The sequence below is a fragment of the Pinus tabuliformis genome, chromosome 7 (assembly GCF_031772625.1).
Source record: "Pinus tabuliformis cultivar Carrire ecotype Pingquan chromosome 7, CPIR1, whole genome shotgun sequence".
Classification (NCBI taxonomy): Eukaryota; Viridiplantae; Streptophyta; class Pinopsida; order Pinales; family Pinaceae; genus Pinus; species Pinus tabuliformis.
Genome location: NC_142293.1, coordinates 513,759,422 through 513,903,600, shown reverse-complemented (window position 1 = coordinate 513,903,600; position 144,179 = coordinate 513,759,422).

Below are 144,179 nucleotides of genomic sequence, written 5' to 3'. Positions count from 1 at the left end.
TACGAAATTAATTTTAATTTTACATATAAGGGATGTAATCGTTTTTTGATGAGCCATTAAGTCTATTCTAAATTTCTTTCATTCTTCTCTAACGGTAATATTTTGGCGAATATTGGATTATACATTTTTCGGTGTTTAAAATATCTTCACATGCTTGTACTCTGCCTTAATGATTTTGGTGTCATAATATCTAGTCCTTCTAGCATGCTTTATGATTAATGCATCCAACAATTATGTCAGACACCTTGCCCTTTATTTCTATTTTTTATGGTTGCTCCATTATGTCTAATTAATATATCCTTATCCGTTAAGTCATGTCAATTGTATCAACATATAAAACACATGGTGGAAGATCATGGATGATCTATAACTTCAAGGTGCAAGGCTAAATATACATTGGATGCTTAAATTTAAAAAAAAAAACATCATTGCATGCTATGGTTGTTTAATTCTCCACTCTGTGCCACATTTTTGTCTCTCTATTTTTTTAACTTTGTTGTTGCTAGCTCCAAATTGCTCCCCATGGAATAACCGAAATGAGCAACCATTTGGTGCATAGTGACCGTTTGCAATTGTAGATTTTTGAGCAAGCGTGCAATATTCTGGATCAAGTAGGGTGGTTGGACTATTTCTTACTACTGCAAGACTTTGATAAAGAAGTCACCTTGGAATTTACAAGGAATTTGAGGAATGGGGTAATAGTTGTAAAGGGAAGATAGATACAGGTAAATTAAGAAGTCTTGGTAGAAGTGACAGGCCTCTCCATGGAAGGAGAGAAGTGGTTCGAAATACATACTCTGCTACAAAGCGCAATGTTCTTGTTTGCAAACCTTGGAGAGGAAATGGTTAGGAAAGGAAAAGGGTACAATCCTGCCGCATTTCCAGAGCCATGGAGGGAATTAGCATGCATAGTCAAAAGGTAAATTACGTGCAATGGAAGATATGATGTGGTAAGATGTCAAAATTTGAAATTAATGGCATCATTGAGATGAAAGGTAATCTTAAACCTTCCCTATCTTCTGAATTTGTTATTGCATGAAACTGCTTTAAGACTCAAAATATCTAAGGACCAAGCCTCAATTATAAGTCATTATGGGCTCATAAAAATAATAGTTGTTAGAGGTTTGAATCAAGTAGAATTGAGTTGGGAAGAGTTCTTAAGAAACCTTGAGGCTCCACCAGAGAGTGAAGCACCCATTGGAGATTCTACACACACCCCACTTAATAATGAGTAGCCAGAAGTGAATGAGGAGGCCAACCAAAAAAAAAAAATCCACGGTAGAGGGTACCCCACAGGGAACAACACAAACCCCAACTCCTCAACAATTAACTAGGGCAGGGAAAAGAATGGCTTCCCTCTTGGCCTCCCTACATGAAAAAGGGAGAAGATTGGCTAGGTTGGTTAAATCATGAAATCCTATAGACTCCTCCAAACAACCGTTGGAAGAAAGTGGGCCTCAAGAATTTCTTGATACAGAAGGAACACAACAAGAGATCCATCAAGAGAATTATTCTCAAGAGTAGGAAATGGAGGTAGCCCAAACTCTGGAAGGATTGGAGAACTTTCTGAAGTCTATGAATTTAGAAGAAGTTGCAACTTGTTTAGAAAATCCTTCTAACTAGAAGACACCGCCTAATTATCCAACCTATCCTACTAATTCTATAGCTACTGTTATTTTAGAATCCTCAGGAGAACCTAAAAATTCTTCTCTTCAAGAACATTCTACAGATTCCATTACAACTGTCCTGGAACCCCCTTCCCCTGAAGAAGTAGCTTTAAAATTTCCTTTGGAAAACGTGGAACAAGAAGTCAATATTGAATTTCCAATCAAAACTCATGAACCTGTAATTGGTGTCATAGTTGATTCCACCCAAGAAATGATGGATGGAAGACCTAAGGCCGTAGTTGTTGTTTCCTGTTCTCCAGTTACTCTTGCCAAATGTTTTACACAGAAGATCAACTGAGACTTGAAGGACAAAAGGAAAAGTGAGAGTAACAAAGAAATTTAGTTGTTGAGAAAAGCAAAATAGGAAGATGAAAAGGAAGGTACAACAATTAAATAAATGGTTGCGGGAAAGTAAGCCTCAAAGGAGTCATGAGAAGAAAAATGATGAGAAAATAGAAGTCCGGGAGAATGAAACTCAAACCGAATTTGCAGACTTTGCTGCTACTTCGGAACTTAAATTGAGTTGGCCCCATTAATAATTGATTTTTTTACTATTGAAGTAGGGACCCAAATAGATTCACCAATCTTCATTACGAGAGGAGCACAAACAGAACATGTTCCTCCATATACTCCTTTAATTGTAGAAGTCACCATCCTGGTTTTAAATCAAACAATGGAGGAACAACAAGAGGAAGTGCTTGCTTCAAGCCATAGAGGGCTTTCTATCACCTGCATGCATGATATTTCCGATCATGAATCAAACTCCTCAGGTTGTTCCAAACCTGTGGACCTGTGGCATGAGGGGAATGGTCACCTTATAAGATTTTCCTACGATACATCTTAGACATGTACCTTCATGCTCCTTTTGAATTCAAGCTTCCTTGTCACCATCTGACTCACAGGTCTCCAGTGCTATGTATCATTGGACATGGTCCCTAGTGAAGTTCCTGTAACTTAATACAACCTTGATCTCAAAAGCATCTTTTAAAATTATATTTTCAAAGATGTACCTTTCCATTGACGAATTCCACTTTAAAACCTTCGTCTTCCATTCCTGGGGTTCCTTGCTTCCGTGAAGAGTCGGCCGTGTCCTTGATGACCTTCATCTCTGCCATTAGGACACTCCTTCGCATAATGGCTGAACTTATTGCAACCAAGGCGTTCGATGCTAAAAAGAGGAAGTGCCTTAGAAGGAGGCATCAAGAGCTACTTCAAAAATTTAAGGCATTGGCAACCATGGAGGACAAGACTTATGTCGAGCTTAAAGCAACTAAGTAAAAGATTTAGAATCTGAAGGGTCATATTTAAAAGGCCATGGAACAAATAAAGGAAATTTGTTCTATATATTCTGATGCTCTGTCATGTAGATCTCTAACACAAAATTACGCTTTATTTTTGTTTTAACGATATTTACTGCTTAAATTCAAGGCCATATAGTCGGGAAAACCATATGAATTCAACAATGTTTTGGAATTTGCTACCTCTTTTCATAAGTAGGATGATCATATGAGGTACTTATTATGTGAGTTTTACATGCATAACTTCTTCCTATAAGAGAAGGTGGATGAGAATCTCGGTCCTTTCATAGGGGACATGCATTTTCAATATTTTATATCGTTCTCTCAGAATCAGATAAAATGGGCTAAAGCTTACCATACATTTCAAAGAAGAGAACCTGTCTTGGACCTTTGGGTGAGAGGGGAGCCATAGAGCCCTGTGCGCACACTTATTTGTCACAAAATGTTGATTCGCAATGTTATAGATCCATTTGGGCACACGGTTCCTTGTCTTGTTTCAATGTCATTAAAAAATGAAACCAAGGAATATGAGGATAGTTCCTTGTCTTGTGTCAACCTCGTTAAAAATGAAATAAGGAACATGAGGATAATTCTTGGTCTTGTGTCAACCTCGTTAAAAAATGAAACAAGGAATACGAGCATAGTTCCTTGTCTTGTGTCAATCTCGTTAAAAAATGAAGAAAGGAATCTAAGCAGAGTTCCTTGTCTTGTGTCAATATCATTAAAAAATGAAACAAGGTCCCAAGTTCCAAGTCGAGTCTTTGATTAGATCTCGTAAAATCCCAGTTGAGTCTTTCAATTGATCTCGTAAAAGAACCTTCATTCCATCCACCTGATAGCCATGAGTAGTCTACTTAGGTGAATGTAATGAAGCTTGGGGGGCATGCACCTAGTGGTAAAGTTAAGTTTCCCTGTAGGTTATGTGAAGGGATTCACCCCATTCACCTTTGTCCCTATCTGGACGAAGCCAAAAAGGTGTTGGATAAACGTCCTGCTTCACCATAACGACTTCCATCTAGTTACCAGAGGCTCTCCCTTTCATCATGTTGGGACCATGTAAACCAATCTCAAGCATGATTCTTCATTTCAAGCTTGTGTAAAAATGAAACTGAATCCAAGCATAGTTTTTCATTCCAAGCTTGTGTAAACATGAAAGTGAATCCAAGCATAGTTTTTCGTTTCAAGATTGTGTAAACATGAAATCCAAGCATAGTTTCCCATGGTTCAAGCTTGTGTAAAAATGAATCCATCTCCATTTTAACCCTTGTGATTGCCATTCTATCAGCCTCTTCTGCTAGATGAGCCTTGGTTTTTCTCCTTCCATCGTCACTATCTGCTTGGTCGATCATACACTTTCACTTGGTTGTTTTACCCTTTTTGAGGAATAGTTGCAATGAGTGGTCTTATTAGCCAGCATCTTCACATAAATCAACATGTTTTGAGAAGTTCCAACATCATTAGAATCAATTGCTATCCTATACACCACTCGTTCCTCAAAGTGGAGTCCTCTTTAAGCTCTTTTCAGACTCTTGAAGCATGAAAAGATTGCCGAGTGCTTGTCATTTTCAGCTTGTTAATGGATTGGAAATGACATCTACTCAGTATAAGTTTAACCCTTTTTTAAGCTGGGATAGATTATTTACGAAAAAGGAATACGTTGACCAAACATGGTCAATAGATTCTCTCTCGTATTTTTTTATGCCTTTTGGAGCTTGAGAGACAAATCTACGAAAAAGAACTTATGGAGTTTTCTTTTTGTCCCTTTTCAAACTCTCTAAACATGAAAAGGACCGAGTTATATTTGTCGTTAAACTCGTTAAAACATCAAATAGCGACAAACTTGTCCATCTAGACAAGTCTGAGTTTCACCTTCGATAGACTCATTAAAACATCATATAGCTATGGATTCACCCGAAGGGTGGAATTATACAACAAGCATATGTTATCCTCCTCAAGATTGATAAAAATAAAGAGGTACTGGTCAACAATGATTGAGGGGAAAGGGGAAAGGGGAAAACCACTTTATGGTAGCAGTTCGCTCTTGAACATGACACTTTCACTTCATCTCCATGACTATTTGGTTGGGTTATCTACTTGACGGTTATCATACCTATGGTCTGTCACACCATCCATCACTTTTGTTTTGCGTCAATGCTACCAATTCATTCAGACAATTTTGGTTGGGTTATCTACTTGATGGTTATCATACCTATGGTCTATAACACCATCCATTACTTTGGTTTTGGGTCAATGCTACCAATTCATTTCAGTGTTGTCGACATGTCCAAGAGAAGTCATTCAATCAAAATTCATCCTTTGCAATACCATAAACCTTTAATTTCATGACTGCCATTCCTGAACCTTGTTTCGTCAGTGAAATTCCATCTCTAAAATCACTACACTCGTTTCGTGTTGTTGATGTGGGATACATCAAGGCCCTCCTATGATGAGTCACTTCTTGTCAACATCAGCTCATTATCCAAGAAGTTGACTTCGAAACACCCTTTCAATACCTTGAGGCTTGCATACATCAATGGCAGGTTTCTTGCTTCTAGTGATAGGTTGACATCAATGACATTCGACCAAAAGACTTTGTATGGTGTTCGACATCAAATTATCCATTCATATCATGCAGAATGTATCGCAGTACCTTAAGGATCATTATCATTATCGGTGATTTCTTTCACATCTGTTAACAACTTACATCATTGGCTGGTAATTAGATAGTGTCTTCCCATGTTCGACTTCAAATCACATATTTGCATGGTTAGACTCATACTTGAGCGAACGATTGAACGAGATGGAAGACCTTGGATCTAGTTTCATCCATCCAGGCTGCGATTTCAGGAGTACTAAATCATATGTACAATGGCTTTACATTGATAATCATTCCAATCATGGGTCTATATCTGTAGACGACTATTTATGTACATGTAATAAAATTTTATAAGCTGAGCATGGGTATGCCTTCCCTCAGTGATTCATGTAAAAATAAAAAATCATTTTATATGTATTATAATTGATGCAGGTCACCTTCCACTTCGATACCTCCTCATGACATCGTAAAGCATTTCATTCGACATTGGAATTTTTCCAACTTCATGCTTTATGGGGTAGCTATTACAGATCCATTTGGTCACGTCAATACCATCATCCAGATCAGTGTTTTTAAGGCTCATCAAACCCTAATTTTAGTTGCTACATGCCCTAAACAAGTCACCCCTTTGAATGCCTCCTTCCCAAACATTTTCATGACTTGAAGACATCCAGAAATGGCCTCTAGAGGGACCAGTGCAGGTAGGCCCATGTAAGGGTGCGCTGCAGAGTAGTTAAGTCCATGCGAGTGTTGGCATTATGTTTCAAGTGTTGTCCTTGATGGCAACTCACTCAGAGGTTGGTACAGGTGCTCAGAGGTTGGTACAGGTGATGGCAACTTGATCAGAGGACAGATCTCAGTACAGCAGGACAAGAAAGAGATATACGCAGGTTCAGCAAGGAGAATCTGCGTGTACACGCAGGTTGGCTTCAGTAAAAGCGCGTACATGTGAAAAGTACCTTTGGTCCGTGGTAGTTAGACCTTGGAAGTTGTGCCTATGGTTTTGGACCATAATGTCTCGACGGACGTGTTGATCCCTAGTTTCGAGGTTGATGGTATTGTGTTTCTATGGTTTTGGCTCTTGGTATTGAACAAGGCCTAAGGCTATATAAGGAGAAGATCACTAGGCAAAGGTGTATGGATTGTGAGTGTCTGACGCAGTGAGAGGATCTGGTATTGCTGGTTATCTGTTCGGGACGCTTGGCAAGGGTCGGATCTGACAGCGAAGGCAGAAGTAATCATTTCTAGATCTGCACGCGGGTTGCCTTTGGAGAAAGCGCGTATACACGCGGTTTTGGTACAGTGAAGTAGCGTATGCATGATAAGGGTTAATATTTCAGGTTGCTGCTGATTCTGGTGGTTGTTACAGAGTTCTGGATTCTGGTTTGGGTTCTGTGTTCTTGATGACAGGGTTTCAGTGATTCGGTATTGGGTTGTTTAATGAATTATGATGCAAGTATAAGTTGATGATTGTATTGCGGTAATGTTTGCTTTGTATTCTTGGATCCAGTCTGAAAATTGATGAAACGTGGTCCCTGAAGGTTGTAGGGTCAGCACCTACGTACTAGTAAATGGATCAGCTAGTACAAGAGCTGAGGGGGTTGTAACTCCCTTCCAGAAGTAGTTGGAAAACGAGAGAGGGTTGTAGCCCTCTGTAGGTTGTAGCCTGCATACTGGTAAAGGACTGCACCAGTACATTGTAAAAGAAGTTTCTCATTAAAGAAGAAAGAGACGAATTGCAGCAGGTGGTTTTCACCCACATTGGGTTTCCACCTTATATCATGGTGTTCATGTGTGTGGCTCTTGTGTGATGTTCTGTTCTGTTATACTGCGCCTGTTTACTGTTAAATTGCTTAATAATGTTCTGATGCATTTACTGAAGATTAAGCTAACTGAATTATAAGATCTCTGGGTATACGCTAGTTGCATTAGACACAGTCGCGTGTACACGCGGGTTCACTTATCTGAAGTCGCGTATATGTTTCTGAGTATGAAATTGAAAAGTTTTATCTGATCTGATAATACTGATTCACCCCCCCCTCTCAGTATTATTTCCAACAATTGGTATCAGAGCAGGACCTTCAGAAGAAGCTTGATCGCTTGAAGGAAAAGATCCATCAAAATGGCTAATCCAGAAAGAGAGGCACGCATCAGGCCACCAGTCTTTGACGGGAACAATTTTACTCACTGGAAGATAAGAACCACTGCATATCTACAGTCTCTTGGAGCAGAAGCTTGGGGAATCGTAGAAGGAGGATACAAATTCCCATCAGCAACTCCTACAGATCCAGCAGAGAAAAAGCAATATGAGCTCAATGCCAAAGTAGTTACTGTCCTATTGAGTACTTTGACTCAATCAGAATTTATGAAGATCATGCATTTCAAATCAGCTAAGGAAATATGGGACAAAATCGTTACAAGCTACGAAGGAGATGATCAGGTAAAAATAGCAAAGCTTCAAACTCTCAGAATCCGGTATGAAACTCTTAAGATGCGAAGTAATGAAAGCATAGCTAATTATTTCCTGCGTATGGATGAGATTGTGAATTGTATGAGGGATCTGGGTGAAGAATTTGAGGAAGTTGTCTTAGTTCAAAAGGTTTTGAGATCTCTGTCTACTAAATTTGATTCTAAAGTATCTGCCATAGAAGAAAAGGAGAATGTGCAGAAAATTACCATGTCACAGCTTCACGGGATCTTAACTGCTTTTGAAATGCGACAAGAGGTACCACCAGAGGCCGCATTCGAAGTATCAGAGGAAGAAGATGAGGTAAATTTTGTCAAGAATCTTGAACGGGGAACTGGACGGTTCAAAGATAAGCTACCTTTCAAATGTTTTCTATGTGGTAGAGTTGGTCACTATGCTGCTAGATGTCCTCATAACAAAGGAAAGATATATGAAGAAGATGGTAGAAGCTATTATACCCATATTAAAAGTACATTAAATGATAGTGAAGATATTAGAAGTCTCATGGCACATAAGAAGAAGAATGCTTCATCCAATAATAGCGAGGATATTAAAAGTCTCATGGCACATGAAGAGAAGAATGCAGAAACTGAAGAAGTTGCCAAATTAAAAGAACAATTGGAGACAGAAACCAGGGTAAGGGAGAAATTGCAGGATATAGCAAAAGATCAGAGCACAACTATTCAGAGACTTGAATCAAAGATCCTCTCTCTAAAAGAAGATATTGAAGATCAAAAACATGAAGTGATCAAACTAAAGCGACAAGTGGAAGAAGGGAGAAAAGTTGAAGAAGACCTAAGGAAGCAGTATCTAAAAAAGGAAGAAAAACATCAAGTTGAGGTAAATATCTTGAAAGGTAAACTAGAAGAAAAGGATAAGCTCTTACGATTTCAAGATAGTTCTAAAGTCTTGGATGATATTCTTAATAGTCAAAGATCTCCTGCTATCAAGACTGGTCTTGGTTTTCATGAATATGTTGAAGGTGAATCTAGTTCACAAGGTGAGGCAAGAAACTCTAATGAGAAATCTGAAATGCTCAAGGAACAACCAAGGAAAGAAATTCCTCAAGGAAGATCCTTTACTCCTAACTATGGACGTGACAGACGATTATTTCCTCCGCTGAATAATGTTGAATGTTATGTATGTCATAATCTTGGACATGTTGCAGCCAGATGCAGAAGTAGAATGGTTCAAGAAAGATCATCGCATCCCAGGTATTTCAGAGGGTATTGCTTTGCCTGTAATGCATATGGACACAAAGCAATTGATTGTGATAGAAGGAACATGAAAAATATAAGGTGTTATACATGCAACAACTATGGGCATAAAGCAAGGGAATGCAGGAGCAGATTTCAAAATTCAAGACAAGGGGACCATACATCATCACAGTTGCAGGAATTGAAGAAGACAGAGACAGAAAGGTGTGGGATAACTCAGTCAGCTGACATAACAGACACAGGGGAATCTGAAAGTGATGAAATTCAGTATTCCATCCAGCATACGCTGATATAATGAAGACAAGTCGCGTATATACGCGAGTTACAGGCTGCAAAGTTGCGTATATGGAGAAAGGGCAGCAGAACAGACCCAGGTTCAGTCATGGTTGGCTCAGGCTTAGGGGGAGCAGAACAGACTCAGGAAATGGTTCAGACATGGTTGGCTCACACTCAGGGGGAGAATATTCTTCAAATAATTCATTGTTGGCACTATGGTTAGAAGTTGATGATACATCTTGTTGTTTGATCAAAGGAATGGTATTGCAGGCTGATGCTTATGATACAGATCTGAATGGTTGGTCTTAAAACTTGCATCTGCTCAAGGGGAGCGTGGATAGATTGGTACACTTTGGCATATACAAAGGGGGAGTCAAATCAAAAACTTCAGCATGTACTCAGGGGGAGTATGGACAGCAGTATGGACAGTAGAAGGTATACCAAAGAAGAGCATATCTTGGTACGCCCTTTGCCCTTGATGTCAAAGGGGGAGAGTGACTTGGTGTGGTGGTTGCCATCAAGTCCAAAGGGGGAGATTGTTGGCATTATGTTTCAAGTGTTGTCCTTGATGGCAACTCACTCAGAGGTTGGTACAGGTGCTCAGAGGTTGGTACAGGTGATGGCAACTTGATCAGAGGACAGATCTCAGTACAGCAGGACAAGAAAGAGATATACGCAGGTTCAGCAAGGAGAATCTGCGTGTACACGCAGGTTGGCTTCAGTAAAAGCGCGTACATGTGAAAAGTACCTTTGGTCCGTGGTAGTTAGACCTTGGAAGTTGTGCCTATGGTTTTGGACCATAATGTCTCGACGGACGTGTTGATCCCTAGTTTCGAGGTTGATGGTATTGTGTTTCTATGGTTTTGGCTCTTGGTATTGAACAAGGCCTAAGGCTATATAAGGAGAAGATCACTAGGCAAAGGTGTATGGATTGTGAGTGTCTGACGCAGTGAGAGGATCTGGTATTGCTGGTTATCTGTTCGGGACGCTTGGCAAGGGTCGGATCTGACAGCGAAGGCAGAAGTAATCATTTCTAGATCTGCACGCGGGTTGCCTTTGGAGAAAGCGCGTATACACGCGGTTTTGGTACAGTGAAGTAGCGTATGCATGATAAGGGTTAATATTTCAGGTTGCTGCTGATTCTGGTGGTTGTTACAGAGTTCTGGATTCTGGTTTGGGTTCTGTGTTCTTGATGACAGGGTTTCAGTGATTCGGTATTGGGTTGTTTAATGAATTATGATGCAAGTATAAGTTGATGATTGTATTGCGGTAATGTTTGCTTTGTATTCTTGGATCCAGTCTGAAAATTGATGAAACGTGGTCCCTGAAGGTTGTAGGGTCAGCACCTACGTACTAGTAAATGGATCAGCTAGTACAAGAGCTGAGGGGGTTGTAACTCCCTTCCAGAAGTAGTTGGAAAACGAGAGAGGGTTGTAGCCCTCTGCAGGTTGTAGCCTGCATACTGGTAAAGGACTGCACCAGTACATTGTAAAAGAAGTTTCTCATTAAAGAAGAAAGAGACGAATTGCAGCAGGTGGTTTTCACCCACATTGGGTTTCCACCTTATATCATGGTGTTCATGTGTGTGGCTCTTGTGTGATGTTCTGTTCTGTTATACTGCGCCTGTTTACTGTTAAATTGCTTAATAATGTTCTGATGCATTTACTGAAGATTAAGCTAACTGAATTATAAGATCTCTGGGTATACGCTAGTTGCATTAGACACAGTCGCGTGTACACGCGGGTTCACTTATCTGAAGTCGCGTATATGTTTCTGAGTATGAAATTGAAAAGTTTTATCTGATCTGATAATACTGATTCACCCCCCCCCTCTCAGTATTATTTCCAACAGCGAGGGTGCTCTTCAGAGCACTTAGGTTGCCTTTCACCTGCGCTGGGCGAGTTTGAGCGAAATTCACATAGGATTTGGGGAATATTCTTATCTTTTAGAGTCATCTAGAAGGTTCCCTCACTTATCAACTCCTATGAGCTCGAAAATGGACGAGGAATGAGTTAATATGCATCGTATCCTCTCATCCCTTCATCCATGGAACTAATTCTAAGTATGGAATGCCATTCAATGCCACCATTTATGACAAAATCTCCTTCATCTCCCTATAAATTGACCACTGATCTAAGTGATCAGGGGCTAGATTATGTTGAATTGTAAGGAGATAACGTTGCTATGAGAATTGGCTTTGAAGCAAGTAATGTAATGCTACAAGTTTGTCATGCTTTTGATGTGATGTGGATGGGATCCAAGCTAGAGGAATGACATTGAATCAGACACAATGGTTGTAATTCCTTCTTCTATTCAATAGAGTATTTGAACCTTTCTCCCATATGTTTGTATTGTCTTATAATGCTTATATGTGTGAAATTTATCTAATTCCATTCACTTATATTCAATAGATATTTTCTTTGATTAATTCTTTGTCTTCTGTTTGTGTTTACAGGTACTTATCAAGCGTGTTAAGTACGAGAAGGAGTGACAAGATCGATACAAAGGAGACAAGAGGAAAGAAAAACTACAAGTAGGTCTTCTCATCTTATTTGTCTTATCTATTGCTTATAGGAAAAGTCTAAAATGCTTTAAATTTTTGTTCTAGATATGGCTACTTATCTAAGGAATTATTATTTATCCATAGATACCAAATTCTCCAAAACACACAATCTAGTGTTGTTGCTGCCTTGGCACCCATTCACAATGAGGTTCTAAAATTGGGACTGGAATACCTGGGGGACATCAGGGTTGAAGCTCTCCGAGGAGTCAAGAATAGATGGCAGGCATCATGCATTGAAATTAAAAATAAGTAGGGAACGTGATTATGCTCATCTCATATTGAAAGAGGGTCTTAGTTAGATGGGGTGCAGATACAGATGCCCCATAATATGGTGTCCTCAATCCTCCTACAAATATGAATATGGATTGTTAGAGGCAGATAAGTATGTTTCCTTTCAAGAAGTCTGGAGTAGGAATGAATTATGGCATGTTGGACGAGAACCTTACCCAACCTATTCCCTAATTACTTTTCATGTCAATCATTTGTTTCCATGAGGTCATGCAAAAAGGTAAGCTGGAGGCTAACGTTGGCCTTTGTAATTGATACAATTTTTGTTTCGTATTTCTTATTTTTATGTTTGTTTTCTAAGACTTTTTGTGTGCAGAATGTGATAACTTGCACAATATAGATTCTAGAAATGAGTCAATGGATTTTCATCATTTTATCTCTTTTGAATTGATTTAAACTATGAAAGGCATGATGTACTTACGATTTGAACCAGGATATCTAATACCAGATGATGTTCCCTAGAATATTCAAGGAAGAACAAATTATGTGGGGTTGTTCGGGTTAATTATAGCCAGTTGAACGAGATTGAATTCTACCTTGGATGATTCAGTTGGAGAAAATATCTCTACCCTGCTATTCTGGGAAACAATGGATATTTTTGTAATTTGAATAGAGCATCCTGAGAATCTTTAGATTCTTAGGATCACTCTCTATTTAAAAATAGTCTCGTTTTGTAATATAAGAATGAGGGATTGAACCTCAGTGATAGAAAGGGAGTTCGAGATATAATCATTTTGATCTATATTGTAAATCTCTACAGACATTTCTTTTAATTTACTCATTATAATTTAATGGAGACTTTTGCAGTTTGACTTTAACTTATTGCATTGAGTTAGCTATGAGACAGTTGAATTCCAAAGATTTTGGGCCCAGTCCTAAAACAACTATTGTACTTTCTCATATTATTAATTTTCTATTCCACTTTCAGTTCTTGTTATTCAATTATTTACTTGTTCTTTAGATATATTTTTTGTTAATCAGATTTGTTGTTAAAGTGTGAGTTTTTACAGCAACTACAATTGAATATCATAGAAGTAGATTTACTGCACATAGTTCTTTGGAGTATTATTTTTCCTTGTTGTTTCCTCTTTATTAATGTAGAGTTGTTAATTCTTATGATTTGATATCATTCCTACCGAATTAATCTCTAGCTATAATGTTGTTCCTTTCTTGCAGATGCACTTCCCTAGGAAACAACTTTAATGTATGCAATTGGATTTCTTTACTATTTTTGGTAGGAGACTTAATGATTTGATTCATTTAGCAATCTTGATTGTTTAAGATTGAAGTCTCAAATCCAAGTCTAAGTTGTTTCTTTCAGTAAGTGCGATTTGTTCCTTTCATTCCTATGCCTTTACTTTTCATTAGGATCATACAAGTTAGGTGATATTAGCACTATCACTTGCAAAAACTGTGTGGACAACATTTAAATAAATAGATGAAACTACGAGTTGATGATTTAATGTGTAGAGGTCAGCTAGTCCTTGAGGAGCAACAAAATGACCCAACACCCCTTTCTTCATAAGATCTATGAAGGGTGCACCCAACTGCGAAAATCCCTTAACAAAGTGCCTATAATAGCTTCATAATACAAAGAATCCCTAAAATTCTATAAGGGTCCTAGGCAGTGGCCAACAATATGGCCTAGATATTCTCTTGTTCTACCTATGCCCCTTCTGATCACATGACTTAAATATATAATCTTTGTTAGACTGGATTCACATTTTGATACATTGGCATATAATGAATACGCCCCCATAATACCCAATATCTCGTCTAAATTTCTAAAGTGGTCCTCCCATGTCCTATTTTATATAAGGAGGTCATCAAAGAAAACCAATGAAAACTTTCACAATTACTTGGCTAAGATGTGGTTCATGCAGGACTGAAAAGTGACAAGTTCAATGGTCAACTCAAATGGCATGACCAAGAACTTAGAGTGCCCATAGTGACACCTAGAGGAATTCTTTTGAACATCCTACTCCTTGACCCTTATTTGGTGATAACCTGATCAAAGATCAATCTTAGAGATGTATACTTCCCCATGCAACTCATCTAAGAGCTCGTTGATCCTAGGAATTGGGTACCTGTTTTTTAATGCTTTCTTATTCAAAGTTTGATAGTTAATACACATCTTCATAGTTCCATCCTTCTTCTTAAACAATATTACTGAAGAATTGAATGGAATATAATTCCATGACTGATAGAGTAGTTACAACTCCACCCTTAATCTCCACATGTGGTTTCTCATCATCTGTACCACTATGCTCATCACCCTAAGCCTATCCAGCCTCCTCTTCCCCATCACTATTTGAAAAAAACTCTATGTAATTCACCTTGCCCTTCCCCATGCACCTTTGACTCAGTTCCAAAGGTTCCTTATAGATAAAGCATAGTTTCTTCCTTCTCAGTTCCTTCCAAGTCTCATCATCCAATTTGTCTTTCCAATTCCAATCCTTCTGGAAGACCTTCTTGTCTTTGTTCTTTTGAGGAAGGAAATGTTTGGGAGAGAATCTATTCCTTGTATTATGTCCTCCATGTCTCAGGTTTTGATGATAGCATCCTATAAATGTTTTTGTTTGAAGGCCTTAACCCAACCATGTAGGGGTGTAGATAATCCTTCAATGAATAACATAATTACTTTGTGCTCCAACACATTTATCACCATGACTGAAAGCCTTTGAAATTATGAAATGTAAGCATTTTATATACTTATTTGTTTGAGATATTCTAACTCTATGAAATGTATCTTTGGGTCCTTCTCATCAAATTGGTCGATCAACCTCTATTTGAAGTCCAAGGATGAAGTAATGCTCGAATATCCCATAGTATGACCACTCATGAGCTTCTCCCTCCAAATGCAGTGTAGTGAATTTGACGGTCTCTATCTCGAACATAGGGTTGATTTGGAAATATGTGTCCAACTTTTGAACCAAAACTCTAATAGTACATTTGGATGAACCATCAAAAGAAGGAATGGACAATTTCCTCAACTTTTGTGGAAGATAAAAATTTTGAGCACCCTTGTTTTACTCTCTTGGATTGTTAATAAATTTAATTGTTCACCAAGAGATTGATACTCCCTCAAATAATCAATGAACCCTTCACCTTGTCCTTATTGTCCCTGATTTCCTATTAGCTGTTCTTCTAAGAAGCGAGGTAAGAGATGTCTAGGAGTCTCTCCACTCGTTGTCTAAGGGTTATTACGAAATGGAATATGGGTGTTTATCCCTTCAACATGGTTCACATTATTACCATTTGACCCTCTTGAACCATTGTTTCCAACATTGTTTTAGTTACCCTTATTATTTTCTACAAGTTGGGTGATAAGTTGAACCAACTATTGCTACCCCCTTACAAGGTATTTTAGAATATTCATAGTGATTCCCTTGAGTTATTCATTCTTATCCCCCATGTATTCCTTTTCTTATAATTTTGAGATATATTGTTGTCACATTTTCTCTATTTCATGTAGGTGATATATTCCCTCTCATCTAGAGATATCAAGATAGCATGCACTCATAGGCTAGTAGAAAAACCCTCACTTTGATACAACTATAAAATCCCCTCTTTGGAAATAAGCAACTCAACCAATATACCCAAAAAAAATGGCACATGAAATAAATTCAACAAATGTAACATATCTATTTATTAATACCACTGTAAAATCCCTTCTTGATAAACAAATAACTCAACCACCATACCTTAAGCAAACAAACTCAGCTAATATATTTTGATATGTTTTATTAATCTGACCTAGAATTACATGTTGGAGTATATTTTTGAGTTACAAAAATAGATTTATGGAAACCCATAAACTTCCAATGCTATTGGCACAATTTGTTGGGAAAATAGGAGATAATGACAACGCTGAAATTTCCCCTTACACTACTATAAATTACTATACCAAATCAAATTTGATGGTTGGTTCGGCCCTCCCTTTTGATGCCACAACCCAACAAATGATGGCTTTCAATTGTTGAGAAAAAAATGGTGTTAGGAAAATATGGTCTTCGAAAAAAAGTCCCATATTCTTTGGCTATACCCATGACCTGGAAATGAGATGAATATTTGGTGATAAATACCTATGAAATATTTGAGTGATATTTCCTTTTCATCAGCTCAAGTGGATTTGTTTCACCACTAAAACAAATTTTCTTGACTATTTCACCCTTAGCACTACAAAACCACAAGATCTGTCCAAATTGATATGAGTAAATGATTGTGCATGTTGAAAGAGTGAGCTCCACTCTCTCTTTCATCATCAAAATACCATGGGTCATTAGAATACCATGGGTCTCTCTTTTATAAAAAAAAATAACCTTTTAAACTATATCAATGTTACCTTGACTAAATCAACAAGACGTTACATTCATTAATGCTAAGGGTAAGTCAAGTGATTTTATTATTGGTTGTAAGAAAATCATTATTGTGTACTAATTGTTGGCCCATTTTCATGAGGTTTTGGTACAACTCTCTTCTCCCAGAATATGGGGAAGGAGGTCATTATCCTAAACATATATGGACCATATCTAGATTGAGTGATTTTTCAGGATAATTTCTTTGATTGGAATTGTATTCATCAAGGGCTTTACTATTGTGTGTGTGTCAAGGGCTTTACTCTTGTGTATGGTCTTGTAAGGATTTGGCAATGGGTTAATTTGGGTTAGTTTTGGTAAGGAATCTAACTACTCTTCCACTTTGCTTAATCTAGCTCGAATGGGAACAAAATCCATTGCCCCATTTAAGTTTAATCCAATGTGGTTAGCAAAGGAGGATTATGTTATATGTATAAAATATATTTGGGTTTCTTATGAGGGATCATCTAGGGAGTGAACTACTGTTAGGCCCCTATACTACTAGTGTAACCCCTTATTGTTATTAGTATAACCCACTTATTATATTGATGTACCCATGTAGTGCCCATATTGTTACTATTGTGCCCCATAGAAGCCCACTATTGTTATTATTGTGCCCTTACATTATTATTGTTATGTCGGCTCTAATTATGTTATGACCCCTTAGACTCCTATATATAGAAAGTAGGTCTTTTCATTTGTATCATCCAAGAATTGTTCATTTATGTAATGTAAAGGAGGTTTCCCTCTTGAAGAGGCTGAATTCTAAGGCGTTGATCTATCTTTTTTATCTTTTCTTCAGCTGGTTTCATAACATTTGGTATCAGAGCTTTGGATTCTAGGGTTTCGCTGCTCCAAACAGGTCATCGTGGCATTTTCGCTATAACTTTGTTTCTGTGATGTTTCAGAAGTCGCAAAGAAAACCCATTTGAGAAGAAATCGCTCTGAACCTTGGGTCCGAATTTTAGAGCATTTCGCGCAATATTTTCAGATATATGATCTGAGGAAGTTGGTCTTTTTGCAGACTCCTGAATTACATTCAAAACAGGTGACCTGGGGAAAATCATCATAACTTTCTCTCTGGGGATCGGATTGAAATTTTGTAAAAAGGTACAGAAATAGGATGGAATATAGTTTCTTCTATGCATGTTTTAGATCCAAAGGTCGAAACAGTGACTCGTGGCGCATCGTACAAGTTCACTCTACTGAACTAGTCTATAAGCAAGTCACTGTGGGAGATTTCACATAACTCTTCCTTGGAGAATCCAATTTGGATCAGACTGGTGGCATTGGAAAGAGGACACAGAGGGCTACTACAGGTAGCAATTTCAGAACTTAAAGATCCGAAAGTATAGAGTTACAGTCATTTCAATATCGAGCTCCTAAAATCAAGAAAAAACAAGATGAGGAAGTTTGATGGCAAGGATCCGGTAAATTGGATACTTCAGATGGAGAAATATTTTGATCTACATGGTGTACCACTGTTACAAAAGGTATGTATTGCATCTCAATATTTAGAACCGGATCCATTTTTATGGTATAAAGGGCTTTGTTCTCGTAAACAACTTGTTACGTGGTCAATTCTCACGGAGGAAATGATAGCACACTATGAGGATACAAAGAGCAACACCTTTTTTGGAGCAACACCACAACAATTGGAAAGAGTAAAAGAGCTTTGTGACATATTGGAAAGTAAAATTATGGCAACAATGAAGTCTACCCCTCATAACTATAAAGATGGAAGTGTTGTTTCTCCTAGCCTTCCACAACCTACAAGGGTTACACCACAACAATTGGAAGAAAAAAGAGAAAAAGGGCTTTGTTACAATTGTGATAGCAAATGCACTAAAGGTCATAAGTGTGCTGAGAATAAATTCTTTTACATAGAATATGAAGAGGAGGAAGAAAAGGATCAAGAAACATCAAAAGAAGAAGATATACGCCAGGACCCCACCCCAGAGAAAGAAGAAATGAATCAGACCATATCTTGTAAACTATTGGCAAGAATGACCACTCCCCAAACTCTCAAGATAGAAGGACATATCAAGAAGAAAAAGGTGCAAGAAGTGAAAGATCACATTAAGAAAGAAGAAATGAATCCAACCATATCTTGTATTTCATTGGTCAGAATTACCACTCCTCAAACTATCAAGATAGAAGGACATATCAAGAAGAAAAATATTCAAGAAGTGAAGGATCACATCGAGCGTCAAGAAATGAATCCGACCATATCTTGTAAAGGATTGGAAGAAATTACCACTCCTCAAACTCTAAAGATAGAAGGACACCAACTTTTAAAGGATAACGCCACTTCGGTGCAAAATCAAATGAAACAACAGGTAGATCAACATCGTAGTAAAAAATGTTTTGATGTAGGTGATTGGGTATTTTTACTGCTACATCTCAAGCAAGCTATTTATGAGAAGGAAATGTTGGCAATACTACATGCACTTAAAAAATGGCGACCTCACCGAATGGGAACACTCTTCAAGGATGAGGATGTGGAAGCATTGTTTTGTGCTATTTCTATTATCCAACCAGATTGGATAAACGAAGCAAGGGATGAATGGAAGAAGGATGAAGAAGTATGGCCACTTATTCAAAAGTTGCAAAAGATCCCAATTCAAACAATATTGCCAGCAATTGAAGAGGAAGGAAAAATCATATTGGAACCTGGAGCAGTCACAGAAACAAGAACCCGACAGCTACAAATTCAATCAATTTCAGAGTATCTCATCAAGTGGAAGAACTTACACGCTGAAGATTCCACATGGGAGGACAAGGATTTTATACAGAAGCATCAAGAACTACTCAAGCATTGAAGACAATGCTTTTTGAAAGAGAGGGGCATGTTAGGCCCCTATACTACTAGTGTAACCCCTTATTGTTATTAGTATAACCCACTTATTATATTGATGTACCCATGTAGTGCCCATATTGTTACTATTGTGCCCCATAGAAGCCCACTATTGTTATTATTGTGCCCTTACATTATTATTGTTATGTCGGCTCTAATTATGTTATGACCCCTTAGACTCCTATATATAGAAAGGAGGTCTTTTGATTTGTATCATCCAAGAATTGTTCATTTATGTAATGTAAAGGAGGTTGCCCCCTCGAAGAGGCTGAATTCGAAGGCGTTGATCTATCTTTTCTTGAGCTGGTTTCATAACAACTACCATTCAATTTGAAAATTACATGAAAATGGTGAAGCAAACTACCATTCCTTGGACTCATGCTAACTAGGGAAAAAATAAAAACAATATATTTGAAGTGGAAAATAAATTGGAGAAATTGTATAATAATGAGAAAAATGTTTTGTTTTATGAGAAAACTAGGGCTGATGTAAATCTTTTGGAAGATAAAAGAATGAAATTTTTATTATAAAAGGAATTAAATTGGAGACTTAATAGTATGGCTCTTTAGATTTCTTGTGCTTATAAAAATGCAAAATTCATTCACAAAAAATATGATAATCATTGGAAGAAAAACAATACAATATGGAAGGTGGAGAGGAATGATATGTTAGTTTATTCTAATTTTGATGGGATAACTATGCTAAGTGGCGTGGATCAATTTATAGGTATATTTAAAGATTAAAGAAGGACCACTATTATAGAGGTGATTGAGGTGTCTACTTTTCTTCCTACCGTTGTAAGAGGGGAAGAAAAAACATGTTTAAGGGAATAGGTATCTAAGGAATAACTACATATAATTCGTCACAACTCTCAAAAGGATACAATTCTAGGCCCAAATGGATGGACAAGTGGAATTATTTTAGGATAGGTCCCTATAATACTAGTGTAGCCCCTTATTGTTATTGTTAGTGTAGGCCCCTTATTGTTATTGTTGTGCCCATATAGCCCACATATTTTTATTGTTGTGCCCCATAGAAGCCCACTATTGTTATCATTGTGCCCTTACATTATTATTGTTATGTAGGCTTTAATTATATTGTGACCTCTTAGACTCCTATATATACAAAGGAGGTATTGTCATTTGTATCATGAAAGAATTGTTAATTTATTTAATGTAAAGTATGTTCACCCCTAAAAGAGGATACATTTTAGGTCATTGATCTATCTTTTTGTGAGCTAGTTGCATAACATTTGGTATCAGAGCTTTGGATCATAGGGTTTTGTTGCTGCAAACAAGTCATCGTAGAAATTTGGCTATAAATTTTTTTCTATGAAGGTTTAGAAGTTGAACATTTTACCACGAGGTGCTGAAATCTGAATGAACTTCCTGTAAAAATTTCAGATCTTGGTTCACTATATTTTTGGAGATATGGTTCAACGAAGTTAAGGTTTTTGCATGTTCCAGAATTTCGTCTCAAATAGGTGACCATGGGAAAATCATCATAACTCCCTCTATGAGCATTTGATTTGAATTTTGTAAAAGGTGGCCGAAAGTAAACAAACTATAGTATCTTGTATATTGTTTTCAAGGCCGAATTTGCAACATCGACACGTAGTCTACCAAACCAGTCCATAATCAAGTCATCGTGGGAGATTGGGCATAATGTTATCTTGAAGAATCCAAATTTAGTTTGACTTGTGGCATTGGAAATAATACTAATATGGCTACCACATGAACTAATTTCAGATTTTGAAGATCCGTAATTATAGATATACAATAGTTTCAATATAGAGATCCTAAAAATAAAGAAAAAGGTGTATATTTTTTAATTTTGCGTAATTTTTTTTTGAAAAATCAGTTTGAAGGGATTCAAAGGGAAATATGAAACATATATATCAAAATATGGTTCTAAAATTCCTCCCAAATAAAAGAATTCTACACCCATTAATCCCTCAGAAAGCACTACTTTGATGCATGAAGAGGAGGAATTGCAACATGATATATCAAAGTTACGGGACCAAGTGCAACAAATTTTGCTCTCACAAAGAGCAACCAAACATGACATGGATGGAATAAAAGGGAACATGGGTGGTGTCAAAGGAAACATGGAGGCTTTTAAAGTAGACATGGATGTGATGAATGTCATGTTGGAAGGGTTGAAAAAGTTGTTGTAAGAAATAATTCCCAATGGTGACAAGGTAATCCATGAAAATCATGATGAGGGCAAAAGGAATATGAATTATGATTTTAGAGACTCCAATTTGGGGTTTAAGAACCACCACATTACAAATATAGATATGAGGAAGTTCTTTGGTAAGGATTTGGTACCATGAATACTACAAATCGAGCAATGTTACACAGTAATTTGTCACCATTGGTCACCGTCCCTGTTACCCCTTTCCCGCACTTTGGAGGACTCATTCTGGGACCTGTGAGAAGTGACATAGCTTGAAAACACTTGCATTATGTTCCCCTAAGTATGGACTTCATATGCCTTGAAGACATCTCCTGCAGATTATCCTTAAAAAGTCCCCTTTTTCCATTAGCGCGGATCCACAGTGTATCACCCGCGCCAATGGGGGAAATTCTCCAAAGAGGGCGCGCCCATTGGCGCTCTGTCTCAGAATCTTACCCGCGCCAACCAATTTTGGGAAAGCTTTTTAACCAACGCACGCCCGAGAGTTTTTTCCTTTCGACTCATGAGGCTTTTCAAGGATAATGCCAATCTCATGGATGTCGAGATTCATCGTATCTCTATCCATAATAGCTTTTCGAGGATAATGCTTATCCCATGGATGTCTGGATTCATTGTATCTCTTCCTCCTCCTCCATCTATAAAAGCTTGTTCTGGTGCATTTGACAAGCTAGTTTTTGAGCATAGGGAGAATGATACTGTCAGAAGTCTGAGAGATTGTTGAGTCTTCTTTGCATTCATAATCAAAGAGAGAGAGAGGCTTGTTCCTGATCCTGACAAGCTTTGCAAGACATATGTAGCTGATCACCCAGCCAAAGGAGGATTTGACGTCAGAACTTCGGTTGTATACTCCTTTGTTGATTATCAATAATAGATGACTATCATTATGGTTCCATTCTTGTTGTTCATTATGATGATGATTGAATTATATCTTTTTTGACCGATATATAATTGCGTCTATTGGATTTTATGCTTGTATTTGTGTCGTTCTTTGCATGTGCAGGTGTCCATTCATGGAGATCGTGAGGATCGTGACCGGCCGGAGCAAAGGAATGGGAGTGTCAACTCTTCTACAACACTAGTGTTGGAATCCAAGTAGGTTCTCGTAATCCACCTTTAATTTGCAATTAGGAACTTGCGTGATAGCATTGTTTGATTGTTGCTAGACCCATTTCGGGCTAATGGGATCGCCTCTGTCTGCAGAGGGGATTTATCTCTCCAACAATTTAGCGACTCCGCTGGGGAAGCTATTTGTTGTTTGATTCGTAAAATTTGGACGGAGCCTGAAGTACGGCCAAGTAGCCTTCAAAACGCTATTGCTCTGCATTAGCGAAGTAGATCAACGCCACTTCAGTCAATCTCCGGTTTGGTTTTCTCTTGTTTGCTTGCTTAGATAAGCTTTCTAGGTTGGTTTTTTAAGTTGTTTCTTGCTGCCTGGTCTGTCTGGATATTGTTGATCAAGCCCTGGACTACTTGTTTTTATTTTTAAGCTAGCAAACTTGATTAGCGTGACTTTTTCCCTGACAGTCGCGCTAGTGGGTGCATGTTGCACAAAAGCAACTCGCGCTAATCCCTTAATAGCACGAGTTACAGCCTGACAGTCGCGCCAGGCCTGTGAACTTTTCCAGCTTGCCTATTTGGAAGCCTTCTGAGCTTGGATTTCTGTCTTTTCACATCTTTTTCAACTACTGGAGTGTGTCAGAGCTTTGTTTGACTAGTTTTTGACCTTCATCCTTCGGGTGTTTGCCTCTTTCTATCGATTTCATATCTCATCCCTAGAGCATCTAGTGGCTTTGTACATCAAGCCTTTCATGGGAGTTTTTGGTTCTTTGATTGTCCAGTCGACTTCTTGGCTATTTTTTGCACTTGTCTAGTGGTTGTCAAAACTTTTTATTGTGTGCTTCGAGCAATCTACCTCTTTTTCGTTTGGATTTTGCTTGGCTTCGTTTGGGCTTATATCACATAGCTCATTGAGGTTTTTGTGATTTGTCTTGGTTTTGAAAGATTGTCTTGGTGTTTCAGACTTGATTCTATTTTCATTGAGTGAAATTTGTCTTTTTACTCTTTGTTATTATCTCTCAAAATTTGCTTAAGTGCATTTTGCCATCGAAAAGAAAACAAACAATTTTTTTTGCATTGCATTAGTTAATGGAAATTAGCGTTCTTCATTGTTATTAGCAATTAGTCACTTTTAAAAAGAGAAAAGAAAAGAAAAAAGTTTCGTTTATTGCCATGAGCTGCATTAGATTCATTATTGATTGTTTTGTTCGATTGGAAGATCTCAATTCTTCTGTAGTTAGCGTTCATCGAATGGAATGATATATTTTGGCATATAGCTTGCATTTAGGAAATTGTGAGAGATTACATATGGTAGGACCTGGAAACTGAAACCTAATCAAAGATCAACTGTAAAATCAACTGAATGAATATAAAAACGCATTGGAACTTAACGCATACATCTAGAGGTCTAGGCTAGAGACGTGTTCCGGTGTCGTTAAACCTAGTCACTGTTGTTTCACATTATGGTTGGGTGATTCCTCCTTTTGTGACTCGATAGTTGTCTAGCACGGATTTGTGCTCCCACGTACCGTCGAGTATATGTGGAGACCCCACTAGGTTATCATCCTTTATCCACAGGAAGTCGTGTCAGCCGCCTGACAAGCCGTAATGCACTGAACACAACATTCGGGAAGATTGACTGCCGTACGGGAAGTCCTTGGTTTTCGTATGATTGCCAAGGTGTGTATGCAGTTTTACGGATTGTTTGGTAAACCTTTTGCCTAGTTCTCCAAAGTAGTCACTTTTGACCCTTTTTGGACTCCCTAAAAGAAAAGGTTCACCTGAGCATTTGTCACTTCGGGCTCACTAAATATTCGAAGGAGACTAGAGTCATCTTTTTGTCCTTTTCTCGACTCTTAAAACATGAAAAGGTCAAGTTCAGTTCCTTTGTCTTAAAATTTATTCGGCCACGATTCACATTTACTCGGTTAGATCTTGTTTGCATTAGCTTGAGTAGGGTCCTGTCTCGTTAGATTCCCTAGGATTTTGTGAATTTTTCATCCTGGCGGAGTTACCAATTTCGTCTTCATCCTTTGTCGAGATACCGGTTGTGAGTGATACTCTTCCTGTTATTCCGAGTATACAACCGATTAATTCTCGTGCTCTAGGTGACGAGACTTACGAATTTCATTGGAATCCTGTTTGGGAACCTTCTGAAGATGGTATCCGTTTTTGGGAATACACTTCCCCTCGTATTTTGGCCCCACTATTTTCTTCTGACATGGAGGAAGTATCTCCTACTTCAACTGAAGAATCCATTGCGACAAGTGCTTAAATTCCCACCGCAACGGAACCTATACTTGTTAGTAGCACCCCTACTACTGGGAGACTACCTCCAAGCTATAAATCATTACAGGATGCTATGTCTTCTAGGACTCCCTCCACGAGTTCTATTTGGTCACAACTCGCCATTCCCACCACGGAGCCTTTTACTCCACAAAGTTGCAGTACGTCTGTTACCTCAATCCCAACCATTCCAACGGTATGTGTAGCTTCTTCAACTCCCGTTCTCAATGGTCCTTTGGCCTCTATATTTAGAGTCTTTGATCCTACGTCAAACATCCTAGTAGAGGGGCCATACGACCAGTATTTACCACATCTTGGTATGATCCGGATCTTGGTAGGAGAGACCCCCAAGATCTAAAAGATTGAAATGGATCTTGGGGGGAGAGACGCCCAAGATCTGAAAAAAATTGAAATTCCAGAAGAAAAATAAGAGAATGCCCAATAAACAAAACCACAAAGAAACTTTGATTTAAATTAGTAATGAAAATAAACCAGCTAGGGCGATGGTAGCTTATCTCTGAGAAGAGATGTGGTGCTACATGCCTCTGAACTGTAAAGGCTACATTGTGGCGGACAATCTGTCCTTTTACAAAATGTGACTTGTTACTTATAGTTTTTTTCAGTTACAATACCACGGGTCAATTCCATGGGTGAATGAATACCATGGGTGGATTTTACAATACCACGGGCAGATGCCATTTACAATACCATGGGTAAATTCCATGGGTGAATGAATACCATGGGTGGATTTTACAATACCATGGGCAGATGCCATTTACAATACCATGGGTAAATTCCATGGGTCAATGAATAATATGGGTGGATGAGTACCATGGGTTGATGCCATTTTCCATTTGGATCATTCCTCCCTCCTTAAGATGCAATGGTCCCCATTGCGTAAAGTTCCCTCCTGCAAAGCCTTTGTTGAATATGAAGAGCCACTGAAGATAAGGGTTTTATGTGGTTAACCCAAAACCCTGATAAACGAATATCCGACGATAGAGATACCCTGTAATGCTTGTGACCAACTGTGATTCTGACAGTGTGCGGCCTAGCAAATGGACTTCGATGACAAGGATTTTATGCGGTTGACCCATAACCATGATGTTGATTGCTGATGAAGTAGTAGGTGCCTACATAGCCTGGGGTGGGAGGGCACATCTCCAAATAACCCAAGCCGAATGCTGCTATGCTGAAACTGATGAATGTCAAGCAGGTGCCTACTAAAGTGGGGTGGGAGGGCACGTCTCCAATAGGAACCCACTCCGAATGCTGCTCCAGAATTAAAATGGGCATAACTCAGTCAATATAACTCAGAATATTTATTATAACCTATTTTTAGAAGCAGAAGGATCATTTTTCATCTTCCCATGAGTTGGAAATCCTTATCTGGACACTCGGAGATCTCAAATTCGCGCTGCAACAGTTCCATCGTCACAAAATTTTTGATAAAATAGCTGATTTTAAATCAGTGATATCTCCCACATCCAAACTCCGATTCGACCCATTGTTTTTTGAAATTGGGTGATTTTTCGAGAAGAATCTAGATCTGGTACTTGTTTTTGTAAATTTTGTACCAAATGTTTTAGATCTGATCTGAAAATTCGCCGCCCAAAAAAAATTCCTGCAAAAAAATTGAGACTAAAATATGCATGAAACCCTCATTCCCATGGAATCGTAAACTGCTCTGATACAACTGATCCAGATCTTGGTAGGAGAGACCCCCAAGATCTAAAAGATTGAAATGGATCTTGGGGGGAGAGATGCCCAAGATCTGAAAAAAATTGAAATGCTAGAAGAAAAATAAGAGAATGCCTAATAAACAAAACCACAAAGAAACTTTGGTTTAAATTAGTAATGAAAATAAACCAGCTAGGGCGATGGTAGCTTATCTCTGAGAAGAGATGTGGTGCTACATGCCTCTGAACTATAAAGGCTACATTGTGGCGGACATTCTGTCCTTTTACAAAATGTGACTTGTTACTTATAGTTTTTTCAGTTACAATACCACGGGTCAATTCCATGGGTGAATGAATACCATGGGTGGATTTTACAATACCACGTGCAGATGCCATTTACAAATACCATGGGTAAATTCCATGGGTGAATGAATAACATGGGTGGATTTTACAATACCATGGGCAGATGCCATTTACAATACCATGGGTAAATTCCATGGGTCAATGAATAATATGGGTGGATGAGTACCATGGGTTGATGCCATTTTCCATTTGGATCATGGTAGGCCTTTGTCAGCTCAACCGACTGTTGAGATTTCAGTCCCATTATCAATCGATTGGGGCCCCACCTATTATCATGGTGGCCAAGTACTGTCTGCGCAATCTCACGGACCACCTAATCAAGACCAACAGTCTCACACAAGGCAACCTGGGAGCCAACAAGGACAACCCTTCCAGGGACAACCTTTGGCCTCTGGTGGTCCGTCTTTCACCTCTTATGCTCAACCTTCTGGTAACTCAGGTCAATCTTCTGTTCAACAAGGCCAACCTAGTATCCAGCAAGGTTATCCTACTGGACAAATTGGTCAATCGTATGTTCACCCAAACCAACCTAATGTCCAGTATGGTCCAGCATCTGGACAAGCTGGTCAACCATATGGTCAACCCACCGTCCAGTATAGTCAAGCACCTGGGCAAGTCAGCCAGCCTCAAATCCAATCAGACCAATCAACCGCCCAACCCACTCGGCCATCTGGTCTGTTAGGACAACCCTCAGTTGTGCAACAACTCCACCCCCAGCAAGTACAACCTTCTGGGTAGGTGGGCCAACCTCAATATCAACTAAGTCATCCTTCCGGCCAGATAGCCCAACCTACAGGACATCCTTCTGGCACTGCACAACTCGGTTTTTTGCCCCAAGCTGGACCCTAGGCCCCATCCGGTCTTCAAATGCAAGTTGGAATTCAATCCCAACCAGTCTATCCAACTCAGCCTGTTTCTTAAACTCAGTTTGGAGTCCAGCCACCTTATGGTTACCAGCAACCCCAAGGGCAACCTTCGTTTGCCCCATATCAAAATTATCAACAACTGTAGGCAAATCCTTATCAGAATTATCCGCAACCGCATGGTGCTCCTGCAGGACAGTTTGGTAATCCATGGAATGCTGGGGGGCAGAACCAAAATCCCTATGGACAAAAATCCCTACGGACAAAACCCTATGGGGCCAAATCCATCCGGACAAAGCCCATGGGGGCAACCACCAGTGGGTTGGAACCCTGGTACTCCATCCTACCAGCAGCCCCAGACATCCTTCAATCCTCAGTTACCTTTATTAGTGACCTTAGAATTACCGGATGTGTCCAAACTAACCAATGATCCCGTTCTCCATAATCCGTATTGGCCTCCAGTTCCGACGAAAATTCCCGGTGATTGTCCCAAATTTGATGGTAACGCTAATGAAGATCCTCAAGCTCATGTCATGACCTATCACTTGTGGTGTTCATCCAATTCGTGGCTTGATGATTCGATTCGACTTCGCCTTTTTCAAAGGACTCTCACTGGCTCTGCAGCTAAGTGGTATATTGAGCTCACTCGCGGATATTTTCAGGATTTTAACTCGTTGGCTATGGCATTTCTCACTCATTTTCATTTGCCCATTCGATATGAAACGGGTACACACCTCCTGACATCCTTAAGACAGACAACGGCTACGCATATCTCTAATCATATCCATGAATGGAGACGGCGTAAACGTATGATCAAGTTTTGGATTCCCAACCAACTTCTTACCGACTGGTTTACAACTTCGTTCGTTCCTCCAATAGCTTGGGACATTGCCATGGGAGCATGTGTCACTGAAGAGCAAGCTATCGCGTGCGCTCAGTACCTTGACTTGGTTTATTCTCAATTTGGTACATTGTATGATTATTTGCCTAATGCCCCGAGACCAGGAACATCCAAAGCCCTGCCAACACCCACTGTTGATGGTATTATTGGTTCTGTTAACTCATCCTCGAAGAAAAATTCCGCGAACCCTGGGAAGCAAAAATCAAATGATTTGAATGAACACACTTCTCAGGTTACATCTACTTCGAATATCACTTCCGAGGTCAATGTCATCCAGTCCACCATGGCAGACAAAGCCTCGAAAGGTAAGAAGAAAGGAAAAGGGAAGAATAAGCCAGATCAACCTAAACAGGACTCCCCTAAACCTCCACCCGAGGAAGGTGCCAAGCGCAAACCCAAGTATCCTTGTCTTATCTGTGATGAAGATCACTAAACCAAAGACTGCCCTAGGCGGTCTGAAGTTAGTCATTTGTTGAAAGGCACCCCTGGGACTCCTGCGGTGCTCAAAGAACCCTTTCCCTCGCAACAAACTCAAATGGTGGCTGACCCCTCTCAATCTCCATCTTCCTTCGGTTCTCAAGTATTTATGGCTGGAACGATACCTGTCCACATCAGTACTCAAACAAAAGATTATCCGTCATCTGCCGGGAAAGAGCCTGAGGTCCCCTCTAGTGCTCCTCCATTCAGTTCAGGCCCGCTCCACATCGAGAGACCTAGCACTGAGATGCCTATTCGACCCCCTCCAAAAGGAGTACTCCAGAAATCTTCTTACAACCTAAATGCTCATGCTGCACAGCACTACAATATTGTTGAGGACTTAGCTCAGACTTCGTCGGCTATGTCCGCTTTAGAAGTTCTCCAGAGCTTCCCTCCTCAGAGGAAGTCCTTGCTATCGGCTGTCGGTGGCATAGACCCGGCCGACTCGGATTTGATTACTTTTGACTTGGAACGCCATACGCCGAGACTGCCTCACCAAATCGCGTTCCTCATACAGGTTATTATTAATTCCAAAACAATTCATCGTACAGTCATTGATGAAGGTGCTTCAACTTGCATCATGTCTGTTTCCTGTTGGAAAGCTATTGGTTCTCCGACGCTGAGCCAGTCTCCTACAACCTTGGAAGCTTTTGATGAAAGAGCATCCCATCCTTATGGTATACTCCAACGTTTGCCCATCTCTTTGGAAGGGAAGACGGTCGAGATGGAAGTTGAAGTTGTTGATGTTAATCTTACCTACGACCTCCTTCTCGGACGTAGCTGGATATACGCGATGCAAGCTGTAGCTTCATCTTTGTTTCGTATCATCCATTTCCCTCATCAAGGGAAGATTGTTACCGTAGACCAGCTGTCATTCTTCACTTCCTCTTCTGAAGGCAACATCCCTTTTGTGGAGCATACCTCCAAATCATCTGAGAGTCTGGGAGCCGGGCTTTTCAAAGATCCCGCCCTCATGGGTGTTTTTCCGTTCCCCCCTCCTAACGTCGCTTCCGTCAATATGATTACTACTCGTTCTGATTCGTGGATCCTCCCTCCCACTGATCAAGTAGAATCTTGGGGTGATGAGATGCCGTTGAGTCCTGCCAAGCTCAACTACGTCGAAATCATTGCTGCATCGGCTCCCTCTTCTGAACCTGCTCCTTCGAGCAAGGTTCCCGACTCATTCGCTCCATCCTCATGGCTTAGAGATGAGACTTCTTTGGACCCTTTAAAAGAAATATTCCCTTCTGACGAAGCCATTATTGAGACTATGTCTCCCGAGGAACCTCCTTGGCATGATTCTCACCATCGTTCCTCGTTTCTCCCTGCCCATCAGGATATGCTTACTTGTCTCGAGCGGTTTGCTCCTTGTCTCCCATTTCAAACCCTTCAAACACCTATCCAAGTTTATCAAGTGTCCTCTGAAGGAAATATGGCGAACATCATGCAAACCCAACCTATCGACATCTCTGCAAAACCAGGGATTGTCGAACATCTGCACATTGGAGTCACTTGTACTCCAGAGGAGATTCGACTCTATACCAATCTTTTTCGCGAATTTCGTGACGTCTTTGCATGGTCCTACGAAGAAATGCCCGGCATTGATACTAGCATAGTGGTGCATGAGATACTCACGTACCCGAGTGCTAAGCCTATTCGTCAACGTTTACACCCTGTACACCCCCGCAAGGCTGCAGCTATTAAGGCAGAAGTGGAAAAGCTTCTTAAAGCTAGTTTTATTTATCCTATCCCACTCACAGATTGGGTCTCCAACATCGTGCCTGTGAATAAAAAACAGGGGACTATCCGTGTTTGTGTCGATTATCGTGATATTAATCGGGCCTGTCCTAAAGATAATTTTCCCACACCATTCATTGATCAAATTATTGACGAGTGTGCCGGAAGCGAAATGTACTCTTTTATGGACAGTTTTTCTGGGTATAACTAGATCAATATTGCTCCCACTGATCAACACAAAACTGCTTTTATCTGTCCATGGGGCACTTTTTCCTATAAGAAGCTCCCTTCGGTCTCAAAAATGTCGGTGCTACCTTCCAACATGCAATGTCTTATGCTTTTCATGACATTTGCCACATTGTACAACCATACCTGGATGATCTACCAGCTCATTCAGCCAAACGTCAGGACCACCCTACTCACCTTCACGATATCTTTCTTCGCTACCGACACTACCGTATCAGACTCAATCCTCACAAATGTGTCTTTTGTGTTGAATCCGGCCGACTTCTCGAGTTTGTCATCTCCCAAGAGGGCATCCGTTTGGATCCCCTTAAAGTCGAGGCTATAGTGAATCTTCCTCCCCCTGCTTCTTTATAGCAATTGCAAAGCTTGCAGGGTAAAGGAAACTTTCTAAGACGATTCGTTCCAAACTATGCCGAGGTGGCTAAAGGTTTCACATGGTTGCTAAAGCGAGATGTCCCTTTTCATTGGGATACCATCGCTCAGGAATATTTTGAGTGTCTCAAGGGTCTCCTTGTTTCCGCTCCATTGCTCCGTCCTCCGAACTATCATCGCGACTACACTCTATATTTGGCTGCCGCCAACACCACTATCAGCATGGTTCTCGTTCAAATTGATGATGATGACACTGAGCATGTTGTATATTATCTCAGCTGCAACCTTTTAGACACGAAAACTCGATATGCTTATGTCGAGAAGTTGGCTTTGGTCGTCGTTTGTGCTGTCCAACGCTTCCGTCACTATATTCTACTGCACACTACCACCGTGGTTTCTAATTTCAACCCCATGACGTATATTTTGTCACGCCAGTTGCGGGGGGGCAAGTACTCAAAGTGGATTTTCATCCTCCAAGAGTTCAACTTGGAATTTACCACTGCCAAGTCCAAGAAATCCCTTGTATTTGCTGAGTTACTTTACTCTTTGCCATCTTCTTCCCCACCCTCTCACTCAGAGGATCATATTCCGGATGAGACTTTGTTTCTCATTAGCACCCTCGATCCCTGGTACGGGGATATCATCATATATCTGCAAACATCCTCCTTTCGCCTCGACGTGTCCAAAGACGCTCGGCAAAGGATTCGTCATCAGTCTCAACCATACCGTATCATTGGGGACACACTATATCGCCTCGGCGCCGACTCTATTCTCCGCCGATGTCTAACTCTCGAGGAAGCTGAGCGTGTTTTGAATGACTGCCACTCTGGTGCCTGTGGTGGTCACATGTCCGGATATGCCACTGCCCAAAAAATCCTTCGTGCTGGCTACTTTTGGCCCTCTATCTTTAAGGATTGCATTCTTGCCGTCCGCTCTTGTCATGAGTGCCAGATATACCAGCGGAAGATGCGAGCGCCTCCCGCTCCATTGCACCCTGTTGTCACCGTCGGCCCTTTTTCAAAATGGGGCATTGATTATACAACCTGTAACCCTCGCTCAGTCGGGGGGCATGGGTTTATTATCGTTTCTGTCGATTACTTCACTAAATGGGCCGAGGCGATGCCCACATTAACTGAAGACGGTCACACAGTGGCGCAATTCTTATTCAACCACGTTATCTCGCGATTTGGTGTCCCTCAAGCCATCGTCACTGATCACGGGAAGCATTTTCGTAATCATATGATGACGGAACTAACAACCCAGCTGGGCTTACAGCACGATAGTTCGACTCCATACTATCCTCAGGCCAATGGCCAAGTTGAAGCTATCAACAAGATTTTGGTTACAATGCTTCAGCGTACCATTGGCATGCATAAATGTAACTGGCATTTGATGTTGTTCCCTACCTTGTGGGCCTACCGAACCTCCGTGAAGGATGCCACCGGACTCCATTTCAACTAGTTTATGGACTGGAGGCTACCCTTCCAATCGAGTGTGAAATCCCTTCATTAAAATTGGTCGTCGAACTACTTCCCAACACTACTCCACTAGAAGAACGCCTTCTTTACCTGGAATGGCTAGATGAGACCTGTCGCCTAGCCTCTTTGGCCATCGAAGCACAAAAGAAGCAAGTCAAGACTCACTTCAATCAGACTGTCCATCCACGTTCTTTTGTTGAGGGAGATTCTGTCCTGCTATACGATCAGGCAAACGATAAGCTGGGAGCAGGAAAACTCGAGCCTATGTGGCTAGGCCCTTACATTGTCAAGAAAGTTTTGCAAAAATGGGCCTACGAGCTAATTGACTATGAAGGGAACCCTCTCGGGAAGCCCCGAAATGGGCTGTACTTGAAAAAGTACTATGCGTGATGCTTGTACACTTTATTTTGTACATACATGTACTTTAGCAGGTGTGTTGTGTGTGTGTGTGTTTTAGTTTTGAAGGCGTGACTGCCACTTATTGTGTCTTTCGCTTCTTGTGCAGATGTCTGATGCACCTTATGTTGGTTTCGCTGATGGTGCCTGCCGCAGTACTCACAACTTGTCCTCTGCGGCATGGGTGACCTATGATCCTCATGGCGAGTTGATAGATCTTCAAGGTGTGTGTTTCGGCCGTACCACTAACAATGTCGCCGAATATTGTGCTGTAATTGAACTACTTGCTGAAGCAATTAATCTTGGCATTCGTGCATTGGTAGTGAACCTAGACTCTCAACTTGTCATCCACCAGCTCAACAGGCGATATTCAGTCAGAGACCATCATATTCTAAGGTTGTATTTACGTGTGAGATTGTTAGAAAGGAACTTTGATTTCATCACATATCGACACATTCCAAGACAATTGAACACGTTAACTGATGCATTGGCTAACCATGTATTAGATAGACATTTGCGTAATATGTAAAACATCATACAAGAAAGAATATAAAGCGCAATAATAAAACCATAGAAATAGGCATATGTATATATATGTGTGTGTCGCAATGTTTGCACCACGTGCATCATATAGTTCAAAAAATAATACATGTTCCTCTTAAATACATCAGGAGACGACATGTCTCCCAAAAAACAAATATGCAGGAAAAGAAAACCTAGGAGTCTAGTCCCGGTGGTGCTCATGATAGCACAACACCACGCGTACCAAGCGTCTCAACAGACGATGGACACGATTAGGCACCCCCACTGTGTGCCTCTGGTATGCTAGTGGCATATCTCCCAGTCTAGCATAATCAGGAATCCCTCAGGCGAGTCCATCGAGATTCTGAATCAGTTCATCTCCCTTGGCACCCTCTTCCTGAGGGTCGGCTGCGGGCTGGTTCCTCCGAGCGATAGGAGACATGCTAACTGGTCGCTCTGGGCCAACATCTGCATGTATATACAATTGTTGTTAGAACAAACATGTATTAACCAAAAAAAAATAAAAAACATATAAAACATCTTACCCAGCTCCTTGTCCCACTCCTCTCCCTCGGGTAGTGGGAGATCTGGGTCTCCGGTGAAGTTAGTCCCTGCATAGGGCCAATCCTCCACCACAATCAGCTGACGGCGGAGCCATATGAAGAACTCGGGCCTCCAAGACATCTGCTGGCCCCCTCCTCCCCTGGGCATCAGTGCTGCCCAGCGAGCCATCCTAAGCTCTCATGGCAAAGGATCAGCCACTATAGCTCCCTGTCCTTGAAAAATTGATAATTGTTCTAAGAAGAATGATACCACGATCGAACCATACCCAAACTACTTTACCTTTCCTCGCTTGCACTTTGAAAGCTCCCTCTTGATGTTAGTAGTCACTGCAGTGGCCCAGTCAAAGAGGGTAGGATTTAGGCATTCTGTGGCCAACAGAAGATGGTTCTTGCTTACCTCATGGGGCGCCTGCACTCCTGCAGCTCGAGTAATGGTGAATAGTATCACCCTGAGAACCAAGTCTGGAACGGTGGGAATATCCACCTTTGCACTGTTCTTTCCAAATCGCGCCCCTGGGCACACTCGGTCTCGAACTTCAGTCATCTTCTCCCCAGAAGGTCTACTCCCGGTCAAAATTGGCCTCGCCCCTCTCCGTGATAACCCCGTGATGAAATAGACATCGGATACATCGAGCCCCAGCACTTGGTCCCTTAAACGGAACACTTGGTCATCAACATCCCACAGATCAATTAAGAATTGTAGTAGCTCGGGCTGAGCGCGCATGTAAGGCGTAAGAAAGAATTTCTTAAGCCCACAGTCCCTTAGGGCGTTCATGCACCCTTCATCCTCAAGGAACAAAGCATCCTCGGCATCATGTTCTCGTTCCTTCCATTCTACTACCATTTTGCCTGCTTTCCTGCACCCAAAAGAACGCATAAACCGCAATTAGATCACTGGTAAACTTGTAATCCAGTTAAATTCAAAATGCAATGGGAAATTTCAAGCAGAAAATTAAGTTGCGCAGTTGGCGCGACTGTTTCTAAAACAGTCGCGCCAATGAGCGCGACCCCTTTAGAAAAATCACCCCATTAGCGCGGGTCCGTGCCGGATACCCACGCTAATGGGCGAAGCCCTAAATTTTTTAATTCCCCCTTGCAGAGGTCAATCAGGAAGCCAAAATGCATAAAAATATATGGAAATGGAGCTAAGGGAAGCACCTCTTACCTGGAACCGACGAAATCCCAAATGGTTGCACGGATTGGCTATAATCACCCTCTGAAGTTCACTCCCCAAACAGACCACTGCTACTATTCAGAGAGGTAAAAAGTAAAAGTAATTCTATTTTTACCATTTTCACCATATTTATAAACTTTTTGACTTATACTTAGGTTTAAAAAGTTACTTTTTCAATATTTTAATATATTTTTGGTCGAAAATGGATTTTACACTTGCTTCTTGTGCAGCAACAGGTCTTTTACACAACTTCAATGGTGAAACGAGTTGTATTTTATACTTTTTCGGACTCGGTAAATACATGCAAAAGTCACTGTGGAGTCATCTTTCAGCTCTTTTTTGACTCGCTAAACATGAAAAGATCGCCGAGTTATCCCTCTTGACTGTTTAAACGTAAATAAGAGGCGGTTGTCTTTAAACTCTTTTCAGATCGTGTAAAAAACGAAAAGATCGTCGGACCCTTGTCGTTTCAGGTTTGTTAACGGTTACGAAGCGACGTGGTTTCGATCGCTTTTTTACTTTTTCACGTCGAAATCACTACTCATGAAAAGTACTCCTCGATCGTAATGGTTGGGCAGTTCTTTCGAGCATTGTTTTATACTTTTTCGGGCTCGAGAGACACAACTTTACGAAAAAGGACACCCTTGGAGTTTTCTTTTCCGCTGTCTTTTCAAACTCTCTAAACATGAAACGACGCCGAGTTCTTCCTTTGTGAGACTCGTTAAAACTTGGTGACATTGGAGTCCATCAAGATGACGTTACAAGCATATGCTATCCCCGTCAAGCTTGTAAATAAAAATAATTGGGGTACTCACCAGAAATGGTGGGGGAAAAATGGAACCATAATTATTTTCGTGTTGGCAGTATGTTGCTCTTGAACATGGCACTTGTCTGCTTTCGTGTCTGGGTGGGGATATCTCATCTCATTTTTCACTTGCCTCTGTGGATTTGGGTAATCCTGTTTGACCTCTCATCTACTCATTACCTCGTCACCATGACCTTTGATCCATTGATGTCAAATACTGCCAATTCCACTTTCGTGCCGCCGATATGTTCAAGAGAAGTTGACCTCTGTAGAATAACAACCTCCTTCTGATAGCTCACATAATTCTGATCCACCACAACATTCTTTCTATGTCTCGTGTTGATGATGTGGGAAATATTATGGCCCACCTTCGATCATGGTCACTTCCTGTCGACTTCAACTCATTATCCAGGAAGCTGATCTAGAGACTCCCTTCCGGTGCCTTGGAGCCTGCATGCCTTAATGGCAGGTTCTTCGTGTTTGACATGAGGTTTTCATCATTGGCCTCTGATCGAATGATTCTACGGGTGTTCGATGCCAGCTCATTGATTCACACGCCGTAGATTGTACCTATAGTACCTTGAGGGCCATTGTCATTATTGGTGGTACCTCTCGCGTTTGTTAACAGTTTTCATTATTGACTGGTAATTAGACGATGTTCATGCATGTTCAACTTCAACTCATATATTCACATGCTTGAACTTGTACTTTTGTTCGGGTCGAGATGGAGCGCAAGACCCTGGATTTTGTCTGTTGGAATCTAGGCTGCGATTTTGTGGATTATTGTTACATGACTCATTCACTGGATGGCTGCGACCATACCTGAGTCTATTCATCGATCCTCACCGGATGGCTACGCCCATACCATGGATCTAGATTATTATGTACTCTGTTATGGATGGCTGCGCCCATACCACATATATCATGTACTTGAGCTATCAGTTGTATCTCTCTATGCAGATTCTCCGGAGGCAGCTGCATGTGTTCTTGTAAAGAATTTCACCCCTCTCTCTCTCTTGGGCCTCATGCCTTAGGGGGCATCTGTTACACAGTAATTTGTCACCATTGGTCACCATCCCTGTTACCCCTTTCCCGCACTTTGGAGGACTCATTCCGGGACCTGTGAGAAGTGACATAGCTTGAAAACACTTGCATTATGTTCCCCTAAGTATGGACTTCATATGCCTTGAAGACATCTCCTGCAGATTATCCTTAAAAAGTCCCCTTTTTCCATTAGCGCGGATCCACAGTGTATCACCCACGCCAATGGGGGAAATTCTCCAAAGAGGGCGCGCCCATTGGCGCTCTGTCTCAGAATATTACCCGCGCCAACTAATTTTGGGAAAGCTTTTTAACCAACGCACGCTTGAGAGTTTTTTCCTTTCGACTCATGAGGCTTTTCAAGGATAATTCCAATCTCATGGATGTCAAGATTCATCGTATCTCTATCCATAATAGCTTTTCAAGGATAATGCTTATCCCATGGATGTCTGGATTCATTGTATCTCTTCCTCCTCCTCCATCTATAAAAGCTTGTTCTGGTGCATTTGACAAGCTAGTTTTTGAGCATAGGGAGAATGATACTGTCAGAAGTCTGAGAGATTGTTGAGTCTTCTTTGCATTCATAATCAAAGAGAGAGAGAGACTTGTTCCTGATCCTGACAAGCTTTGCAAGACATATGTAGCTGATCACCCAGCCAAAGGAGGATTTGACGTCAGAACTTCGGTTGTATACTCCTTTGTTGATTATCAATAATAGATGAATATCATTATGGTTCCATTCTTGTTGTTCATTATGATGATGATTGAATTATATCTTTTCTGACCGATATATAATTGCATCTATTGGATTTTATGCTTGTATTTGTGTCGTTCTTTGCATGTACAGGTGTCCATTCACGGAGATCGTGAGGATCGTGACTGGCTGGAGCAAAGGAACGGGAGTTTCAACTCTTCTACAACACTAGCGTTGGAATCCAAGTAGGTTCTCGTAATCCACCTTTAATTTGCAATTAGGAACTTGCGTGATGGCATTGTTTGATTGTTGCTAGACCCATTTTGGGCTAGTGGGATCGCCTCTGTCCGCAGAGGGGATTTACCTCTCCAACAAGCAATATTTTGATCTATAGGATGTGCAAGCCTCACAAAAGGTATGTATTGCATATTTATATTTAGAACCCAACTAGTTTGTATTGTATACATGGCGTTGTTGTATAAACCACTTGTCACTTGGTCAATTTTTAAGGAGGAAATGATAGAAAATTATGAAGATACAAACAACAACACCTTCTTTAGCCAATTGATAAATCTCAAACAAAAGGATTTAGTGGTGGAGCACATTGAAGACTTCCAAAAATTGAATATTAGGGTAACCAATATTTCAGAGTAGCATAGGATTGATGAATTCATAGGGATTTTAAAAGATAACATCCAACATGAGGTTCATCTTTGGGAACCTGATTCATTTGAGAAGGCATTTAGGGTGGCAAGAAAAGTTGAAAGCGAAATTATGGCAACAAGGAAGTCTACCACTCACAACTATAAATATGGAAGTGTTGTTTCTCCTAGTCTTCCACAACCTACAATTTTGACACCACAACAATTGGAGGAAAAAAGAGCAAAAGGGCTTTGTTACAGTTGTGATAGAAAATACACTAAAGGTCATAAGTGTGTTGAGAAGAAATTATTCTACATATATTGTGAAGAGGAGGAAGAAAAGGAACAAGAAACATAAAAATAAGAGGATATACACCAGGAACCAACCCCATAGAAAGAAGAAATGAATCCGAACATATCTTGTAATGCATTGGCAAGAATTATCACTCAAACTCTCAAGATAGAAGGATATATCAAGAAGAAAAAGGTAATAGTGTTGATTGATTCAGGTAGTATCCATAATTTTATTAATCGTAAGATAGCCAATTAATTGAATTTCTTCCTATATCCAGCACTAGAGTGTCAACTAATGGTTGCAAATGGAGGAAATATAAATTGCTCGAGAAATTTCCATAATATCAAGCTAACCATCGGGGAATATGTATTGAATAGTCCAATTCTTTCCATTCCAATGGGTGATCTTGATGTTGTACTAGGAGTCCAACGGTTACAATCTTTGGGGGCATTAACTTTCAATTTTCAAGAACTTTTCTTGAATTTTTTTTGGGAAGAAAAGGAAGTTGAATTAAGGGTATCGCAGGGAGACCAAGAAACATAATCAGCTCTAATGGCATGAAAAATCTTCTGAAGAAATAACAATGGGGTGTAATTGCACAATTATTCTCACTAGAGATTTAAACATTGAAATCATCTATTTCTCTAGATCTCCAAAAAGTCTTGGACAATAATTCCAAGGTGTTTGAGACTCCCAAAGGCCTCCCACCTATTCATGATCATGATCATGCTATTCATTTGATTCCAGGAAGTTTTCCTCCAAACATAAGGCCTTACAAATATCCTTATTCCCAAAAGAGTGAAATTGAACATATGGTTGTAGAAATGCTAAAGGTTGGTATAAATCAACCTAGTCAAAGTTCTTTCTCTACCCTAGTAGTATTGGTGCATAAGAAGGATGGATCATGGTACATTTGTCCATATTATAGGGTGATCAACAGTATCACTATTAAGGATAAAATTCTCATTCCTGTCATTGATGATTTTTTGGATGAATTATATGGAGCAATTTACTTCACCAAGTTGGATCTTCATTCAGGATATCATCAAATTAGAATGAAGATTGAAGACATTCCAAAAACAACATTTAGAACTTATGAGGGTCATTATTTTTGTCATGCATTTTGGCCTTAATAATTCACCTTCTGCGTTTCAATGTTCGATGAATTCAATTTTCAAACCCTTCCTTATAAATTTTGTGTTAGTATTTTTTGATGATATACTAATCTACAACAAGTCTTGGAAGGATCATGGTCAACATTTTGATAGGGTGCTCAAACTATTGGAAGAGAAAAAATTATATGCAAAAACCTCCAAATGTTTCTTTGGAGTATAATAGGTGGAATAATTGGGTCATATTGTATCTCATGAGGATGTTAAGGTAGACTCTAACAAAATTAAAGCCATTAAGGAATGGAAAATCCCCACAACCATAAAGAATCTTCGAGGATTTCTTGGGTTGACAAGGTATTATCACAAGTTTGTTAAGAATTATGGGAGACTAATGGAACCTCTAACATCATTACTAAAGAAAGATGCATTTTCTTGGACTCTAGAAGCAACTAAGGCCTTTGAACATATTAAAGATGCAATGTGCCAAGCATCAACATTAGCTACACTAGACTTCACAAAAACCTTTATTGTGGAATATGATGCCTCAAGAAATGGAATTGGTGTTATTTTAATGTAATAAGGAAGACCCATTACTTTTGAAAGTCGTAAATCAAAGGAAAGTATTTACACAAACCTATTTATTAGAAGGAAATATTGGCAATACTAGATGCACTAAAACAATGGCGACCTTACCTAATGGGAAGACACTTCAAGGTAAAAACAAATCATGACAATCTTAAATACCTCTTGGAAAAAATATTATCTTCGGAAGAGCAGCAAAAATGGGTGACAAAGATGTTGGGTTCTTACATTGAAATAATCTACAAAGGGGAAGCAAAATGTTGTTGCAGATGTACTCTCAAGAAAGGATGAGGATGTGGAAGCATTTCTTTGCGCAATTTCTATTATATAACCTGAGTGCATAACCAAAGCAAGGGATGAATGGAATAACAATGAAGAGGTTTGGACACTCATTCAAAATATGTAGCAAGATCCCAGTACATCTATTACATTTAGTTGGAAAAATGATTCATTATGGTACAAAGATCGCTTATATCTTTGTAAGAATTCCCAACTCAAACAAAAGATTCTTTTTGAATTTCACACCTCTCCCTTAGGAGGGCACTTAGGATTTTTAAAAACTTACCATAGGGTCAAGAAGGATTTTTTTGGGATGGCCTTAAATCTAATATTCAGAAGTTTGTGGCAGAATGTTTGGTTTGCCAACAAAATAAAGTTGAGACAATTAAGACCCTGGGTCTGCTACAACCTTTAGCCATTCCAAGTTAGCATTGGGAGGAGGTATAAATGGATTTTATCAAAAGTTTACCCAATTCTGAAGGAAAAGTGTTATCATGGTGGTAGTTGATAGACTTATCAAATATGCACACCTTTTTTCATTATCTCATCCTTTTAAAGCTAGTACAATTTCTACCGCATTTATGGAAACAATTCAAAAGCTTCATGGAAACCCAAAGATTATAGTAAGTGATAGAGATCCCATTTTCATTAGAAATTTTTGGATGGAATTGTTTTCTTGTCTTGTTACTCAATTAATTCATAGCTCATCTTATCATCCTCAATCTGATGGGAAAACTGAGATAGTGAACAAATGTTTGGAAGGACATCTTTGTTTCTTTGTATCTAATAAAGAAACACAATGGGTGAAGTGGTTACCTCTATCTGAATGGTGGTACAACACTTACTTCCATACTACAACAAAAATGAACCCATTTATGGCAAATTGAACATCAACAACAAGTTCTCCAACTCTTAAAGGATAACCTCACTCTGTCACAAAATTGAATGAAACAATAGGAAGATCAACATCGCAGTGAAAGAAGTTTTGATGTAGGTGACCGGGTATTATCATGGCTACGACCTGTTGATGCCCCGAAATTCGTTGCAACAACATCGGGGAAACCACCCGGTCCAGAACTTAGTGCAGCTCCTTTTCCGTTTGGAATAGTGGCTCTGACTGGGGATAATGGGACCAGTTTCCCAAAGATTATAAGTAAACGGGATGGATGAATGATTTACGATGTAAGGTGATAATAAATAAATAACTAAACTACAAAAGAAATATAATAACTATAAGCTAATCCCGGGACTTATCGATTCATTTGAATACAGCGTTTGATAATTTAGGCTTACTGGCAGGCATATAGATGACACTAACAATAAGCATAAATGTTTAAATCATTTAAGATTGCTCTGCATAAGTAGTTATGCAGAGCGATAATAGCGAATTACTGTACTCAGTCATTTATATCATTGTTACGCGCATGATTAAAAGAGATGACAAATCACAAAACATTCAATAGTGATATGAAATGCAGACTTGCTGTTATATTGCATACATGTAATCAACAATAGCAAAAGTAATAACACAGCAATTCATATAATAGAAAAGAGAACAGATACAGATAATAGTACCATGCAAGCTGTTTGATCAATCCAATATATTAATCGCTATGTCGCGGTTCTTCCTTCAGACCAGAAAACATTCCAAGCAAACGAAAATAGTGCACAATTTACTTAAAACAGCCTTCCAAGTAAAATTAAGAACCAGTGGTCGAGTTTCAAAAAGAATATAGACTGAAGCACAATAGTGCAAACTTCAGCCTTTAAGTCTTTTACAAAATTTTACGACCCTTTCCAAAACAATGAAAGGATCTATAAATACTATGCTAATCTAAAATATCTAAATATCTAAAACTGAAAAACAACTAAATCGGCATTAACAAATATCATTTTGTATTTTGGTGATTCGGCAGTCGGCGGCGATGTTTCAGTCAGAGGTCTCTTTGCCTTTACTCCTTTGCTGACATATCGCCATCATTGGCTCTACTTCTGGTGGAGTATTGAGGCGTGAAGTCAGCTGTGCATCATATGTGGCATCTCGAATATCGGCAATCAGGTATCAGAGAGCATCTGTTAGACAATTAAGAGCCGACCTTTGAGAATGTGGTTTAATCAGGAAAAGCCAGTATGAATCGGCGGTCAAGGTATTTACTCCAGTAATTAATCGCCCTTGTTTCTCCAGATCAGGGTAATTCCTGAGCTCCAGCATATTTGCCGTTGTTATGTTTCCAGGTGTGCATTGTGAAATCATGTTTGCCAGATACAATGTATCATTGACTAGATTGATCATGTTACTGGCAATCATTTTGCATCTGGAGGCTGCTCTTTCTGCTTTCATCATCTGTGTGTTCCATTCCATGAAGAGTATGTCCTTGTATGTTACACAAATTCGGGAGAAATGTGCGGCTTGACCTTCTGGAGTGTCTTGCCATTCAATATACTCTGTTATATCGTCTTCAGCCTGATCCAACTTACTTCTGGCTTTCTCGATTTGTTGACACACTGTTGTAGATGTTTCACACAGTGATTCAGCTTCAACAAGTTGTTGGCATAAGATCCTGATTTGAGATATCAGTGCGCTGTTTATTCGAGTTGCCTCTGCTCTGAAATCATTGATACTCTTGGCGCTCTTAATACCTTCAAGCTGAGCTGATAGCTGAATTATTTGCTCGTCTTTAGCTTGTATCATCAGCTCATTCGATGCCTTCAACTGGGATAATGCCTCTGACAATTCTTTTGCTTTCTGAATGTCACTTTGGTCTATCCTCAGTTGTTCAATTTGTTGGGTTAACAAATGATTCTCTTGTTGTTGGGCCAGCAATTGTTCCTCTGCCTGTGCTGCCTTATTCCTTGCCTCTATCACTTCTGCTTGTAATGCGTATATCTCATGCTCTTTAGTCTTCAAAAGAAGACTGACTTCGGATGCTTTGTCAATAGTTTCCGCTGAATAAGCTCCCGCAAATTGCGATAGCTTTGTCAGATCTTCAGAGGGATCCAATTCTCCCTTCCAGACCACATTGCCCGTGATTGTTTGCTCAGGCAAAATAGAAGGTTGATCAAGCCTTCGCCTTTTCCTCGAGCGCCTTACAACGGCTCTATGCTTTGGGCTGTAGAAAATGTCTAGAGGAGGAATTTCCTCCACCTGAAGATCAATTTGATCGGATGGGTCTTGAGTGATTACCTCTACATTCTGTACCATGGGTGAGCCGCTGGTTCCCTCTAGAACCGGAGAAGAAGTAGTATTGGGAGTCTTAGAGGCGTCTGAGTCTTTGGAGGCTTCCTTACCACTTATGATGGAATCGAATTGGTTCCATTCTTTAATTAATTCAGGATCAGTAGAGATTTGCTCACTTTGTTCTGTCTGAGCTTTACTTTGTTCTTTCTCCCGTTCAATCCTCTGTTGTTCCTTCAATGCCTTCCGCTGTTGCTCCTCATGTGCTCTTTGCTGCTGTTCCTCCAATTCCCTTTTCTGCCTATCTTCCAGTTCTTTCTTTGCTTTCTCTTCTTCTTCTCTTTTCCTCTGTTCTTCTAACTCCTTTTGCTTTCTTTGCTCTTGTTCAATTTGTGCTTTTTGTTGCCTTTCTATCTGCTCTCTTCTTTGCTTCTCTGTTTGCAGCTTGTTTTGCCTTTCCTCCTGTTGTCTATCATATTCTTTAGTTGTAACAGGAGATAGGTGTATTTGCTGCTGACCAGACTCGCTTGAGGAAGATGTTGGGGTTGTGGATAATAAATCTAGAGGCAAAGTTTGCAACCTTTGCTTTCTAAGTTTATTAAATTCAGTTAACTCCTCATCTTCATATCTCAGTGAAGCGAGTTGTCTGACTTGGCTTATTGAATCGGCACTCATGAACAGGTCGTCAAACTGGTCTTCTTGATGAACAACCTTTGACAGCTTGGCCTGTTCCAAGGCAATGAAAGCAGTCTTTTTTGGATCATAAAGTCTGTTTGGAATAGAAGCCAGGGATATCAATTGGAGTTTTGTTGCTTCCTTTTCTGCATGTTTATAATTCATCAGCGTATAAACTCCAATTCTTAAAGGAAAAGAGGGCCATCCTCTCTTCTTCTCCTCCTTGAGAGTTTGTGTGACACTCTCAGACATAATCTGGTAGGAGATTTCCCGGGCTAACAGTTTATCTGGGACGTACAGGGGGAGGACATGTGGCCTAGCCTTGCTTCCAAAAACTCTAATATAGGTAAAATGCTCTTCACCAAACCAATGGGCTACGGCTGGGAGATCAAAAGAAGCTTCATAGGAAATTCTAGGGATAGGTCTGTCAAAAATAGAATAGTGAACGGGAACCATAAAACCATTGCAAATTTGATACAGATGGTCTTTGTGGGAGGGTTTCCACAATTTCCGATGGTACAAGTGAATGGGTGTTGGGTCATGGGTTGTCCATCTCCAACCAAGGACAGGAAACTCAGAATTAAAACAAAGGGTATCCATAATGTAAGCAGAGTAATAGAAGGGTGGGATTTTTCTCTCAGTGACTCTGGTTTTGGCCCTAAACTCACGAATAGCTATGACCAATTTATCAGACAAAATAGTGGCCCAATCCATGATTATACTATTGACGGCCGCTTCCATTAAAGGAACCATATCAATATGAATATTTGCAGAGTCATGAAATCCCCACAATCTACACATCATAATCCCGGCATAGCAATAAGGTGAAGCCAAAGAAGCATTGGAGTACTTACCCGACATATCATGCTTGTGTTTAGTTGGATTCTGCCTCCACTGTCGGAGAGGTTCGGATGGCGATTCATTCTCCTTCGCGAATTTCTCCAAAAAGGCTCTATTATAGACTAGCTCGGGTTGAGGCAAATGATACATCCGTCTCAAGTCATCAGGCTTGAAGGAACCGAAAATCCTTCCATCCTTAGTATGGAAGGTTCTATCAGTGAGAGTAATTTCTTCAATTGCCCAACGTACCACATCAGTATAAGGCAAGACTTGTTCTCTGGCTGCTATTCTGTGCAGAAAGGAGTCAGCCAAATCTTTAAGAGTTGCCTCAGACTTTCTTAGTTCGTCCACACTAGCCTCCGTTACCGTCTTTTCTGGTTGTTCTGCTTCTAGCAAATTGTATGTACCTTGCCATGTAGTACCAGGAAGACCAGTGCATGTAGTATCTGAGATTAAGCCTTTCTTTGAAACCATAGCAGCTTGGCCTGAGACAGGTGTTGGAGTAGAACCTGCCACCTTTTTGAACTTCTTTCCCATCATATTCAGACTTCTCTCGGTCGAATTCTACACAAATGCAAGAGAAATCGTAACAAAGAAATAACAATGACGATCCATAACGGGATAGATATATAACTTGAAGCGTGGTGAGATTAATTCTAAAAGTGGCTACGGATCTAATGATTTGAGAGGGCACCGCAGATGCAATGATGGTGATTTTACGGCCTGCAGCTCCATAAATGACCATTACTTAAGTTATTAAACCGAATGACCCCTTAAAGCGTGCAATAGATTTCTTCAAAGGTCTAATCGTAATTGCTCGTTAATTCGAAGGGGCAAAGCTTTAAATACGCATGCATTACCTTATCCCTTTACTTAACGACATTTTGAAATTTGTGCTTTTGTCAAATCGGATCTAAATATAACTTTAATGCTTTGAAATAATCACCCTTTTTTGTTTTAGGAGTTCTGGTCATCATTAAGCGTCATCGCATCGCATCGGGAGTGTGAGTGACATTATCATTTGGGAGAGATCTTGGCGAATGCCGATTGCGACATTGTATCATATTAGCGTGCGAACATAATTCCTAAATGCATATCAATTGATTTACCGACTACCGATAGCGATATCACATCGCATCGGGAAAAAGATCTGAACGTCTTATGAAGATGTATGGGATTCTGCCGACTACCGATAGCGATATCGCATCGGGGAAAAAATGTGTGCTTTTTCTGTGTGTGCATTGGCTATCGCCGATGGCTGATAGCGATATCGCATCGGAAAGAACCAAGGTAGCAAACGGTCTTGCGATTGCTTTTTCGGACTTAACCAAAAATTGCTTATTATTTGTTCAAAAAGGCTTCCCTTTTAACAAATTCATTTGATTATCATACCTTTTTCGAACAAATTCATTAATGCCAATTAAAATTTTTAAAAGGGACCCATTTCATATGTTAATTGTTTGTGATAAAAATATTATGAAATGGGGGGTTGTTGTAGGGCACAACAATTGGCGATTCGCTGGTAGAACCAGTTATCTCTGGACTAATAAATATACTTACACCTTTTCAAATAGAATCTTTATAAAGAAAGGAAATTTCTAATATAACTAGATGTCTATTGATTCTGAATAAAACAGGTTTCTTCATTTGACTTCCTCTTTTTATAAACACACTTTGAGTTTTGAAACAAGTCCTTATTGGTTCATAAAAGTAAAATAGAAAACTTCTCCATATCAGCTTTTTAAAATAAACTCCTCTGTCACAAGTAGAGCCTCTGCTGCCAGCAAACGTTCATAGTCTCGGCAGGGTTACCTTTTAACCATGTCATTGTCCATTGTTCCATTCACTTAAGAGTGTGACTAAACAGAATGAATTCAAAAGATATTTTTGTATTTTTTGAATTTCACTTTCTTCTTTGCTTAAGATAAAAGCCATTGTCCTGGTTTGGTGGCCAGATAATGACAATGCCATTCACGGGTAGTAATCAAACTGAACAAGCTGGCTCGTGATGAGACCCCTTGTCTTGAAATTTCAAGCCATTACCCTGTTTGGTATGCAGTTTTGGTAATGTCAGTTAAATTATTTTCCTATGAACATGGTAAGCAGGCTTGTAATAAGACCGCTTATCTTTGATCTTTTATATTTTAGAATTACACTCTGAGAAATCATAAACTTTTAGTGAATGGGATGAACAACTATCTTCTTAAGAGTAAACGGATGACAGGTTTAAGAGTTAAAGATGCTGAAGATGGATTAGCCCCTCTTTTAATATAGATAACCTTTGGAGACTTATTTTGAAAACTCAAGATGACTCATAGAACTTCGTTCAGAGTGAAGTTTACAAAAGTTAGACTGTGATGTTCAGAATAAAAAGATGTCTAATTTCCTAGAAATGATCTTTCTTGGTTTAAGACGCTATTATCTAAAAGTAAATATTAATAGTGTAGTGGCGAGACAAATTTTAATTACAGCGAAAGGTCAATGGAAGATGTCCCACGTCCTTATTTCTACAAATCCTACAAACTATATAAAAACTATCAAACTACATAGAGAAGGGGTTACCTCCTCAATTAAAGAATTTCTTCAAGATCAGACCATTGACAGGGAGAGAATCCCTCACCCCTGATAGATTTTGCAGTATAAAAGTGGAATGGCCTACTTTTTCATAGATCTGAAATGGTCCGAGCCACATTTTTTGAAATTTGGAATGTTTACCTTTGTCTTCATGGGCTTTGTCCCATTTCAGGACTAGATCTCCGACTTGGAATTGTTTAGGACTAGATGAGGCCAGATCAAAAGATGCTTTAATGACTTGCTGATGTTTAGCGTGTGTAACCTTGGCTTTTTCCCTTTCTTCTTCAAGTTTAAGAATTTGATCATATCTAAACTGGATAGAGGAAGAAGGAGTTTCGTCAATAAATTGCACTAGGGCTAGAGATGGAAAAAGAAGATTGGTTGGTATGATTGCTTCTTTTCCATAGACAAGATTAAACAGAGAGGTCCCTATGGAAGCTTTCTGTGTTATCCTATCAGCCCATAATGCAAATACCAAGGATTTATGCCAATTCTTATGATTCTCTTCGATTGTTCGCTTAATGATTTTGATTAGGTTTTTATTAGTTGATTCTGCTAGGACATTACCCTGAGGATAGTAATTAGCAGAATACTTTAATTTAAATCCCCTTTTGATAGCGAAATCAATCATTGCATTACCTGAGAAGTAAGAAGCATTATCAAAGACGAGAGCGTTTGGAACACCAAACCTGGTAATGATGAACTGATCTATAAATTCAATGATCGCCTCAGAGTTTGTTGTTTTTAACGGAACTGCTTCTACCCACTTTGTAAAGTAATCAGTGGCTGTAAGAATATATTTGTGCTGCTTGGAAGAAGAAGGATGAATTTCTCCAATGATGTCCAATCCCCATTGTTCAAAAGGCTGTTCAATGTTGATTGGTTGCAAAGGGAAAGCTGGCTTTTGTTGTCTTCCACTGGCAGTTTGGCATTTGATGCATTTCCTTACATATTCGTGAGCGTCCTTAAACAAAGTAGGCCAATAGTATCCAGCATGAATGATTTTATGAGCTGTTGTATCAGCTCCGAAATGTCCTCCTGCTGGTCCGTCGTGTAGCTCCTGCAAAACCTTTTGAGCTTCAGGTTTCTCAAGGCATCTTAATAGGACAGAATCATAGTTTCTTCTGAAGAGCACATCGCCAATAATTGAAAAACTCTTAGCTTTCAATCTAATGGCTCTTTTGTTTTTGTAGGACAAATTGGTAGGTGCATAACCATTCTTTAAATAGAAGATCAGATCTGCATATTGAGATTCGGATTCAGGAATACTTAGCTGATTAACTTCTTGGGTTTGCTCTGTATCACTTGATTCCGGAATGTTTGATGCTCCTGCTAATATCCTGCAAAAACCTTGACCTTTAACAAACTTTGCTGGCTTTATTTCTAGATCATATTCTTGGAGAGCTGCGACCCAATTTGCCCTCTTTTCTCCCAATTCCTTTTGGATTAATAGTTGCCTAACTGCTGAGAAAGGAACTATCACTTTAGTATGGGTTTTTAAAAGAAAGGGTCGATAATGTTTGACTGCTTTAAAGACAGCAAAAGCTTGTTTCTCAATATCGGAATAGTTTAATTCGGCGCCTTGAAAGTTTGAACTGAAGAACGAGATGGGCGCTTCCAAATTGTCATCATTCAACTGGGTGAGCACTGCTGCGTAAGATAAGTCGGATGCAATGGTATATAATATAAAATGATTAGAAAGATTTGGAGTATTCAGAGCTGGGACATTGATTATTGATTGCTTAATACCATTAAAAGCTTGCTTTTCCTCTATTCCCCATCTGAAGGTTGAATTCTTTTTAATCATCGTTTGTAGTGGTAGTACAATCTGTGAAAAATCTGGAACGAATCGTTTAACGAAATTAATCTGCCCTAGAAACGACTGCATCGATTTTTTGTTGTGCGGAAAAGGAATTTCAGAAATTTCCTTAATTCGATCAGGATCTACATAAATGCCATCTTTAGATACAATAAACCCTAGAAGCTTACCTTGGTCGAGAGCAAAGAAAGACTTTTTCGGGTTGAGAGAGATACCATATGTTTTGCATCATTGAAAAATCTGTTTTAAATCATGCAAGTGGTTATATCTCTTTCTAGAATACACAGTAATATCATCGAGGTAGACGACTACTGTCCGATTAATTAACCCTCTAAAGGCAGTATCCATGGCTCTTTGGAATGTCGCTCCTGCATTTATGAGTCCAAAAGGCATCTTTTGATATGCATAAGTTCCCCATTTTGTCCTAAATGTAGTCTTTAGTTGGTCATCAGGATGGACCAACACTTGATTATATCCTGAGAAACCGTCGAGAAAGGACATTAATTCAGATCCTGCTACCGATTGGAGGATTTGTTCCATGGTAGGCAGTGGGAAATTATCTTTCAAACTTGCCTTATTCAAGTTTCTGAAATCAATACAGATTCGAATGTCGCCGTTTTTCTTCCTGACTGGGACCATATTGGAGACCCAGTTTGAGTGTCGGACAGGGAAGATAATCTTAGCTTTTAGGAGCTTATTAAGTTCCGACTTTATTTGGCCCTCCAAATTCGGGTGTATTTTTCTTAACTTCTGCTGGATAGGTTTTTGATCGGGAAGCATAGGAATAGTATGTTGTATGATAGATGTATCATATGTCTTGAGGTCGTCATACTTCCAAGCAAAAACTTGCTTGTTTTTTCTTAAGAGTTTGATGAATGCTTCCTTTTCTTCTATAGAAAGTCCTAGTCCTAAGTTGATATTTTGAGGAGCTTGATCTGTTCCCAAATTGATTGATTCAAACCTAAGAGTAGAGCTTTGGAGTTTTGCATTAATTACAGGTTTGAACCTATCTTTAATGTCATAAAGGTCTTCGAGCTTTACTACAGGCTTAGGAATCGCGTTATCTTGAGATGTTTCTTTCATTTGAGAATCATGGTCATGCTCTTCAATGATTTGATTGTCATAAGACTTTTCAGAGGTTAAGAATTGCAAGATGTCCTCGTCATGGTTGAAAACCCTCCAGTTAGTGATGTTATCGGGAACTGAAGGTCTAAAAATTAATTCTATAGAAAATCTATCAAGGCTATAGTCTTCGGAAGGGAGGAGTTTGGAAGCTACGTTGGCTAGTAAATCAGCTGCCGAATTTTGTGATCTTGGAATTGAAGAAATGTTGAATGCTGAGAAATGCAAAGTAAGATCTTGCACTAGCGATTGATAATGCTTAAGGTGGCTTGAAAGGCAATGAATTGTATTTCTTACCTGTTTAACAATGATCTCACTATCACCGAATACTTTTATATATTGGACTTTAAGGTCAATTGCCTTATATAGTCCCTGCACTAGAGCTTCGTATTCGGCCGTGTTATTGGTGCATTCAAATTCTAATCGACAGGATAGAATTGTTTTTTCGCCTTGCGGACTAACCAAGATGCAACCTGCTCCTGATCCCTCACTGGACTTAGAGCCATCAAAATACAAAGACCAAAATAAAGGAGAATCAACAAAAATATTTACATCTTTTTGATTTTCGTTGAAGCATTTGGATAAATTGGTTTGTGAAAAATTTTCTACTTGAGATGTACAATGGTTAACTAAAAAAGGGGAAGGTTGGGCAACAAAGTTGCCAAAGAATGATTCTGAGGAATAATTTCCCAAAATGTTGTTGTTGAAGGCCACAGGCTGGTTTTCTTGTTCGAAGTCGGTTACTGTGTGAGTCATGTGTTTCTCACGGTCGATCCTTATTTGATTTGGCTTACCCTTATAGGGGAGCCACATATGTGACCAATCCGTGGAAATGTATCCATGCAGTTTCTCAGACCAATCTCTGCTCAAAATTAAACCATAGAATTCAGGTATGTCAGCAATCAAAATATCTATTCTCTGTACTATTCTGGGATCAGCAGACAACCTGATAGTCACGGAATTAATTTCTCCTATAACTTGCACTTTGGTTCTGTCTAACTGTACAATATGAATTGCGGACTTCTGGGGTTCTATGTTCAGTTTAGAACAAACTGAAGCTGGCATAATATTAGATGAAGCCCCTGAATCAATTAAACAGTTATGCAGATTTCGATTATAGATTTCATAGGTGAGCAAGAAAGGTGGGGTATGAGAATTGGATCTATCTCCGATCAGAACCGAATCGGTAGCTTCGACCATATCTGGAGGGGGTTGTCCTGAATCATTAGCAGCTTTTGAACTAGGAAGAGGAGAAGAGGGGACAGCGTTAAATTCTCTTAGGAGCAATTTCTGCTGATGTTTTAACTTACTTAGTTCAAACATGGTTATGTTTGCCTTAGTCTTTTTCATATCATCAACAATATTATACTCCATGGAGTCAGATACCACTAGTGTCTTGGATGTTGAAGGAGAGTTAGAAATTGGAGGCTGGTTTTGAGGGGCTGCTACCGGAGACTTCTTTGGAAGAACTTTTTCTTTTGGTGTGGCAGCACCTGCACTCCTCTTTTTTGTAGTTGTTTGAGTAGGTTCAGAAGCGATTTTACTTCTTGTAGTAACAGGAAAAGCTTCTTCTTGATTCTCGGTGTCAGAATTTGGGAGTATGAAATCCCACATGCCGTGACACTCAACTACTTCTTCTTCATCATCCGTTTGAGAGGTTGATTCCTCTTCTTCTTCTTCCTGTTTAGAGTCTGCATTAGATATAACATTGGGTGGCTTTGTTTCAGTTTTCTTGAAAGTTCTAAATGGTCTTTTGTTCGAAGTTTCGGCCACCTGTTTTTTAATTTCAACCATTTCATTAGACAATGTTTTAAGGACCTTTTGTAAGCCTTCCATGTCGTATGGGTCCTTTGGGGTCTTTTTCTTAGAATCTTCTTTAAATGAAACTTTTTTGGATTTTCTATCCTCCAAGGCAGCTTTCTTCTCTAGAGCATTAATACGCTTTTCAACTGCAAGTGCTTCCTTCATGTTTTCAGCTAAGGTAGGTTTGCCAGCCCTGTCAACAAAAATAGCTATATTGGAAGGGAGGGCAGTAATGTACCATTCGCTCCTAATTTGTTCACTTGGTTTCGAAGCAGTGGGGATTTTATTTAGGAGTTTGTTGAATCGAGCATTAAACTCCTTTATTGGTTCCCTATGCTCTATTCTCAAATTGGAGAGGTCGTTTATTAAAGTCGCCAGAGACCTGTCATCTCCATATTTGGTAAGGAACTGCTCTTGGCATGTGGTCCAGCTGGTAATAGAACCAGAAGGTAAAGAGAAGTACCAGGATCCTGCCGATCCTTGCAGGGTATAAGGGAAAAGTCTGACAACAACATCTTGTTCTGTACTCCTTTTAAGTTAACTGCTAACATGAAATTGTTAATATGTTCTTCAGCTTGTGTTCCGTTATCTGGATTAAATTTAGGCAACCATTTTTCGGGAGCATCAGGTAGATCATGTAATGGTTCGGGCATATTGACTGCACCTGGCGTAGTCCATGGATCTGCCATTATGCTGGCGATAATAGTTGTTACTACTATTGGTATTCCAGATGACTGAGGAGAAGAAGTTGTTGGAGAGAGAGTAGCTTGAGATGCTGTAGTACTTATTCCCTGATGAACAACAATGTGTAACGGAGGAGTGGATGGTTGACTTCGCAGAGGAGGAATTGAGATGGAAGATATGGAAGAAAGATCTTCACTATCAGATACTTCAGTAATCTTCTTAGCCTTTTTCCTTTTCGGTAAAGGGAACTCAGTAGGTTCGATACCGAGTTTTTCGCTCTGAAGTCTGGTAAGTGGATGGGATAAGTTTAACTGCGAGGTCACACTGCTTTGTGATACTTCAGATTTCTGAGGTGAAATCGAGAAGCTCTGAAGTTTATGGATAAGAGACTGAACTTCAGGGGATTCAAGACTTAAATGTTCTGAAATATGATGGGTATGAGCAGTGGTGGTTGATTCCTCTTTTTCTCGATTGTGTGCCGGAGAACCAGCATGTGATTGAGAAGGGGAAGAGGATTTGGAGGGAGAATTACTCTTAGAATGGTTTGCAGATTTGGACCTACTTGCCATTCACAGTCGATGCCCTCCTTCTAGCGCCAAAAATGTTGATGCCCCGAAATTCGTTGCAACAACATCGGGGAAACCACCCGGTCCGGAACTTAGTGCAGCTCCTTTTCCGTTTGGAATAGTGGCTCCGACTGGGGATAATGGGACCAGTTTCCCAAAGATTATAAGTAAACGGGATGGATGAATGATTTACGATGTAAGGTGATAATAAATAAATAACTAAACTACAAAAGAAATATAATAACTATAAGCTAATCCCGGGACTTATCGATTCATTTGAATACAACGTTTGATAATTTAGGCTTACTGGCAGGCATATAGATGACACTAACAATAAGCATAAATGTTTAAATCATTTAAGATTGCTCTGCATAAGTAGTTATGCAGAGCGATAATAGCGAATTACTGTACTCAGTCATTTATATCATTGTTACGCGCATGATTAAAAGAGATAACAAATCACAAAACATTCAATAGTGATATGAAATGCAGACTTGCTGTTATATTGCATACATGTAATCAACAATAGCAAAAGTAATAACACAGCAATTCATATAATAGAAAAGAGAACAGATATAGATAATAGTACCATGCAAGCTGTTTGATCAATCCAATATATTAATCGCTATGTCGCGGTTCTTCCTTCAGACCAGAAAACATTCCAAGCAAACGACAATAGTGCACAATTTACTTAAAACAGCCTTCCAAGTAAAATTAAGAACCAGTGGTCGAGTTTCAAAAAGAATATAGACTGAAGCACAATAGTGCAAACTTCAGCCTTTAAGTCTTTTACAAAATTTTACGACCCTTTCCAAAACAATGAAAGGATCTATAAATACTATGCTAATCTAAAATATCTAAATATCTAAAACTGAAAAACAACTAAATCGGCATTAACAAATATCATTTTGTATTTTGGTGATTCGGCAGTCGGCGGCGATGTTTCAGTCAGAGGTCTCTTTGCCTTTACTCCTTTGCTGACATATCGCCAGCATTGGCTCTACTTCTGGTGGAGTATTGAGGCGTGAAGTCAGCTGTGCATCATATGTGGCATCTCGAATATCAGCAATCAGGTATCGGAGAGCATCTGTTAGACAATTAAGAGCCGACCTTTGAGAATGTGGTTTAATCAGGAAAAGCCAGTATGAATCGGCGGTCAAGGTATTTACTCCAGTAATTAACCGCCCTTGTTTCTCCAGATCAGGGTAATTCCTGAGCTCCAGCATATTTGCCGTTGTTATGTTTCCAGGTGTGCATTGTGAAATCATGTTTGCCAGATACAATGTATCATTGACTAGATTGATCATGTTACTGGCAATCATTTTGCATCTGGAGGCTGCTCTTTCTGCTTTCATCATCTGTGTGTTCCATTCCATGAAGAGTATGTCCTTGTATGTTACACAGATTCGGGAGAAATTTGCGGCTTGCCCTTCTGGAGTGTCTTGCCATTCAATATACTCTGTTATATCGTCTTCAGCCTGATCCAACTTACTTCTGGCTTTCTCGATTTGTTGACACACTGCTGTAGATGTTTCACACAGTGATTCAGCTTCAACAAGTTGTTGGCATAAGATCCTGATTTGAGATATCAGTGCGCTGTTTATTCGAGTTGCCTCTGCTCTGAAATCATTGATACTCTTGGCGCTCTTAATACCTTCAAGCTGAGCTGATAGCTGAATTATTTGCTCGTCTTTAGCTTGTATCATCAGCTCATTCGATGCCTTCAACTGGGATAATGCCTCTGACAATTCTTTTGCTTTCTGAATGTCACTTTGGTCTATCCTCAGTTGTTCAATTTGCTGGGTTAACAAATGATTCTCTTGTTGTTGGGCCAGCAATTGTTCCTCTGCCTGTGCTGCCTTATTCCTTGCCTCTATCACTTCTGCTTGTAATGCATATATCTCATGCTCTTTAGTCTTCAAAAGAAGACTGACTTCGGATGCTTTGTCAATAGTTGCCACTGAATAAGCTCCCGCAAATTGCGATAGCTTTGTCAGATCTTCAGAGGGATCCAATTCTCCCTTCCAGACCACATTGCCCGTGATTGTTTGCTCAGGCAAAATAGAAGGTTGATCAAGCCTTCGCCTTTTCCTCGAGCGCCTTACAACGGCTCTATGCTTTGGGCTGTAGAAAATGTCTAGAGGAGGAATTTCCTCCACCTGAAGATCAATTTGATCGGATGGGTCTTGAGTGATTACCTCTACATTCTGTACCATGGGTGAGCCGCTGGTTCCCTCTAGAACCGGAGAAGAAGTAGTATTGGGAGTCTTAGAGGCGTCTGAGTCTTTGGAGGCTTCCTTACCACTTATGATGGAATCGAATTGGTTCCATTCTTTAATTAATTCAGGATTAGTAGAGATTTGCTCACTTTGTTCTGTCTGAGCTTTACTTTGTTCTTTCTCCCGTTCAATCCTCTGCTGTTCCTTCAATGCCTTCCGCTGTTGCTCCTCATGTGCTCTTTGTTGCTGTTCCTCCAATTCCCTTTTCTGCCTATCTTCCAGTTCTTTCTTTGCTTTCTCTTCTTCTTCTCTTTTCCTCTGTTCTTCTAACTCCTTTTGCTTTCTTTGCTCTTGTTCAATTTGTGCTTTTTGCTGCCTTTCTATCTGCTCTCTTCTTTGCTTCTCTATTTGCAGCTTGTTTTGCCTTTCCTCCTGTTGTCTATCATATTCTTTAGTTGTAACAGGAGATAGGTGTATTTGCTGCTGACCAGACTCGCTTGAGGAAGATGTTGGGGTTGTGGATAATAAATCTAGAGGCAAAGTTTGCAACCTTTGCTTTCTAAGTTTATTAAATTCAGTTAACTCCTCATCTTCATATCTCAGTGAAGCGAGTTGTCTGACTTGGCTTATTGAATCGGCACTCATGAACAGGTCGTCAAACTGGTCTTCTTGATGAACAACCTTTGACAGCTTGGCCTGTTCCAAGGCAATGAAAGCAGTCTTTTTTGGATCATAAAGTCTGTTTGGAATAGAAGCCAGGGATATCAATTGGAGTTTTGCTGCTTCCTTTTCTGCATGTTTATAATTCATCAGCGTATAAACTCCAATTCTTAAAGGAAAAGAGGGCCATCCTCTCTTCTTCTCCTCCTTGAGAGTTTGTGTGACACTCTCAGACATAATCTGGTAGGAGATTTCCCGGGCTAACAGTTTATCTGGGACGTACAGGGGGAGGACATGTGGCCTAGCCTTGCTTCCAAAAACTCTAATATAGGTAAAATGCTCTTCACCAAACCAATGGGCTACGGCTGGGAGATCAAAAGAAGCTTCATAGGAAATTCTAGGGATAGGTCTGTCAAAAATAGAATAGTGAACGGGAACCATAAAACCATTGCAAATTTGATACAGATGGTCTTTGTGGGAGGGTTTCCACAATTTCCGATGGTACAAGTGAATGGGTGTTGGGTCATGGGTTGTCCATCTCCAACCAAGGACAGTAAACTCAGAATTAAAACAAAGGGTATCCATAATGTAAGCAGAGTAATAGAAGGGTGGGATTTTTCTCTCAGTGACTCTGGTTTTGGCCCTAAACTCACGAATAGCTATGACCAATTTATCAGACAAAATAGTGGCCCAATCCATGATTATACTATTGACGGCCGCTTCCATTAAAGGAACCATATCAATATGAATATTTGCAGAGTCATGAAATCCCCACAATCTACACATCATAATCCCGGCATAGCAATAAGGTGAAGCCAAAGAAGCATTGGAGTACTTACCTGACATATCATGCTTGTGTTTAGTTGGATTCTGCCTCCACTGTCGGAGAGGTTCGGATGGCGATTCATTCTCCTTCGCAAATTTCTCCAAAAAGGCTCTATTATAGACTAGCTCGGGTTGAGGCAAATGATACATCCGTCTCAAGTCATCAGGCTTGAAGGAACCGAAAATCCTTCCATCCTTAGTATGGAAGGTTCTATCAGTGAGAGTAATTTCTTCAATTGCCCAACGTACCACATCAGTATAAGGCAAGACTTGTTCTCTGGCTGCTATTCTGTGCAGAAAGGAGTCAGCCAAATCTTTAAGAGTTGCCTCAGACTTTCTTAGTTCGTCCACACTAGCCTCCGTTACCGTCTTTTCTGGTTGTTCTGCTTCTAGCAAATTGTATGTACCTTGCCATGTAGTACCAGGAAGACCAGTGCATGTAGTATCTGAGATTAAGCCTTTCTTTGAAACCATAGCAGCTTGGCCTGAGACAGGTGTTGGAGTAGAACCTGCCACCTTTTTGAACTTCTTTCCCATCATATTCAGACTTCTCTCGGTCTAATTCTACACAAATGCAAGAGAAATCGTAACAAAGAAATAACAATGACGATCCATAACGGGATAGATATATAACTTGAAGCGTGGTGAGATTAATTCTAAAAGTGGCTACGGATCTAATGATTTGAGAGGGCACCGCAGATGCAATGATGGTGATTTTACGGCCTGCAGCTCCATAAATGACCATTACTTAAGTTATTAAACCGAATGACCCCTTAAAGCGTGCAATAGATTTCTTCAAAGGTCTAATCGTAATTGCTCGTTAATTCGAAGGGGCAAAGCTTTAAATACGCATGCATTACCTTATCCCTTTACTTAACGGCATTTTGAAATTTGTGCTTTTGTCAAATCGGATCTAAATATAACTTTAATGCTTTGAAATAATCACCCTTTTTTGTTTTAGGAGTTCTGGTCATCATTAAGCGTCATCGCATCGCATCGGGAGTGTGAGTGACATTATCATTTGGGAGAGATCTTGGCGAATGCCGATTGCGACATTGTATCATATTAGCGTGTGAACATAATCCCTAAATGCATATCAATTGATTTACCGACTACCGATAGCGATATCACATCGCATCGGGAAAAAGATCTGAACGTCTTATGAAGATGTATGGGATTCTGCCGACTACCGATAGCGATATCGCATCAGGGAAAAAATGTGTGCTTTTTCTGTGTGTGCATTGGCTATCGCCGATGGCTGATAGCGATATCGCATCGGAAAGAACCAAGGTAGCAAACGGTCTTGCGATTGCTTTTTCGGACTTAACCAAAAATTGCTTATTATTTGTTCAAAAAGGCTTCCCTTTTAACAAATTCATTTGATTATCATACCTTTTTCGAACAAATTCATTAATGCCAATTAAAATTTTTAAAAGGGACCCATTTCATATGTTAATTGTTTGTGATAAAAATATTATGAAATGGGGGGTTGTTGTAGGGCACAACACGACCATACAAGAAAATGTCTCTCAAGTAAGCTAAGAAGGATAATAAATTATCACCCAAGTACTATGACCATTACAAGGTGTTGCAAAATATTGGCACTATGGCATACAGATTAGAGTTGCTTGCATCTTCCTGAGTACACCAGTTTTCCATGTTTCATGCTTAAAGAAGGCTATCAATGACAAGCTTCTAGTTCAAATAGTGTTGTTAGAACTTAACAAAGAAGGAAAAATCATACTTGAGCCTGCAGAAGTCATGGAAAAAAGAACCCAAAAACTATAGAATAAATCAATTTCAAAGAATCCCATTAAGTGGAAGAACTTACCCATTGAAGATTCCACATGGGAGGATGAAAATTTTATACAAAAGCATCCAAAACTACTCAAGTGTCGAGGACACCACTTTTTTGAAGGAGAGGGTCATGTTAGGTCCCTATAATACTAGTGTAGCCCCTTTTTTTTGTTAGTGTAGCCCCCTTATTGTTATTGTTGTGCCCATGTAGCCCCCATATTGTTATTTTTGTGCCCCATAGAAGCCCACTATTGTTATTGTTGTGCCCTTGCAATATTATTTTTATGTAGGCTTTGATTATATTGTGACCCCTTAGAATCATATATATAAAAAGGAGGTCTTGTCATTTGTATCATGAAATAATTGTTCATTTATGTAATGTAAATGAGGTTTACCCCTCGAATATGATACCTTTTAAGTCGTTGATATATCTTTTTATGAGCTGGTTTAATAACAACGAGATATTTTGGAAGATGATTTGTTGAAGATGATAGAGAAGTCAATATCCTTTTGAAGGGCTCTGACCCTTTCAATGCTACATTCATATAGCCCAAATTTAAAAATAAGAAAATCTTGTACCTTTTGAGGAATATTGATCTATCTCCCTAAGAAATTTCATCTACAAAAATACTATTAAGGTCGTGGTGAGAAAAGTTAAAATTTTCTTTCTAATTCCATTTCCAAAGAATAATTTGGATTTCTTAGAGGTAGGCATATTCATGAGGCAATATGGGTAGCTCAAGAAGGCCTTCATTCCATAAGATCCAGAAAACTTAGGGAAATTTTTGTTATGATTGATCTATCAAAGGCATATAATCGAGTCAATTGCCTTTATATAAAGCTAATGCTAATTTATTTATGATTTAGTGTTCCTCTTGAGGATAAGGCTATGAGTTGTGCCATATCTATTTGTTTCTTTGTGTTAATCAATGGTGCAACCACATATTTCCTTAAGCTAAATAGTAAGTTAATATATGTTTTCCTTTGTATCCTCTTCTCCTTTTGATTATTGTAGAAAATTTGGGTAGGTTTCCATTGGATGCCAAGAGATCAAGTGCTTTCAAGTGTATTAAGATAGGAAATTATTTTTATTTATCTCATCTACTCTTTTTGTATGAAATTCTTATATTTTGTGATGGGAATAGAAGATATGTGACAAAATTAAAAAATATAATGAAATTATATTGTATAGCCATGGGAACATTGATAAATGTAAGAAAATCTACCAATTCTTTTGTAAGGACATCGAAAGAAGAAAAAACTTTTTTTTTCCTAGTTTTTTATTCTTGGTTGCAAATTTGGAACTAGGTCTAATTTTAGCACCTCATTATTATCAATAAAAGGACTGGAGATGGCTAATTTCAAAATTGTAAAGGAAAATTAACATTTGGTATCATTTTTAGTTATCAAGAGGTGGTAGAGTTGTCTTTGTTAAGTTATTTTTAGAGGTTATTTCTATGTATTAGATGTCCCTAGCATGGATTCCTAGAAATGTTTTGAAGGTGATTAGAAGTATTGGTTTTAGTTTTATATGGTCAGGTTGAAAGAAGAAAATGGGGATCATATTGGAGAGTTGGAAAAGGTTGGTAGTGCTAAAAGCCTCAAGATGATGGTGGCCAAAAGTGATTTTATTTTTTCTAAGGCTTTAGCAACTAAAGTGTACAGAGACTCATTCTAGGAAAGGGTTTATGGTATTAGGTGGTAGGATACAAGTATATTCATCCATTTTTCAATATAGTATTGGATTTGAAGGCCTATGAAGAATATTTATAACATTTTTATAATATGGAAAGTGGTAGTCCTAACCTTCCCCTTAACAGGAAAATGGCTAGTTTGGGATGTTGAGAATGGGAATAAAGTCAAAGTGGGTAAACATACGTGGAGGGGAAATGGAGATGGATTTAGAATTCAATTTTATATGATACAAGTGTTAAGAGATATAATATACTATTACCTCAAGTAGATTGCGTACCAAGAAATGACCACTATATGGAGATGTGAATGGAAACAAGCATACATGTTTGGCTTTGTAGGAGAGGAGGAAACAATATGGGAATCATATCTCACATTACTTAGGGAATTTGTTTTTTAAATCAAAGATGCATAAGGCAATTTGGTTTGGTCAATTATCCCATTTAGTGAAACGGGAAACCGAGTGTGGTGGTGGAAGGAAGCTTGGAAGTTCAAATTTCCATCAAAGATGTGTGTGTGTGTTGCGGGGGGTGGGGGGGGTCATTACTCAATAATAAAGCTCTATCTTGAAACAATCTATAGAAAATAAATACTTAAAATCTCAAGAGATCCTCTCTATACTATAGTAAAAAAGAAACAACTTATCACTTGATTATGACTTACTCTTATTTTAAATGTGTTTATATATATATATATATCTATATATATATATATATATATATAGTTGTTATATATATATATATATATATATATATATATATATATATATAACAACTAGAATTAAAAATAGGAAGACAAAATAGGTGAATGAACCCACAACACTCAGGTGGGTAGCACCTAACGTTGCCTTAGCATTTCTTTCATTGATAAAACAATCATTAATACACAAATATAAATGGTTACATTTTGTTATGGAGATCACAACAATCTCCTAGAAAATAGGATCTAAATCTAATCTTAGAACATAATCGAAACAAAAAAACAACCTTTCTCCATTATTTCTAAGTTTCCCCCTGTTGAGAGGCCCAAAATCGGGTCAACAACAAGGGGGATACCCACCCGGTCCGGAACCTGGTTGGCGGCTCCTTGCCCGTTTGGTGTAGCGGGTCTGACTGGGGATGATGGGACCAACTTCCCAATTTAAAAGGATGTGTGTGTGTGTGTAGATTTTTGATGATGCTAATCTAAAGGTAATTTCAAGCTACTCTAATTCTAAACTCTAAACTGACTCTATGCTACTGTAATCTAACAAAAACAAAACATCTAATCTATACTAACCCGGGGGAGGATTCTTTCTTCATGCGATCTAAAAAGATTTCATACAATAACTGGTAATAAAGATCATTCAGCTATCATAAGAATATAAATCAAATTAAGATAAACCATTCTGCATAAGAAGTTAGGCAAAATAGTTGTGAACAACATATCGCATGATAAGTTATTCATATGTTAAGCACAAACAAATGATTCCACCGTACAAAAGTGCCAAATGGTAATCCAGACATTCATACATCAACATATAAACAAATCAGCTGTATATCGCTCTGAGAATATGAGCAGAAATTAATCAAGATATAAAAGTACCATTTATGACTGATTTTCACTCACAAACTTCAAGCAATAACGATTTATCTCTACTTACTTCTAACATCTACTAAGAGTACAGAAGTGCAACATCAGTAGCAGACATTAAAATGCAAACATAAATAAATCTCGATCCATCCTTTCACCAAAAACCACCTCCGAGGGTGCAAAAGTGCATGTTCTGAGGACAAGTTTTTTGACAAATTTCCGGACCCTTCTCCAAACGCCATGAGAAGGGTTAAATACTACTAACTAACTAATCTTAATTACACAAATTTAGGGAATGGCTTCAAATGACCGCCCTTTTACTAAAGCAAATTTATTTCTAAAAATTGAATCTAATTTCTAACCGTTTCTGTATCTGCTCCTTAGTGCTGTAAGCAATGTGAGGTTCGCCTGGAAAGAGTCGGCTGGTTGTCATTTCCTTTTGCTCGAACGATAAAAGTAGAAATAACAAAAGCTGGCACCTCTTTCTGACAAACTAGAAGATATTTTTGAAAATCTTCCTCTGGCTGGGTGTATTTGCTATGTGTATACTTAGTATAACCCAGATTTCTTTCAAACTGATTGTGCTGTTGCTATTTCGGTTTCCGGCCGTGTGAATGACTCAATGAGTTAGGGATTTCGTTGCCTGAACAATCTTACGTATTGAAAATTCCTTCCATTCTTTGTTCCAGGCTTTTCTGAAGCATCATCCCTTTCTAGTGTTTTTCTTTTTGCTTTATCCAATCTGAGCTTCAGGATCTTTTGCAAACATGCTGCTTTTGTGCGCCTTTGACTCTGAGTCTTGGATAATCTATTTTCATCAGTGTCTGTGGAGTGATACTCTGGAATCCATGGCTCTGCTGCATGCGACATTCATTTGCGAAGGCATCTCCTCTCTGTTCTTCAAGTATTGGCGCTTTCCCCTTTTCCTTAGATGTTTCCTGCATATAGATTTATATTAGTTACTGCCTTACAGTTTACGCAAAGGAAAAGAGACATGACGAAAAGATTGACATGAAAGCTTTAAACTCTAATGAATGCATAATCATGACACTCATAATGACTTGACTCTTCAAAAAATGCAACACGATCATCTTTGGGTACTCAGGCGTGCAATCATTAATTTCCCTTAAGGTGCGCGCTCGATTTTGGGTTTACAGATCATGCCGAAGAAACTTTGCGATGAGTGGTTTTTGCGATTCATATCGCAACAATTAATAGTCTCATTCGTAGCAGATCGCAAATCGCAAAATCGCAGTTTGTAAGATCGCAGATTGCAAATCGCGATATCGAAATTTTCATTTTCTCATTGTGTGCTGCTTAGGCGACGTTGCGATATGCGATGTCACATATCGGCCATCGGCGATTCCTTAGGTTTTTCTTTTTAAGGGCGCTTTCGGAATATGCGATGCGATGAATTTCGCATCGCTTCATCGCAGCTTACTTACGCGCATAGGAAAAGCACTTCACTTTCTCTTTGCGATGCGATATAGCTTTTAGGGAGTTAAATAAAAAAAATTTGATAAAAATATTTTTGAGATTTTTTGTTAAGGGTCCCCCTTTGCTTGATATTATTGCTAATACTAAACAAAGAGGGGGATTGTTGGTGACCACAACAATGGCGATTCACTGTGAAGAACCAGTTATCTCTGCTTTTCTATTGACATTTTCACTTCCGAAACAGAAAAATTTTCATATGTCTAAATTTTGTTATGGACAGATAGAGTAGATTACCCCTCATCCTGTCAATGATACTATGTTTCAACCTTTCTTTTTTGTCCAATTGTCTGCTTCCCTAGGCTTAGTTCTTGCATTCATACCAGACATTACTCGGTCCTTTTTTAAAGATAAAATAAGGTCTTCTCTGCGTACTGGCTTTAAAATATGCTCATTTGTCGTAGGTAGAGCCTCTGCTGCCCGCAAGCGTCCATAGCCTCGACAGGGTTACCATGTTATCCAGCAATGATCCTTTTTCCTGCTTGAGGTTATTTACAACACTTCAGAGAAAAATCCTTTTTGACACTTTTTCTTTCTTTCTTTTTTTTTATTCTCTAAAGAACAATGTCTTGGTTTGGTGGCCAAATTATGACACAGTCATTCACTTGATTTACACTTTTGCTGAACAAGCTGGCTCGTGATGAGACCCCTTGTCTTTTGATTGCAACAATCTTGAGTCGTTGCCCTGTTTTGATAGACAGTTTTGGCAAAGTCAGCAAGTTATAATATCCATGATCATGATAAGCCGGCTCGTGATGAGACCTCTTATTCTTTGAGATATAGTGTTTTCTCGGATTGTTTCTCTGAATGCTGCGGTTTCCTTTTGCAGGGAGGAAGTCATTGTTTTTCCTTAAGAAAGCTCTGGACGACAATAATAGAGTTTGAAAACAACAGCTTTACAGAGAATATTTATTTTATTATCGATGATACCTTTCATTGTGCTGACATAAAACAATTTTTACCAAAGGTTGCTTTCATCAAAGTCTTTTGAAAGGTTGAAACTAATATCATTATTCAGGCTAAAGTTAACTCTATTTGTCAATAATAAAAATCAGATTTTTCGAAAAGCTTTGCTATTTGTACAAGTGAAATCAAAATCTGATAGAGAGTTAGTGTGCTCTTTCATGAATCCTTTTCAATGATCATTTACAACTGATTTTATTTATAAGAAAGAGAAAAACAAAATAAAAGAAACTAAAACTATCCTACAAAAATAGAAGAATGATCTTCTTATGGAAAATATATTTTAAGAATCTGTCCATTCACAGGCAAAGAATCTCTTCTACCTGCCAAATCCTGCAACACAAACGTTGATGGGCCTATGACTTCTACAATCTGAAATGGACTGAGCCATAGCTTCTGAAATTTCGTATGCTTTCCCTTTTCTTCATGAGCCTTATCCCATTTCAAAACTAAATCTCCCATCTGAAAGTTCTTTCTGGTTATGATGTTTGAGTCAAAAGAGGATTTTATTAGCGCTTGGTGGTGAGCATGGGTTTTCTTAGCTTGTTCTCGCTGTTCTTCTAGTCTGATTATCTCCATTTGTCTCAATTGCAAAGAGGAAGTAGATATTTCATCGATGTGTTGTACTAAAGACAAAGAGGGAATGACTAAGTGAGTAGGAAGAACCACTTCTTTCCCATAAACTAAATTAAAGGGAGAAGTGTCGATCGAAGCTTTTTTCATAATTCTGTCTGCCCATAAAGCATTAACCAGTGCTTTGTGCCAATTCTTTTGGTTTTGGTCAACTGTTCTTTTAATAATCCTGATTAGGTTTTTGTTTGTTGATTCAGCCAACCCGTTACCTTGCGGATAGTAGTTGGCAGAATACTTCAGTTTGAATCCTCTTTTAAGTGCAAACTCAATCATTGCATTTCCAGAAAAGTATGATGCATTATCAAACATTAAGGCCGTTGGCAACCCAAACCTAGTGATGATAAATTGATCTATGAATTCAATAATGTTTTCAGAATTAACTGTCTTGAGAGGAACTGCTTCTACCCATTTAGTAAAATAATCTGTTGCCATGAGGATATACCTATGCTGCTTAGAAGAGTGAGGAACGATCTAACCTATTATGTCCAAGCCCCATTGGCTGAATGGTTGCTCGATGTTAACCGGCTGTAGTGGCATGGACGATTTCTTTTGTTTCCCCGCAGCAGTCTGGTAGATTTGGCATTTCCTTACGTAATTGTATGAGTCTTTGAACAGCATGGGCCAATAATATCCTGCACGTAAGATCTTATGCGCAGTAGTCTCTCCAGCATAGTGTCCACCTGCTGGTCCATCGTGGAGTTCCTGCAAAACCTTTTCGGCTTCAGTTTTCTCAAGACACCTAAGAAGTACAGAATCGTAATTCCTTTTAAACAGAACATCATTTATGAGCTGGTATTGTTTAGCTCTCAATCTTAGAGCTCTTTTCTTGGTGTGATCCAAGTGCGATGGAGCATACCATTCTTAAGATAATAAATGGTGTCCGCATATAATGATTCTGCGTCGTTTAGGCTTACCTCATATGTATGTACCTCCTCGGATGATTTCTCAGGAATTTGCGATGCTCCAGCTAACATCTTGCAGAAGCCTTGACCTCTTACGATGTTTGCTGGTTTGATCTCAAGATCGTATTCTTGTAAAGAGGTAATCCAATTCGCCCTCTTTTCGGCCACATCCTTCTGTACCAACAAGTTTCTTACCGCTGGAAACGGTATGACGACTTTGGTATGGGCTTTAAGTAAGAAAGGTTTGAAATATTTGATCGCTTTGAAAACAGCATATGCTTGTTTCTCCACGTCTGAATAATTGAGCTCAGCACCTTGTAAGTTCGAGCTAAAGAACGCGATTGGAGCTTTCGCCTTTTCTTGATTTGCTTGAGTTAAAATCGCGGCATAAGATTTCTCTGAGGCAAAAGTATATAAGATAAAGGATTCTGAAAAATTTGGGGTAGCTAAAGATGGAGCATTGATGATAGCTTGTTTGATCAAGTTGAATGCTTCATGCTCATCTATGCCCCATTTAAAATTTGAATTCTTTTTTATCATATTTTGTAAAGGAGAAATAATACGTGAAAAATCTGGGACAAATCTTTTTACAAAATTGATTTGTCCAAGGAAAGATTGCATGGCCTTTTTGTTATGGGGTATGGATATTTTAGAAATTTCTTTGATTCTGTCAGGTTCAATGTGAATACCAGATTTCGACACTATGAATCCAAGCAATTTCCCTTCACTTAATGCGAAAAAAGATTTCTTTGGGTTAAGTGAAATTCCATACTTTAAACATCTTTGAAAGATTTGTTTTAAGTCTTTGAGATGGTCGCTTCGCTTCTTGGAGTACACTGTTATATCATCCAGGTAAATCACTACCAATTTATTGACTAAACCTTTAAATGCGATGTCCATGGCTCTCTGAAAGGTAGCGTCGGCATTGATCAGACCAAATGGCATCTTCCGATATGCGTATGTGCCCCATTTGGTTCGGAATGTGGTTTTTAACTGATCATCGGGATGTACCAGCACTTGATTGTATCCTGAAAATCCATCCAGGAAAGACATTAATTTTGAGCCCGCTACTGCCTGCAGTATTTGCTCCATAGGTGGGAGGGGAAAATTTTCTTTCTGACAGGCTTTGTTGAGATTCCGGAAATCAATACAGATTCGAATATCTCCGTTTTTCTTCCTAACGGGCACCATATTGGATACCCATTTGGAATGTCTGACGAGGAAAATTATTCTGGCTCTCAACAACTTATTTAGCTCAGTCTTTATCTGATTTTCTAAGTTGGGGTGGATTTTTCTGAGCTTCTACTGGACAGGTTTTTCATTGTCAATCATAGGGATAGTGTGTTGAATGATAGAAGTGTTGTATGTTTTCAGCTCATCATAATTCCATGCAAAAACGTTTTTGTATTGTCTCAGAAGACGGATATACGCTGATTTTTCTTCAGGGGCTAGGCCGTGGCCCAGATTAATGTTTTGCGGCTTCTGATCGATTCCTAGGTTCACTAATTCATAATTCAGAGTTGAACTGTAGAGTTTAGAATTGGCAGACCGTTTAAACCGACTCTTCAAATCATATAAATCTTCTAACTTAACCACCGATTTAGGTATAGCATTATCAGTGCTATTTTGTTGAATTTGGTGATCATGATGGTCTTCGTCAATTATTTGATTTGAGTAGGATCCTTCAGAAGTGAGGAAATTTACAATGTCAGGGTCGTCGTTGAATACTCTCCAGTTGGTGATGTTGTCAGGGATGGATGGTCTAAAAATTAGTTCTATTGAGAACCTATCGGGACTAAAATCTTCGGAGGGAATAAGTCTAGAGGCTACGTTAGCTAACAGGTCTGCGCTCGCATTTTGGAGTCTTGGGATTGATGAAATATTGAATGCTATGAAATGTGAAGTCAGATCTTGTACTAAAGATTGATAGTGCTTTAAATGACTTGATAGGAAATGTATGGTGTTACGTACCTATTTGACGACAATTTCAGAATCTCCAAAGACTTGAAGATACTTAACATTCATCCCGATTGCTTTGTATAGGCCTTGCACCAACGCTTCGTATTCCGCTGTATTGTTTGTGCAATCGAACTCAAGTCTGCATGTGAGCATGGTCTTGTTTCCGTCTGGGCTAATCAGAACGCATCCTGCTCCTGCTCCCTCGCTAGATTTAGAGCCATCAAAATATAATTTCCAAAACAAAGATGTATTTACAGAGTTATCTAAGAATTTAAAACACTTTGAATCATCAGTTTGGGAAAAAATTTCAACTTGGGACAAAACTGAATCTTCTAAGTAAGGTGAGGTGTGAGCATTGAAATTGCCAAGGAAAGAATCTACTGAGTAATTGCCTATGATACTGTTGTTGTATGCTATTGCTTCGTTCTATCCTTCCAATTCTGTCACTATGTACTTTTGGTGCAACTCTCGTTCAACCTTTATTTGATTGGGTTTACCGTTTTAGGGTAACCACATGTGCGACCAGTCAGTTGAGAAATATCCGTGGAGTTTTTCGGACCAATCCCTGCTAAGAATTAAACCATAGAATTCAAGGATATCAGCTACCAGAATGTCGATAACCTGACATACTTTCGGGTTAGACGACAGTCTTATGGTCACCTGGTTAAGTTCACCAATCACTTCGACTTGAGATCGATCAAGTTGAACTATGCGCGCTGCGGATTTCTGAGGCTGAACATTCAATTTGGCACATATTGATCTGGGTAAAATATTCGTTGAAGCACCAGAATCAACCAAGCAATTGTGCACGTTTTTATTGAAAATTTCATAAGTGAGAAGAAAAGGAGTATGAGATCTTGATCTTCCTCCAATCAAGGCAATGTCATTTGGATCAATCTTATTGATCATGTTGGTTGGAGGTCTTCCCATGCTATGGGAAGCTACAGCTGTAGGTAAAGATGTAGTAGGCACGGCATGTAATTCTTTCATCATTATTTTCTGTTGATGTTTCAATTTGCTCAATTCGTAAAGAGTGATATTAGCCCTAGTCTTTTTCATGTCATCGATAATGTTATACTCCATTTCATCCGACACTATCAGTGTTCTTGATGGAGGTGCTTGATCTGATTGGGTTGGGCTAAATTGGGTCGCTCTAGCAGTTGTTTTCTTTGTTGCGACCTTATCTTTTGTTGCAGGGCTTGCGCCCTTCTGTTTAGGGGTAGTTTGGGGAGGATCAAGTTGATTTTTGCTTCGTGTGCTAACCGGAAATGCTTCTTGATCTTCTTCTTGTGGGAGGATGAAATCCCACATTCCTTGTAGTTCCACAACTTCTTCATCATCGGTCTGCCCTTCAGTGGTATTCTCTTCTTCTTCAGATTCGACATTTGAGACAGCATTGGGTGGTTTCATCTCCATGGGAAGATTTCTTTTAAAATTTCTGTAGGGCTTTTTTGAAGAAGTTTCTGCTACTTGCTTTCTTATGTCAATCATCTCATTGGACATGGCCTTTAACACTTTTTGTAATCCTTCCATATCGAAAGGATCTTTAGTTTTCTTCTTCTTGGTGTCTTCTTTGAAAGAGATTTTCTTAGATTTGCATTCTTCTATTGCAGATCTCTTTTCTAGGGCAAGTACGCGTTTTTCTACTGCTAATGCCTCAGTCAAATTTTCAACTAAGGTCGTCTTGTTTGCCCTATCTACGAAGATGGCCAAGTTTGATGGTAAGGCCGTGATGTACCATTCACATCTTACTTCCTCGCTGGGTTGAGAAGCAGCGGGAATTTTGTTGAGGATCTTGTTGAACCGTAAATTGAAATCTTTAATGGGTTCCCTAGTCTCAGCTTTAAGATTAGATAGGTCATTGATCAATGTCGCTGTTGATCTGTCATCGCCAAACTTGGTGAGGAATTGACTTTGAAAAATGTCCCAACTTGTGATGGACCCGGAAGGTAACGAAAAGTACCATGACCCGGCTATTCCTTGCATTGTATAAGGAAAAAGCCGGACGATAGCATCTTCGTTGGTAACTCCGTTGAGATTAACAGAAAGCATGAAATTATTGATATGCTCTTCGGCTAGCATGCCTGTTTCTGGATTGAACTTGGGTAGCCATTTCTCGGGATGGGCCGGTATTGGGCTCAGGGGTGGAGGCATCAAAACCGCCCCAGGATTGTTCCATGGAGACTGGGCCATCATTGAGCTGCTAGTTAATGAAAGTGCAGAAGACGGTCCCTGATGTTGAGAAGACGAAGATATTATGATCTTTGATGATTGAAGATGAAGGGTCGTGGAAGATGGATGAGTGATTTGGGATGAGGATGTGGGTGGTTGACTTCGCGGTGAGGGGGTTGAAATGGACGAAGTAGATGAAAGAGTCTCGCGGTCAGACTCTGGTGGTGTTTTCCTTGCTCTTTTCCTAGTAGGGAGAGGGAGTTCACTTGGTTGAATACCAAATTTTTCACTCTTCAATCTGGTTAGGGGATGAGCAGGATTGTACTGCGAAGTCACGCTGCTGCGAGATTTATCAGACCTCTGGGGAAAAATAGAGAATCCCTGGAGTTTACGAATCAAAGTTTGAATTTCAGGGGGTTCAATGATGAGTTGGTCTGATATATTAGGGTAGGTAGCAGCGGTGGATACTCGAGCGACTTCTAACTCCGGGTTTAACCATATTGGAGACGGGGGAGTTGATGAGGGTAATTTACTCTCAGAATGGTATTCGGATTTTGACTTAGTTGCCATTCATAGTTCGTGCTCTCCTTCTAGCGCCAAATATGTTGAGAGGCCCAAAATCGGGTCAACAACAAGGGGGATACCCACCCGGTCCGGAACCTGGTTGGTGGCTCCTTGCCCGTTTGGTGTAGCGGGTCCGACTGGGGATGATGGGACCAGCTTCCCAATTTAAAAGGATGTGTGTGTGTGTGTAGATTTTTGATGATGCTAATCTAAAGGTAATTTCAAGCTACTCTAATTCTAAACTCTAAACTGACTCTATGCTACTGTAATCTAACAAAAACAACACATCTAATCTATACTAACCTGGGGGAGGATTCTTTCTTCATGCGATCTAAAAAGATTTCATACAATAACTAGTAATAAAGATCATTCAGCTATCATAAGAATATAAATCAAATTAAGATAAACCATTCTGCATAAGAAGTTAGGCAAAACAGTTGTGAACAGCATATCGCATGATAAGTTATTCATACGTTAAGCACAAACAAATGATTCCACCGTACAAAAGTTCCAAATGGTAATCTAGACATTCATACATCAACATATAAACAAATTAGTTGTATATCGCTCTGAGAACATGAGCAGAAATTAATCAAGAGATAAAAGTACCATTTATGACTGATTTTCACTCACAAACTTCAAGCAATAACGATTTATCTCTACTTACTTCTAACATCTACTAAGAGTACAGAAGTGCAACATCAGTAGCAGACATTAAAATGCAAACATAAATAAATCTCGATCCATCCATTCACCAAAAACCACCTCCGAGGGTGCAAAAGTGCATGTTCTGAGGACAAGTTTTTTGACAAATTTCCGGACCCTTCTCCAAATGCCATGAGAAGGGTTAAATACTACTAACTAACTAATCTTAATTACACAAATTTAGGGAACGACTTCAAATGACCGCCCTTTTACTAAAGCAAATTTATTTCTAAAAATTGAATCTAATTTCTAACCGTTTCTGTATCTGCTCCTTAGTGCTGTAAGAAATGTGAGGTTCGCCTGGATAGAGTCGGCTGGTTGTATTTTCCTTTTGCTCGGATGATAAAAGTAGAAATAACAAAAGCTGGCACCTCTTTCTGACAAACTAGAAGATATTTTTGAAAATCTTCCTCTGGCTGGGTGTATTTGCTGTGTGTATACTTAGTATAACCCAGATTTCTTTCAAACTGATTGTGCTGTTGCTATTTCGGTTTCTGGCCATGTGAATGACTCAATGAGTTAGGGATTTCGTTGCCTGAACAATCTTACGTATTGAAAATTGCTTCCATTCTTTGTTCCAGGCTTTTCTGAAGCATCATCCCTTTCTAGCGTTTTTCTTTTTGCTTTATCCAATCTAAGCTTCAGGATCTTTTGCAAACATGCTGCTTTTGTGCGCCTTTGACTCTGAGTCTTGGATAATCTATTTTCATCAGTGTCTGTGGAGTGATACTCTGGAATCCGCGGCTCTGTTGCATGCGACATTCATTTGCGAAGGCATCTCCTCTCTGTTCTTCAAGTATTGGCGCTTTCCCCTTTTCCTTAGATGTTTCCTGCATATAGATTTATATTAGTTACTGCCTTACAGTTTACGCAAAGGAAAAGAGACATGATGAAAAGATTGACATGAAAGCTTTAAACTCTAATGAATGCATAATCATGACACTCATAATGACTTGACTCTTCAAAAAACGCAACACGATCATCTTTGGGTACTCAGGCGTGCAATCATTAATTTCCCTTAAGGTGCGCGCTCGATTTTGGGTTTACAGATCATGCCGAAGAAACTTTGCGATGAGTGGTTTCTGCGATTCGTATCGCAGCAATTAATAGTCTCATTCGTAGCAGATCGCAAATCGCAAAATCGCAGTTTGTAAGATCGCAGATCGCAAATCGCGATATCGCAATTTTCATTTGCTCATTGTGTGTTGCTTAGGCGACGTTGCGATATGCGATGTCGCATATCGGCCATCGGCGATTCCTTAGGTTTTTCTTTTTAAGGGCGTTTTCGGAATATGCGATGCGATGAATGTCACATCGCTTCATCGCAGCTTACTTACGCGCATAGGAAAAGCGCTTCACTTTCTCTTTGCGATGCGATATAGCTTTTAGGGAGTTAAATACAAAAATTTTGATAAAAATATTTTTGAGATTTTTTGTTAAGGGTCCCCCTTTGCTTGATATTATTGCTAATACTAAACAAAGAGGGGGGTTGTTGGTGACCACAACACCCCCTTAATGGAGAAAGAATTAATCTCCACACCTAAGATCTCCCTAAACAATTCAAATTTCATCTTCCCAAGGGGCTTTGTGAAAATATTAGCAACATTTTCACAAGTATTACAATATTCAAGAAAAAAATTCCTCAGACTTTATCTTTTCTCTAATAAAACGAAACTGAGCATCAACATGCTTTGTTCTTGCATCATACATAGGATTATTCGCCAACTTGATTGAGCTCTGTTTGTCACATTTGATCACTGTGTCCTTCTTTTATTCTTCTCCAACATCTTGAAAAGCTCTCCTCAACTAATCAACTTCACAAGTTTCTACACACAAAATTTTATATTCTACCTCAATAGATGACAATGATACAGTTGGATGGTTCTTGCTACTCCATGAAACAATCTCGGATCAAATATTGAATGCTTAACCTATATTAGATCTCCGATCATCTAGATTACTAGCCCAATCTGGATCTGAGTAACCTGTCAGCTCAACATAAAATGAATCAATATACTTAAGACCAAAACCAATTATCCCTTTAAGATACTTGAGTACTCCTTTTTTTGCTTTCCAATGGATTTCTAGAGGTCTCGCCATAAATTGACTTAACACACTTACAAAGTATGCTAAATCAGGTTTGGTTGTAGTAAGATAATTCAAACTTCCCCCTAGTCATCTATATAATGTACCATCTACCTCCTTTCAGCCATCATCAAAATGAAGTTTCACATTCTGGTGCATTGGAACAAAAGTAGCTTTGCACTAATACATATTAAACCTTTTAAGCACTTCTATGACATACTTACCCTGAGTAACAAACGTTTTACCAACATCTCTCCAAATTTCAAGACCTAGAAAATAATGTAACTCATCAAGAACTTTCATCTCAAATACTTGTGACATCTGCTCCTTAATTCCATCAATTAGTTTGACTGAATTTCTTGTAATAATTAGGTCATCAACATACAAAGAAATCGTTACTACATGCCCCTTTGTATAAAATTTGGTATACATATTTTGATCACTTTGACTTCTCATAAAACCGTGCTAAAGAAATAGGTAATATATCTTTTCATATCATGACCTAGGTGCCTGTTTCAACCCATACAAATATTTGTTTAATATGCAAACTAAATGTTCCTTCCCCCTTTTCACAAACCCTTCAGGTTGTGTCAAATACACCTCTTTTAAATCACCATTCAGAAAAGCCAATTTTACATCTAATTGGGGAAAATTCCAATTATAGTTTATAGTTAATGCAATTAACAATATAATAGTATTCAATTTAGCTATACGTGAAAATGTTTCCACATAATCAATACCATCCTTTTGTGAGTACCGTTTTGCCACCAATCTAGCTTTAGATTTGTCTATAGTGCCATCTTCTTTAAATTTGGGTTTGTACAACCATTTACATCCAATGGGCTCTTTATCTTAAGGCAGTTCAGTTAATTCCCATGATTTATTTTTAATTAAAGATTCATATTCTTCCTCCATTGCCCTTCTCCAGTCTTCAAGTTCATTAGATTCATTAAAAATCATGGGTTCTATGACATTCAAAACACTACTCATTAGGGCATAGTCCTTATACCTTTTAGGTAGGAAAATCTATCGAGTAGATGATGAGCACCAATATTGTAGCAAGAATGCTGCAACTCCTGGGGCTACCAACTTTACTTTATCAACTCGGGGTTCGTACAAACTTGGAGGTGACAGTGCTATATACACAAGAAGATGCGATGGGTCCACTCTTTTCCACTGCTGAGCTAGTGATAAACCACTATCGTTTCTCAAACTAGCGTTCTATTGATTTAGAAGAAGCTCGATTACCAATCAGGAAAGGGAAACATGCACTAACTGAAATCTTATCTACTGTAGTAAGGAAATACTGAAATCAAATGCTTAAATACACCACTCATCTAACTAATTTCTAAGAGGCTTTGCTTCAAAAGAATGCTAAGTTAACATATGTGTAATCCTACTGTCCTCGACATGCAATCTGAAATAACCAAACGTTCTATTGATCTGCATGTAAATGAACACAATAACTCTTTTTTCCCTTTTGTCTTTTTTTGTGTGAAAAATATGAATGCTAAATCCTCTTGGTGATGTGGCAGGTTGTTTAGAGATAGTGGTGAAAGGTTAGATGGCTTGGGAGGTAAGTAGGGGCCTTCTCCTGTCTTCCTGGATTCTTTTTCCACAATTTTGCCTCAAAATAGGCCACTATAGGTCGTCCTACATGATATCCTGATGATTCCTATAGGATGTCCTAATGCTCCTACAGGATCCCCTGTATTCCTACAGGATCTGACTGAGATAAGTAAGAGTGATTTGGAAGATAGTGTAGGCCTTAGGAAGGTGAATGGTGGTTGAAATAAGGAAAGGGAGTAGCTATGACTCCTTTAGAGCCCAAAACAGAGTTTGTAAGATGGTTGGATTTGCTCAACAACCCTGGAAAGTTGTTCTCATGGAATGATGAATTTGGTGAGGATCTTAGTGGCTTTTGATGATGATGTATGGATGAGGTTAGGTTGGGGTTGTTGGTCATGAGATCTCCCTGCACTATTGAAACTCTTGCACTGCATCAATCACTGGCATTTATCCATGAATCATGTCAAATAAGAAAGATTTTCAATCAACTAAGAAAACAGAATTCCATTATCTAGTTGCCTATTTCAAGCATGGAAAAAACTTGCAAAACAATGTGAAACACTATGAGATCTAATGCAAGGCTAAGGATATTAGAAATGAAATTTGAATCCTATTCTTGAAAACTGAAAAGACGCTGGCCAAAGTAGCAGAAAACCTTAAATTCCATAAGAAATCATAATTCTGTCTTTTTGGAGCTGCATAGGAGTTCTTTCCTCAAACCATGGTCCCTGAAGGGAGGAGCGAGGCCAAATATACATACTATTATCTTTTTGGTATTCCTTTATCTTTCTAGGCTACTACTAAAGCAATGCACAAATGGAAGCAAACTAATCAAATCCATAACTACTTGCAATGAAATAGTGCTAAGACCAATTCAACCATTAATCTATGAAATCAACTAAGCATACAAGTACAAGAAGAGGAGCCTTTTCTGCTAGGGTTGGGCCCTAACCCAAGATCTTCATCCCTCTGAGCCAACTTAGTGATGGATCAAGGAAATGCTCATTCTCATTATCGTATTAGAAAAATTACATAACAATGTCTTCCACAAGTGTTGAACTCGAAAATGCTTAGTGCTTTTACATAAAAAAATATGAAACCTCATGAGGCTCTAGGCCTCATTATTTATACAACTGATTTCTCCAATGAATTCCTTAAATCTAGGGAGGCTTGGCTCCCAAACTCAAGATGAACTGGCTCTTTAACTGCCACTAGCTCGGCTGCCTTTTGATCTTCATGACTCGGCTGCTTACAAGTCCGAGCTAGTGTGATTTGATGGAGTAATATTCGAATGAGTGAGGATTAAATGAGGAGGATCTATCTCCTACAATCTCTCCTCCTTGTCTCTTTTGAGTTTCTGCCCTTAATTAGCCAAAATTGCCATGATTTGCTCTCAAAAACTTGCAATCAATGCACATTAGTCCACTAGACATAACATCTTACTTTTACTCATTTCATTAAGAAAAATATAATCAAAATATGTAAGGAATTATGAGAAGAGTTGATTTAAATAAGGTTGGAGGTGTATTAAGGTCCATATAGTTACCAAATGATGACGCTTGTCATCAACCCCTACTGAAAGTGTTGCTCATCCTCTGAGAAACTCAATCTATATCCATGTCCTTCATTGCTTTAGTGGCCTCCCTGATATCCCATGCTTCTGTTGTAGTTTCCTGTTCCTGTGAATAGAATCCTGCCTTCCTCTCTATCTCTTCCAACTGTTTTCTTTCTTCCTTCTCCTTCCTTCCTTCCAACATTCCTAAAAGTAGTGGTGGACTCAGTCTTAAGCCAATCCAATTTACTTTGAGTCTTTGTAGAGCTTGCTTGCACATGGGTGTTCGGTTTAGTGCCTCTCTCATTCTATTAGGAGAATGGTATTATCTGATTTTCAGGCTATAGGGCAAGGTGTTCCATCTCCTTTGGAAAGCTTGCATGCTGTCATCTCCTAACAACCTGAACATGTCTTCAAAGTGTGTGACTACTTTCTCTTGGGAAGCAAGGTACCTAGGTGCAAGCTTAGGATCATTTGCAATCAGGTTGTGGGTGCTGATGACAACCATTGGGTTAGATTTCTTAGCTCTTATCATGAGGGGTTCTATCTCTTCTCTTGTCATTACCTTCTTCATCTCTACATCTCTTGCCTCCTCATGATTCATCCATGATGATAAGGCCATCAATTGCAAGTACCCAAGTTTTGAATTTGGGTCCCACACATTCAAATCTGTTAGGGCCAAGTTGTGTAGGTAAAACTCAGACATTTTAGCTCTATCCTCCGAGGTGCTTTGATCACATAGATCAATGAATTGTCTATAGTCTTGGAAGGGCATAGTGCCTCTCTATGCTGAATTATTAATTTGGAACTGTAGCCACTGCTCCTTAAGATACAAGGCATAAGACTTTGTTGGCATCCTGCACTAGATTTCCTCTAAGGATAAATTGGCCATAGCTGCCAACTGGCTTTCCCTTTCTTGTAACTATCCCCTTATCCATGCATTCTCTACTTCCAACTACTTTCATCATTGCCTCTCTATCCCTTATGCTTCTCAGTTATCCACCCATCTCCTTTACTTTCTCATCCATGTGGCCCACATCCTTCAGTCCTTCAAACTTGGCAATTTGCATCCACCTGTGCGTTCTTGCCCTTTCTTTCTCAAGCTCAAAGAATAAGGGGATGGAAAATTTCTGTGGGTTGACCCGACCCCCTTCAATGAACCTGTAGTAAGAGTCAAGGTTTGGTTGAGGACTAGGTTCTCTCAGTTCTGGGTCTTCCTTCTTTGTTTCTTGCTGAGTGATACCTTCTTGGTCCATTTTTTGAGTTTCCTGTAGGTTTAGCAGAGTTTCCTATAGGATGGCCTCTGCTTCCTGTAGGTCCTTCTGTGTCTCCTATAGGAGACCTTTTCCCTTTGATGAGGTAGACTTGGTGACAGGCCTCCTAACATAAGTGATGGGAGATTTGGGAGAGGCTTGTCTTGATGATCCTTCTCCCCAATTTTTCTCAAGAGGAGCTACCTTTTCTTATTGCTTTGGTGAGTCTTCAATGAAAATAGGAATTTTTGTGGGTGTTTGATATCTTCCTTGCCTGATTCTTGTGATTTTTCTTGTCCTAAAATACAATGGGGTTTTTCTTTGTCTCTTCCCTTTTGCTTGATAGGTGTACTTAGGATAGTAAGAGCAACTGCTGCCTCTTTTTTAGTGGGTTATAGAGATACCCTTGGTGATTCTTCCTCTTATTTGCCTTGAACTTTAGACCGCTATTCTTCCTTTCCTTTTGTTTCCTCTTTTCCATTCTCGTTCTCATCCTTGCCTTTCTCTTCCTCTTCTTCCTCTAGTTCCTCACTATGTTCATCTGTTTCTTCTTTTTCTTCTTGTTATGTCTCTTATTCATTTTCCTCCTCCTTTTCTTCCTCTTTTTCCTCCTCTGTTTCTTCTTCATCCCTCTCACTAGCAGTGGGGCTTTTGTCATATTCAAGAGCTTTTATTTCTCCCTCTGCCTGCATGTCTCTGAAACTTGTCCATGTAATAGGGAGTCTTAGGTTTTGGAGAGAATCTTCTAGGATAAGTTTGATTAACCTATGATGGGCTGGCTGCTGATGTTTCTTTCCTGCACTTTGATGCTCATATCTATCACTAATTGAAGAAGAAAGTATGGTATACTTAGTCTATTTTGAGGAGGTGTGTCTACTCCAAATATCAATTCTTGGAGAAGCCTGAAATGGTATCCATACACCACACTGTATCTCCCTTCACATGATATATATTTAATGATATGGTAGCTAATTTCATTCCAAGGGTATGGAAGGCTTTCTCTTTTGACCCCATTTTTGTCCTCCATTGCCTCCTCCCCTTCCAAAAAGAATTTCTTCTTTGCAAGGGTGCTGTTACCCTTATCTTCCTTTCTCCAAGGCAACCCTAAAGGAAGTGTGGTGATTCTGCCTATGACTTCAGGGGTGATTTATAATGAGAGGCTTTTCACCACAGTAATGGCATGGGTCCTAGTTAGTGGTATGAGTGAGAGAGAAAATTCTATGGCCACCTCATCATCATATCCCCTCATTTTGTCAAAGAAAACCATCTAATTGTGCCCTGTGAAGATTTATACTACAAGAGGGTGCTGATGAATTCTCACTGTGTTTGTGGGTTCCCTCTTTTTAAATCCCCTTATCATTTTTATTTGGTAATTTTGGAGGCTTGTATGGGTATAAATTGAGAATTCTAGTGGGTGAGAGATTTAAATGAGAACACTGCAATATAATTCTCCTAGACTGCAACTTTCTTAACCAAATGGAGGATTTTTCTTTACTTTTTCTAATTGAAAAATGTGGGAAGGTATAGCTCCTACCTCCTAGTTACTGTCTCATGAATCCAACCTATGATATTCCCTCCCTAAATGCCCACTGATAATCCTGTAGATGACTACTTTGTATCCTGTAGGTCTTCCTGTAGGATCCTGTAGGTTTTCCTGTAGGATCCTGTAGGTGCCTTTGCGCTGCAAAATACTCACTGTATTTCCTGTAGATGTTGTTTCAAGAGGCTCAGAGCAGCCTTGTTTTGATGAATCCTCGAGATTGTGAATGCCTTCTTTGCATGGAAATAAGTGTTTTATTTACTCATATGGGTGATGGTGTGGGATGGTGTGCTGGATGCCGAAGTACGAGCACCTACTTTTGGATTGTTGGTCCCACTATCACTCCATCATTCCTCCTTACCTCGTAATCATCTCCCACTTCGATTATCCATAATTTAACCATTTTTGGCGTTATCTCCTTTTTCCTCTAACTTGACTGTTGCCGCGTGCAGAGTGGTCTAACTGATTTCTCCTCGTCGATTGGCTAAAGGTGTCCAAGTTAACTGGCCACCTTTGCTTATAAAACCAACTCTTACACAATCCTACATTTTTTACCGTATTATGATAATGAGAGAGCTTAAACAAGATGACATACCTCTAGGTAAGATTCTTGATGATGCTGCTTGTTGGAGAATGATGACGCTATGTTGTATATTTGCTGTATATTTTTTTATTGGCCTCTTTTGATGCTTGTTTTCTTTGATGTGCAGGTACTGGAGAGTGACGATGATAATCCTACTGCTACTGCTGAGCTTTGGGGGAGCTTCCTTGACATTGGGATCTCCATGCCGAAGATGACTACAAACCTGTGAAATTTCATTTTGTGGGATAAGCTGCTATAGGATTTCCTACAGGAAACCTACAAGATGTCCTGTAGCTGCCCCTCCCCTCAACTTCCATTCTTTTCTTCACTTCTGGAGCATAAGGATTGTTGTCCCGGGTAGAGAATTGGTCTAGTGATTGGTAGGTGAGAGGTATGGTCATTAGGTATTGTCCCTTGTCCTCTGTTCTTACCCTCTTCTATTTGCTTTTCCTCTGAAAATTGTAATCTTTTCGGAACTGACTTATTGGATGAATGCAAGGGTATCACGGTGATGGGAGGCATGGTGATGAGGTGGTGGAGTGAACATTTTTTTTTTCTAGGGTCACTTTTCTTGGGATTCCCATGCCATTGTAATTCCTACAGTATCATCCTGTAGGTTTTCAGGGAATCATGTAGGATTACAAGGAATCTTGTAGAAAACATAGGGCTTGTGTAACTGAGATGGGGGAGTTCATAAATGGAGGGATTTATGGGATAATAAAGAATATGGGATGGAGGAATGAAAATATGGAGTGTATAGGTCCTTCTTCTCCTCTCTTATTTCTCTGATCCTCCTCCTGATGACCTGCAAACAACATTTTCAAAGTTTTTATTTTCTCTCTTTTATATATATATATATGTATATATATATTAAACAACTAGTATGCCTACAAGAGGTTTTCATCTTAGCTGCTTGCTCTGGGTGCCTCAAAAGAGGTTTTCACCCAGAGATATTTGTTTTCCTTTTTTTCGACACCGTTGGGATGCCTCAAGAGGTTTTCAACCCAATAGTGGGACTCAGGTGCCTCATGTAGGTTTTCACCAGAGTTTCTTTTTTTTTCTTTTTTCAGGGACTTGATGGGGTAGAAGCTGAGATTTGCTCCACCACCATCATTGTCTTGTTGATGACATTGATGAATTCTTGCTTTGGCAAGGGATTCTTATAGACCTTTAGTCTATACCCATTGATAAGTAAAGGAATAACCTCTGCATCAATGGTCCTTATCTGTATTGAACCATTATCATGACATTTTTATTTGACATAAGGCCCTAACCATCTAGTCCTTAACTTGACTTTAAAATCATTGTATCTGGAATCATACAACACAACCCAATCACCTTCTTGAAACTGTTTGTTCTTTATGTTCCCGTCATGTCAGATCTTCCTTTGAACTTGAGTCACCTCTGTGTGCAGGAGGGCCTGCATTCTAAATTCATCTAACCCATTTAGCTGGAGAAATCTCTCTTGTTGTGCCCTGGTGAGATCTAGATCTAGTTGTGCTGCCATTCTTAAGGTGTTGTATTCAAATTCAATGGAAAACAGGGCCTTCTTCCCATAGACCAGCTCATAAGGAGTGAATCTAGTGGTGGTCTTCCAGGTGGTATTGTAGGCCCAAGTGGCCTCAACTAATCTATCTACCCAGTCCTTTCTGCTGCTACTAATTACTTTGGTTAGAATGCCTTCCAACACTCTATTGGTTACCTCCACTTTCCCATTAGCTTGTGGGTGGTAAGGGGTGGATGTTCTATGCTTGATCTTGTGCTTGATTAACAAATTTTCAATTGCGTGAGATGTAAACTGGATGCCTTGATCAATGACCAGTTCTCTAGGGTACCAAAAATTATAAAACACATTTTTCCTTAAGAACTCAATGACCTTCTCCTCTGTTGCTGCTTTGATGGCTTTGGCTTCAGCCCACTTCATTAAATAGTCAGTGCACACTATGATGTACTTCTTTTTCCTAGATGGAGGGTTAATGGGTCTAATGAAATCCATGCCCCACTTGTCAAATGGCTCAAAAGTCACTTGAGATTAAAAAGAAATTTCATCCCTTGGGGTAGGTTTCCCCATCCTTTGGCATCGATCACACCGACTAGCATACCTCCTCACATCCTGGTGAAGACTGGGCCAGTAATAACCAGCTTGTAGCACCTTGAATGCTGTCCTTTTGGCTCCAAAGTGACCTCCACAAGGCCCATCATGACAGGTTAGAAGGATGTCAAAGACTTCCTCCTCCCTAACACATCTTCTCAGAATTTGATTCGGGCCTAGTTTGAAGAGTTTGCCCCCAATCCAAGTGAATTTGACCCTCTTCCTCATAATCTTTCTTTTTTCTTTGGAGGACAAATTTGGTGGAAACTGTGTAGACAACAAGTAATTTTCTATGTCAGCAAACCATGGAGAGAGAACTGAAATGGCGAATAAGTGTTCATCCGGTAACTGATCATTAACCATTCATTCCTCCCCTACAGGCAAAGTTAATCTGGATAAAAAATATGCAACAACATTCTCCTTTCCAGGATTATCAATAATAGTTAGATCAAATTGTTGTAATAAAAGTAACCATCTAATAATTCGAGCATTTACATTAGGTTTATTCATCAAGTATTTAATTGCAGCATGGTCAATATGTACAAATGTTTGGTAACTTGTAATGTAATGCCTAAATTTTTTCAATGAATGCACAACATCTAGGAGCTCCTTTTCAGTCACTGTGTAGTTCAGTTTGACTTTTGACAGATTCTTACTGATGAAGTAAATGGCATAAGGTAACTTGTCATCTATCTAGCCTAAAGATGCTCCTATGGCTTTGTGAGAGGCATTAACATGTATATGGAAAGGAAGGGCCCAATTTGGGCCTCGGAGAATAGGTGCAGTGTTCAACTTGTCCTTTAGGATCTCCAAGGCCTCTTGATAGCTTTCTGACCATAAAAATTCAAATTCTTTGGCCAATAACCTGAATAAAGGAGAAGCTAAGTTGCTGAAGTATTTTATAAATCTCCTATAGTATCCAGCTAAACCTAGAAAAATTCTGACATCCCTCTATTTTTACGGATGTGGGACCTTCTAGATGATGGCTATCTTATTCAGGTCCACCTGTAGTCCTTTCTGGGATATTGAATGACCTAGAATAGTCCCTACAGTCATCAAGTACTCACATTTTTTGGGACTAAGGGACAGGTTCATTTCAATGCATTTGTTCAGCACCTTACCCAAGTTGGACAGAGCCTCCTGGAAATCACACCCATAGGGTGTAAAACCATGCATATAAATTTCTATTGCATCATGGACTAGCTCAACAAATATACTCAGCATTGCCCTCTCAAAAGTGGCAGGGGCATTTCATAGGCCAAAATTAAGGACCCTATAAGTGAAAGTACCCAAGGACAGGTGAAGGTGGTTTTATCTTAATCTTCTAGGCTAATCTGGATTTGATTGTACCCAATGAACCCATCTAGGAAAGAGAAAAACTTTTTCCTTGCCAGACCATCTAGCACTTGGTCAATGAAAGGTAGAGGGAAATGATCCATCTTTGTTGCTTTGTTTAAGTCTCTATAATCGACACAAATCCCCCACTTCCTATTTTTCTTTGGAACCAACACCAAAGGAGAAAGCCACTCACTATTCGAGATAGGGTAAATGAATCCTGCATCCAACAACTTTTGCAATTCTTCTTTGACTATATCCTTGAGAGCTGGATTCATTCTCCTTTGGGGTTGTCGGACTGGTTTACAACCTTCTTTGATATAAATGTGGTGAGTACACATCGAGGGGTGCACTCCCTTCATTTCCTTGTAACTCCAATTAAAGGCATACATATGTTCCCTTAGCATGTTGCACAACTTTTCTTCTTAGTGTATAGAAAGAGAGGGGTTGATTTTCAAAGTTCTTTCACGGATGAATTCTATCGTTTTGACACGGGTAGGGTTTGAATCAGCTAAGCATAGATCAATCTGATGGTTTCTCTTGGTTTCATTTACTACTTACTCTAAGGACAAGGTGCTAGGAGTTGGACTTTGGCGTATGTGTTCAATCAAGTCATCTTCATCTAGTTGTCCTCCTCCCATGGCAGTTTCTAGGGTATAGAGTTTGGCTGAGTAGATTTCATCTTCTTCCTCCTCTTTTATCCATAAAGGTAGGTCATGTTCTAGGGATGGCTAAGAAGGAGGGTACAAGACCAACTTCTTGGACGAATGCCCATTTTTTATAGTCATATTTCCAACCCTACAACTGATGTAGGCATCGACAGTGGATAACCAAGGTCTCCCAAGTATGAGATGATAACTAGTAAGCTTGGCCTTAGGCTGCAGAACTAGGAAGTCTTCAAGGTACTACCAAGAGTCAATGGAGACCATCACATCCTCAACAATCCCCTCAGGGGTTACTATGGAATGGTCCAGTTGCAAGACTGTTGTTGTCTTTCTTAATGAGCCCAAGAGATTGAGTTTGATCATGGTGTTTGTTGGCTTGAGGGGACCTGACCCAGGTTCAAATTTAATTAGACAAACAAATCCCTACACTACTAGCCCTTTCAGTATTGGCCTGCGGACCGCGGACCTAAGTCTCACCCAAAGTAGTATGGGGGGATGCTGGAACCAAGTTTCTGCACCATGATATGGTCGTGATGTCAGTTTATTCCTTCTATTCTTGCTTTCACATAGGTCGCTAAGTTCTAGGGCTCTATCTGCCTAACCCCTTATTCCTCCCTTCTATACCTCTGCAAAAAGGTATAGCTGGCCTTTGTGCAGCCCTAACCTTCGATTCAGATACTTTCACGCTGCTAAGGCAACGTATTGTAGAGATTGTCTAGTTATCTTAAGAATCTTACTTATCTTAATAAACAAGTATAGTTAGCCCCACGTGAACAGATGTTCTTACTTGCATTCTCTTAACCAATTAAATTACATACATTCACACATCATATAAGCATTATAAATAAAATTCATACATAACATGTTAAGATGCATTAACAGGAAAAAAGACACAAAATTTGTAGAATACTTTATTGATATCTTCCAAGTGATTATAGACTCTATCCACCCTGTGCACACAGCTGCAGGGGTCCACACACTTAGCTGTGGACTTCTATCCTAGGCCTCTATGCACTCAGCTGTAGAGCCTCTACCTATGCTATGACTTGAAACTTAGACTTCTTACTTCAGAGCTATGACTATCTTACTCCTTTCATTACTACTAAACTACTTAGAGCTTAGCTCTTCTTATACAATCCCATGGTCCGCAAACCATGGGTAGATATTTTACAGTCGACTTTACTTTACAAAAATAGGGTGAACAACCCTTTGTGACTCATGACATCTTCACGCTCCGTGACCAAAAAATGTGGAGACTTTACTATTTTATTACAAAATTTGACTCAAAACATGGGCTTTTAGCCCCAAAACTGTCCTTGGGGGATCTTGTTCTTAACAAGCCCCCAACACAAACATCATGACTCACCCTCGAGTCACTCGGCATGTGTGGAGATCTTTGTTCGAAGACCTTCCAGTTCGACTTGTATGATGACAACCTCAGTTGTGAACTGTGTGGATGCCTGCTTTACGTCTTCGACCATCTGCTCTATCACTACTCTTGAACTGTCGACCTGAAGCTTTTGCTGCGTCACTTGAAGAGTCGCAATCTTACCTTCAATAGATCCTATCACCATGTAAGCCTCATCAAGCCAGGGCTTTAGTCTTGCCTTCAGCACTACTTCCTTGTGCAGCGCTGCATCCATCTGTTCCTTCAGCTACCTGGCCTCCTGCAGCTTTACTATTCTTTGTGTCAGCGCGACGGTTCGCGCTATGCCCTTAACCTCATCATAGCGCTGCTGTAGCTCGCGCACTTCTGTCTCTAGTCATTATACATTAGGGTCCTCCTTCAAGCTTATCAGGACCTCAAATGACTGCTCAAAAAGTTGCATGTAGTCTGCCACTGCACTATCGACCGCCGCTACTGCTTCTATGACAGTGGTCGCCCACTGCTCCTTCACTTCTGTCGGAGTTGAAGGTTGTACCTTCATCTGTAATTCCATGATTTTTAGGTTCAACTCCAACTGAACCTGTGCCATCTCCATATGAGTGTCACGTACCCCTATGGCCAACTTGCGGATGCGCACTTCGGCTGGCTCCTCCTCTGGAATGGCCAATTCTGGGCATGCCTCCTCAACGACTTGCATAATGTGCTTGCTCTGATTGGTCGCTTCGATCTCAACGGTGATGACAAAATCTCGTTGTAGTGCCATCTGCTCGTTGTTGATCCATTGTTCATTGATCACTTGGAGGTGCGGTGCTCACGGGCCCTCAGTTTTACAATCACTCCATCCTGCAAGAGGTGGAGCTCTTCATGCGGGAGCGCTGTCAGATTCAACCCTACTCCGTTTAGGATGCTAACAGTGGGCCTATCAGCTTCATTCTCTATGGTTAGTGCTCCATCAGGTAGCACTATCACACTGGAGGCCTTTGCACGCAACATCTTGACAGCTTCTGGAGTGTCGATGGCAAGGGTGGTAGACACCATGCCAGCCTGCAATGCGTAGGTTTGCAACTCTTGCAAACCTATCTGGATATCCCCCAGGATGATCTGCTACTACTGCTAAAATTGTTGTAGGGCCTCCGTGGTGACATCCCTCATTGTCTCACTGATGTCATGCAGATCACCCTCTGTTAGGGTGATAGGGTCCAGTGATGTCTTGGTAGCCTTTGATTTCTTCCTGCACCCTCCTTTCTCCAGCTCTCTTGGGTGCTTGACGCAGGCGAATGTCTCCTGTGGGTCCGTGTCATGCTACTCATCTGTCTCCTCCTCTGTCTCAGGGGAAGGCGACCGTGTGTCTTTGTCAGAGCCACCTATCTGCTTTGTTGTCTGTTGCACGACCTTGCACTCCACCTGGGCCTTCTCAGCAGCCTCCTTCTTTCTCTTTTCATCTAGCTGAGTCATCTTTAGCTTGGCCTCCTCCTTCTTTTTCTGTGCAGTGGACTTGCTTCCTCCCAATGCCAAGTCTATTGTAGATCGCCACTCTGCTGGCCATTGATCAAGTACCGCATCAATGGCATAATTCATTGCCAGATAAGGCAAGTCATACCATTTCTGCTTAGGGTCCTTCTGCCCCGTGATGGATACATGATGGAAGTCTTCTTTAAATTTTGCGTAGCCCTACAGGTTGGCATACATCGTAGGTGACAATCGTGATTTGTGATTGACGACCATGTAGATGTTTATCTCCATCAAGATCCAAGAGATATTGTTGTCCTTGAATCGTTGCGTGTCCTTTGTCGCCCACAACAAAGTGTACTTCGCTGCTTCTGGGAGGTCTGGTGCAACTGAAGGGAACTGACTATCCTTTGGTAGCTCCCATGCTACCAGCACAATTAACAGCAACAACCACGTGTAGTTGAACGTCTTGCTGAGCTCCGATGCTTTGTGGCTATTTTCCATGAACTCACCGCGAAGGTAGTCTGACTAGTTGAACTGGACTCCTTCGGCGCACTAGGTTGCTAGTGCAACGACAGGCATCGACACCTCATCGGCATGACACTTCCTCATCATCTTCCCTGCTAAGATCTACATAGCTACTTTTACAGTAGGGTTGCAGATGCTAGATATAGCATATCCGCGCAACTTCTTCACCAGTTTAAACTTTTCTTTCATAGACTCTATGAGGGCCTGCTCCCCTCCTTTTCCACCAAATATCATGGCTGAATTCTCTCCTGTATATGACAATTGCATTATCCTGTGAATCAGTCTATCTATGATGGGTATTGGCTCCTCCAGCCACAGATACCCATCATGCACCAAGCACAACAACTACTTGATGACCAATACTATCACTGAGGTGTGGTTGTAGTGTGGCACCCAAAGTAGGTATTGCAACCCTACCTTGTCTACTCCTCTGAGCCACCTCCGCGGCTCCAATGCGGTCATTCCAGTGTTTGTATCGATGATGTGGTGCATCAGCTACTCAGTCACCAGGTATGGGAACTTCTCGTGATTAGCCAAGTCCCAGTCCTCAAGTTTTAGAAGTGGCACCCACACCAAGAGTGGTTCGTCGAAAACAATATCATCTGGTAGTAGAGGGGTTTGCGAGGGGGTCTTGCTTTCATCGATTTCTTTCGACACCTTGGTCTTGGGTTTACGCGGAGGGACATACTCAGGAAATTGAGTAATAGGGTCCACACCCTAGGCTTCAACCTCCTCCACTTCAACTCCCACATCCTCATCGTCCATCGGGATGTCTTCAATGTCTTCCTCCTCCAGCTCCAAATTTATGGCCTTGCCTTTCTCTTGAGCGGTGGGTTTTGATGGGTTTCTCCTTGTTGATGCGCACACCAATATGGTAGGTTGCTTGCCATTTTTATCCTTGGAGGTCTCCTTGGTTGGGGTCGGCTTTGGTTTTGGCGTCCTTGGTGATTTAGGGACTTCGGCGACCTCTAGAGCAGCTACTTCTGCCTCCATCTCAACTTCCGGCACTGACTCCTCTGCTTCGGTATCTATGGCTTCTATGGGAACCAACATAATGCTTTCCAATAGTGCTCGCAATGTCTCTGGTAATTTTGCAAATTTTGGAGTCTCTTTAAAAGCCTCGAAGAATTCTCGGTTCATGAGTACCTGAGAGCTCAACAACTCAATTCTCAAAATGCCAAGTGTTTTTCGCTGGAAAACCACTTGTAACTTATAGGGCATTTTAAATTCAAATTCAACCGTTCCCTCCAAATTCGGTTTATTAATATTGGATTGGTGGCAGATTTTCAAGGATCTGAGCCATATATTTCTTCTTAAATATCGGCCACCCACTCCATTTGGCCGCGTTTCTACCGTCAAATCATGAACAGTGACTATAACGGTCACTTTCCGTCCGACCTGCGCAATTCCTCCTTGGGTAGCGCAACCCACTTCGTACTGTCGTAAACCCTGTGACACTTCCTTGTTTCGCATAGTCCTCAAATAGTGTAGCTCCCAAACCCGGGTAGTGTAGTTTATAGTCCTGCGCCTCCTTTCAGCTGCGTGGAGTGCTAAGATTGTGCTACCTTCATCTATTCACATGGATGGACCGCCGATGTATGGCTTCAATCGATTGCCATTCACCTTTCCTGGGAAGGGATCTCCATTCATCTTGACCAACTGTACCATTCCACCATCGGTAATCTCCTTAATGACATAGGGCCCTAACTAGTGCATTTGGAATTTCCCTGGAAATATATCAAACTTGATGTCATATAACAAAACTAGGTCATTTACCTTAAAGGTGTGCAGCTTAATGTGTCGATCATGCCATGATTTTTCACACTGATTTTGGACCTGTTGGTGGAATCCAGCCAGAAATATTTCTTCTTCAAGCTCATCCAGCTATGCGATCCTTTCCTCCAGGGCTCCGCGATCCGTCATACCTGTTAATTCCAGTCTTCGCAGCCTGTTACCAGGGATAAAAATGAGCTCTTACTATGTCTAGTTTTCAGAGATGTGTTGCACATGATTTTCAGTGAAAATCATATCCTAAGTATTTCTGGAGTAGAAGATATGATCGAAATGAATGAGTGATTCTTGGTTATGCATGTTTTGAGGTCAGTCGCTGCACACAATGACACGTTTACTACAAAATCAGTTTCTTAAGTAATGGTCAGGAATTTTACATAAGTGAAAGAGGTTTTGCCAATAACATACCAAATAACAAAAATCTCCTTCAGTTTATTCACAGGTGTTACTATGTGGGAGATATGCAGTGATATTTTAAGCCTACATTAAAACAAAACAAATTTTGTAGTTATTTTACTGTTTTAGTCATTTTAGTACGGTGCCATTTTACAACATATGGAAAGTAATTTTGAAAAACCCAAGGAGGTTTCTGTCAACCACAAGCCATATAACAAAGCCCTCTTTCATTTTATTCACAACTATCTTGAACTATAATATTTGACTAGATCTTTTTAGCTTATTTTTACAGATTCTAATATTTAAGGATTTCCTATTTTAGAGATTATTTTGCGACACAGATTCCGAGCAAATGGAAACGAATTTCCAAAAAGTGAGAAAGATTTTTCTCCAAAATAACCTTATCTACAAAAACGTCTTTCAGTTTTGTAATAGGTGTTATGGCTCAAGAGATACGAGTTCATCTTTGACACCCATTTTCATAAATTTTGTCCTAATTTAATGTAACTAATTCTATCTTGAGGGAGATGGTTGAGCTCAACTCGCTTAGTACAGGGATGAGCTAGTTGTATATATTGTATGAATTTCAGAGTGTAAGAGGTTGGATTCTTGCAACAGAGGGAGGCTGCATTGGACTGTGTAAATTTTTCTTTGAATATTATTATAATGAAGCTTTTTCTGCTCTTTAAATTTGGGATTCATCACAGTGTTTAATGTGCAGCATGTTTTTCTTGTAAATTCATTTCCATGCTTTGTTTTTTCTGCTAATTTGGTTACAGCATTCTCTAAGGGAAGTGTTAGGAATCCATCCATGCATGATGCTCCTTTCACAATGATTATGTTGTTTGATGTAGTGGTTATCTTTTCAGAATCCATCCTCTGTTAGATGCTCTGTTGAGTAACCCTGTGCTTCTCTTTCTTCTAAAGTTTCCACTATAAATCCATCCCCTAATTGATGCCTGTAGGGCAGCTATCTTTTCCTTCTTTTCTTCTCTCATTAAATCTTTAATCTGGCTATACATTGCGTCTACTTTACCCCAAGTTTACCAGTGGAAACTGGTTTCGAATCCATAACCCAATGGTCCCTTCTCTTGCTGTTTTTGACCCACAACTTTTAAATCAAATCCTCACACTTCATAGCTAGCCTAAGATTCACTTATTGTAGCCACATTTTGTTGGCAAAGAGAGAGCCATCTCTAGTCTGGCTGGGATAGATGCCAGATCGAAAGCTTGGTCTGTGGTTACCTCGGAATTGCCTCTTTTCAGCCTTGAGCTTCATTCTGAGTGCTAACATATTGGCGTCGTTGCTAGGGACAAGGTGATAGATCTTCTCCAGGAAAGATCTTTCAAGTTTCAGATCTGATTGCTCATGGTGGACAGTAGTCAAACACATATGAAGGCTGAAATCATCTACCTAGCAGCTCCACTGTTCGAGATCCTGAGTTTCAAAGTGTTGATGGTGGCTCCACTGGCTAAATGAAGGACTCAAATGTTGCTTCTATTTGTTCAAGGTATTCATGTATTGATATTCCTAATCTTCCTGGTTTTCCTAATCAATTACCAAAGGATGCATATATTTTGAGTACTGGCCCTAAATTCAATGGGGAAGATCTGAATTTGACTCTAGAACATATAGCAAATTTTAAAACATTTGTGAAAATTATTAGAGTTAAAAAGGAGGATGACTTCATCAGATTGTTCTTTGATTCGTTTCAAGACAAATGTAGAAGATGGATTGAAGGTTTTCCTATCAGATCTATTAAGCCCTTTACAAATTTTTGGCATATCTTTCTTGAAACATGGATGGAGAAAGAGGAAGAATTCAAAATGGAGGTGCCCTCTATTCAAGGCTTTAGAGAATGGGAAGATATGTGCATGGATGATGAGGTAGATGAGAACTTTGCTTCATCCCTTGCTTCTTATCTGAAATCCTGTTGATGTAGCCATGAAGTTAAGCTCAATTTTTTGCAAGAGTTTGCCATCAAAACTGAAGGAGATCTAACTGAATTGGAGACCCAAATATAGTCCCAGGATCTAGACTGTCAAGTCCCATTCTTTGGGGACTTTTTCCAGCAGAGGGAAGGAAAGGTAAGGCTACCCTTGGATGTTTGCATTAATAATTTGCAGCTGGAAGCATGTATTGAGGAGTTGGGGTAGAAAATAGAATCTGGTTTCTTTGATCCTATTGCGGCATATATGGAAAAAAAATTCAGTTTGAATAAGAAGCTAGATTTCCTTTTACACGACCACACTCATTTTGTGCATGTATGGTTGTCAGCATTTCCAATTGTGTCCTGGTTTGAGAACTTCCAAACAACATACTTGTCACAGTTACTTGATTGGTTGGTCTGGCATTACAACATTACTTGATCTATCAATTTTGCATTAGAGTAGGGTAGATTTGTAAATAAATAAGTTGCCCAAGGCAACATTTTAGTTTTCGATATTTGATTATGTACATATTGCAGTATGTATATGTTTTTGGATTGGTATGATATTTTTGGGTTTACAGATGTTTGTGACCATATTGCCCAATGGATGAGGCACTTGGTCTATGATGTTCTTGACACCTCCAAGGAGCTTCCATCCCCAATAAGGCCAATGTTAGTTCTAGTCTTCGCAACCTATTACCAAGGATCAAAATGAGCTCTTACTATGTCTAGTTTTCAAAGATGTTTTGCACATGAGTTTCAGTGCAAATCATATCCTAAGTACTTCCATCAGAATAAGCTCGAAAAAATCTTTCCAACAGTATATCACACTCTCGTAACCTCAGATGTTCTGATACAAACCGATCCAAAAGGAAGGTGAGGAAAAAGGATTGCAGCAATGTTGGAATACAATCTGGAGATCAAGCCTACAAAGCTAATCAAAGGACAAGGACTGGCAAGGTTAATGGCGGAATCAAATCTGCATGCTTTAGATATAAATCTTATCGCAGCCATGTCGGAAGATGAAGAAGAAATCTCCTTGATTCAAGTGTCTGAAATGTTCCTTCAATCACCATGGTATTCAGATAGAGTGTATGTACTTCAACACCTCTCACCACCTCTGGGAATGACAAAGAACAAAGGTAGATCTCTCAAACTTAAAGCTGCCAAATTCTACATTTTGAATAATGCCCTTTATTGGAAGGATCTAGGAGGGGTTTTACTGAATTGTTTAATTGAAGATGAAGCCCAACAGGTGATGAATGACTTTCACAAGGGTGATTGTGGTGGTCACTTGTTCTAGAAGAAAATATCAAACAAAACATTGAGAGCAAGCTATTACTAGCCAACCTTATTTTGAGATGTGTCCAAAATAGTCATGAGCTGTCATGAATGTCAGGTCTTTCAAGGTAAAAGAAAATTGTTGCCTCTTCCTCTAAAACTAGTTGAATTCAATGCACCATTTCAGCAGTGGGGACTTGATTTTATCGGGGAAATCCATCCAACATCATCGGCGCAGCACAAATGGATCCTAACAGCAATCGACTACTTTACCAAATGGATTGAAGCAATTCCGACCAGACAAGCCACAGATACGGTAATCATTCAATTCTTGGAATCAAATATTTTATCTTGTTTCGATTGTTCTAGTAAAATCATCACAGATAATGCAGCTGCATTCAAATCAAAGAAGATGATCTATTTTTGTAGCAACTATAAGATTACTTTGGGTCATTCTACAACATATTACCCGCAGGGAAATGGTCTCGCTGAATCATCCAATAAGTCATTGGTGAACATCATCAAGAAGATGCTGGAAGCAAATAAAAAAGGTTGGCACAAAAAGTTAGTTAATGCCTTGTGGGCTAATAGAGTGAGCCAAAATAAGTCCATAGGTATGTCTTCATTTGAATTAGTTTATGGCATTGACACAGTTTTTCCAACATCTCTTGCGGTTCCAGTTGTGAAAATTTTATAGGAGGCTGGTAGTGAGGACGATAATTTTAAGAGAAGAATAAATTAGATGATCCATTTACAGCAAACAAGGGAGGAAGTTTTCCAAAACACTTTTAGATTGCAGGAAAAAATCAAAAAGATCTATGACTGGAAAACAAAAGCAGATAAATTCCAGCTGGAGGATGTAGTGTTGTGGTGGGATGCTAGGAATGAAGATAAGGGCAAGCATGGAAAGTTTGAAAACTTATGGAAAGGACCCTATAAGATTGCTGCATATAGAGGACAAAATGCATTCCTGCTAAAGGAAATGGATGGACAAGATTGTTTAGGAGGGCAAATCAATGGTAGGCTCTTGAAGCACTACTTCTTCTAAGGTGATTTCTGAAATCATGATGTGATAATTGTATATACCATTTTCCTTTTCATTGCAATATTTCAAAGGTACATAGTCATTTCAGCTTGGGGCCCGAGGTGAAGGCTATAAAGTGGAGTGATTTGTGTGAGATTGTGTGTTTAATTTAGTTGCTAGTCATAGTTTGAGTCTTGAGTCAGTTTTCATAGTGTCAGTTTCAGTTTTTGAAGTGTCTTGATCCTGTTTCCCAATGGATGAGGCACTAATATACATGTTCCCAAAGATCTATGGTTTTTGGCACCTCCATGGAGCTACCATCCCCATTGGAGCCAATGTTAGTGTCAGTGTCTTCACACTGCCATCAATGATTAAAGTTTGCTCTTTTGTGTTTCATAGTATGAGTCTCATTCTAATGAGGTTTCATTCCATTAGGTCATGGATTCATTGATGGTAGGGTTTACTTCATTTTTTCCCTCATGATATATACCTGCTGACCTCCTTTCATACTTTTTCAGTCATGATTTATGTTCATTTCTGCAGTTCATTTTATTAAATCCTAGGGTTTGGTCTCATTAGGTCTTAGGGTTTCCACCATGGTCAAAATTCAGTGATTATTGCTAATAATGGTCAGCAAAGACATGAGGAGGTCAATAATGATCAGAAAAGTCATAATTTGTTAATTTGTAAGCTTAATGAAGTTCTCACCTCAAAACTAGTTTTGAGGTGAAAACAGAGCATTTGTATTTTATCTTTAAATTTGATGTAATTTTAATGTTCTCATATGTAATAATGGTTCCATGCTACTCCTGGAAATCTGGTGATGTTGCCAAAGTACTGCCACTGCAAAAATCAAAAGAATTTGAGCATCAGTCCACCTATCAAAGCAAAGAAACCAAGCATAAAAAAACAGAGTATTGGAAAAAGCAGATAGACATTATAAAAGTGGGTTTTCACTACAAAGAATCAAAAAGTGAAAGCTATATAAATCCATCCTTCTATTTATCATTTCATTGTGTTAGTGTTGAAGTTCAAAGTGCCAAAAGGAGAGCTAAGGATCGATTTCAAGCATTATTGGGCAAATACAAGTGAGTCACTGTGTTTTTGGAAAAATTTGAGTGGCGCTGTGCTTTTGAGGAGGGCGCTGCATTTTTGAGTTGGCGTTGCACACCTGGCAACATTTCCCTGTGCAATTTTACACAAGCGCTATGCTTTCAGAGTGGCGCTGCGCACCTGTGTGAGGCGCTGCGTTTCTGCCCAGCTAAGCCCCAAATCGCCCAAATCGTTCCAAAACTGCCAATTCACCTCAAAACCTTCAATTTCTCTCTCTTACAAGTAAGTACATTTATCATATCTTATGTTTTAGGGTTTTGTTTGCCAAGTTTGGTGTTTCGCATTCTTAAATCTAAAACCCTAGCTTCTAGGGTGAAACCCTAGTTTTCCTCATTTCACTAGTGTTTTATTTACCCTATCTACTTGCCATTATTCACTAAACCCCATTCCCACATATCATATTTCCTAAATCCCATTTCCCTCATACATTTTCCCTAAATTCCTACTTACACTCTCCAACAACCCTACTAACCCTACTCACTCTCCCTAAAACCTTACTCATCCCTAAAAACCTGTTCACACATCATACTCTCACATATTCCTTCATCTTCACTTTGTTCATTTCATTCCTCCACCCTATCCCATCGTTGTCCATATAAAACCATAAGTGTTCACAGCCACAGAAAAACAATGGAAAGAGATGATGAATATGACTATGAGGAAGAGACACTCAGTGATAGTTCCATGGAGAGACATAAGCAACAGAGGAAGCCTCATAAAGGAGGAAGAATTATTAGAGAAGAGCCCACTAGTTTGAGGGAGCTAGAAGCTTGTCCACTTTCCATTTCTTGCTTTAAATACCAGACATGCTTTGATTTTTGTGAAATGATAGAAAGATTCAGATTTCATCTTGAGTTGGCTAGGCAATTTGTGACTCATTTGCACATTAATGAAGTAACCCTTGCCGGAATAACCTTCACCATATCACCAGCTATCATCTCAGAGGCTACAGGAATTCCAGATGTGGGTGAAAATTGGTACAAAGGTCAGGATATTGATAAGGAGTACTATGAGACTTACATCAAGGCTAGATACAGAGACCAAATGAAGAGAGTATCCCCCTTAAAGTTTTTGGAAGACAAGTATGCCCCATTGATGAAAATCATTATCAAGTACTTCACTTGTGAAGATAGGTTCTCCCGGTTGTTTTCCTATCACATTATACTTCTCATGCATTTCACTAGAGTAAAGATGATGAATCTCCCTTACTTCATGTTTAGAAACATTGAGAAGATGGCACATATTATACAGAGGAAGCCATACCCCCAGCAGTTGAATAACATTTACCATTACTCTTTGATCAAAATCATTGTTCTTCACCACCTGAGCCTCCTTAACACGCCATGGGAGACTTTCATTTCTCATGAGATGTTCAAAGGCCCACAAATATTTTCAGTAGTACATCATGAAGAAGGTGGACCTTCAAGCCATGAAAAAGTCAAAGAGATTAAAATTGTTGGAGTGCCAGTGTTTGTGACATATAAGAGGGGTACTAGGAAATGATTTGCAGCTGCTAGGCAAGTATTATATCCACAAGGTGTGGAAGGGGTCTTGCCTTCGTCATTAGGCCACAGGCAAATGATATCTCCACAAGGTGTGGAGGGGGCTTTTCCTTCTTCTTCAGCAAAATAGGTACAGGTTGAGCAGCAAAGAAAGGGCAAGGAAAAGGTGCAAGAAGAGGATCTTGGTGATTGTTGAGTCTTGAAAATGTCATTCATTTCCATTACACTTTCACTATTATGTCCATTATATCACCTCCATTTCACCTCCATTTCACTACTATGTCACCACATTCATCCCACTTTCATTATCATTGGGCCACATTTATGTTTTTCCAATCTTTATTAATTCTAAGCCTTTTAAGTGAATTTGTGGTTAAAGATTAGAAAATAATGTGCATATGCTTATACCTAACAAATGGGTTGAGATTGTTGACATGTGTAGGTTGAAAGGAGGCTTCTAGAAGACCCTTATGTAGCACTCTAAGGCCAAATTCGAATTTGAGTGGAAAGAATCATGGGATCATGAGGATATGTGTCACATCTCCTAATTGTATTGTAACTCTAACAAGACATGTGTCTTATCAGTTCCTATTTTGATTAGGACTCTAGAGGTAGAGGGAGAGATTCATTGACTATCATTAATGAGATGGCTTCTCATTTTTTTGTATAAATAGGAGATCTCTCTCCTTCATTTGGGAGCTTAGATTTTGGGGTTCTTAAGTCTTTTAGCTTGTGAGTTCTTTAGCTTGGAGTTTGTAGTTCTTCCTTGAAGGCTTTTGAAATCTTTGGAAAACTTTGTTGTACTTTGTAATTTTGAAGAATTTGAATAAAGCTTTGATGTTCTCAACATGGAAGGAGATGTGAAGTAGAAGTCATGGAGCACATTAGAATGTAAGGTAGAGTAGATTTCATTTTGTAAATTTTGCTTTGATTTCATTATGTCATTTGATTGCTTTCAAGTTTGATAGATTAGATTTTTCATTTATGAAATTTTAATTCATGCAAGTGTGTTCAACCGGTTGATTGTAGATTAGTAATGCATATAGCTTTTTAATGACTAATGACATGATGGAATCATCTTGTCCTTCTGCTGATTTATTTTCTGAGTTCTAATTCCAGCATTGTTATTTCTTTCAGTTTTGTGTTGCTCATTTACTTTCATGCAAATTTAGATATCATATTACTCCATTTCTTTATGATTACCTTCCTATAGCCAAGCGACTCAAATAGTGAGGAATCAGAATATTATTTGATGTAGTATGATTTAGTTTCATTTTATGCAATTTCATTTCATGCAATTTAGATATCATATTACTCCATTTGTTTATGATTACCTTCCTATAACCAAGCGACTCAAATAGTGAGGAATTAGAATATTATTTGATGTAATATGATTTAGTTTACGTTTCTGCAAGTTAGTGATTAGATTACTCATGTCATTTTCGGTTACCTCCTATAGCCAAAGCGAGTAGAATGGTGAGGGATTGAAGTATGAATGCGTAGTTTGATCTTAGTTTCATTTTATGCAATTTAGATATCAGATTACTCAATTTGTTTATGATTGCCTCCTATAGTCAGAGCGAGTCGAAAAGTGAGGGGTCAGAATATGGGTTGATGTAATATGATTTAATCTACTTTGCTTACAGTTTTTGAATTGCTTTAGGTTTAGTTTTCTTTTTATACAATAGAAAGGATACTGGGTTTCATAGTCACTAGCTCATTGATTGGTTGTTGCATTCTATTTTGATTGAAGTAGCTGCATATTTACACTTGTGTTTAAAGTACTAATTCCATCAATAACATGTTTTGAGATCTTTTGAAGTGCTAAGTTTTGGAAGTTACCATTAGGGACATAGGCCTTGTCTTGAAATATCTATCCATACTTGTCCTTTAAAAGTATTCGTAAGACCTTAGAATATGATTTCCATTTGCATTAGACACTTTAGGAAACCAACAAGAACAAAACCCCCAAAACAACATAAACTATAAAACGATGAAGTAAGAAAAACGTTAACTAAGCACATATAGTGCACCACACTTCATCAGTTTACGATACCCAGATTGATAATTTATGTAGAGAAATTTAAGACGTTAAATTGACTAGACATTTTGGCGTCGTTGACGGGGAAGTGTAATTAGGAGACCTTATTTCTTACATCTAAATTTTTTTTAATAATTCTTGAGTATGCTCTCCTCCTGCACTTCGTGTGATCTGGAGGATCAGAAAAAGGATTGTTAAGTAAAAAAATTAATAATTCTTGAGTATGCTCTCCTCCTGCACTTTGTGTGATCTGGAGGATCAGAAAAAGAATTGTTATGTTAAATAAAAAAAAAGGAGACAAAATAAACTTCATCATTTCAATTGATTCAAAAAAAAAAAAAAAAAAATTGAAACCCAACTGCTTTGATAGGTTCAAATTGTCCAAAATTGACTGGTTATGGTTTGTAGTGGTCCTTAAAACACTGTATCCTATTTTAATAAGGTTTTGCAACTTAGCTGCGGAAAGTGCCCTGATTCCGCAGCTAGTTGAGAATTCTGCAGCTGTTTCAAGGTTTAGCAGGTTACAAGCGTCCAATGAAGAAATCGACCACATGGGCATCTCTAGAATTGTCCCGACATGGATCCTATCCTATTCACTCAACTCAAATCGATAAAAAAACCAGCCTAAGACCTTAGTCAAAGTCATGTTTTTAGCATGTTTTTCTTGAAGCCTTTGCTGCCTGAAATTGAAAATCATTAATCATTTTTATAAAATTTTACAATTTCAGAGAAGAAAAAAAAAAGGAAAACAATCTATGGCTATCTTGAATCCTAGCTTTCACTGTGGCTTCAACAAGAAAATCTGCCTCCCTGTTCAAGCTTTAGCCTGAAACAAACCTGCAAGAACATTTGTTAAAAAAAAAAAAAAAATTACGTTTCATACAATAAAATAATCTTTGTATTTCTTGAAGTAAAGCATCAAAATCTCCAAACCTTGATCTCTCGAGCCGAGCCAGCTAGAAAGAACTGCATGCGAGTCTGATTGACTTTGATTTCACTTGAACTCGTAGTTGAATGAAAAAAATCGATCTAGCTCTAGAGAGGACAGAGAAGGAAAAACTCTCCACGGCTGCATTGAAATTTTTTTGGATTGAAGCAAGGACTTTTTAACATGTATGGTAAATGCAGAGAATGCACAAAGTCGTATCATCCAACCACTAATTCAAAAATTTTACAGGCCGAATGCAAAACGATAAAACTCAGAAAAACGTAAACAGCTGAAAAACGTCAAATTTCAAACGTGCGATTTGGCCAAACAGAGATGGATTTGAAGAAAAGAAAACATGGGTTTTTTCTCTAGCTAGGTCAGTTAAATAACCCAGAAATCGTTTGAAGAAATTTGTGGCGGTTTGGGAGAAATCCTTGGTTCTTTGGAGCCCATTTTTGCTTGCCGCATGTAAAAAAATGGAATTTTCAATTAAATGAGCAGACAGTGATTTAATTCGGCGTACCTAAGAAAGGGGAATTCTAATTTAGTTCTATGCTGGCACCTACTCTACCTCTACCACGTCTTTCACCCTTTGTCACCACGTCTTCTACCCTTATGCCACCCGTTTGCAAATCATTAACACCTGTTAAACAACAGTTCCAATTAAAAACAACTCTCCATTATGTGATCTGGTTGGGTACGGCTCTTATAGACCCGACAGATATATCAACACATTATTGATCAGTTGACTGATGCATATAAGCAAGTTAAATTGGGAGACCCTGTTGATAAAGATACGCTGTTAGTACCACTGCATACTCGTGCCTCAAAGATGAACTTTGAGAAGGGCATTCAAGTTAGAAAATCTCAGGTGTTCAACTAGGTCTTAGTCTTATTTCTGTGTACGGGCAGAATCTGCAGACTTTGGTCTAATCCATTGAATTTTGAGCTTGGAACCATGGGAGCGGTCTTTGTAAAGAATGAATATCAGTTTTGAAGGGGCTTAGCTTACATTCCCATAACCTGGGATGTTTCGGCAATGGAATATGGAAAGGAAGTGGCAATACTGTGACATCAGTAAATCCTTCTAATAACCAGCCAATAGCAACAGTAGTTGAAGCTTCTATTGAAAAGTACGAAGATAGCTTATAGGAGAGGTTCAAGAATCTATTGACATGTGTGATTATGCGGTTGGCTTAAGTCGACAGTTGAATGGCTCCATCATACCTTCAGAACAGTCCAATCATATGATGATGGAGGTTTGGAATCCTCTTGGTATAGTCGGAGTAATTATTTCATTCAACTTTCCATGTGCTATACTTGGGTGGAATGCATGCATCGCTTTGGGTGGAATGCATGAATCCTCTTTCCTCCACGTTTAACTCAAGTTTGGAAATATTCTCACACTCCATTTGTGATTATGGATCGTGGTTAATTTGACTACGACTTCATTGCCACCGTGCTCACATAAGCCTTCACTCCTCCACATTTGTTTCCTTTTCCACGCACACAGCCACTCCATTTCACAGTATTTTCTACACTCTGTTTTCATTAGCTGCGGAAACAAGCCACTCTCCACAGCTGATTCAACTTTCCGTAGCTGTTTTGTTAAACTCTAGGTTGCAGGTGTCATCAAGCAAAACAAGCCACATGGGTAGCTGGGGGAATGTCAATACATGGATGGTGTCCTATTCATTTGATCCAATTTGATGAAAAAGACCCCGGTCAAAGGGAAGTCAAATTGTGTGTTATCAATAAGTCGCCGCACTAAGTCACTGCATGTCAAGAAAAAATAATAATTTTGAATCAATGAAATGAATAAGTTATTTGCTCACTTTTATGAAGGTATTGATTAATTTTGGACTGATGATGAAAGATGAATGGCTAACTTTGTATTCAAGATTTTTAGCTACAGAACCGTGCACATTCCGCAGCTAAAGTCTAATTCCGCAGCTAGAAAAACCTCATTGTTCAAATCAGCCTATCTTTCTCATACAAAATCAGATTTTGATGATTTAAGTATCGTTGGAAATATCTCAACAAGATCTACACAATGAGAAATATATCATTAGAGTTTGAAATGGCAAATAATGAAATAAATTGCTGAAAGGAAGCAACATTCAACTTGAGGCACCAATTCCAAAGCAGGTATAAATTCTTTTGATTTTTCCTTTGAGAACTTGTTTCATTAATACAAATTCTTAGTTTTGTGTGTAAATATCATAACTAGAGAGATTGATCACCTCTTTCCTTTGATAATCTTACATTCCATTGCAGAAGAAGTATTAGTTTTTTTTGCAGGTTCCAGGAAGAAGGACAAATGACTACAAGAGAATGGTGTCTCTCTAAGAGACCAATTTGTTTCATAAAAGGATGATCAGCAACAAAGAGGAAATATGCTGATGAAAAATCAGATCTAAACACTTGAAAAAAAAAAACTTTCAGATACTATTGTCTCCATCACATCCATCCATCACATCCATACTTCATAATAAACCATTCATCTCATTTTCCTCCATATTTTCCATTTACATTCACATACAATTTCCATCTCTTTTTGTCCATTCATAACCCACAAATAAAAGTAAGAGGCTCATTCACATGCTTATTGCCCATTGCCATTTCTGTTCTCCATTTTCATCTTCCATTCCTTGTCATTTTCATTCCGCAAATAAGCCTTGCTTCAAAGCAAATTATTGAGTCCATAGTCCTTTGAGTCTAAGTTCTTTGTAAAAACACCTTGAGGCTTGCATGCCTTAATGGAAAGTCCTCACGCTGACAAACAATGGGAATACATTAATGTACCTTCTTCATCAGATCTTCTAGGTGACTCGACTTCAGCAAATTCATTCGTACCTAGCAAGATGTGTTTGGGCATCTTGACTCTTATTGTCATCAATGGTGAGAGTTCTCGTGTTGACTAGTGGCATCCATTAATGGCCACTAAGCCAACAATTTCCTACTATGTTCGACATCAGAACATCTTTTCACATAGTAGGAATTGTGCCAATGAGTTTGGAAGACATGAAGACTATTATTTTCAGCATTTTGGAGCAGATTCAGCAAGTTTTAGTAGAAGCAATAAAAAGTCATCTTATCTCTCTATCCATGACTCCTCTTGTTCAGCCACTTGAAGAATAATATGATTAGAAATTTTCAGCCACTACACATACAACTCATCCATTCCAAAGGGTAAGTGAAGGTATGTCATTTTCTAACTTTTGACCATAGAATTCCATAAAAAGCTAGAATGATAATTGTTGGAAAAACATTTCTCTTCCTCATTTCATAAAATTGCCAATACCATCAGTTGGGGGGGAATACATTCATATTCATATATTGCCATGTCCATATCATATTCAGGAGCCCACATACTTCCAACATATATTAATTATTACATTGCTATTATGAGCATACAATGGCTTTTGAAAAAAGTGCTTAAAGGATAAATTGGATACAAACAAAATCATGGTTGTCACACAAGAACCAACCATCATGCAATCCAATAAAGATATACTTTGCAACAATAATCAAAATATCATTATGCAAAGTTCAAAGATCAAAATAGAAGGCAACAACAAAAAAATGGTTGTAACACAAGAACCAACCATGTTGCAATTCAAGTGAAACACTTTGTAGAAATATGAAGTTATCAAATGATATCATGCAAAGTTAAGTCAAAGCTCAATGATCAAAAGAGTTAATGTAATATATATTGCATGAGGACATGCAATAGCTTCAGTTGGGGGGTATGTTGAGTCTTGAAAATGTCATTCATTTCCATTACACTTTCACTATTATGTACATTATATCACCTCCATTTCACCTCCATTTCACTACTATGTCACCACATTCATCCCACTTTCATTATCATTGGGCCACATTTATGTTTTTTCAATCTTTATTAATTCTAAGCCTTTTAAGTGAATTTGTGTTAAAAATTAGAAAATAATGTGCATATGCTTATACCTAACAAATGGGTTGAGATTGTTGACATGTGTAGGTTGAAAGGAGGCTTCTAGAAGACCCTTATGTGGCACTCTAAGGCCAAATTCGAATTTGAGTGGAAAGAATCATGGGATCATGAGGATATGTGTCACATCTCCTAATTGTATTGTAACTCTAAGAAGACATGTGTCTTATCAATTCCTATTTTGATTAGGACTCTAGAGGTAAAGGGAGAGATTCATGGACTCTCATTAATGAGATGGCTTCTCATCTTTTTGTATAGATAGGAGATCTCTCTCCTTCATTTGGGAGCTTAGAGTTTGGGGTTCTTAAGTCTTTTAGCTTGTGAGTTCTTTAGCTTGGAGTTTGTAGTTATTCCTTGATAGCTTTTAAAAGATTTGGAGAACTTTGTTGTACTTTGTAATTTTGAAGAATTTGAATAAAGCTTTGATGTTCTCAACATGGAAGGAGATGTGAAGTAGATGTCATGGAACACATTAGAATGTAAGGTAGAGTAGATTTCATTTTGTAATTTTTTCTTTGATTTCATTATGTCATTTGATTGCTTTCAAGTTTGATAGATTAGATTTTTCGTTCATGCAATTTTAATTCATGCAAGTGTGTTCAACTGGTTGATTGTGGATTAGTAATGCACATAGCTTTTTAATGACTAATGACATGATGGAATCATCTTGTCCTTCTGCTGATTTATTTTCTGAGTTCTAATTCTAGCATTGTTATTTCTTTCAGTTTTTTTTGCTCATTTACTTTCATTTAAATTTAGATATCATATTACTTCATTTGTTTATGATTACCTTCCTATAGCCAAGCAACTCAAATAGTGAGGAATCAGAATATTATTTGACGTAGTATGATTTAGTTTCATTTTATGCAATTTAGATATCATATTACTCCATTTGTTTATGATTACCTTCCTATAGCCAAGCGACTCAAATAGTGAGGAATCAGAATATTATTTGATGTAATATGATTTAGTTTACTTTTCTGCAAGTTAGTGATTAGATTACTCATGTCATTTTCAGTTACCTCCTATAGCTAGAGTGAGTTGAATGGTGAGGGATTGAAGTATGAATGCGTAGTTTGATCTTAGTTTCATTTTATGCAATTTAGATATCAGATTACTCAATTTGTTTATGATTGCCTCCTATAGCCAGAGCGAGTCGAAAAGTGAGGGGTCAGAATATGGGTTGATGTAATATGATTTAGTTTACTTTGCTTACATTTTTTGAATTGCTTTAAGTTCAGTTTTCTTTTTATACAATAGAAAGGATACTGGGTTTCATAGTCACTAGCTCATTGATTGGTTGTTGCATTCTATTTTGATTGAAGTAGCTGCATATTTACACTTTTGTTTAAAGTACTAATTCCATCAATAACATGTTTTGAGATCTTTTGAAGTGCTAAGTTTTGGAAGTTACCATTAGGGACATAGGCCTTGTCTTGAAATCTCTATCCATACTTGTCCTTTAAAAGTATTCTTAAGACCTTAGAATAGGATTTCCATTTGCATTAGACACTTTAGGAAACCAACAAGAACAAAACCCCCAAAACAACATAAACTATAAAACAACGAAGTAAGAAAAAGGTTAACTAAGCACATATAATGCACCACACTTCATCAGTTTACGATACCCGGATTGATAATTTATGTAGAGAAATTTAAGACGTTAAATCGACTAGACAGTGATGATCGGGAAATAGATTTTGATCTCATTGAGCATGAGGAGCCACATCAACACTTCACTCATCATGGAGTTGACATTATTGACTTGGATGCTCATGATCCGGAAACTGTCAAAGACATTATCATAAAGGAACAAGAAGCTGAAATACAATCCTTGGAAGATAACTTAAAGAGATCTAAGTTCATCATTAGATATTTAGAGCAGGAAAACAGACAATTGAGTGATAAGCAAGTCCTCATGGAGCTGCAAATGATCAAAGAAAACAGGAAAAAGGACAAGGAGGTTCATGTCAAGTTGACTTCAATTGAGCAAGAGATTGTAAATGATAGGGAAACTTGGCTTGAGAGGGTCAACATACACCTTGAAGGGATAATTGAGAAGGCCAATAGGGATAAGAAGATGCTTCGCCACATGGCCTACCATTACATGACCCGCAACAAAATCTATAACATGAGGATCAGGAAGCTTAAAGCTAGGTTGAGGAAGGATTTAAAGAGAAAAAAGGAGCAAGATAAGTTGAATATGTTAGCTAAAGCCTCACTGACCCATCAAAGCAGCTGATGGTGGTGTCCCATGCCAAAATTGGGCAAGTTTTGATTATTTTTTTCATTTTTCAAATTTTGCAATTTTCAACATAGAAAATTGGCCCAGAGGCACTGCGCTTTTCCCTGGAGCATTTGTTGGAGGAAAAGTTTATATATCTAGATTTAGTATGATGAGAGAATTCATCCCAAAAAATTTCAGAAGTTTTGGAGCAAACTAGGTCACCAAAGGTCCAAAAACTACTAAAAAATTACATCTCTGCCTCTTTTTGGACACACAAAAGCAATCTTGGGAGATTAAAGTTTTGAAGGGGAAAATGACCTCCAAATGCAAAAATTCAAGTTGTTCCAAAAACTATACTAGAAGAAATTTCCAATGAGCCGTCTTGGGCTACATTTGGCTAAGGGTAAGGCCTCCAAAAGTGGGTGGAAAGAGGCGCTACGCTTTTGGCTAATGGCGCTGCACTTTTGACTAGTTTGCCAGAAAATCAAATTTTCGCCTACTTTCACAGCAAGTTGACTTTCTCTCTCTTCATGGATGATTTTATGATTGTAATTAATGACTTGGCATGTAAATGTAATAGTGAAATGATCTTAGAGTGTAGATTCATTAGTTAGAGGTGGTTTTGGGGTCAATGAATCAGTTTCCATGCTTATAGAGGCAAGTTGTTCCACTACCTATATTCCTGGTCCCTGTTTGAAAATGGTTGTAACAGCCCCTCATCTCTTAGTTTCGACCCCTGATGGATAGCATAGGTGGTTTGATGTCTATATTATGTATTTTTTTGTCATTAGCAAAGGTTTGACTCACTTGGATGCTCTATGCTACATTGTACACCATTATCAACAGTTTGGCAAGGAAATAAACAGGATTTGTAGCTATTTTTATGGGATACTTGTGGTATGGTGTTTTTTCATAGTTTCTTCTTCTATTATCAGTTTTTCACATGTTTTATGTATGCCACAATCTAATTCATTGCTTCTAGCTGAATGATATCAAGGTAGATAGGTAGAATTCATTGTTTACAGTTCTCTCCCTTGGGAAGCCATTCATTTTTCTATGTTTTCTACTGTTTGAGAAGGATACATGATCTTTGCATGCCCTCCTTAGCTCTGCACCAGTCTTAGACCTCTCATCTCACTAGATTTTCAAGTGCCAAAGCACCTACCTACCTTGCCCCATAGAACACTCTGCATCCTGACTTAATTTCCCAGACCCAAAATTGCCTGGCTCCATTTGATCCAACAAAAAAACCCAACAAAAGCAATCAAAAAAACCTAGAGCTACTATACCTAGCCTAAAATCCATATCTGATCCAGTCATTCTGACTGATATTCACAAAGAGAGAGCCCTCTCCTGACCTGGTAGGGCTAGCTACTAGGTTAAGCTTGGTTTGTGGTTATCCTAGGATTGTCTTCCTTCAGCTTGAGGTCAATCTAGGGTCTAACAATACCCGTGAGTGTCGCTATGCGTAGACTAGGCACAATATATTCCATAGGCATTACAGCTTCAACACCATAGACAAACCGAAAGGGTGTTTTTCCAGTCAACTTCTTGCATGTTGTCTGATAGGCCCATAGTACTGCAGGTATGCGTAGGTCCCAATCACTTTTCTAAGCATTGCAAACCTTGGTCAGCGCGTTTTCTAGCACTTTATTGAATGCTTCCACTGTTTCGTTAGCTTGCGGGTGATAAGGTGTGCTCTTCTGGTGATATACGTGAAATTCCTCCATTACCGCGTTGATCATCTCATTCAGAAAGTAAGTACCGTGATCACTCATCAAAATCTTTGGACAGCCAAATCACGTCAATACATACTCAAAGAGGAAATTTGCAACAGTCAAGCCTGTGCAATCCTTCATAGGCTGTGCTTGTTAGGTCCCTATAATACTAGTGATTCCCCCATTACTATTTTCATTGTATCCCTTATTGTTATTATTGTGCCCCTATTGTTATTAGTATGCCCCATAGAAACCCACTATTGTTATTTTTGTGCCCTTATGTTATTATTGTTATGTCGGCTTGATTATATTGTGACCCCTTAGACTCCTATATATAAAAGGGATGTTTAGTCATTTGTATCATCCAATAATTTTTCATTTGTGTAATGTAAAGGACGTTGCCCCCTCGAAGAGGTTGAATTCTAAGGCGTTGATCTATCTTTTCTATGTTTTTGTGAGCTGGTTTCCTAACATTTGGTATCAGAACTTTGGATTCTAGGGTTTTGTTGCTCCAAATAGGTCAACGTGGAATTTTTGTCATAACATTTTTTTGCGACGTTACAGAAGTTACAAAAAAAAACCCATTTGACCCGAAATCGTTCTGAACTTTAGGTCTGAATTTCAGAGCTCGTTTCACTATATTTGCGGAGATATGGTCTGAGGAAGTTAGGGTTTTTGCAGACTCCTGAATTACATTCCAAACAGGTGACTTAGGGAAAAGCCTCATAACTGTTGTTTTGAGCATCATATTGAAATTTTGTAAGAAGCTTCAGAAAGAGGACAACCTCTAGTTTTCTGTGTATCAGTTTCAGGTACTAAGGTCGAAACAGTGATACGTGGCACGTCGTATAAGTTTGCTCTACTGAACTAGTTTCTAATTAGGCCACCATGGGCGATTTGGCATAACTCTTCCTTGGAGAATCCAATCTTGAGCAGAATTTCGAGGTTAGAAAGAGGACTGAAAGGGATATAGAGGGATGATATTTCAGATATTCGAGGTCCACAGTTACAGAGACACAACATATTCAATATCGAGCTCTTACAAAGTGAAAAAAAGGTGTGTAGTTTTTTTTTTTAATTTTACATAAGATTGGTTGAAAAATTATTCTGAAGGAATTCAAAGGGAATAGTGAAGAATTATTAGCATTAATTAATACCCCAAAGAAAGAAAATGGAAACACCTACTAAGCAACCTAAAATCTCTAGAATGACTCGTGAAGAAGAGGAAGAAATGCAATATGATATATCAAAACTACAAGACTAGGTACAACAAATTTTACTCTCACTAAAGTTAAATGAATCCAAGATGAATGGCGTGGAAGCTAATATGAATGGCATGCAAGTTAAGATGGATGGCATGGAAGATAAGATAGATGGCATGGAAGCTAAGATGGATGGCATGGATGCTAAGTTGAATGGCATGGATGATAAGATGGAAGAATTGAAGACAAATTTGAATAAGTTGCTACAAGAAAGGGTCACTAATGGTGAAAGGGTAGTAAAGGAAACTCATGATGAGAAAAAAATAAATGTTAATCATGATTTCATAGACTCTAATGTTGGATTGAAGACCCACCATGTTCCAAAAATCGATATGAGGAAGTTTGATGGCAAGGATCTCGGAACATGGATACTACAGATGGAGCAATTTTTCGATCTCCATAATGTGCAAAACACACAAAAGGTATGTATTGCAACTTTATATTTGGAACCAAATTAGTTTGTATGGTATCGATGGCTTTGCTCTCGTAAACAAATTATCACTTGGGAAATTTTTACAAAAGAAATGATAGCACATTATGAGGACACAAAAAGCAACACCTTTTTTAGCTTAAGGGTAAAAGATATTTCAGAGGAGCATAGGATTGATGTGATCATAGGGACTTTAAAGGATAACATCCAACATGAGGTTCACCTTTGGGAACCTGATTCATTGGAGAAGGCATTCAGGTTAGCAAGAAAAATGGAAAGCAAAATTATGGCAACCAGGAAGCCTACCACTCGCAACTATAAAATATGGAAGTGTTGTTTCGCCTAGCCTTCCACAACCTACAAGATTGACACCACAACAATTGGAAGAAAAAGTAGCAAAAGGGTTGTGTTATAGTTGTGATAGAAAATATACTAAAGGTCATAAGTGTGTTGATAAGAAATTATTCTACATAGATTGTGAAGAGGAGGAAGAAAAGGAACAAGAAATGTCAAAAGAAGAGGATATACGCCAGGAAAAAACCCTAGATAAAGAAGAAATGAATCTGACCATGTCTTGTAATGCATCGGCTGGAATTACCACTCCTCAAACTATCAAGATAGAAGGACATATCAAGAAGAAAAAGGTAATAGTGTTGATTGATTCAGGAAGTACCCATAATTTTATTCATTATAAGATAGCAAAGGAATTGAATTGCTTCCTATATCCAGCACCAGAGTGTCAAGTGATGGTTGCAAGTGGAGGAACCACAAACGGCTCTGGAAAGTGCCATAATATCAAGCTATCCATGGGATAATATGTATTGAATGGCCCAATGCTTTCCATTCCAATGGGTAGTGTTGATGTTGTACTAGGAGTCCAATTGCTACAATCCTTGGGTACAATAGCTTTTATATTTCAAGAACTTTTCATGAAATTTTATACGAAAGGAAAGGAAGTTGAATTAAGGGGTATTACAAGGAAACTAGGGAATATAATCAACTCTAACAGTATGAAAAAGCTTCTAAAGAAGGAACAACGAGGTGTAAAATTATGTCCGCTAGAAGTTCCCACATCAAAATCATCTATTTCTCTAGATCTCCAAAAAGTCTTGGACAATCATTCCAAGCCATTTGAGACTCCCAAAGGTATCCCACCTATTCGCGATCATGATCATGCTATTCATTTGATTCTGGGAATTGTTCCTCCAAACATTAGGCCGTACATATATCCCTATGCCCAAAAGGGTGTAATTGAACATATGGTTGCGGAAATGCTAGAGGCTGGTATAATTAAACCTAGTCAAAATTCTTTCTCTGCTCCAATAGTATTGGTGCACAAGAAGGATGGATCATGGTGCATGTGTTTGGATTATAGGGAGCTCAACAAGCTCACTATTAAAGATAAATTTCCCATTCCTGTCATTGATGAATTACTGGATGAATTGCATGGATCAATTTATTTCACCAGTTTGGATCTTCATTCAGGATATCATCAAATCAAAATGAAAACTGAAGACATTCCGAAAACAACATTTAGAACTCATGCGGGTCATTATGAATTTCTGGTCATGCCTTTTGGCCTTACCAATGCACCTTCTACATTTCAAGGTTTGTTGAATTTCATTTTCAAACCCTTCCTTAGAAAATTTGTGTTAGTATTTTTTGATGATATACTAATATACAACAAGTCTTGGAAGGATCATCTTCAACATGTTGACAGGGTGCTCAAACTATTGGAGGAGAAACAATTATATGCAAAAAGCTCCAAATGTTTCTTTGGAGTACAAGAGGTGGAATATTTGTGTCATATTGTATCTCATGAAGGTGTTAAGGTAGACCCTAGAAAAATTAAAGCCATTAAGGAATGGAAAATCCCCACATCCATAAAGCATATGCGAGGATTTCTCGGGTTGACAGGGTATTATCGCAAGTTTGTTAAGAATTATGGGAGAATAGCAGCACCTCTAACAACTTTATTGAAGAAATATGGATTTTCATGGACTCCAGAAGCAACAAAGGCCTTCAAACCTCTTAAAGAGGCAGTGTGCCAAGCATCGGTCTTAGCTACGCCAGACTTCACAAAAACCTTTATTGTGGAATGTGATGCTTCAAGAAATGGAATTGGTGTTGTTTTAATGCAAGACGAAAGACCCATTGCTTTCGAAAATCGTCCAATCAAGGGAAAGTATTTACACAAAGCTATTTGTGAGAAGGAAATGTTTGCAATACTACATGCACTTAAGAAATGGCGACCCTACCTAATGGGAAGACACTTCAAGGTAAAAATGGGTCATGATAGTCTTAAACACTTTTTAGAACAAAGATTATCTTCTGAAGAGCAAAAAAAATGGGTCATAAAGATGTTGGGTTATGACTTTGAAATCATTTACAAAAAAGGGAAGAAAAATGTTGTGGCAGATGCACTCTCAAGAAAGGATGAGGATGTGGAAGCATTGTTGTGCACCATTTCTATTATCCAACTAGATTGGATAAACAAAGCAAGGGAGGAATAGAAGAATGAAGAAGAAGTGTGGGCACTCTTTTGAAAGATACAACAAGATCCCAGTACATCTGATACATTTAGCTGGAAAAATGATTCGTTATGGTACAAAGATCACTTATACCTATGTAAGAATTCCCAACTCAAACAAAATATTCTTAAGGAATTGCACACTTATCCCTTAGGAGGGCACTCATGATTTTTAAAAGCTTACCACAGGGTTAAGAAGGAATTTTTTTTGGATGGCCTTAAATCGCATATTCAAAAGTTTGTGGTGGAATGTTTGGTTTGCAAAATAATAAGGTTGAAACAATTAAGACCCCAGGCCTATTACAACCTTTATCCATTCCAAGCCAACATTGGGAGGAGGTTTCAATTGATTTTATCACAGGTTTATCCAAGTCCGGAGGAAAGAGTGTCATCATGGTGGTAGTTGATAGACTTACCAAGTATGCACACTTTTGTGCATTATCACATCCATTTAAAGCCAGTACATTTTCTACTGCATTTATGGAAACAATTCAAAGCTACATGGAAACCCAAAGATTATTGTAAGCGACAAAGATCCCATTTTCACTGGAATTTTTTAGACAAAATTATTTTCTTGTCTCAATACTCATTTAGCTCATAGCTCATCTTATCATCCTCAATATGATGGGAAAACTGAGATAGTAAACAAATGTTTGGAAGGATATCTTCGTTGCTTTGTATCTGATAAACAGACACAATGGGTCAAATGGTTGCCTCTGGCTAAATGGTGGTAGAACACTCCCTTCCATACTGCAGCAAAAATGACCCCATTTATGGCACTTTATGGATATCATCCACCATCCATCACATCATATTTAAGAGAAAATTCTAAGGTTCAAGTAGTGGAACATCACATCAAGCATCAAGAACAAGTTCTGCAACTCTTAAAGGGTAACTTCACGTTGGCATAGAATAGAATGAAACAATAGGCAGATCAACATCGCAGCGAAAGAAGTTTTGATGTAGGTGACTGGGTATTCCTACGGATACAACCATATAAATGAATGTCCTTCAAGAAAGCTAAGAAGGATAATAAATTATCACCAAAGTATTATGGTCCGTACAAGGTGTTGCAAAAGATTGGTACTATGGCATACAAATTGGAGCTTCCTGCAACTTCCCGAGTGCACCCAGTTTTCCATGTTTCATGTTTAAATAAGGTTATAGGTGACAAGCTCCCAGTTCAAACAATATTTCTAGAACTTGACAAGGAAGGAAAAATCATATTGGAACCAGAAGCAGTCATAGAAATAAGAACTCGACAGCTATGAAATCGATCAATTTCGAAGTATCTCATCAAGTGGAAGAACTTATCCGCTGAATATTACACATGGGAGGATGATAATTTTATACAGAAGCATCCAGAACTACTCAAACATTGAGGAAAACACTTTTTGGAAGGAGAGGGGCATGTTAGCCCCTATAATACTAGTGATTCCCCCATTACTTTTGTCATTGTATCCCTTATTGTTATTATTGTGCCCCTATTGTCACCATATTGTTATAATTATGCCCCATAGAAACCCACTATTGTTATTTTTGTGCCCTTATGTTATTACTATTATGTCAACTTGATTATATTGTGACCCCTTAGACTCCTATATATAGAAGGGAGGTTTAGTAATTTGTATCATCCAAGAATTGTTCATTTGTGTAATGTAAAGGAGGTTTCCCCCTCGAAGAGACTGAATTTTAAGGCATTGATTTATCTTTTCTATCTTTTTGTGAGTTGGTTTCCTAACAGTGCCTTCACCCAACGAGTCAAATACTCCGTCGCGGTGATAATGTAACTTGCTCCCATCTTTCCTTGGGGCCGAATCGGTCCCACAAAATCTATTTCCCATTTCTCAAAGGGTTGCAACGTCATCTGTGGATTCAGAGGCATCTCATCCCATCGCGATGGCCTTCAGTCCTTTGACACACATCACACACCTTGCAATACGCTTTTGAGTCCTGATGGAGGGTTGGCCACCACAACCCTGTGCATAGAATCTTCTATGTGATCGCTCTCCCTGCATAATGTCCTCATGCGGTGTAACAGTCCAAAAATAAATATCTAAGTAACTTTACTAATCAACATTTAATTTAAATCAGAGTGGCACTTATCTAGCCAGATAAACATGTAATTAATAAACTAAATGAATAGTGCTTACCTGTGGTAGAAGTAGGCTTACCGCAACAAAGTTTTGGGGACGACTCTCCACCCAACCATAGGCTCAATTGTGCAAGAATTCTCTACAACTAGCCACCCCCGAGCCCTCAATCAATGTACTACTGCCAGTGACTCCTATGTCTTAAAACACCATTCTCCCAAGAGAATGAAAGATAGGATCTCGGAAAGATGGAATCCAAGAATGTCTCTCATCTTCCTCACCATCTATTAAATAGAACAACATTGGAAGGGGAACCACATGCACACACTCCATGTGTCTACATGCAACTTTCTTTTGATTTTTAGCTTTCTTGTTTTATTTCTTTACTTTTCTTTTGATTTTTAGCTTTTCTTGTTTTATTTCCTTCTTTTTGATAGTTTTCTTGTTTTATTTCTATTTATTCTTATTTAGAGTTTTAGGATGGTTATTACTATTTTTATTTTTATTATTTTTATTTATTTTCTTTGTATATTTTTAATATCATTTATTATTTAACATTTATGATTTATTATTTTTATTATTTATTATTTTTATTATTTATTATTTATTATTAAGGGGAGGGATATTACATACTCTCCCACTTTAAGGAACTTCGTCCCGAAGTTATGTTGAATTATGTATTATTTATTATTTTTATTATTTAATTTACTTCATGTTGCCAACACCCTCTACTGAACTAGTATAACCAGCAGGCATCGAAAGTCCCCAACACCCCGGGAAATCTCAAGGAATCTCTGTCCTTTTTCCCACTTTCGGCACCAGGCATAAGCCTGACCTAGTCTGTATCCTAGTCCAAGGTTGGCCCCAAGGCTCGCGCCTGACTCAGACCTCATCTGCCCCAAGGCAGGCATCCGGTCCGGTACTCAATGACCCGGGCATCTCGCAAGGCTGGCCCACTCCCTCCACAACTACTAAGGCGCACAGCCCCAGGCATCGAAGTCCTTTACATCCCTTCCAGACTTCGGCATCCCAATCCAATAACAGGCACCTAGCCTAGAACATCAGGCACTTGGCCTCCTCAAGATGGTGCCATAGCTCTTCAAGAGCTATCCATCAAGAGCTATACACAAGACAAAGAAACCACTGGCATATGTAGTGTTGATTGAGTTTTGTCCCCAACCCATATGGTGTTACTTATTTTCCCTCGTGCATATGGGCTCGCACGAGATCATCAAATAAACCGGCCCTCTCGGCCCATTTGTGAAGTCCTGTGAATCATCACATCTCCACATGCATCCTATGCATTAACCATACCATCATAGTATCATAGGAAATAATCCACATGCCAACTCTTGCATGTCATCATAAGAACGTTCATCTTTGTTAATTGCAACATCATGAATAATAAGGAACTGCATGCTCATGCATGTCATATATTTGTATGGAACTATCGCATGCTTCAGTTATACCATCAACATAATTATATTAAAGACATATCATGACTTCTCATAAATGAACCATATGTCAATAATCCTCATATTATAGCATCATAATTCCTATGCCACGTTATGCATATCATATCCATCATGAGTATTGAACATTAAATACCTATCATCACTTAGTAAATGAATATGTCAATATATCTTGACATAACATCATAATACCTCTACATATCGCTGAGCATCCGTGAGGATGCTGCTTCTTTCAAACTTAGGTACATATCGCCGCAATATCTCATCAGACCCTATTTTATACAAATTCCCAAAAATGACAGGAAAATCTACCACACGCACCACTAATTCCTTCTTCTGCTAGACTGTGTATCCCTCCGGGGCAGTTCCTATCATTATGAAGTGTATTATACCCTCAAAATTACCATCCGTGATGTGCACTGCAAATAGCTACATGTCAGGTAATCCTTCCTCCATATTAGTGGGTTCTTCCCCTATTTCGATGCGTGACAGATGTTCTAGTTCCGTGTTTAGTCATCTAGGCTTCACAATAACTAAAAAATCATATTCTTGGAACAATAACAACCATCTGTGGATTCTCCCTCCCAACACAGGCCTATTGACTAGGTACTTCAACACGGAGTGGTCTGTATACATCTTAAAGTGGCCACCCAGCAAGTAGTGTCTAAACTTTTGTAGCACATATACCATAGCTAAGCCTTCGTGCTCAGTGGTGGAATAGTTCCTTTCTGCCTTAGATAACCTTTTGCTTGTGAATGCTATGGGATGGTCCAAGCCTTCTCCACTAGCCTATGTCAGTACTGCTCCCAGTGTTATACATGACACATCGACGTGTACATGAAACTCCTTCTTCCAATCCAGGAAGACTAAAATTGATGCAGTGACCATCTTTTCTTTCAATACATCCAGGCTCTTCTTATAGTCCTCATTCCAGCAAATGTGACATCCTTTTTCAACAACTTCTCCATAGGCGTGGTGATCTGGGCATAATCTTTGATGAACTTTCTGTAATATCTTGTATGTCTTAGGGTAGCGCACAACTGCTTCACACTCCTTGGTGCTTCCAAATTTAGTATCACCGCAATCTTCAAGGGATCTACCATCAGTCCCTGCCTGTAAACTACACGACGCAATAGGGTCCCAAAAGGAACACAAAATAGGCACTTCTTCAGAATGAGCGTGATTTGGTATCTTTTACAAGTATCCAGCATCAGGTGCAAGCTTGCTACATGGCATTTCACCAGGCCAAAAATAGCCCAATCATCAAAGTATACTTCTAGGAACTTATGAATAAACTCCTTAAACGCAACAATGACTACGCGCGAGAAAATCACAGGCACATTCTTCAATCCAAATGGCATTACAGTGTACTGAAAACACCCCCACTCGGTCACAAAGGTCCTCTTGCTCCTATTCTCTAGCACGATTTTGATTTGATGGTACACAGAGAACCAATCAGTGAAGGAATATGCTTCCTAGCTACCTACATTGTCCAACACTTCATCAGTGAATGAAGTCGGGAAGGGATCATGTATGCAAGTGTCACTCAACTTTCTGAGATCCACGTATATCCTTATTTCATCTTTCTGCTTCTTCTCATGTACCACCATTGGGCTTACCCAGTCAGATTATTCCACAGGCTCAATGATGTTTACCGTGAGCATCTTGTCTAGCTCTAAGTCGACCTTCTCCTTATACTTCGGATTGAGACGGTAAGGTCTTTGCTTAACCAGCTTCGCGTCGGGCTTCAACATGATATTCATAACACCTAGGTCTCCAATTATCCCTTTTAGATCAGTAAACTTGGTAGGGAATAAATCATGGTATTCGTGGAGCAATTCAGCAACCTTATCCACTGTCGCGTCGTTCGAGTAGTCTCCAATCTTCGCAAATTTGGGCTCTGCCTCCATACCAATGTTTACTTGTTTTGTTTTCAGCAGCACAGTTATGTCATGATTCTCAATCTGCGGTCCTTCAACCTCATAGTGACCTTCTATTTTAGGGATGTTAATCTTTCACAAATCCTAATCTTCTTCTTCAGCGGGTTACATTATAGCATTCTAGCACGTGACTCAATTGAGTAGCCCACTCAGGCTAAATTAGGTTTAAAGGATCCTACGGTATCCTAAAGATTATTTCTTTATGTCATTATGAATCCTTCATGTAGAATATCCCATTCACCTATACCATGGCGGAGCTTTGTTTCTATGTACCAGTTCATCGGGACGACATCCAGGGTGTGACAGAACAAGTGCACCCATTCAGGTTGGGGCTTCTCTCCATAAGCCTGAGTCCATTTGGCCAAGTGTGTGCTTGGGTCATCCTACCCATCATACTTGTCTCTCATTTGTACCTTCGTCTTCCCAAAGCGTGTTCTCATCATCTTCCTACATTCACACCAATCATCAAAGCTTCCTGTATGCGTACTCCACCATCTTGCAGGCGTAGCACACAGTGCCCAGTCCAATGCTTGGAAGCACTACTTTTCTGGTACCTCCCTTTCAAATGCATCCAAAAATATATCTACATCATTCAGGCCATCATAACTAGGCAGATTTCTTACCTCTGGCGACACGTAGTGCAGTGACCGAGTCATAATGTTACAACTCAGTGTACTTACCTCATGTAACCAATTCTTCCAGTGCTCTAATTCTTCATCAAAGTCCGAGGTGCAGGAACTCTCATGATCCCATGTAGTTCATCCATCCACTATTGGATTCACCCAATCTTGGACTCACGTTGTTATCTTTTAAATACAGTCCAGATCGTCATCGCTCTCATAATCGCGGACTGGTTCAGTATATCACAATCCTTTAGTAGGATCTAGGGGTACTATTATGTGGAGTGATTTCTTGTCAAATATCATCTTTCGCTTCTTTATATTGATTACTCCATTCATATCAGTAGCCCAATAAATTCCTAGGAGTGCAGGATAGGGGTTGATGTCATCCACCATTTCTATTACCTCGAAGTTAGCTAGCATGCTTGCATCTTCAATATCTACAGTCACCCCATGGGGATCATCTTCTACTGATTCACCATCCTTAGCTGAATCGAAGACCATTGTGGGTCTCCCCATCCACTCCCAAGTCTATTTTTGTAGGATGTTCACGTCTAATCCCAGGTTCATGATAACCTGATCCATCTCATACTCTGCTATCTACGCAGTCAGTCTCATCTCCCGTCCCGTCCTTGTTTTATGTTTACATTTCTTTTGTACTATGCGTGGCTCACTCGGGGTTTTTCTGACGCACCTGTTTATAAGCTCCTATAGCCCCTTCACAACCTTGCTATCGTGCAGTAACTTCATACAAGTCTCCAGGAAGGTTCTAAGCATAGAAGGGTCCATCTCTTGATTAGGTTTATCCTTGCTTCCTAAGGTGGAGGCCTCAGCAAAGCTCTTCTTTTCTTCCATGAATGTTTCACGTGTGCACTCCAAAATCAAACTCAGCCTCCTTTGCTGGAGTTTTGTGAACCCATGTATTGTCCTTGGGTTGTTTTCCCTTATCATCTCCTATTGTGATTCCAATTTTGAGCACTATATTCACGTTTGGATCCTCTTCGCATGGCTCAAACCTCATAATATACAGATTTTGAGTTGGCTGAGGTGGTAGCACCCCTTTGTCACGTATCCTTGCTATCAGCATAGGACAACCTTCCATTTCATGATTAAACAAAGTGCAATACTTGCACAAAGGATAGGTTGGGTTAGTGCAATCTCAGGCATATTGTCCTGGTCCTCCGCAATTGTAGCAAATCGGTTTCCCCTGACCTGTGCCAGGTCCTCCCCCACCTTAGCCTTGTCCGTGCCCTTGAAATCGTGTTCGTGCCATCCCTGTGATTTGGTCAGGGGCCACGTTTCTGCCTGAACCCTATAGGCAGGAGTTCTATCCATCATTAGTTCATAGCTTATGCAATTATGCTCATCATTCCCTACCGACCTATAGAAGTTGCAGAACAGTTGTTGCGGTGTTTTTACAAATTTCTGCAACAAATGACAGTTATATATGGCATGTTTTCCTGCTGCCTGACATATAGCTCACCATAATGCAGGCCCAACACTTCGTCCTGCCTGAGCTTTCAGCCTCAAAGGAATCGAACCTCCTCCTGCTAGGTAGTTCTCAAAGACTCGGCAATGGTCTTTGTCATGCCCTTGACCCTTACATTTCAGGTGCCATACCTCTCCGCGCACCTCTGGTCGAACTGTTCTCTCCTGCTTCAAACTTTGCATCTCAAGGAATAGATTTTTCAACTACGCATGGATCTGATGAACCCCCAGATTTGGATCTTGCATCGGTGTTTCATGCAATCTCATTGCAATCTCCAAGGCCTCTGCCTGAGTCGTTATCTTCTGTTGTGACAGCGTAACCCTTAGGTGTGGCAGGAGCGAAGCCACAAACCATTCGCAATGTTGTCCATTTGTTAGGTTCATGTTAGCTTTGTTGAAAATGGCAAAAAGAAATGCTAAAATTAGAAGTGCTAAAAATAGTAGTTTGGGTACCAGTGTTGGATTGGGCAATAGGGAATGAAAAATGGAAGTGCTAAAAATAGCATTCTACTTTTAGAAGTTCGAGATGGATTCCTATTTTAGTCAGTCCCTGGATTAAAAATAGGAAGTAAAATTTGAATTTGAACTTAACAACTGTTTGAAAATAAATTAATTAATTCTCCATGATTTAATTAGATGTGAAAAATCAAACATGAAGTCTATGTGAGGACATGCAACAATTTATCTATTAATTGAGGAATTTATCCATCAGTTAAAGAGATAAGGATGAGTTCTAAATTTGAGTAGTAATTAGTTGGCTCATTTAACTGAGTCAAGTCCAGTTATATTTGATTTAAATAGTTTGTTTAAATTAATGTGAGTTCAGTTAGTTAATGTATGCTTTCATATAACTGTTGCACTTCAGATAACTGAAGATTCTCTCATGAATAACTCATGCATGTCAGTTCACACAGAGACCCAATTGATATCACAGAAGGGACAATGTACTATCAGTTGGATGAATATTTTTCCTATAAAGGAAGCTCATCCATGATGAGGAATTATCTCCTTCAGGATTGCGTAGTTGGATCAGAGGTTAGTGAGTGTGTGAAGAGGCCAATTCACACAAGTGGTTGCACTAGACCCCAATCAGAATTGCGCAAAGAAATAGGAGGCTTGGAGGGTAGACCAGAGGTTAGATAGAGGCCTTTGACTATCTATGAGTAGCAAAGGTATTGCAGAGAGAGCAGGATAGCTTTTGAGCTGATTCTTTTTGTAATACTGGCTATATTTCCACTTGTATGATAATACAGAGTTGGGGTTTTAGGTTGAGGCTTTCCTCGGGTAAATTCTTCTGTGTTATGTGTGATTGATTTCTCCATATTAGTTATATGTGTTCTTATTGATGTTTCTCATGTTAAATTTAGCTTTCGCTAAATTGGCTATAGAAGTAGATCAAGTATTTTGCTTTAGTCTATTGCTTTATCAGGTGATATATAGGCAGGAATTTCTACATGGTATCGGAGCACAGGTGATCAAGGAAGAACAATATACAAGAAGGGAGAAGTTGAAGTTTGTGATTCCTGAATATAGAAATCAAGTTCTTATCACATCTCTATTTCACCTATGGCGTTCAATGGTTTGAGACTCGAATATGCCCTTGATGGTAGTTCTAATTATATAGCTTGGAAGGATCGCATGGAAGCAGTACTAGAGGATAACGGTCTAAAGGACTTCATTGATCAAGAAGTCCCCAAGCTGACTAGTGTTGCTGAATTGGCTTAATGGAAGAAATGTGTGGCTAGAGTAAGGAGAAACCTTCTGGAGGGAGTTCAAGATCACATAGTCTCGAGTCTCCATGGGAAGGAGACACCATTTTCAATGTGGAAAATGAAAGATCAAGTGTGAAAAGGGTGACACGATATCTATTTATCTGAACAAGCTCACCTCATGTAGGGATGAGCTTGGAAGTGTAGGGATCGTGACAGCTGATGATGACATGGTGAGTCTTGCACTCCTTGGTCTTCTTAAGAGCTGTCATAGCTACCAGGACTAGGTTAATGGAAGAGAGAAACTGCCAGATTGGGAACGACTTTGGTCAGATTTGATGCAGGAGGAGATAAGAAGAAGCACCAGAGATAGTTCTTCATCCATGGAGGATGAAGAAAACTGTGCTTTATCAAGTAAGGCGAAGAAGGGGAAGGAGAAGGATTCTCTTCCCAATTTGAGTTCTTCCCATGGTGGGAAGAAGTTTGACAAATCGAAAGTGTGATGCTTTCGTTGTCATGAGTTGGGCCATTTTGCCACAAATTGTCCATAAAGGAAATCTAAGAAGGGATCTAGGGAAGGATCAAAAGGGGAGGCACTTGCTTCACAGTTCGAGTTGGATTTCACACTCTTCGCATGCATGGTTTCATCCATGGTGGGAAGTGGTTGGTTTCTTGACAGTGGAGCTTCTTTCCACATGACTGGCGACAAGAGTTTGTTCAGTAATTTTGTTGGGTCCCTATAATACTAGTGATTACCCCATTACTATTGTAGTTATACCCCTTATTAATATTGTTGTGCCCTTATTGCCCCCATATTGTTATTACTGTGCCCCATAGAATCCCTCTATTGTTATTTTTGTGGCTTTAGATTATTATTGTTAGGTCGGCTGGATTATATTGTGACTCCTTAGACTCCTATATATAGAAAGGAGGTTTTGTCATTTGAATCATCGAAGAATTTTTCATTTATGTAATTTAAAGGAGGTTTCCCCCTCGAAGAGGCTGAATTCTAAGGCATTGATCTATCTTTTCTATCTTTTCTTGAGCTGGTTTCATAACATTTGGTATCAGAGCTTTGGATTCTAGGGTTTCGCTGCTCCAAACAGGTCATCGTGGCATTTCCGCTATAACCTTTTTTTCTGTGATGTTTCAGAAGTTGCAAAAAAAACCCATTTGAGAAGAAATCGTGTTGAACCTTGGGTCCAAATTTCAGAGATTTTCGCGCTATATTTACGGATATATGATCTGAGGAAGTTGGTATTTTTGCAGACTCCTGAATTACATTCCAAATAGGTGACCTGGGGAAAATATTCATAACTTTCTCTCTGGGGATCAGATTGAAATTTCCTAAGAAGGTACAGAAAGAGGACAGACTGTAGTTTCTTATATGCAATTTTCAGATCCAAAGGTTGAAATAATGACTCGTGGCACGTCGTACAAGTTCTCTCTACTGAAGTAGTCTATAATCAAGTCACTGTGGGAGATTTCGCATAACTCTTCCTTGGAGAATCCAATTTGGGTCAGACTTGTGGCATTAGAAAGAGGACGCAGAAGGCTACTACAAATCGCAATTTCAGAACTGGAGGATATGAAATTACAGCGATACATCAACTTCAATATCAGGCTTCTACGAAGTGAAAAAAGGTGTGTAGTTTTTATTTTTTATTTTTGCATAAGTTTGGTTTGAAGGAATTCAAAGGGCATAGTAAAGCATTATTATCAGTAACTGATGCCCCGAGGAAAGAAAATGCAAACACCTAGTAAGGAACCTGAAAGCTCTAGCATGACTCATGAAGAAGAGGAAGAAATGCTACATGATATATCAAAATTACAAGAACAAGTGCAACAAATGTCACACTCACAAAAGCTAACAGAAGCTAAGATAAATGGCGTGGAATCTAAGATAAATGGCATGGAATCTAAGATAAATGGCATGGAAGCTAAGATGGATGATTCGAAGACAGATTTGAAGAGAGACATGGCAGATTTGAAGACAGACATGGCAGATTTGAAGATAGATTTGACAAATTTTCTACAAGAAATACTTACTAATGGTGAAAAGGTTGTAAAGGAAACTCATGATGTGAACAAAAGAAATGTTAATCATGATTCCATAGACTCTAATGTTGGATCGAAGACCCACCATATTCCAAAAATCGATATGAGGAAGTTTGATGGCAAGGATCCCGCCACATGGATATTACAGATGGAGCAATTCTTCGATCTCAATAATGTGCAAAACACACAAAAGGTACGTATGGCAACTTTATATTTGGAACCAAATCAGTTTGTATGGTATCAATGGCTTTGCTCTCGTAAACAATTTATCACTTGGGCAATTTTTACGGAAGAATTGATAGCACATTATGAGGATACAAAAAGCAACACTTTTTTTAGCCAATTGATAAGTCTCAAACAAAAGGGTTCAATAATGGAGCACATTGAGGAGTTCCAAAAATTGAACATAAGGGTAAAAGATATTTCAGAGGAGCATAGGATTGATGTGTTCATAGGGTCTTTAAAGGATAATATCCAACATGATGTTCGCCTTTGGGAACCTGATTCATTAGAGAAGGCATTCAGGTTAGCAAGAAAAATGGAAAGCAAAATTATGGCAACCAGGAAGCATACCACTCACAACTATAAAGACGGAAGTGTTGTTGCCCCTAGTCTTCCACAACCTATAAGGTTGACACCACAAAAATTGGAAGAAAAAAGAGCAAAAGGGCTTTGTTACAGTTGTGATAGCAAATACACTAAAGGTCATAAGTGTGCTGAGAAGAAATTATTCTACATAGATTGTGAAGAGGAAGAAGAAAGGAGCAAGAAAGGTCAAAAGAAGAGGATATACTCCAGGAACAAAGCCTAGATGAAGAACAAATAAATCCGACCATATCTTGTAATGCATTGGCGGGAATTACCACTCCTCAAACCATCAAGATAGAAGGACAAATCAAGAAGAAAAAGGTAATAGTGTTGATTGATTCAGGAAGCACCCACAATTTTATTCATTGTAAGGTAGCAAAAGAATTGAATTGCTTCCTATATCCAGCACCAGAGTGTCAAGTGATGATTGCAAATGGAGGAACAATAAATTTCTCTGGAAAGTGCCATAATATCAAGCTATCCATGGGAGAATATGTATTGACTAGCCCAATGCTTTCCATTCCAATGGGAGGTGCTGATGTTGTACTAGGAGTCCAATGGCTACAATCCTTGGGTACAATAGCTTTTAATTTTCAAGAACTTTTCATCAAATTTTCTACGGAAGGAAAGGAAGTTGAATTAAGGGGTATTGCAGGGAAACCAGGAAAGATAATCAGCTCTAATGGTATGACAAAGCTTCTAAAAAAGGAGCAAAGAGGTGTAATTGCACAATTATGTTCGCTAGATGTTTCCACATCGGAATCATCTATTTCTCCAGATCTCCAAAAAGTCCTGGACAATCATTCCAAGGTATTTGAGACTCCCAAAGGTCTCCCACCTATGCGTGATCATGATCATGCTATTCATCTGATTCCAGGAAGTGTTCCTCCAAACATCAGGCCGTACAGATATCCCTATGTCCAAAAGAGTGAAATTGAACGTATGGTTGCAGAAATGCTAGAGGCTGGTATAATTCAACCGAGTCAAAGTTCTTTCTCTGCTCCAGTAGTATTGGTGCACAAGAAGGATGGATCATGGCGCATGTGTCCGGATTATAGGGAGCTCAACAAGCTCACTATTAAAGATAAGTTCCCCATTCCTGTCATTGATGAATTACTGGATGAATTGCATGGATCAATTTACTTCACCAAGTTGGATCTTCGTTCAGGATATCATCAAATCAGAATGAAGACTGAAGACATTCCGAAAACAACATTTAGAACTCATGAGGGTCATTATGAATTTTTGGTCATGCCTTTTGGCCTTACCAATGCACCTTCAACATTTCAAGGTTTGATGAATTCAATTTTCAAACCATTCCTTAGAAAATTTGTGTTAGTATTTTTTGATGATATACTAATCTACAGCAAGTCTTGGAAGGATCATGTTGAACATGTTGACAGGGTGCTACAACTATTGGAGGAGAAACAATTATATGCAAAAAGATCCAAATGTTTCTTTGGAGTCCAGGAGGTGGAATATTTGGGTCATATTGTATCTCATGAAGGAGTTAAGGTAGACCCTAGCAAAATTAAAGCCATTAAGGAATGGAAAATCCCCACATCCATAAAGCATCTGCGAGGATTTCTTGGGTTGACAGGGTATTATCGCAAGTTTGTTAAGAATTATGGGAGAATAGCAGCACCTCTAACAACATTATTGAAGAAAGATGCATTTTCATGGACTCTGGAAGCAACAAAGGCCTTTGAACATCTTAAAGAGGCAATGTGCCAAGCACCGGTCTTAGCTACACCGGACTTCACAAAAACCTTTATTGTGGAATGTGATGCTTCAGGAAATGGAATTGGTGTTGTTTTAATGCAAGATGAAAGACCCATTGCTTTTGAAAGTCGTCCAATCAAGGGAAAGTTTTTAAGCAAAGCTATTTATGAGAAGGAAATGTTGGCAATACTCCATGCACTTAAGAAATGGCGACCCTACCTAATGGGAAGACACTTCAAGGTAAAAACGGATCATGATAGCCTTAAATACTTTTTAGAACAAAGATTATCCTCTGAAGAGCAACAAAAGTGGGTCACAAAGATGTTGGGTTATGACTTTGAAATCATCTACAAAAAAGGGAAGCAAAATGTGGTGGCAGATGCACTCTCAAGAAAGGATGAGGATGTGGAAGCATTGTTGTGCGCCATTTCTATTATCCAACCAGATTGGATAAACGAAGCAAGGGAGGAATGGAAGAATGACGAAGAAGTGTGGGCACTTATTCGAAAGTTACAACAAGATTCCAGTATGTCTGATACATTTAGCTGGCAAAATGATTCGTTATGGTACAAAGATCGCTTATACCTCTGTAAGAATTCCCAGCTAAAACAAAAGATTCTTATGGAATTGCACACTTCTCCCTTAGGAGGGCACTCAGGATTTTTAAAAACTTACCACAGGGTTAAGAAGGAATTTTTTTGGGATGGCCTTAAATCAGATATTCAAAAGTTTGTGGCAGAATGTTTGGTTTGCCAACAAAATAAAGTTGAAACAATTAAGACACCGGGTCTATTACAACCTTTATCCATTCCAAGCCAACGTTGGGAGGAGGTTTCAATGGATTTTATCACAGGTTTACCCAAGTCTGAGGGAAAGAGTGTCATCATGGTGGTAGTTGACAGACTTACCAAGTATGCACACTTTTGTGCATTATCACATCCATTTAAAGCCAGTACAGTTTCTACTGCATTTATGGAAACAATTCAAAAGCTACATGGAAACCCAAAGATTATTGTAAGTGACAGAGATCCCATTTTCACTGGAAATTTTTGGACAGAATTATTTTCTTGTCTTGGTACTCAGTTAGCTCATAGCTCATCTTATCATCCTCAATCTGATGGGCAAACTGAGATAGTAAACAAATGTTTGGAAGGATATCTTCGTTGCTTTGTATCTGATAAACAGACACAATGGGTCAAATGGTTGCCTCTGGCTGAATGGTGGTATAACACTTCCTTCCATACAACAACAAAAATGACCCCATTTATGGCACTTTATGGGTATCAACCACCATCCATCACATCATATTTAAGAGAAAATTCTAAGGTTCAGGCAGTGGAACATCACATCGAACATCAACAAAAAGTCCTCCAACTCTTAAAGGATAACTTCGTGTTGGCACTAAATAGAATGAAACAACAAGCAGATCAACATCGCAGTGAAAGAAGTTTTGATGTAGGTGATTGGGTATTCCTACGGCTACAACCATATAAGCAAATGTCCCTCAAGCAAGCTAAGAAGGATAATAAATTATCACCAAAGTATTATGGTCCAGACAAGGTGTTGCAAAAGATTGGTACTATGGCATACAAATTGGAGCTTCCTGCAGCTTCTCGATTGCACCCAGTTTTCCATGTTTCATGTTTAAAGAAGGTTATAGGTGACAAGCTCCCAGTTCAAACAATATTGCCAGAACTTGACGAGGAAGGAAAAATTATATTGGAACCAGAAGCAGTCACAGAAACAAGAACTCGACAGCTACGAAATCGATCAATTTCAGAGTATCTTATCAAGTGGAAGAACTTATCCGCTGAAGATTCCACATGGGAGGATGAGAATTTTATGCAGAAGTATCCAGAACTACTCAAGCGTTGAGGACAACACTTTTTTGAAGGAGAGGGGCATGTTGGGTCCCTATAATACTAGTGATTACCCCATTACTATTGTAGTTATACCCCTTATTAATATTGTTGTGCCCCTATTGCCCCCATATTGTTATTACTGTGCCCCATAGAATCCCTCTATTGTTATTTTTGTGGCTTTATATTATTATTGTTAGGTCGGCTGGATTATATTGTGACTCCTTAGACTCCTATATATAGAAAGGAGGTTTTGTCATTTGAATCATCGAAGAATTGTTCATTTATGTAATGTAAAGGAGGTTGCCCCCTCAAAGAGGCTAAATTCTAAGGCGTTGATCTATCTTTTCTATCTTTTCTTGAGTTGGTTTCATAACAAATTTGGAGAAGAAAGATCTCTAGATACTCATAGCAATGGGCAATGATGAAAAGTACAATGTCTCAAGTGTAGGCACAGTTATTTTTCAGAGGGAGCATGGAGCTCGAATTACCTTGACTGATGTCAAGTATGTACTGGGACTGAAGAGAAACTTGGTGTCGATCGTGATGCTAGAAGATAGAGGCTATGATGTAGTCTTCAGTAAGGGAAAGGTTTTCCTTAGACACATCATCACTAGACGGGTGAAGCAGATCGGTTCATAGGTCAAGAACGTGTATGCTCTTGAGGTTCAAGATGCATGCAAAGCCTTGAGAAGTAAGGCAACTAATGTAGACTTGGTGGTTGAGAGGGATAGTACATTACCTCTCAACATGCAGTGCAAGAAGAAGTCTTAGACAATTGTGGAGGAGCCACGATTGGTGAAGCAACTTCAGGAGGTTGTGGAGCAGCCATAACTAGAGAAGCTAAGAGGAGATTGAGTAGAGACATCTACTCATGCGGAGACCTCCAGTAGGGGGAAATTTCGAGCCAAGTGGGCAGAGGGATCACATGCATCCATACCTCCAGGTAGGAGGTGGGGCGATGTGGAGTGATCGTCCCACAGAGGCTGATATGGGGGGAAGATCCTTGAGGTACCCAACCTCTTTGATTCAACTTTGCTACAGGAGCCCCGATGAGGAGTAGCAGGACTGACTGATTGGGTAGAGACAGTTGTGGATGGAGCAGCAGAGAGAGCTATAGTGTAGGAGTCCCAGAACTGTGTATAGCTAGCAGGCTGTAGCAATGCGAGAGGCACATGAGTGTTGCACCAGTGCAGGATGGCATAGAGAGGTGTGAAACGGTGCGAGATGCATGGAGTGTTGCAGGAGCTCAGAGGTCAGAGAGGGAGCACTTGTCAACAGCAGGTAGAGCTTCAACATTAGAGTATGTTTCTAGCCAAACAGAGAGGTCAGTTGGGAGTTTTTTTTGTTCCGAGAGTTGCTGGAGCAACCATACTTGGTAGGAGTGTTGCATACAGAACATTCCATAGGTATAGGATTGGGTTCGAGTTGAAGCCTTTCTTGTTGAGAGGGAGTGTTGAAATGGCAACAAGAAATGCTAAAAATAGAAGTGCTAAAAATAGCAGTTTGGGTACCAGTGCTAGATTAGGCAACAAGGAATGAAAAATGGAAGTGCTAAAAATAGCATTCTATTTTTAGTAGTTCAGGATGGATTCCTATTTTAGTCAGTCCCTGGACTAAAAATAGGAATTCAAATTCAAATTTTAACTTAACAGTTGTTTGAAAATAAATTAATTAATTCTCCATGAGTTAATTAGTTGTGAAAAATCAAACATGAAGTCTATGGGAGGACATGCAACAGTTTATCTATTAATTGAGGAATTTATCCATTAGTTAAAGAGATAAGGATGAGTTCTAAATTTGAGTAGTAATTATTTGGCTCAATTAATAGAGTTAAGTCCAGTTATATTTGATTTAAACATTTTGTTTAAATTAATGTGAGTTCAGTTAGTTAATGCATGCTTGCATATAACTGTTGCACTTCAGATAACTGATTCTCTCATGAATAACTCATGCATGTCAGTTCAGACAGAGACCCAGTTGAGATCAGAGAAGGGACAGTGTACTATCAGTTGGATGAATTTTTTTCCTATAAAGGAAGGTCATCCATGATGAGGATTTATCTCCTTCATTACTGCATAGTTGGATCACAGGTTAGTGAGTGTGTGCAAAGGCCAATTCACACAAGTGGTTGCACTGGACCCCAATTAGAATTGCCCAAAGAAATAGGAGGCTTGGAGGGCAGAGCAGAGGTTATACAGAGGCCTTTGACTGTCTATGAGTAGCATAGGTATTGTAGAGAGAGAAGGATAGCTTTTGAACTGATTCTTTTTGTAATACTAGCTATATTTCCACTTGTATGATAATACAGAGTTGAGGTTTTAGGCTGAGGCTTTCCCGGGTAAATTATTCTGTGTTATGTGTGATTGATTTATCCATATTAGTTATATGTTTTCTTATTGATGTTTCTCATGTTTGATTAAGCTTATGCTAAATTGGTTGTAGAATTAGATCAAGTATTTTGCTTTAGTCTATTGCATTATCAAGTGATCTACAGGTGGGAATTTCTACAAGCTTCGCTGATTTTGCACTTCAATCTCTAATCTAATTCCCAAGGTGTCTCTTCTGGCTGCATCGTGATTTCTTTGAACCCCACAATAGACTGTGCTTCAGATTTAGGCCTACTGAATTCCCTATTCAGTGTTGTCTGGATGTTTGCCACTCCAGCATTCGGGTTATCATTATAGTACTTGATATACTAGGTTAGTGCACGATCCTACAGAGCACTAACCAATGTCGCCTTCTTCATGTGATCATCTGTAACACCCTGAGCTTCCCATATGACTTTCACGACAAACCAGAACTAGTTCGAGTCCTCATTTCCAAAGCCTTTGAACAAAGGCAGCTTCACTGAATTCACCATACTGAACTGCAGTGGAGGTGAAGGTGGTACTGGTGAAGTCGCAGGTGATGGTGGTGAAGTTGGAGGTGGCGTGGGTGGAGGTGGTAGTCACGGGAATCCTTGTCTTATCAACTGAATAGCACTTCACGGAGAAGCCTGCGCTATCCCCTCTTCATCACCTCACGGAGGTGAAATCAATGGACTATATTCAGGACCCTTTTTTCCTTCGTTCCTGTAAGTTTTTCCACTTTGTGTAGCTCCGAACATCAAGGTAGTTTCATAACCCGCTTTTCGCACAATAACATTTTAATCTAGGTATTCAAGTATTTCAAGTACTTACCTCGCGGTTCACTGAAAAAGCATCGCTCCACCTCGCTGTAGCTAACTGAGGTGTCGACTGCAAATTCAGTTACAAATCCTCCTATGACACAATTGAGCCAATGATCGGCAACGCAGGTGATCTTATCCTCCAATGCTTCCAATTTTTGTACTAGCTCTGAGGTCCAAACAATAGGACCGTCAAGTTTCCACCTTCCTTGGCTATCTGCTAGCTTCACGATCCACTCATATAGCTCAACCGGAAAGGAATAGAAAAAGATCTCATGTATTTTTGTATATAGGTACCTATCCAGCCACTATTCCTTTATCAGTTGTGAACATCTATTCTCCTGTGCCACGAAATTGTAGATCTTCCTATCCAATCTCTTTCTTAATTGGATTCTAATGATACGACATCACACATCTCTTATGCAGATTCTGGTCCCGGCAACGTAACCATTTGTTGGCTTAAGGGGGCTTGACCTAGCTTCAGCGTTAGTTAGCCAAACAAATCCCTACACTATTGTCCCTTTCAGCATCATCCTGTAGAGCGCGAACCGAAGTCTCACCCGAAGCAGTATGGGGGGATGCTGGAACCGAGTTTCTTCACCCTCAGATGGTTGTGATGTCAATTTATTCCTTATTTTCCTACTTCCACGTAGGTCTCTAATTTCTAGGGCTCTGTCTTCCTAACCCCTTATTCCATCCTTCAATACCTCCGCGAAAGGGGACTGGCCTTCACACAGCCCTAACTTTCGATTCAGATACTTTCGCGCTGCTAAGGCAGTGTATTCCATAGATTGTCAAGTTATCTTAAGAATATTACTTATCTTATTAAAAAAGTATAGTTTGCACCACGTAAATAGATGTTCTTACTTGCGTTCTCTTAACCAATGAAATTACATAGATTCGCAGATCATATAAGAATTATAAATGAAATTCATACATAACATGCCAAGATGCATTAACAGGAACAAAGCCACAAAATTTGCAAAATACTTCTCTTTTTTGATATCTTCCAAGTGATTACAGACTCTACCCACCCTGTGTGCACAGTTGCAGCTGCAGACTTCTATCCTAGGCCTCTTCACACTCAGCTGTAGAGCCTCTACCTACGCTACGACCCGAAACTTAGACTTCTTACTTCAGAGCTATGACTATCTTACTCCTTTCATTACTACTAAACTAATTAGATCTCAGCTCTTCTTATACAATCCCATGGTCCGTGAACCATGGGTAGATCTTTTATGGCTGACTTTAATTTACAAAAATAAGGGCAGACAACCCTTTAAGACTCATGACATCTTCGCGCTCTGCGACCACAAAATGTGGAGACTTTACTATTTTATTACAAAATTCGACTCAAAACATGGGCTTTTAGCCCCAAAACTGTCCTTAGGGGAACCCGTTCCCAACAATGTCCTTATTCATTACATTAATGACAGCCCCAAGATCAATCAAAGTGTGTGGGACAATGGTTCCATTGATTTGCACATCTACTATAGGGGTTCCAGCGTCCAATTTCGTTGGGCAAATTCCTTGCCCCAACATTAAGTCGGACAACTTTTCAATGACATTAACGGTAGGGGTGTCTCTTTTTTGCCTCCCTGGATGTTTGAAACACTTCTCTTTAATCAATTGTTGTAAATAGGTACATCCTTGATGGCTTGGAGAAGTGGAATTTTGACACATAAATTTTTCAATTCACCCAAAAGTTCATTATCTTCTTGGGTAGGCTAGATTCGATGAGTTAATATCTGAAGAAAGGGTGGTGGATTTAATCTATGCATGATTTCCTCTCTTTCCTCCTCACTCTCCCTAGGTGAAGATGGAGGTTGGTTGTCTGGGAGTATTCTCCCAGATCTCAGGTTTATTTCGTGAATCTCCATAGCATAAGTAAGATAGGATGTCTCTCCACCGTATACTTGATGTGCCAGCTTGTTGTTCAGATTCGAATTTGGATGGGTAGGCATATGAAGCTGTTTAGGTGGATCAGGGTGTAAAATCTGTGGTTGAGTAGGTGGTGAAGGAAATAAAGTTGGAGCATTGTTGTAAGGAGGCCTCCACCCTTGGGGTGTTGCATTCCACTGAGGCTATGGTGGAGTATATGGCTGAAATGACTAGTTGGTTGGCTAGGAATGGTACTGAGGTGAAAAAGACCAAGGAGGGGCTGTAGACCAGGAGGGATGAGCAGGGGGGGCCCAAGAGGGAATGGATGTGTTCTGTTTAGGGTTGTAATATGCATGGGATGACCCTTGCATGCCCTGCTGGTATGGTCGAGGCCCATGGGGTCTCCTTTGATTTATGTAGTAGAGTTGTTTAGTCACCCCTTTAGTTCCCTAATAAAAAACTTTTAGTCCAGGTAGAGAAGGGAAATTTTCTGCGGTGTGGTTTTATTCACAGACCGAGCAGATTTCAATTAGGTTTAATGGACATTCATTCCTAGGGTGCCTCCTTGTGCATCAAGGGCAGAAGATGGCTAATGCTCTCTCTAGTTCCTCCTTCTTTCTGTTAATGTTCATAGTGTCCATCTGTAGGGCAAGGTTTTTCAAAATTTCACTCTTAAAATCTTCCAGCATATTTCTAATTTCACCTTTTATGGATGTGTTGGAAGAGGATGGGTTGGCCATTGGTTGACTACCCTTACCCTTTTTCCTAGCTACCCTAGAACGATTCCTAAAGACAGTATTGATATCTTCATAGGGTAGTTGGTAGATGTTCCCTCCTTCTATCAGGTTTAGGGTATCCAGAAGATCTTCCCTTACCCCTCAGAGTAGGACTAGCTTCAGTGACTTGGGATCAAGTGTGCACCTGGCCCTTTTGTAGCTAAGCTAGAATCTTTCTTCATAATCCTCTATGGATTCACATGCCCCAAGGTCATCCTAAAAATTTCCTATTTAGTGTCTTTGGACCTGCAGTAGTCTCAATACTTGTTTTTGAAGGCTTGTTGCATCTGAGCCCAGGTTGTGATGTTATCCCCAGGTAAGCCCATGAACTAGCACAGAGATGCATCCTTAATAGTGGATGGGAATAATTTCAACTTATGCTCATCAGTGATGTAATCATAAGTTCTACATATGAAAACGAACTCAAAAAAGAAAGTATCTGGATCTTCTGAGATCAGGCCATGGAAATGAGGAAGAGCAGAGGGGCTTATGTTTTTCATCTTTGTATCCCCATTAGTTTCTCTGATGGGAAAATCACCCTCAATTATTTCTCTATATCCTCTGTCATTTCTATTTTCAGCCATTAGGTTAGTTGGAATAGGTTCTCCTTCTTCTTCTCCCCCTGTAGGCTCTCCAAAAATCTTTGGTTTTTCACCTAAGGGGTCCTCCAATTCAATACCACCGAAGAAGAGGGAAGGTTGGATGTTTGAAGTGGTGGGGGTATTTGGTAGAAATTTTTCTAAGTTATCCCTATTCCTATGAGGCATGAAAGAGGTGTTTTTGTTTTGTTTTGTGGTTCTTTTCAAGCTTTGAGACTAATTACAAAATTGAAATAACAAACTAAATGGAAACTAACTACTCAAAGGAAAGCTCACTTGCAAAATAGAGAAGAAAGCAAACCAATTTACAGTTACTTTTGCAGAAATGAAGCTAATAGTAGAATGTTAGAGATAAGAAATGGAAGAAAGAAAGTAGAAATCACATCTTACTCAGACACCTCCCTATAAATGACACCAAAAAGTGATGAGCACCAGTATTGCAGCAAGAATGTTGCAATTCCTAGGGCTACCAACTTTACTTTATCAACCCAAGGTTCATAAAAACTTGGAGGTGACAGTGCTATATATACAAGCTAATGTGATGGGTCCACTCTTTTTCGCTGCTGAGTTGATGATAGACCACTATGGTTTCTCAAACCAGCCTTCTATTAATTTAGAAGAAGCTTAATTACCAATGAGGAAAGGGGAAATTTTCACTAACTGAAATCTTATCTACTATAGTAAGAAAAGATTGAAATCAAATGCTTGAATACACCACTCATCTAACTGATTGCTAAGAGGATTTGCTTCAAAAGAATGCTAAGTTAACATATGTGTAATCCTACTATCCTAGGCATGCAATCTTAAATAACCAAACATTCTACTATTGTGCATGTAAATGAACACAATAACTCTTTTTTCCCTTTTTGTCTTTTTTTGTGTGAAAAATATGAATGCTAAATCCTCTTCGTGATGTGGCAAGTTGGTTAGAAATGGTGGTGAAAGGTCAGAAGGCTTGGGAGGCAAGTAGGGGCCTTCTCCTATCTTCTTGGATGTTTTTTCCACAATTCGGTCTCAAAACAGGCCACTATGGGTTGTCCTACAAGATGTCCTAATGCTTCCGACAAGATGTCCCAATGCTCCTACTGGATCTCCTGTATTCCTACAGGATCCGGCTGAGAGAAATACGAGTGATTTGGAAGGTAGTGTAGGCATTAGGGAAGGTGAATGGTGGGATAAATAAGGCAAGGGAGTCACTAGGACTCCTTCAGAGCCCAAAACAAAGTTTGTAAGATGGTTGGATTTTCTCAACAACCCTGGAAAGTTCTTCATATGGAGTGATGAATTGGGTGAGGGAATTAGTGGATTTTGATGATCATGGATGGATGAGGTTAGGTTGGGGTTGTTGGTCATGAGATTTCCCTGCACTATTGAAACTCCTGCACTACATCAATCACTGACATTTATCCATGAATCATGTCAAACAATAAATATTTTCAACCAACTAAGAAAACATAATTCCATTATCTAGTTGCCTATTTCATGCATGGAAAAATCTTGCAAAATAATCTGAAACACTATGAGATCTAATGCAAGGTTGAAGATATTAGAAATGAAATTTGAATCCTATTCTTGAAAACTAAAAATATGTTGGCCTAAGTAGCAGAAAACCCTAAATTCCATAAGAAATCATAATTATGTCTTTTTGGGGCTGCATAGGAGTTCTTTCCTCAAACCATGGTCCCTGAAGGGAGCAGTGAGGCAAAATATACATACTATTAGCTTTTTGGTATTCCTTTATCTTTCTAAGATACTACTAAATTAATGCACAAATGGAAGCAAACTAATCAAATCCACAACTACTTGCAATGAAATAGTGCTAAAACCAATTCAACCATTAATCTATGAAATCAGCTAAGCATACAAGTACAAGAAGAGGAGCCTTTGCTGCTAGGGTTGGGCCCTAATCCAAGAGCTTCAACCTTCTAAGTCAACTCAGTGTTGGATCAAGGAAATGCTCATTCTCATTATCATATTAGAATAATTACATAACAATGTTTTCCACAAATCTTGAACTCAAAAATTCTTAGTGCTTTTACATAAACAATCTGAATCCTAATGAGGATCTAGGCATCCTTATTTATACAACTGAAGTCTCCAACGAATTCCTTAAATCTAGGGAGGCTTGGCTCCCAAACTCAAGATGAACTGACTCTTCAACTGTAACTGGCTCGACTGCCTTTTGATCTTCATGACTCGGTTGCTTGCAACTCTGAGCTAGTTTGATTTTATGGAGGAATATTCAAATGAGTGAGGATTAAATGAGGAGGATCTGTCTCCTACAATCCCTCCTCCTTGTCTCATTCAAGTTTATGCCCTTAACTAGCCAAAATTTCCATGATTTGCTCTCAAAAACCTACAATCAATGCACATTAGTCCACTAGACATAACATCTTAATTTTACTCATCTCATTAAGCAAAATATAATCAAAATATGTAAGGAATTATGAGAAGATTTTATTTAAATAATCTTGGAGGCGTATTAAGGTCCATATAATTACCCAATGATGGGGCTCATCAGTAGATCTCCTTCATACTTCACTATCTTCACCCCTGTTCTATGAAGGTACTTCTCCACCTCTAGTTGGGCTTTGACTGCTGGTGATGTTCAAGTTACTGAATTCTTCCTTAAGATTTTGCTGCTCACTTTTTTTTGCTCCTATTTCTGCATTATTGTCTTCAAATTCAGAAAGTATGTGCCACTTTACATAACCGTTGTCCTTATTTCTTTCATCTTCCTATTCATGGAAAATTACATATCTACTTGCAAATACTTTGTGAGTAGTTGGATCAAACATTTTATATGCTTTAAATTCTGAACAATATGGTACAAAAATACATTTGATACCTTTAACATCAAGTTTCTTTATGTTCTCCTTCAGAATATGCGCAACGGCCTTACACTCAAATACCCTCAAATGATGAACTACTGGTTTAAAAACATATAAGGCTTCGAATGAGGTCTTGAGATCAAGATACCTTGTTGGATATATATTCATTAAATAAACAACAATACTAATGGCTTATACACAAAAAGCATTTGAGAGGTTCTTACCTTTGATCATACTTCGTGCACACTCCACCAATGGTTTTTTTTCCTTTCTGCAACACCATTCTACTGTGGAGTGTAGGGTATTGTAAATTTTTACAATATTCCATGATCCTTGTAGTACTTAATGAATTTCCCCAATCTGTATTCTCCCCCTTGATATGAATGAAGGTTTTTTATGAACTTGTCTATTTGCTTCTCTGCCATGTTTTTGAATTCTTTGAATACTCAACGACATCACTTTGTTTCCTAAGGAAGTGCACCCAAGTGTACCTTGTGAAATCATCAATAAAAAACAAGAAATAATAATCACCTCCTAAGGATCTAGTCTCCATGGGTCCACAAACATCAAAATGCACAAGTTCTAATACATCGCTTCTTATCCTATCATAATTTCTAAATGCACTCAAAATTGTATACACATGAAAATAATAATACGATATAAATACATCAGGTTATGTCTTGACATAAATGATCTATCTTTAAGATACAATCTCTTGGTTGATTTAATACCTCAACCACACACCAATATAGGAACCTAACTAGTTAGAAAGAATCTCTCAACCAACTAGGCCTCAACATACTCCCACTTAACGGGAACAAACTCATGTACATAGAATGAATCACAACAAAGACAAGTAGGAATTATATTTTTCCAAGTCCCCCCCTTTAATGACTACTTGTCTCGATCTCAATAAACAAAGTCTAACTGTGATCCTCTTGTTTACAAACATGATAAAAAATAATATGTCAACGTCCATATAAAGGAACAACCATCTATCAAAATGCATGGGTACCAACCGCAACAATTGCTAGTCTACTAGGATGTCATTCATGTACATGGTTCAATCAACCATTATCTGCATACATGTACATGTACCTACAAATCCTCCATCTGTCATTATCATCATGGGTTTTACCAGATTACCCATAACCATGCTCTAGGTTTTATCGGCTTAACCTAAACCATGCCTAGGGTTTTGTCAGCTTACCCTAAACCATGCCTAGGGTTTTGTCAGCTGACCCTAAACCATGCGACATGAATCCATGTCCACTTCACTCTCACAAGTGGTTTCTTCCTTACCACAAACATACACTGCAAAGTAGTTTTCGGCTTACCACAAACCTGCACGTACACTCTCAGAAGTGGTTTTTGGCTTACCACAAACCTGCACTTCCAAAGTGGTTTCTGGTTGACCACAAACCTGCAATTACAAAGTGGTTTTAAGATTACCACGAACTTCATGGGGGTACACATGCCATAGAAGGCTAACAACACAACTTTAGGTACATAATATTACAAACTTTTGAAGGACCACTACAAAAAATTATAGACTTGCTTACTAATACATGTATGTGACACAATACACCATGCTTGTGAGTCTATTCCACAAACTCACACAACTTTTCAATTACTTTTCAATCATCCTTCCATCTCCGATGTTGTTCCAACTACTATCTGTTGATGTCATTTTCATTGTCATGTCTTCATCATATCTGGTAATTAATAACTCATGCTATTGTTGGAATGGCCAATTCTGACATAGACTCAAAATTGTGACAATAGTTGGCCAGACTAAATGTCACAACAATAAACATCCAATTCATCCCATTCTTTGAACCAAACTTATGTCAATACATTTCCCATTACTTGATAAACTCTAACAACTTGACTTTTACTAGAATTAATTATAATCAAGATCAAATTTGTGTAGTAAGACATCAGTGCACAAATGTCAACTTTCACACAACTATAATATCATAAATAAATTCACTTCATATAACACCCCAGTTTTTAACAATACCATTTTGATTCACACTCACTACTTCAACACTTCAACTCTTAACCATGCTTGAAAGCCCTGTCAATAATGTTGGATTTCATCATAAAAATCCATGCCTGTGCACAATAGCTCCACTTCATCCATGTTCTATTCACCTGGTAGCCACTCCGCACTCTGTGCCATGATTCATACATAGGTCCTCTCCTCTACATTAAATTATTTTTCTTCCATGCATGGGCACAACTTCCACAAGTTTGTTGAGGACATGATCTACATTGACCTCCCATTTTGTCTGCTACATGCAACTGCAAATAGAGACTACAACTTCTCTAGCTTCTCGAGTTGATTGCAATCTTAACACACTCCTCACTTTCTCTACCAGGTGGTAGACTGAATCAAAGCCCACACAGAACTAACCAATCATGTTCACATCTGTAGTAGATTGTAAAGCCTCCAAGGATTCTTCATCCGATCTTGCATTTGTTCATGCCAATTCTATTACTTATACAACAGATTCCTCTTGTGGGTAGTCGACCAATGCTCTTTCGTACATTTGCTGGTGCATTTACAGAGCATGAAACATAGTTATTCAATGTGGTCTCAACATCATTATTTGATTTTAGATTTTATCTCGTCATGGTCTTTGAGGAAAAAGACAAACATCACGGCCCTAAATAAAAAAGGAATTCCACATGATGTGTGAACCATCCAAATTACCAACCTTGCAAGAAAGTGGAGATTGATCGGGCTTGGAGGTCTTGAGGCTGACTCTCGTCCACGTTTATCAAGATCTTAAATTTTTAACTTGACACTTTGTACCCTCTACAGAACCTGCATGTAGATGTTACATCTAGAAATCTTCGACATTCGGGTGGACATGTCAATTCTGCAATCACATCACTCCCATGATGCCAAGAAACTTCTGGCATAGGCTACGCCTAAGATGCTTAACAAGGCTTAGGATCCCACTCAAACAGGCATGGCCCTAAAGTCAATTACTATAGAATAAACCTCAGCTCTAAAGGTGACTACTGCACAAGAGGCTACAATGGAAGATCGTAAAGTGATGGTGCTTACCATCAAGGTTATAATCATCTTACATTTAAATGATGGACAAACAAAACAACAATACACTCAATAAACACACTTACTCTCTCAATCCTGGAAGGGACAAGGCCCATAAGGGCTCTAATACCAAATTAATAGTAGGAAGACAAAACAAGTGAATGAACCCACAACACTCAGGTGGGGATCACCTGCCTCAGCACTACTTTCATTGATTAACACAATCACACATACACAAATATAAATGGTTACATTATGTTCGGGAGATCACAACAATATCCTAGAAAATAGGATCTAAATCTAATTTTAGAACATAATTGAAACAACAAAACAACCTTTCTTCATTATTTCTAAGTATTGCACAACCACATTAGTAAATGTGATTTATATACGTCAATTAGCATCATTTTCCTTCTTTTAAAATTAAGGGCTCTAGAAGAACCATTTGTTTTATCATGTTAGGTCCCTATAGTATTAGTGACCCCCCATTACTATTGTCGTTGTATCCATTACTGTTATTATTGTGCCCCTATTGTCCCCATATTGTTGCTATTGTGCCCCATAGAATCTCTCTATTGTTATTTTTGTGCCTTTATATTATTATTGTTAGGTTGGCTTGGTTATGTTGTGACCCCGTAGACTCCTATAAATAGAAAGAAGGTTTTGTCATTTGAATCATCTAAGAATTGTTCATTTGTGTAATGTAAAGGAGGTTGCCCCCTTGAAGAAGCTTATTTATAAGGCGTTCATCTATATTTTCTATCTTTTTGTGAGCTGGTTTCATAACATTTGGTATCAGATCTTTGGATTCTAGGGTTTCGCTACTCCAAATAGGTCATCGTGCCATTTTTGCTATAAATTTTTTTATGCGACGTTTCAGAAACTAAAAAAAAACCCATTTGGGCTGAAATAGTTCGGAACTTTGGGTCCAAATTTTAGAGCTTTTCTCACTATATTTGCGGAGATATGATCTGAGGAAGTTTGAATTTTTGCAGACTCCCGAATTACATTCCAAATGGGTGACCTGGGGAAAATCATCATAACTTTTGTTTTGAGTATCAAATTGAAATATCGTAATAAGTTTCAGAAAGAGGACGGCCTCTAGTTTTCTATGCATCAGTTTCAGGTACTAAGGTCGAAATAGTGACATGTGGCACATCGTACAAGTTCGATCTACTGAACTAGTCTATAATCAGGTCACCGTGGGCGATTTGACATAACTCTTCCTTGGAGAATCCAATTTTGATCAGACTGGTGGCATTGGAAACAGGACACAGAGGGCTACTGAAGATCACAATTTCAGAACTGGGAGATCCAAAATTACAGAGGTACATCAAATTCAATATCGAGCTCCTACAAGTGAAAAAAGGTGTGTATGTTTTTAAATTTTTGCATAAGCTTGGTTTGAAAAATTAGTTTGAAGGAATTCAAAGGGCATAGTGAAGCATTATTATCAGTAATTGATGCCTCGAAGAAAGAAAATGGAAACACCTAGTAAGCAACCTGAAAGCTCTAGAATGACTCATGAAGAAGAGGAAGAAATGCAACATGATATATCAATATTACGAAACCAAGTGCAACAAATTTCACTCACACAAAAGGTAACAGAAAATAAGATGGATGGTTTAAAGAAGTAGAAGCTAAAATGGATGGTTTAAAGAAAGGCGTAGAAGCTAAGATGAATGACTTGGAAGCTAAGATGGATGGCATGGAAACTAAGATGGATGGCATGGATGCTAATATGGATGCTAAGATGAATGGCATGTACGATAAGATGGAAGAATTGAAGATAAATTTGAATAAGTTGCTACAATAAATGGTCACTAATGGTGAAAGTGTAGTAAGGGCAACCCATGGATATTCAAAAGTTTGTGGTGGAATGTTTGGTTTGCCAACAAAATAAAGTTGAAACAATTAAGACCCCAGGTCTATTACAACCTTTATCCCTTCCAAGCCAACGTTGGGAGGAGGTTTCAATTGATTTTATCACAGGTTTACCCAAGTCCGAAGGAAAGAGTGTCATCATGGTGGTAGTAGACAAACTTACCAAGTATGCACACTTTTGTGCATTATCACATCCATTTAAAGCTAGTACAGTTTCTACTGCATTTATGGAAACAATCCAAAAGCTACATGGAAACCCAAAGATTATTATAAGCGACAAAGATCTCATTTTCACTGGAAATTTTTGGACAGAATTATTTTCTTGTCTCAATACTCAGTTAGCTCATAGCTCATCTTATCATCCTCAATCTGATGGGCAAACTGAGATAGTAAACAAATGTTTGGAAGGATATCTTTATTGCTTTGTATCTGATAAATAGACACAATGGGTCAAATGGTTGCCTCTGTCTGAATGGTTGTATAACACTTCCTTCCATACTGCAACAAAAATGACCCCATTTATGGTACTTTATGGATATCATCCACCATCCATCACATCATATTTAAGAGAAAATTCTAAGGTTCAAGCAGTGGAAAAGCACATCGAGCATCAACAACAAGTTCTCCAACTCTTAAAGGATAACCTCATCTTGGCACAGAATAGAATGAAACAGCAGGTAGATCAACATTGTAGCGAAAGAAGTTTTGATGTAGGTGATTGGGTATTCCTACGTCTACAGCCATATAAACAAATGTCCCTCAAGCAAGCTAAGAAGGATAACAAATTATCACCAAAGTATTATGGTCCGTACAAGGTATTGCAAAATATAGGTACTATGGCATAAAAATTGGAGCTTCCTGTAGCTTCTCGAGTCCACCGAGTTTTCCACGTTTGATGCTTAAAGAAGGTTATAGGTGACAAGCTTCCAGTTCAAACAATATTGCCAGAACTTGATGAGGAAGGAAAAATCATATTGGAACCTGAAGCAGTAAAGAAATAAGAACTCGACAGCGAAGAAATAGATCAATTTCAGAGTATCTCATCAAGTGGAAGAACTTACCCGTTGAAGATTCCACATGCGAGGATGAGAATTTTATACAGAAGCATCCTGAACTACTCAAGCGTTGAGGAAAACACTTTTTTGAAGGAGAGGGGCATGTTAGGTCCCTATAATATTAGTGATCCCCCATTACTATTGTTGTTGTATCCCTTATTGTTATTGTGACTCTATTGTCCCCATATTGTTGTTATTGTGCCCCATAGAATCCCTCTATTGTTATTTTTGTGCCTTTATATTATTATTGTTAGGTTGCCTTGGTTATATTGTGACCCCGTAGACTCCTATAAATAGAAAGGAGGTTTTGTCATTTGAATCATCTAATAATTGTTCATTTGTGTAATGTAAAGGAGGTTACCCCCTCGAAGAGGCTTATTTCTAAGGCGTTCATCTATTTTTTTATCTTTTTGTGATTTG